We start from the raw sequence: 140,028 nt of genomic DNA, 5'->3' as shown, positions 1-140,028 counted from the left end.
TGGGCATGGTTGAAAACAGTGGGGAAGAACCACTGGAGAGCGAACAGATGGCAGTTAGGGAGGGGAGAAGGCAGGGGACAAGTAGTTTGATAAGGTGCAAAGGAATAGGGTCAGATTTGGAGGTGGAGGGGGTAGGTTTGGAGAGATGGCAGGGGATCTCCTGTAGGGACAGTGATGGGGAAAATGGGAGAATTGAAGAAAGGGCAGGAAGGGAGAGGAACCAGGGAGGTGCAGGAGAGATTTTAGGGAAACCATGCCTGGTAGTGTCCATTTTCTCAACAGAGTAGGTGACCGGGTCATTAGGGGCAAGGGATGGGGTTGGTGGAGGGATACGGGGTTTGAGGAAAGGAGTTAAGCATCTGGAACAACTCTCTGTCCCCCAAGCTCTCCACCCCTCAGCTCTCTGCTCTCTGTCCCCAGCAGTCTGTTCCCCAGCACTCTGCCCTCCCCATCCCTGTCCCTCAAGCTCTCTGAACCTCAGCTCTCTGCCCCTCAGCTTTCTGCTCTCTGCCCCCCAGCTTTCTGTTCTCCACCTTTCAGCTCTCAACTCTCTAGTCCCCAGCACAAAGACCCCCCTGGGCAACACATCCCCAGATCTCCATCCCCCCACCTCTCTGTCCCCCAGCTCTTTGTCCCCCAGTTTCCTGTCCCCCAGCTCCCTGTCCCTTCAGCTCCCTGCTCCTCACTTCTGTGCTCTTTGCCTCTCAGCTCTCGGCTCTCTGCCCGTCAGCTTCCTGCCCCTTAGCTTACTTCCCTGTGCCCCTCAGCTCTTGGCCCTCTGATTCTAAGCTCGCTGCCCCCCCAGCTTTCTGTCCCCCAGCCCCTCTGCCCCTTTGTTCTCTGTGCCTCAGGTTGCTCTCTGCTCCTCAGTTTTCTATCCTGTGCCCCTCTGCTTTCTGCCCTGTGTCCCTCAGCTCTCTGCCCTCTTCCCTTCAGCTCTCTGCCTTCTTTCCTTCCACTCTCTGCCTTCTACCTCTCAGCTTTCTGCCCTGTCTCCCTCAGCTCTCTGCCTCTTTCCCTCAGCTCTCTGCCCTCTGTCCCTCAGCTCTTGGCTCAATGCCCTTCTGCTCTATGACTCTGTTCTCTAGTCTCTTTTACTTGGCCCATGGCTCCTGCCTCTCGGCTACCTACCCCCCGGGTCTCCACCCCCTGGCCCCGGCCCCCCTTGTCCCTGCCCCCCAGCTCTGTACCCCCTAGCTCTGGCCCTCTGTCTCTGCCCCTCGCTCTCTGCCCACCAGCTTTCTGCTCTCTGCTCCTCAGCTCTTTGCCCTCTCTTCCTCAAATCCCCGGCCCTCAGCTCTCTCCTTTCTGCCCTTCAGCAATCAGCTCCCTGCTCCTCAGCTCCCTGCCCTTCAGCCCCTCGACTCTCTGCCCCTAAGCTCTCAGATCTCTGCTCCTCTGCTCTGTCCTTCTGTTCTGTGTCATTCTTCTCTCTTTCTGTTGTCTGCTCCCTCCATATAGGCTCCCTGCCCCTTGGCTCACTGCTCCCATGTTCATACCCCCCTGGTACCTGTGCTCTCTGCCTCTCATATCTCTGACCCTAATTTCTTTGACCCTCCGCCCCTCAGCTCTCTGTCCCCTAGTTGATGCTCCTTAGCTCTCTGGCCCTCAGCTATATGATCTCTGCACCACAGCTCTCTGCTCTCTCCTCTTTGGCTTTCTGCTCTCTGTCTCTCAGCTCTCTGGCCTCTAGCTCTCTGCCCCTCAGCTGTTCTCTGCCACTCAGATCTAGCTCTCTGACTCTCAGCTGTCTGGCTTCTGCCCCTCAGCTGTCTGGCTTCTGCTCCTCAGCTGTCTGGCCTCTGCCCCTCAGCTGTCTTGCTTCTGTCCCTCAGCTCTCTGCTCTCCAACGTTCAGCTCACTGCTCTCCTCCCCTCAACTCTCTGCTCTCTCACCCTCATTTCTCTGCTTTCTCACCATCAGTTCTCTGTGTTCTCACCCTCAGGTCTCTGCTCTCCATCCCCTAGCACTCTGTCTCCCAGCACTCTGTCCCCGAGAACTCTGACCCCACAGCTTTCCGTCTCTCCAGCTCTCTACCTGTCAGCTTCGCCCCCCTGATCCCTGCCCTGTAATGCTCTGCCTCCCCAGTTCTTTGCTGTATGACCCCTCCAGCTCTCTCCTCTCTAACCCCCCCACACCTCTCCTCTCTCTGATCACCCCCAGCTCTCTGCTTTCTGATCCCCCCTGGTTCTTTGCTTTCTGCTCCCCAGCTGTTTTGTGACCTGCTCTCTGCGCCCCAGCTCTCTTTTCTTTGCCCCCCAGCTCTCTTTTCTCTGCCTCCCAGTTCTCTGCCCCCGGCTCCCTGCATCCCGGCTCTCTGTCACTCTATTCTCTGCCATCCTGCTCTCTGCCCCCAGCTCTCTGCTCGAGGTCCTTGCCCCTAAGGACCTTGTCCCCAAGGTCCCTTCCCCACAAGTCACTGTTCCTTGATCTCTGGCCCCCTGCTCTCTGCCCATTGCCCTATGCTCTGCTCCCTGTACCTAAGTTTTCTGCTCCCTGCCCCTAAGCTCTCTTCACTCTACCACCCCCTGCTCCAGACTCTGCCCCTCGGCCTCTGCTTCTCTGCTCACTGAACCCCAGCTCTCTGCTCTCTAGCTCTTTGCTCTCCCCCCAGCATGACATTCTGTTCTCTGCCCCTCATCATTCTGTCCCTGAGGTCTCTGTCCCTTTTTCCCTCAATTCCTCTCCCCCTCAGCTTTCTGTTCTTTCCCACTCAGCTCTCTGCTGGCCTCTCCTCCCCCACCACCAGTCTCTGACCCCTGACTTCTAGCTTTCCATTCATTGGCCCCCAGCTCTCTAGTCTCTGTTTCCAGTGTCTCTGCTCTCTGCCACCAGCTTTCTGTCTCAACTCCTCCGCTCCCTGACCCTCAGCTCCTTACCACATGCTCTCTAACTCCCTTCTCTCTAACCCTCTGCTCTCTAACCTGATTCTTTAACCCCCTGCTCTTTAACCCCCTGCTCTCTACACTCTGCTCTCTACACACCGCTCTCTGCTCTCTACCCCTCAGCTCTCTGTTGTTTGCCCCCTAGCTCTCTACCCCCTAGCCCTCTGCTATCAACCCTCTGATTTTCTCCTCTCTGTCCTCTTGGTTTCTCCTCTCTGTCCTGTGCATATCTCTTCTCTGCCCTCTAGGTCACTCCTATATGCCTCTCTTCTCGGCCCTCTAGTTCTCATCTCTATGCCCTTTAGGTCTTCTCTCTGCCCTCTAGGTCTCCCCTCTCTACCCTCTAAGTCTCTGCTCTCTGCCCTATCTCTCTGCTTTGTAGCCCCCAGTGTTCTGCTCTCTGCCTCCCAGGTCTTTACCCTCTGCCCCCCAGCTGTCTAGTCTCTGCCACTTGACTATCAAGTCTCTGCCCACCAGCTCTCTAGTATCTGCCCTGCTTCTCTCTGCCCCTCAGCTCGCTTCACTCTACCCCTCAGCTCTATGCTTGCTTCCCCTCAGTTTTCTACTTGCCCCTCAGAAATCCATGCCCCCCTGCTTGCTGCCCCTCAAAGATCCATGACCCTCAGTTCTCCGTTCCCTCCCCTCAAGTTTCTGCTCCCTGCCCCTCAACACTCTCTTCCTTGTCCTTCAGCTCTCTGCCTCCCGTGCTCTACCCCCTCGCCTCTGATACCAAGATCTATGCTTTCTGCTCCTTCTGTCCCCCAGCTCTATGGACCCCATTCTCTACACCTCATCTCCCTGCCCTTTGCCTCCCTGCCCTTCACCTCCCCCCCACCAGCCCCATCCCCATTCCCCCTCAGCTTCCTGCCCCCCAGCTCCCTGCTCCCCCAGCTTCCTGCTCCCCAAATCTCCCCAGCTTCCTGTCCCCCCAGCTTCCTGTCCCACCCATCAGCTCTCCGCTCTTCAGCTCTCGGCCCATCAGCTCTTGCCTGTTGGCTCTTTTCCCTTTAGGTCTCTGCCCTCTCATTCTCTGCTCTCTATCCCCTCCCCCGCAGCTCTATGCCCCCTCAGTTCTCTGTCCCTCCAGCTCTTTGCTCTATTCCCTGCCAGTTCTCTGCTCTCTGCCCCTAAGCTTTCTGCCCCTTCCCAGTTTTCGCCCCCCCCAACTCTCTGCCCTCCCCCCGCACCTCTCTGCCCCCCCCCCACCTCTCTGTTACTCAGCTCTCTGGATCCCCACCTCTCTTCCCCTCACCTCTCTTTCCCCTCCGGTCCTTTCCTCTCAGGTCCTTTTCCCTCGGGTCCTGTCCCCTCGGCTCCCTGCCCACCCCAGCTCTCTTTTCTCCAGCTCTCTGCCTCGCTACTCTTGGCCTGCCAGATTTCTGCTCTCGGGCCTCCAGCTTTCCCCTCTCCCCCCAGGTCTCTGCATTTTGTCCCCCTAGCTCCTCTTCTTTGTATCAAGCTCCTCTCCTTGCCCCCCTGCTCCCTTCTCCTCTCTGTGCTCTTTGCCCCTCTCCTCTTCCTCTCAACTCTTTAGATTAGATTAGACTGTAAGCCCGTCGATTAGACTGTAAGCCCGTCGATTAGACTGTAAGCCCGTCAAACGGCAGGGACTGTCTCTATCTGTTGCCGACTTGTTCATCCCAAGCGCTTAGTACAGTGCTCTGCACATAGTAAGCGCTCAATAAATACTATTGAATGAATGAATGAATAGATCCTCAGCTCTCTTCTCCTTAGCTCTCTGCCCCTGACTGTCTCTCTGCGGCTCTCTGCCCCCACCCCACCCCGGCCCTGTCTCTCTGCCCCACTGGCTCTCTGCCCCTAAGCTCTCTGCTCTCTTCCCCCCACAGTTTTCAGATCTCTGCCCTAGCACTCAGCTCTCTGTCCTCTGCCCCTCGGCTCTTTTCCCTCTGCCCCTCAGTTCTCTGCCCCATGGCTGTCTGCCGCCTGGACCTCTACTCTCTGCCCTCAGCTCTCTGCCCCCAGAACAATCCCCTCAGCCCTCTACTCTGTCTCCCAGCCCTCTACGCTGTCCCACATCTCTCTGCCCCACCCCCTTCTCTCTGCTCTCTGCCCATACCAGCTCCCTGCTCTCTGTTCCCCAGCAATCTGTCCCCCAAGCTCTTTCTCCCTCAGCTCTCTGCCTGTCAGCCTCCTCCCCACCGTTCTCTGCCGTTTAGCTCTCTGTCTCTGCCCCCCCAGCACTCCAATCTCTGTCCCCCAACCTCTCTGCTGCTCAGTTCTCTGCCCCACTGTCTCTCTGCTCCCAGCTTTCTGCCCTTTCCCCCCAGCGCTCTGCCTGTGCCCTCAGATCCCTGCCCATGTCCCAGATCTTTGCCTCCCAGCTTTCTTCTCTCTGCCCCCAGCTTTCTGCCCTCTGCCCTGGATCTTTGTCCTCTGTCTCCCAGCTCCCTGCCCATGCCCACAGCTTTTTGTCCTTGTCCACAGCTCTCTGCCCATGCTCCCAGCTCTCTTCCAGTGCCCCCCAGCTCTCTGCCGTTTGTTCCCAGCTCTCTGCCTCCCAGCTCTCTGCCCTCTGCTCCCCAGGTCTTGGCCCTCTCCCCCAGGCTTTCTGATCTCTGCTCCCCACCTCTCTGATCTCTGTCCTCCAGCTCTCTACTCTCTGTCCCCCAGCTTTCTGTCACTTAGCTCTGTATCCTAGCTCTCTGCCCCTCAGCTCTCGTCCCCTCCACTCTCTGCCCACCAGCTCTCTGACCCCGAGTTCTCTTCCTTCTGTCCCCCAGCTCTCTACCCAGCTCTCTGCCATCTCTCTCCAGCTCTCTGCCCTCTGTTCCCCAGCTCTCTGCCCTCTTTCCCACAGCTCTTTCCTCTCTACCCCCAGCTCTCTGCGCTGTGCCCCTAAGCTCTCCGCCCATCCCAGGCTCTCCGCTCTCTGCCTATCCCAGGCTCTCTGCTCTCTCCTAGCTCTCCGCTCTCTGCCCGCCCCAGAGATGCTCTACATTCTTTGTCCCCAGTTCTCCATATTTTCCACCATGCCCTTCAGCTCCCTACTCCTCAGCTTTCTGGATACCCGGTTCTCTACCCCTTCCTCTCATTCTGTGAGTTCTTGTTCTGTGAGATTTCTGTCCCTCAGCTCTGTATCCCTCAGTTCTATGCACCCCGCCCCACACCCACTATCTAGCACCTCGCTCTCTATTCTTTGCACAGTGTCCCCCAGTTATCTGCTCATTACCTCCCCGTTATCTGCTTATTGCCCCTCCAGTTATCTGCTCATTGCCCCCCATTTATCTGCTCATTGCCCCCCCATTTATCTGCTCATTACCCCCAATTATATCCTTATTGCCCTCCAGCTCTCTTTTGTCTGCCCACCAGCTCACTTCTTTGTTCCCCAGCTCCGGTGGCTCAGTGGGAAGAGCCCGGGCTTGGGAGTCAGAGGTAATGGGTTTGAATCCTTGTTCTGCCACTTGTCACCTGTGCGACTGTGGGCAAGTCACTTCACTTCTCTGTGTCTCACTTATCTCATCTGGAAAATGGGGATTAACTGTGAGCCACACGTGGGACAACCTGATTACCCTGTATCTACCACAAAGCTTAAAACAGTGTTCTGCACATAGTAAGCGCTGAACAAATACCAACATTATCATTATTATTATTACCCAAGCTCTCTGTTCTGTCCTCCAGCTCTGTTCTGTCCTCCAGCTCTCTTCTTTCTGGCCCACCATTCCTCTGCCCCCATCCCTCTGTCCCTCCCAGCTCTCTGCCCCCCAGCTGTACATCTTCTGCCCCTCAGCTCTCTGCCCCTCAGCTCTCAGCCAGCTTTGCCCATCAGCTCTCTGCCCTCTCCCCCTCAGCTCTCAGTTTTCTGCCCCTCACCTCTCTACCCCCTCTTGGTCTTTCTGCCCTCTGCCTTTCTGCTCTATGCTCTTGGATCTGTGCCCCCCCATCTTTGTGCCCCTCAGCTCTGTGCCCCACAACTCTCTGTCCACCAACTCTCTGCTCCTGAGATCTCTGGCCCCTGCCCCTCAGTTCTCTGGCCCCTTCCCCTCAGCTCTCAGGCCTCTGTCCTTCAACTCTCTGGCCTCTGCCCCTCAAGTCCCTGGTCTCTTCCCCTCAGCTGTCTGCCCCTCCACTTCCTGCTCCTCAACTTTCTGACCTCTGAGGTCATCAGGTCTCTGTCCCTCAGCTCTCTGCCCCTTCCCCTCAGCTTTTGGCCCTTTTCCCTCAGCTCTAGGTTCCTTTCCCTCAGTTCTCTGGGATCTTCCCCTCAGCCCTCTAGCCTCTCCCCCTCACCTCTCCGGCCCTTGCCCTTCAGCTATCAGGCCTCTGTCCTTCAAATCTCTGTCTTCTCCCTCTCAGCTGTCTGCTCCTCATCTCCTTGTTCCTCAACTTTCTGGCTTCTGCTCCTCAGGTCTCTGCCCCTCATCTCTTGATCCCTCAGCTCTCGGCCCCATCCCTTCAGTTCTCTCGCCTCTTCTCTCAGCTCTCTGACCTCTGCCCGTCAGTTCTCTGGCCTCTGCCTTTCAACTCACAGGTCTCTGCCTTTTAATTCTCAGGCCTCTGCCCTTCAACTCTCAGGCTTCTGCCCTTCAACTCTCTGACCTCTTCACCTCAGCTCTCTAGTCTCTGCCCCTCAACTATCTGCCCCTCGGCTCTCTGCATCTCAGTTCTCTGCCCTTTCCCTTCAGCTCTCTACCCCTCAGTTCTCTGGCCTCTGTCCCTCAGTTTTCTGGCCTCTGCCTCACTGGTCCTCAGCTCTCTGCCCTTCAGTTCTCAGGCCACTGCCTTTCAGCTCTCTGGGCTCTGCCACTCTTTTCTCTTAGCTCTGTCCCTCAGTTCTTTGGCCTCTGCCCCTCAGCACTCAACTCTCTGCCCCTCAGCTCTCTGCCCCTCAGCTCTCTGCCCCTTATCTCTCAGCCCCTTCCTCTCAGTTCTCTGACCTCTTCCCCTCTGCTTTTTGGCCTCTTCCCCTCTACTTTCTGGCCTCTTCTGCTCTCTGACCTCTTCACCTCAGCTCTCTGGTCTCTGCCCCTCAGCTCTCTGTCCTCTTTCCCTCAGCTTACTGATCTTTGCCCTTCAACTCACAGGTCTCTGCCCTTCAACTCTCAGGTCTCTGCCCTTCAACTCTCAGGCCTCTGCCCCTCAGCTCTCTGCCCCTTATCTCTCAGCCCCTTCCTCTCAGGTCTCTGACCTCTTCCCCTCTGCTTTTTGGCCTCTTCCCCTCTGCTGTCTGGCCTCTTCTGCTCTCTGGCCCCTTTCCCTCAGCTCTCTGGTCTCTGCCCCTCAGCTCTCAGGTCTCTGCCCTTCAACTCTCAGACCTCTGTCCCTCAACACTCTAGCTTCTGCCTCTCAGCTTTCTGCCCCTCAGCTGTCTACCCCTCAGCTCTTGGCCACTTCCCCTCAGCTCTCGGCCTTTTCTCTTCAGCTCTCTGCATCTCAACTCCCTGGCTTCTGCCCCTCAGCTCTCTAGCCTCTGCCCCACTGACCTTCAGCTCTCTGCCCTGCAGTTCTCTGGCCTCTGCCCTTCAGCTCTCTGGGCTCTGACACCCTTTTCTCTTGGCTCTGCCCCTTTGCTCTTTGGCCTTTTCCTCTCTGCTCTCTGCCTCTTCCCTTCTGCTCTCTGACCTCTTCCCTTCTGCTCTCTGGCCCCTTCCCCTCAGCTCTCTGACCTCTGCCTCTTAGCTCTCTGGCCTCTGCCTCTCAGCTCTCTGATCTCTGCCCTTCAGTTCTTTGTCCCTAAGCTCTCTACCCCTTGAATCTCTGCTCTCTGCCCCTCAGATCTCTGCTCTCTGCCCCTTAGAGATCCATGCCCCCCTGCTTGCTACCCTTCAGCTATCCAGTCCCTTCAGTTCTCTGGTTTCTCCCTTCAGATTTCTGCTCCCTGTCCTCCAACTCTTTGTTCCCTGTCCCTCAGTTCCCTGCTCTCTGACCTCAGACCCTTGATTGTATGCACTCTGACCCTCCTGATCCCCAGCTCTAAGAAGCCCCAGTTCTCTACACCTCAGCACTCTACACCTCATCTCTCTGCCCTTCAGCTCCCTGCCACTCAAGTTCCTTGTCTCTCAGCTCCCTGCTTCTCATCTCCCTACTCATCAGTTCCCTCCCCGTCAGCTTCCTCCCCCTCAGATCCCTCCTCCTCTGTTCTTTGCCTCTCAACTCTCTGCCCACCAAGGTCCTTAACCCCCTGTTCTCTGTCTCCCCTGCTCTCTCTCCCCCTGCTCCCTTTCCCCCTGCTATCTGTCCCATGCTCTCCAATCCCTGCCCTTCAGCTCTCTGCTCTCTACACCTCATCTCTCTAGTCTCTGACCTCCAGCTCTATAGTCTCTGCCTTCCACTTCAGGCTTGGGAGTCAGAGTATGTGGGTTCTAATCCCGGCTCCACCACTTGCCTGCTGTGTGGCCTCGGGCAAGTCACTTAATTTCTCTGGGCCTCAGTTACCTCATCTGTAAAATGGGGATTGAGACTGTGAGCCCCACATGGGACAACCTGTTTACCTTGTATCTACCCACTACTTAGAACAGTGCTTGGCACATAGTAAGTGCTTAACAAGTACCTTAATGATAATTATTATTATTATTATTATTATCATTATTAGATCTCTAGTGTACCCTCCAGCTCTCTATGCTCTGCCCCACAACTCTCTGCCCCTCTCTGATGTCTCTCCTTCAGCTTTCTGCCCCTCTGCTCTCTGACCCCCGGTCTCTGTTGTTCTGCTCCTTGCTTCCCTGGTCTCTGCTCCCTTGATCACTGACCATTGCTCCCCTACTCAACTGTATTTACTGAGTGCTTACTATGTTCAGAGCACTGTACTAAGCACTCTGATTCATGCCCCTCAATTCTCTTTTCCCTCCCCTCAGCCCTTTGTTCCCTGCCCCTCAGCTCTCTGCTCTCTAACCCTCCTCAACTCTCTGCTTTCTGCCCCACCTCCCCAAACCCCCCTCCCCCCAACCGTGGTCTCTGCCTTCTGCCTCCAAGCTCTCTGACCCTCTGCTCCCTGCTTATTACATGTCAGCTCTCCGGTCTCTAGCCCTCGGCTTTCTGCCCCTCGGCTCTCTGCCCTCTGCCCCTCAGCTCTCTAGCCCTCAGCTTTCTGCCCCTCAGCTCTCTGCCCTCTGCCCCTCAGCTCTCTAGCCCTCAGCTTTCTGCCCCTCAGCTCTCTGCCCTCTAACCCTCAGCTCTCTGCCACTCGGCTCTCTGCCACTCAGCTCTCTGTCCCTCTTCTCCTCAGCTCTCTGTCCCTCAGTTCTCTGTCCCTCATACCTCTCCTTTTCCTGCACCTCAGCTCTCTGCTCCTTGCCCCTCAGCTCTTTCCCCCCCCGCTCTCTGCCCCCCGCTCTCGGCCCCCCTGCTCCCCCAGCTCTTTGATCCATGCCCCTCAGTTCTCTGTACTCTCCCTTCGACACTGCTCCCTGCAGTTCAGCTCTCTGCTGACTGCCTCTCTGCGCTGCATGACAAATTTATACGAGTAAAAAAGTGAGTCATAATATGTAATTTAAATATATGTACATAAGAGCTCTTGGGTTGGGGATGGGGCAATTATCAAATGTTCAAAGGTCACAGATTTAAGTACATAGACGAGGCAGAAGGGAGAGTGAGCCGGGGAAAAGGGCTTAGTCAGGGAAGGCCTCTTGGAGGAGATGTGACTTTAACAATGCTTTGAAGGTGGAGAGAGTGGTGGCTTGATGTGTGTGAACTGGGAGAGTGTCCCAGGCTAGGGGGAGGATGTGGGAAAGGGGGCGTCCCCAAGATAAACAAGATTGGGGCACAGTGAGTAAAGTGGGGCTAGAAGAGTGTGTGGGCTGGGCTGTTGTAGGAGATCAGTGAGGTGAAGTAGGATGGGGCAAACTGATTGAGTACTTTAAAGCCAATGGTAAGGAGTTTCTGTTTGATCTAGTGGTGGATGGGCAGCCACTGCAGGTTCTTGAGGAGTAGGAAGACGTGAACTGAACAGAAGATTTTGTTGAAAAATAATCCATGCAGCAGAGTGAAGTATGGATTGGAGTGGGGTGAGACAGGAGGGCAGTGAGAAGGCAGATGCAGTAGTCAAGGTGGGATAGGATAGGTGGTTAGATCAGCATGGTAGCAGTTGGAACGGAGAGGAAAGGCAATATTGTGAAGGTAGAACTGACAGGATTTGATGACGCTGAATTTGGTGGAATGAGAGAGATGGGTTGAGGATAATACAAACGTTATGGGCTTGTGAGATAGGGAAGATAATGATATTGCCAGCACTGATGGGAAAGAAAGGGTATTAAGGACAGGATTTGGGTGGGAACATATGAAGTTCAGTTTTGGACATGTTTACTTTGAGGTGTCAGCAGAACTCCGCATTCTTCGCTCTTGTGCTCGAATGTGAAAATCTAAATATCAGGGCGACTTTGTCCAATTCAAGTTTGTCCTTTCATGTTTTAACTGTGACCTCTCCTCTGCCCCACAAAACTATTCCTCCACCATTGACACCCAAGCCCATTGCCCTCGCAGTAGTTTCAGACATTTAACTCCTTCCTCAGGCCCCCTGCCCCCCTGCCTCTCCCCTCCCTTGCGCCCAATGACCTGGCCAATTTTTATTAAGAAAATTGACACTATCAGTCATGAGCTTCATAAAATCTCCCCTGCTCTTCCTCAGTCCCTCCCCACTCCAGCCCCCTCTTCAACTCTCCCATCCTTCCCAGCAGTATCTCTAGAGAAGATCTCCTGCCTCCTCTCAAAAGCCACCCCCTCCACCTGCACATCTTAACCCCTTTCCTTCTCACCTGCCCCCTCCTTTCTTCCCTCCCTAACAGCTATCATCAACTGTTCATTCTCCAATGGCTTCTTCCTCACAGCTTTCAAATGCACCCGTCTACCCCATCCTAAAACAAAAACCCTCCCTTGACCCCACGGCTCCTTCCAGTTATCGCCCCATTTCCCTCCTATCGTTCCTCTCCAAATTCCTTGAGTGAGTTGTCTATACCCATTGTCTCAAATTCCTCTCCTCCGGTTCTCTCCTTGACACCCTTCAATCTGGCTTCCATCTCCTTCACTCCACAGAAACCGCCCTCTCAAAGGTCACCAATGATCTCCTTCTTTCCAAATCCAATGGTCTCCACTCCATCCTAATGCTCTGTGACCTCTCAACTGCCTTCGACTCTGTGGACCACCCCCTTCTCCTGGAAACCTTGGCCTCTCTCACACAGTCCTCTCCTGGTTCCCCTTTTATCTCTCTGGCCATTCATTCTCAGTCTTCTTAGCAGGCTCCTCCTTTGCCTCCCACCCCCTAACTCTGGGGGACCCTCAAGGTTCAGATCTGGGTCCCCTTCTATTCTCCATCTACACCCATTCCCTTGGAGAATCATTCACTCCCATGGCTACAACTACCATGTCTATGTGGATGGTACCCAAATCTAAATCTCCAGCCTGTTCTCTCTCCCTCTCTGCAGTCTCGCATTTATTATTGCCTTCAAGACATCTCTACTTGGATGTCCTCCCATCACCTCAAGCCTAAGATGTCCAAGACAGAATTCCTTATCTTTGCACCCAAATCCTCTCCTCCCCGTCACTTTTCCATCACGATAGATGGCACCACCATACTTCCTGTCTCACAAGCCTGTTTTCTTGGTGTTATCCTTGTCTCCTCTCTCCCATTCAACCCACATATTCAATCCATCACTAAATCCTGTAGCTCCCACCTTCAGGACGTCACTAAAATCCATCCTTTCTTCTCCATCCAAACTTCTACCATGTTAATACAATCACTCATTCTATCCTGCCTGGATCACTGGATTGAAGCAGTGTGGCTCAGTGGAAAGAGCATGGGGTGGGGAGTCAGAGGTCATGGGTTCAAATCCTGGCCCCGCCACTTGTCAGCTGTGTGACTTCGGGCAAGTCAATTAACTTCTCTGTGCCTCAGTTGCCTCATCTGTATAATGGGGAGAAGACCGTGAGTCCCACGTGGGACAACCTGATCAGCTTGTATCCTCCCCAGTGCTTAGAACAGTGCTTTGCACAGAGTAAGCGCTTAACAAACACCATCATTATTATTATTACTGTATCAGCCTCCTTGCTGACCTCCCAGCCTTCTGTCTCTCCCCACTCCAGGTCATACTTCACTCTGCTAACCAAATCAGTTTTCTACAAAAACGTTCAGGACAAGTCACCCCACTCCTCAAAACACTCCAGGGGTTTCCCACCCACCTCCACATCAAGCAAAAACTCCTTACCATTGGATTTAAAGGACTCCACCACATTGCCCCCTCTTACATCACTTTGCAACTCTCCTTCTATAGCCCAGGCTGTACACTTTGCTCCTCTAGTGCTAACCTTCTCACTATGCCATGGTCCCGCTTGTCTCACCCCCCGACCCTTGACCTGCATCATGCCTCTGGCAGGGTGTCTCTTTTTGCACTGAGGCTGTGGAGGTAGCCTGGGTGCCTCTTTTGTATTGATCCGGGCGGTGTGGGCAGAGTGCGGGCGCCTCTTCTAGCATTTACATAGGGACGGTGGGCAGAGCCTGGGTACCTCTTCAGGTTTTGACAGAGAAGCTGAGGAGAGAGTTTGGTCCTCCCACCTTAAATCCAACGGACAATTATTCTCCCCCTCTTCAAAGTCTTATTCAAATCACATCTCCTTCAAGAGGCCTTCCAAGACTAATAATAATAATGATGGCATTTGTTAAGTGCCTACTATGTGCAAAGCACTGTTCTAAGCGCTGGGGGGATACAAGGTGATCAGGTTGTCCCACGTGGGGCTCACAGTCTTCATCCCCATTTTACAGATAAGGAAACGGAGGCTCAGAGAAGTTAAGTGACTTGCCCAAAGTCACACAGCTGACAAGTGGTGGAGCAGGGATGAGAACCCATGACCTCTGACTCCCAAGCCCATGCTCTTTCCACTGAGCCACGCTGCTTCTCTAAGCCAGCCCCCCGCCCCGTTTTCTCGTCTCTAACTCCCTTCTGCATCACCCTGACTTGCTCCCTTTGTTCTTCCCCCATCCCTGCCCCACTGCATTTATGTGCATACCTGTAATTTATTAATTTGTATTAATGTTTGTCTCCCCCGCCCAGACCTTAAGCCCGTTGTGGGCAGGAATGTGTCTGTTTGTGGTACTGTAGTTTCCTAAGCACTTAGTACAGTGTGCTGGACATAGTAAGCACTCAATAAATACGACTGACTGAATGAAAGGATGAATGAATGTCCAGGTAGACTGTTGGCAGTTCCTGGGTGCCTCTTCCGACACTGACGATCGGGATTCTGGGCAGAGTCTGGGTGCCTAATTTGGCATTGAAACAGGGACTGTGGGCAGAGTCCAGGCCCTCTTCTGGCATTGATGCGGGGACCGTGGGGAAAGTCTTGATGGCTCCTTTGTCATTGACATAGATACGGTGTGCAGAGCCTGAGTGCCTCTTCTAGCACTAACACGAAGATTGTAGGCAGAGGCTGGGGGCATTGATTCTGGGCCTGTGGGCAGAGCCAAGGGCTTCTTCTGGCCTAGAAAGAAGGGCTCTGAGCAGATTCTGGGTGCCTCTTCTGGAATTGACACAGGGGCTATTAAAAGAGCTGGAGTGGCTTTCCTAGCATTGACACAGGGACTGTGGGCAGAGCGTGGGTGTCTTTTCTGGCACTGACATAGTGGCTGTTGGCAGATCCTGGTCGCCTCTTCTGGCTCTGTTACTGGGGCTGTTCGCAAAGCCTGGGTGTCTCTTCTTGCACTGAGGCTGTGGGGGTAGCCTGGGTGCCTCTTTTGGTATTGATAAGGGCGGTGTGGGCAGAGCCCGGGCGCCTCTTCTAGCATTTACATAGGGATGGTGGGCAGAGCCTGGTTACCTCTTCGGGTTTTGACAGGAGCTGAGGAGAGAGTTCAGGCGACGCTTTCTGCATCGTCTCAGGAGTTGCGAGCAGTGCCCGGGTGCTCCTTCTGCCACTGACACAGGGACTGTGGACAGAGCCTAGGTGACTTTTCTAGCAATCGAAAAAGGCCTGTGAGAAGCAGCGTGGCTCAGTGGAAAGAGCACGGGAGTCAGAATTAATTAATTAATTAATGTTGGTATTTGTTAAGCGCTTACTATGTGCCGAGCACTGTTCTAAGCGCTGGGGTAGACATAGGGGAATCAGGTTGTCCCACGTGGGGCTCACAGTCTTAATCCCCATTTTACAGATGAGGGAACTGAGGCACAGAGAAGTTAAGTGACTTGCCCACAGTCACACAGCCGACAAGTGGCAGAGCTGGGATTCGAACTCATGAGCCCTGACTCCAAAGCCCGTGCTCTTTCCACTGCGCCAGCTGCTTCTCGTGGGTTCTAATCCCGGCTCCGTCCCTTGTCAGCTGTGTGACTTTGGGCAAGTCAAGTAACTTCTCTGTGCCTGTTACCTCATCTGTCAAATGGGATTAAGACTGTGAGCCCCACGTGGGGCAAGCTGATTACCTTGATTCTCCCCCAGCGCTTAGAAGAGTGCTTGGCACATAGTAAGCACTTAACCAATACCATCATCATCATTCGGGCATTGATGCAGGGGCTGCAGGCAGATGCTAGTTCCCTCTTCTGGCATTAACCCAGGGGCTGGGCACAGAACCTGGATGCCTCTTCTGGAATTGACCCAGGGGATGTGGGCAGAGACTGAGTGCCCCTGTGGGCATTGACACAGAGACAGTTTGCAGAGTCTGGGTGCCTCATCTGACATTGATGCAGATATGGTTTGCAGAGCCTGGGTCCCTCTTCTGGCATTGAAGCAGGGAATGTTTTCCATAGGTGTTTCTTCTGGTATTAACACAGAGATGGTGGGCAGGGCCTCTGTGCCTCTACTGGCATTGAAAGGGATTATGTTCAGAACCTAGGTGCTTCAGGTCCTGTGCACAGAACCTGGATGCATCTTCTAGCATGAATTGAGCTTAGGCACCTGTTCTGGCATAGTGTCAGGGAATGTGAGCAGTGGCTGGATGCTTCTTCTGGCATTGACACGAGGTCTGGGGGAAGGACCTCGGTTCCTCCTCTGGCACTGACACAGGTCCTGGAGGACAACCTGGGTGTCTCTTCAGGCATTGATTCATGGACTGTGGGCTGAGCCTGGGTGTCAATGTTGGCATTGACACGGGGACTATAGGCAGAACCTGGGCGCATCTCGTGCCACTGACATTGGGACTGTGGGCAGAGTAAGTGTGCCCTTTCTGGCATTGACACAAGAACTCTAGGCAGATCCTGGATGTCTCACCTGGCATTGACAAAAGGACTGTGACAAAGCAGGGGCACCTCTTCTGGCATAGTCTCAGAGGCTGTTTGCAGCACCTGAGTAGTTCTTCTGGCATTAACAAGGGGGTTGTGGGCAGATCCTAGGTGCCCCTTCTGACCTTGACTCACAGACTGTGGGAAGAGCCCAAATGCCCCTTCTGGCATTGAAACGAGATGAGGACAGAACCTGGACACCTCTTTTGGAATAGTTTTAGAGACTGTGGGCCGTGCTTGGATGTTTCTCTGGCATTGACATGGGGACTGTGGGCAGAGGCTGGGTGCCTTCTCTAGCACTGATATAGTCTGAGAAGAGGCACACAGGCTCTGCCCAGAGCCCCAGAGTCTCTGCCCAAATAGGTGTCTGGGCTCTGCCCACAGTTCCTGTCTCAGTGCATGAAAAAGACACTCAGTTTCTGCCTACAGCCTCGGTGTCAATGCCAAAAGAAGCATATAAACTCTCCCCACACTCCTTGTTTCAAAGCTAGAAGAAGCCACATGCCTTGGTAGAGAAATTCAATCATATTTTTTGAATGCTTACTGTGTGCCAAGCACTGTACTAAGCACTTGGGAAAGTACAAAATAACATCAGACACATTCCTTGCCCACAGCGAGCTCACAGTCTAGAAGGGGAGACAGACATTAATTCAAATGAATGGGTAAATAAATCAATAAATTACAGATGTGTGCATATATATATACATGTGTGCTATGGTGAAGGGAGGGAGGATGAATGAAAAAGCAAGTATGAGTGGCACAGAGGAGAGTGGGAGAAGAGGAGAGGAGGGCTAGTCAGGGAAGGCTTCCTGGAGGAGATGTCCCTTCAATAAGACTTTGAAGTGGGGGAGAGCAATTATCTGTCTGATATGAAGAGGGAGGGCATTCCAGGCCAGAGGTGGGATGTGGGCGAGAGGTCGGAGGCGAGATAGACGAGATCGAGGTACAGTGAGAAGGCTAGCACCAGAGGAACCAAGTGTGTGAGCTGGGTTGTAGTAGGAGAACAACGAAGTGAGGAAGGAGCGGGCAAGGTGATTAAGTGTTTTTAAAGCCAATGGTGAGGAGTTTTTGCTTGATGTGGAGGTGGATGGGCAACCGCTGGAGTTTCTTGAGAAGAGGGGAAGTATGGTCTCAACGTTTTTGAAGAAAAAGGATTCAGGCCGCAGTGTAGACTGGAGGGGAAAGAGACAGGAGGCAGGGAGGTCAGCAAGGTGGCTGATACAATAATCAAGGCAGGGTAGGATAAATACCTTTATCAATGCCATGTTGTTCCCCCAGATCCTGCGTTAATGCTAGAAGAAGCATCTAGGCACTGCCTACTTCCCCTGAAACTATTACAAACAAGACAGCCAGGTTCTGACCACAGCCCATTTGTCAATGTCAGGAGATTTGCCCAGGCCCTGCCAACGGTCCCTGCATCAATACCAGAAGAAGCCCCCAGGCTCAGTCCAGAGTTTCTGTGTCACTGCTAGAAGAGGGACCCAAACTTGACCTCAGCCACCGTGTCGATGCCAGAAGAAGCACCTTGGCACTGCCCAGAAACCCTGAGACGTTGCCAGAAGCAGTTCCCTGTGTCACTGCCTGAAGAGGCACTTTCATCCATCATGTGGGGATGGGGGTACAAGGAGCGGCGTGGCGAGAGTGAGACCAGAGTCAGAAAGGTTGAGCCGTGAAAGATTTATTCCGTGTGGTGATCTGAACTTCTCTTTTGGGAGCAGTATACTTATTTTTAATAATTCATGGTTTATTGAGATTACAAAACAAAGAATAACTGAGCATCCCTTTTGGGGGAGGAATACAGTTATGAGTTACAAGCAATGCTAATCTTATGTTACTGAGCAGTGAGTACACGGGTCAACATGGTCCCCAACTTCTAACAGCCGACAGAAAGAGGAAGGAGACACCGTCATCTCCAGCGGTTACCTTTCAAATTACCCAACAATCAAGTCTCCAGGGGCAACCTTTCAAATCTCACCCGGCATGGGCTACCTTTCAAATCACCTGGATATTGACCTAACTCCTTGAAGGGCTACCAATTGAGCTCTCTCCTCGAGGGGATACTCACTCCTCCTTGTTCCAGCAAGGAGGTCCGCTCGGTCACTTGGAACCACGCAAGGTCCGACAGAGGGAGTATCTTGGACTCAGTAGAGGATTAGTGTGACATTACTGTGATATTAATGTGACAGAATTCCAATCTGCTACAAAGAGTTTGTGGAGGCTCCCCTCAAGATGTACTCTGTTAATTCTCAATCACAGAATTCTTGAATCATAGTTCTTCAGCTTAATTCTTGTTCGCAATTTGGGAGGATCATGTGTCAAGACCCATTCTCTACTCGGAGACCTTGTGGGTTTTCACTGCTAGCCCTACGGCATCGGTGACCTTGTGGTTTTTCAGAATCAAGGGGCTCACAGTTCCTTATCATTCACTGCTAGTCCTCCGGTGTCAGCGACCTTGTGAGTTTTCAGGATCGAGGGCCCCACAGTCTCGGGTTAGCACCGGCAGATACATGGTGTATTTGTTCAGAGCAAATGGAGGCTCGTTACAAAATGGAGTCGGTCTGGCCAAGGTCCAGCTGGTCACGGGCAGTCAGGATCTGCACCCAGCCCTCATGTCAATGCTAGAAAAATCACCCAGGCTTTGTCCACAGACCCTGAGACTCTGTCCAAAGAGTTGTGTGGGCTATGATCAAGCCCCCATGTCAATGACAATAGAGGCATCATGCTGTGCCCACAGACTCTGAGACATGGTCAGTAGAATTGCCCGGGCTCTGTCCACATTCCCTATATCAATTCCAGGAGAGGCACCCAAGCTCTGCACACAGACCCTGTGTCAATACCAGAAGAGAAGCAGCATGGTGTAGGAATAGAGCACAGGCCTGGGAGCCAAAAGGTCATGGGTTCTAATCCCGGGTCCATCACTTATCTGCCCTGTGACCTCAGGCAAGCCATTTCATTTCTCTGTGTCTCAGTTACCTCATCTGTAAAATGGGGACTGAGACTACGAGCCCCAAATTCATTCATTCAATAGTATTTATTGAGCGCTTACTATGTGCAGAGCACTGTACTAAGCGCTTGGAATGTACAAGTCGGCAACAGATAGAGACAGTCCCTGCCCTTTGACGGGTTTACGGTCTAAGCGGGGGAGACGGGCAGACAAGAACAATGGCAATAAATAGAGTCAAGGGGAAGAACATCTCATAAAACAATGGCAACTAAATAGAATCAGGGTGATGTTCATCTCATTAAACAAAATAAACAAAATAAATAGGGTGATAAAGATATATACAGTTGAGCAGACGAGTACAGTGCTGAGGGGGTGGGACAGGAGAGGGAAAGGGGGGAGGAGAGGGTTTAGCTGCGGAGAGGTGAAGGGGGGGTAGAGGGAGCAGAGGGAAAAAGGGGGAGTTCAGTCTGGGAAGGCCTTTTGGAGGAGGTGACCTTTAAGGATTTGAAGAGGGGAAGAGAATTAGATTGTCGGAGGTGGGGGGGGGCATTCCAGGACCACGGGAGGATGTGGCCCAGGGGTCGACAGCAGGATAGGCGAGACCGAGGGACGGTGAGGAGGTGGGCGGCGGAGGAGCGGAGCGTGCGGGGTGGGCGGTAGAAAGAGAGAAGGGAGGAGAGGTAGGAAGGGGCAAGGTGATGGAGAGCCTCGAAGCCTAGAGTGAGAAGTTTTTGTTTGGAGCGGAGGTTGATAGGCAACCACTGGAGGTGTTTAAAAAGGGGAGTGACATGCCCAGATCGTTTCCCAAATGGGAAAGGGACTGTGTCCAAGCTGATTTGCTTGTATCCACCCCAGTGCTTAGTACTGTGCCTGGCACATAGTAAGTGCTTAACAATAAACTATTATTACTATAAACCTAGGTTCTGCCGACAGTCCCTGTGTCAAAACTAGAAGAAACAGCCAGGGTCTGAGCCCAGCTCCTGTGTCAATGCCACAAGAGGCACCCAGGGTTTGCGCACAGTCCGTGTATCAATGCCAGAAAGGGTGACTGGGCTCTTCCCACAGTCCCTGTGGCAGTGTCAGGCTCGATCTAAAGTCTTAGAGAAGCGGTATGGCACAATGGTTAGAACAGGGGCCTGGGAGTCAGAAGGTCGTGGGTTCTAATTCCGCCTCTGCCTCTTGTCCGCTGTGTGACCTTGGGGAAGTCACTTAACTTCTCTGTGCCTCAGTTCCCTCATCCGTAAAATGGGGATCAACTGTGAGTCTCACGTGGGACAACCTGATTACTCTGTATCTACCCCAGCGCTTAGAACAGTGCTCTGCACATAGTAAGTGCTTAACCAATACCAACTTACTTTTTTTTAAGTCATATTCCATGCCAAAACAGGCTAGCTGGACAGGGACTGGGACTGTTCATTAATTTATACTCCAGTTTCCATTTTTTTACTCCTTTTTAGAGAAAATGTTCCAAGCCTCTGCCAGCGGGGCAGGCAACCAATCCGCAATTCTTGGGAATAAATTGGGAAGTGCAGAGGGTTTCCAGAGTGGGTGTGGTGGGAGGGGTGGTCTCCTGCCAGCCCAGAATCGGACTATTGCATGTGCTCCCAGAACCACGGGGCCAGCTGTGGGGGTAGGGAGTGGGAGTGGGCATCCTCTTTCCCAGTACTCTTTTATTTTTGCCTGCTGCTGGTCTCCTGCCCGGAAGCTCAGAGGCTCCAGCTCAGCCCAAAGTGACAACGATGACAACAGATCTTTTGTCCCCTGCCAGAAGCCAAGAGGGTTAGACCTCACCCTGAGGCTGGGAAGAGGAAATTTTCTTTCTCACCTGAGCTCAAGCCGAGCACACGTTTTCCGGAACGGATACTCCAGACCAGATCGAGGCCCTATTCCCAGACTGATCCGCAGCCCCACTCGCAGACTGGTCCTCGTAGTTATTCACTGACTGGGCCTCGGCCTCACTCACAAACCAGGCCACGTCCCCACTCACAGACCAAGCCATAGCCCCATCCACACCGGGCCACGGCCCCACTCACGGACCAGATTGTGGTCCCACCCCAGACCAGGACACAGCCCCGTTCACAGACGGAATCCCATGGTTCCGGGATGCTGTCATAAATGCTAGGGCCCTTCCTACTTACATTTCTCGGTTGCTAATCTAAGGACTCTTCCCGCATGTTCCAGGGAAGTGACCTGAGGCCCAGTGTCCTCATTTCTGGTGCTATGGTGCTGAATCATCACCTTGCCCCCTCCTAGCTCACCTCCTTTCTCTCTTTCTACTGCCCACCCTATACACTCTGCTCCTCTGCCTCTCACCTTCTCACAGTCCCCCATTAGCACCTGTCCCACCGTCGACCCCTGGTCCATCTCCTACCACTGTCCTGGAATGCCCTCCCTCCTCACATCCCCCAAACTAACTCTTTTCCCCTCTTCAAAGCCCTACTGAAAGTTCAGCTCCTCCAGGAGGCCTTCCCAGAGTGAGCCCTCCCTTTCTCTCTGCCCCTCCTTCCCTCCCCATCCCCCTTACTCTCTTCTTCTGCTCTACACTCTTCCCCTCCCCACAGAACTCGTGTATATTTGTATATGCTATTTATTACTCTATTTTATTAATGATGTGTATATATCTACGATTCTATTTCTCTATTTCGATGGTACTGATGCCTGACTACGTGTTTTGTTTTGCTGTCTGTCTCCCCCTTTTAGACCTTGAGCCCATTGTTGGGCAGGGATTGTCTCTATCTGTTGACGAATTGCACATTCCAAGCGCTTAGTCCAGTGCTCTGCACACAGTAAGCGCTCAATAAATATGAATGAATGAATGAATAAATGAATGAATGAAATGCTGAGGGGCTAAATGAGATTTTATGACTTACAAAATTGAATCTAGGGTGCTGATTCAAAACCCGGGTCTTCCCAGGGAACTGATCCATGTCCCAGATTCCTTTCCACAGGTAGTAATGTACTGAACGAAGTGTTGGGAGCCTCCCTACAGGTGCTGGGGTCATGACCAGGTACCAGAGCCCTTCCTATGGTTGTCATGTTCTGATCCAGATCCCAGGGCTTTCCCATAGTTGCTGAACTTTTGACCCATAACACAACCCAAGGCTATCAAAATTGTCACCCAGGTGTCACCACTGATGCTGAGTTCCCGAAACCAAGGACTCCTCCTCATCATCAGGATCAGGTGCTGGGGGCTGGCCCAGGTTCCAGAGATTTCTTCCCAAGTGCTATTGTGATGAACCATGTTGAAGTAGCCTCCTGACAAGGTGCTATAGGGGTGAGTCTAGTCCTAGATCTCTCTCGACAAATACCTCAGTACCAGCCCAGATGGCGGGACTATCCCTACACATCTGGAGAGATTTCCCAAGTCCTGGGCCCAAGTCCTTCAGGTGTTGGGGTGCTGATCCTGGTACCGGGGACCTCCTCCCACTTGTCACTACATCGCAACACGTCCCAGGATCCTTTTCTAAGGTGCTGGAGTACCTACCCAGCTCCGAGATTTCTGACTACAGGTGTTGGAGTGCAGAACTAGCATAAATGATCAGGTCCCTGAATCCTCCTCATTGGAGCCACTGAGCTAAGCCAAGCTCCAGCATCCACTGGCTCCTGGGCGTGCTCAGGTATTGCCTGGGGGCTGACTTTGGTCCTGGAGCCCCTCCCTTCAAGGGCTAGGGAGCTGACCCAGGTTCCCGAGCTCAATCCAAAATTGCCAGTGTGAACCCTCCATTCTGGACATGGGGTGATGATCTTTGAGCCCTCCCTATATGTTCTGGCATGCTGGCCCAGGTCCCAGGTGTCCCCATCATAGATGCTTTGAGGCTGACTCAGTTGCAAGGGCTCTCCGCACAGTGGTGGTTTGTCAACCCTCATCATAGTTGCCATTTTGCCGATCCAGTGATCTCCTCATAGAGGTCAAGGTGCTGACCCAAGTTCCTCAGCCCTCCCTAGTTACTGAGATGCTGGCCTATATCCCAGGGCTCCTCTCCTAGATGCCAGGGGGCTGAGCCAGGTCTCAGAAACCTCCCTCAAGCGATGCATGACCTAGGACCCTCCCTACATGCGCTGGGGTGATAATCCAGTTTTCCTGAACTCTCCATATGAATGTCTGCCCAGGGAAGCGATCCAGTTTATTCTTCTTCCGGATTCAGGGGTACTGAATCAGGTCCTGGGACTCTTCTCAGATGCCAAATGTGAGCTCAGGTTCCAGGACTCTCCCCATAAATGCTGGGGTGCTGCTGAATCAGGTCCCTTGGCGGGACCCCATATGAGCTCTGGTGCTGACTTAGGTCTCCTGGTCCTTATGCCAGGTGTCAGAATTCTGAACCAAATCCTAGGGCTTTCCCCATAAGTGCTGGACTTCGGATCAGATACCTTCAGCCCTTTCCACAGCTTTTGATGTTCTCACCCAGGTCCCAGGACTCTCTTCCTTGACGCCAGTGAGCTGGACCAGTCCCCAGGACTTGGGTTGTTTACACCTGTTTCCTCTTCTTCTTCTTCTCCAACTCTCACCTCAGGCTGCGGTAATCTGATTTTCTCACCAACCGCTCCACTCAAACTGCTCCCTCCAAGGTCACCAATGACCTCCCCTTTGCCGAATCCAATGGACTTGACTCCATCTTAAGCCTCCTTAGGCCTCTCAGTAACCTTTCCTTCTGTGGACCTCCCCCTTCTTCTGGAAACTCTGTGTATCCTTGGTTTCTCTGACCATGCCTGCTCCTGGACCTCTCTGGCCATTCCTTCTCAGGCTCTTCCATTACCATTCCCTGTCAAAGTGTAGGGTAGAGATAGAAAACACTCCAACCACACCTTGATTTCCAGTCCTCGATCCTGAGGAATAATGCCCATAGATCTGGGCTTTTATCTCTTGGCATATTTACATACTCCTTCCGCCACTTGTCTGCTGTGTGACCTTGGGCAAGTCATTTTACTTCTCTGTGCCTCAGTTACCTCATCCATAAAATGGGGATGAAGACTGAGAGGGCTTGGCGGGACAGGGACTGTACCCAACTTGATTTGCTCGTATTCACCCCAGCGCTTAGCACAGTGCCTGGCACATAGTAAGTGCTTAACAAATACCATAACCCTTCTAGAGCGTGAACTCGCTGTGGGCAGGGATCGTCTCTCTTTATTACTGTATTGTACTTTCCAAAGTGCTTAGTACAGTGGTCTGCACACAGGAAACACTCAATAAATGCAATTGAATGAATGAACCATGTTACCCTAGCAGAACATCTCTGCCCAGTGACATCCTACCTCATGGTGAGGACCTGGGTTCTAGTTCCAGCTCACCTCTTGCCTAATGTGTAACCTTGGGCAACTCAACTTGACTGCTTCACGTCTTATTCTTAGGTGGGTGGACGATCACTGGAGGTTCTTGAGGAGTGGGGAAGCATGAACTGAATGTTGTTGTTTTTTTTAGAAAAAGGATCTGGGCAGCAGAGTGGAGTAAGGATTGGCGTGAGAAAGGTAGAAGGCAGGGAGCTCAGCAAGAAGGCTGATGCAGTAGTCAGGCAGGATAGGATAAGTGCTTGGATCAACATAGCAGCAGTTTGGGTGGAGAGGAAAGAGCAGACGGTAGCGATGTTCTGAGATAGAACTGCCAGGATTTGGTGGCAGAATGAATAGGTGGGTTGAATGAAAAAGAAAAGTTGAGGACAATGCCAAGGTTATTGGTTTGTGAGACAGGGAGGGTATGGTGTTTTCTACAGTGTTGGGAAAATCTTGTGGGAGGACAGAGTTTGGGTGGGGAGATGAGGAGATCTGTTTCAGACATACTGTTTGAGTTGTCAGCCGGATATCCAAGTAGAGATGCCCTGAAGGAGGTAGAAAATGAGACACTGCAGAGAAGGAGAGATAGATTTGGGAATCATCCATGTAGAGATGGTAGCTAAGGCCATGGGAGCAAATGAGTTCTCCAAGGGAACGGGTGTAGATGGAGAATAGAAGGGGACTCCCAAATGATCCTTGAGAGACTCCCACAGTCGTGGGGCAGGGGGCGGGGGCGAGGGACAGAAGAAGAGCCTGTGAAAGAGACTGAGAAGGCAGTTGAGGAGGTTGTGGTCAGATAGAGGAATTTCAGAGTTGATGAGGGAAGAGATTGTTCAGTGACTACAGACGTGTCCAATCGTGTGTCCAATTTGACGAATGGATGAGGTAGGGTGGAGCAGGAGGTCCGCAGAATAGACGAGTGAAAGGGGACAATGGAAGGGTTGTCGGGAACATCCGCATGGATATTCAAGTCCCCCTATGGATAGAGAGAGAAAGAATGTGAGAAAGGGATCAAAATCATTCTGAAAGTTGAAAGAAAGCTGGTAGATGATTGTCACTGGTAATTAGAATGAGTGCTAGATCCTTCAAACGAAAGAAATGAGAGGGACAGGTGAGGTGGGATGATGCCAAAGCATCATTTCCCCCCCCCCACCATCCTCTGCTCTTAATAATAATAATTAATAATTATGGTATTTGTTAAGCGCTTACTATGTGCAGAGCACTGTTCTAAGTGCTGGGGTAGATACAGGCTAATCAAATTGTCCCACGTGGGGCTCACATTTTTTTTTTAACTCTCCATTTTTTTTAACAGATAAGGTAACTGAGGCACAGAGAAGCTCAGTGACATGCCCAAGGTCACACAGCAGACAAATGGTGGAGCCGGGATTAGAACCCACAACCTCTGACTCCCAAGCCCGGGCTCTTTCCACTAAGCCACGCTGCTCTAAGAGCACACTGCTCTTCCCCCCACACCCTCTGCTCTTCCCCATTCCCCTCCCCTCAGCACTGCGCTCATTTGTATGTATTATTTATTACCCTATTTATTTGGTTAATGAGGTGTATATCTCCTTGATTCTATTAATCTTGATGATGTTCTCTTGTTTTTGTTTTGTTCTGTTTGGCTTTGCTGTCTCCCCTGTTTAGACTGCGAGCCCATCGTTGGGCAGGGATTGTCTCCATCTGTTGCCGAATAGTACAATCCACGCACTTAGTATAGTGCTCTGCACATAGTAAGCGCTCAATAAATACTGTCGAATGAATGAATGAGGGTTGAGGTGGGAGGGGCTGGCGTGAGCGGATAGGGATCAGTCGGATGGGAGTGAGCAGTTGTGGGCTGGTGCAGGGGCTCAGGATTTGACCAGTACTTCACTAATCCTTTTCCGTGGGAATAATGTATGTTGACTTTTCATCAATCAATCATATTTATTGAGCACTTACTGCGGGGAGAGAACACTGTATTAAGCACTTGGGAGAGTACAATATAACAGAGTTGATAGGGCCATTTTCTGCCCACAATGAGCTTACCATCTAGAGGAACCTAATTTTGAGATGACGGAGCCTGCCATTGAGAACGATATGTCCTGAGGCTCAAGGAACAAAATCCTGTCTGAAGTAACTGAGCTTCATATTGGTGGTTCCAGAGCACAATTCATACTCTCTCATTCCTGGCCCTTCATTTCCTACTAAGGCTCAAAGTCAACTGAGCAAGTAGATGGGCAGAAATCCAGTATACTGTGAAGTGCACACAGAGAATCTTTTATATCGGTCGTATTTGTTAGGTGCTTACTGTGTGACAGGCACTGAAGTAGACGCAAGATAATCGGGTGGGACACAGTCCCTGTTCCGCATGGGGGTCACGGTCTTAATCCCCGTTTTACAGATGAGGTAACTGAGGCAGAGAGAAATGAAGTGATTTGCTCAAGGTCACAAAGCAGACGTGAGGCGGAGCCAGGATTAGAACCCACATCCTCTGACTTCCAGGCCCCGATCTCTTCCCTAGAATATCTACTCCCATGCAATTGTTTAAATACTGAGTTTTATTATGTAGCATTACATGTCTCTTTTAATGTCTGCCTCTTTTGTAAGCTTCTTGTGGGCAGGGCATCAACCAACTATGAAAATGCTTACTTGGGTGCTCTGCACAAAGTAAAAACTCAATCAATACCATTGATGGCTTGATCGATCGCCCATCTCCATCGAACCTGCTGCCACTCTCATCCAAACACTTATCACTTACCACCCTTTTTAAAAATAAAGTATTTATTATTAATAATAATAATATTTGTTAAGCTCTTACTATGCGCTAGGCACTGTACTAAGTGCTAGGGTGGACGCAAGCAAATCAGATTGGACACGGTTCCTGCCCCCTATAGTCTTTATTTATTATTCGTGGTCACAGTCTCTATCCCCATTTTACAATAGAGGTAACTGAGGGCCAAAGGAGTTAAATGACTTGCCCGAGGTCACACAGCACACAAATGGCAGAGCTGGGGTTCTAATTCAGGTCCTTCGGACTCTCAGGCCGTGCCCTATCCACTAGACCGTGTTATTTCTCTGCCTTGACTACAGAATCGGCCAACTCGCTGATCTCTCTGCCTCCTATCTCTCTTCTCTCCAGTCCATTCTTCATTTTGCTTCCCGAATCATTTTTCTGAAAAAGTGGTCAGTCCACATCCCCTCACTCCTCAAAAACCTCCAGTGATTGCCTGTCTGCTTCTGCATCAAATAAAAATTCCCTAAAATAGGCTCGAAGGCACTCAATCAGCTCACTCCCTTGTATTTGACCGCTCTGATCTCCTACTACAATCCTCCACTCAGCTCCTCCATTGCCAGCCTACTCTATGAACCTCGATCTCATCTATCCTGTTGCCAACCCCTTTGCCCACATCCTCCCTTGGGCCTGGAACTCAGCACGGTGTAGTGGATAGAGCACAGGCCTGGGAGTCAGAAGGTTATGGGTTCTGATCCTGCCTCCGCCACTAGTCTGCTGTGTGACCTTGGGCAAGACACTTCTCTGTGCTTCACTTACCTCACCTGCAAAATGGGGATTGAGACTGTGAGCCGCTCATGGAACAGGGACTGTGTCCAACCCGATTTGCTTGAATCCACCCCAGCGCTAGGTACAGTAGCTGGTACTTAGTAAGCACTTTAATAAATACCATAATTATCATTATCATTATTCATATACCACTGTCCACCACTCTCCCCACCTTCAAAATCCTCCAAAAATCACCTCTTCCAAGAGGCCTTCCTTGACTAAGCCTTTATGTTGCCTGTCTTCCCTCTTCTCACCATCAACTATGCATTTTTCTGTGTATCCTTTAATACTGTGTATCCTTTAATGAGTATCCTCTTTGATACTCATCCCAGCCCCAAGGAATTCACGTAAGTATCTCGATGCTCGACTACTTCCCCCATCTGTATTTTATTTGATTATCTGTCTCCTGTAGACTGTAACCTCCTTACGGGCAGGGATCGTGTCTACCAACTGTATTATAATTGTCCCTTCCCAAGAATTTAGTACAATGTTCTGTACACAGATTGTTTGATTGATTAATTAATCACCTTCCCAGTTCTTGCTTCCCAATCTATTTCACCCTGAAGACAGTCCTCTCTTCCTGGGGATTTTTCTCCCAATTCAAATAGCATTTTCCAGCTACAGAGATAGTCAGCAGGCTGCTCTTGGTTTTCAGGGTACTGCAGGGGGCTGATAGGCAATAGGGGGCCGACGCGACGGGAAACGAACGAGTTTCCACTCCGTGCCTTGGCCCATTTGCCGGCCGCCTTGGCCTTTTTGTCTGCTCCCTTTGCGGCCCCGAAGAGGGAGCCCTACTATCAGGAGAACCAGGTCTTCATTTAATTTCAATTTCTCTACCGACTGTCTCAAACCAAGTATCCACGCTGACTGCTGGGGTTTCCACATGCGGTCTGGGGATTCAGGGCAGTTGAAGGTGCACCAGGGAGGCAGTAATCACAGGGAGGCCTGTCCCTCATCACGCCGAACCAGTGATTCCTCACACAATAAAGATGCACAGCATCCTGGCCTCCTGCAGCCTGGGCACAAACGGGTTGGGCAGGTTGAGTCGGGCCAATCCAATTCAATCCTAGTGGGACTCTTTGCCCCCTGGGTGGGGATCTCCTAGCCAGCATCCATTATTATTATTATGGCATTTGGTAAGCGCTTACTGTGTGCCAAGCGCCGGTCTCAGCACTGGGATAGGTACAAGGTAATCAGGCTGTCCCATGTGGGGCTCTCGGTCTTAAACCCCATTTTACAGGTGAGAGAACTGAGGCACTGAGAAGTTAAGCGGCTTGCCCAAGGTCACACACAGACAAGTGGCAGAGCCAGGATCAGAACCCACGACCTCTCACTCAAGCCCAGGCTCTTTCCATTGAGCCACGCCGCTTCTCTATGTGTGTGATTTGAGCAGTGTCAGGCAAAAACGAATTCTGGAGGCTCACCTGGGGGTTGCGCTTGACCTGCGTGGCTTAGTGGAAAGAGCGGGGGCTTGGGAGTCAGAGGTAGTGAGTTCTAATCCAGGCTCTGCCACATGTCAGCTGTGTGACTTAGGGCAATCACTTTACTTTTCTGTGCCTCAGTTACTTCATCTGTAAAATGGGGATTAAGACTGTGAGCCCATGTGGGACAACCTGATAACTTTGTAGAAGAAGAAGAATTGTGGTATTTGTTAATCGCTTATTCTGTGCTAGGCACTGTACTAAGCGCTGGGGTGAATACAAGCAAATCAGGTTGAACACAGGCCCTGTCCCACATTGGGTTCACAGTCTCAATCCCCATTTTACAGATGAGGGAATTGAGGAACAGAGAGGTGAAGTGACTTGCCAGGGTCACACAGCAGACAGGTGGCAGAGGCAGGATTAGAACCCATGACGTTCTGTCTCCCAGGCCTATGCTCTATCCACTAAACCATGCTACTCCAGAGCTTAGAACGGTGTTTGGCACAAAGTAAGCATTTAACAAATACCATCATTATTATTATTATTATTCACCCAGCGCTTCGAACAGTGCTTGGCACAGAGTAAGTGCTTAACAAATACCATAATTACCATTATTAATAAAATGGGGGTTAAGATCGTGAGCCCCATGTGGGACAACCTGACTACCTTGTATCTACCCCAGTGCTTAGAACAGTGCTTGGCTCATAGTAAGCGCTTAACAAATACCATCAATATTATTATTATTATTATTACCCCAGCGCTTCCAACAGTGTTTGGCACATAGGAAGCGCTTAACAAATACCGTAATTACTATTATTATTAAAATGGGGATTAAGACTGTGAGCCCCACGTGGGACAAGCTGACTACCTTGTATCTACCCCGGCGTTTAGAACAGTGCCTGGCTCATAGTAAGCGCTTAACAAATACCATCAGTATTATTATTATTACCCCAGCACTTCGAACAGTGTTTGGCCCATAGGAAGTGCTTAACAAATACCGTAATTTCTATTATTATTAAAATGGGGATTAAGACTGTGAGCCCCACGTGGGACAAGCTGACTACCTTGTATCTACCCCAGCGCTTAGAACAGTGCTTGGCTCATAGTAAGGGCTTAACAAATGCCATCAGTATTATTATTGTGATTATTATTACCCCAGCGCTTCCAACAGTGTTTGGCACATAGGAAGCGCTTAACAAATACCGTAATTACTATTATTATTAAAATAGGGATTAAGACTGTGAGCCCCACGTGGGACAAGCTGACCACCTTGTCTACCCCAGCGCTTAGAACAGTGCCTGGCTCATAGTAAGCGCTTAACAAATACCATCAGTATTATTATTATTACCCCAGCGCTTCGAATAGTGCTTGCTCATAGTAAGAGCTTAACAAATACCATCACTATTATTATTATTACTATTACCCCAGCACTTCAAACAGCGTTTGGCACATAGGAAGCGCTTAACAAATACCGCAATTACTATTATTATTAAAATGGGGATTAAGACTGTGAAGCCCACGTGGGACAAGCTGACCACCTTGTATCTACCACAGCGCTTAAAACAGTGCTTGGCTCATAATAGGTACTTAATACCATCATCATCGTCGTCACCTGTTTTGCACATCACAAGAACATCGGCCACGTTGGCTTCTAGTGATTCTAGGACACAGCCTATCCTGAAAAGTCCCTCTGGCCAGTGACAGGTAGAGAGGACCACTGAGGGCCGAGACCCCTCTACCAGCCTGATGATCCTCCTGTAGCCGAAGGCGCCCAAAGCAAGCCACAATTAGGTCCGGACTTCACACGTTGTCCATTTTCAAGACTTTGTCTTCATCTTGTACCCACCAGTTGGTCCAAGGCGAGTAACCTGAGAGCTGAGCAAGAGCCATCAAATTTCTCCCGTCCATTCCCCCTGCCTCCATTACCTTGCCGATCGGAGTCGGTGGCTTCCCCTTCTAACGACCAATACTTTGTATATCAGTTATGGGACCCTCGATCAACAAACAGGGTAAAGGCCAGATTGGGTTTTGAACGTAAAATTCTCCCAGACACTTTAGAGGATGCTCCACCCTTTTTGTCCTCACTCCTGGCTTGCTACAACCACTGCCCAGCAGTGGGCCTTTGATGGGCCTTCACCAGTATCCGGCAAGTAGGCGTGGCTCAGTGGAAAGAGCCCCGGCTTTGGAGTCAGAGGTCATGAGTTCGAATCCCAGCTCTGCCACTTGGCAGCTGGGTGACTGTGGGCAAGTCACTTCACCTCTCTGTGCCTCAGTTCCCTCATCTGTAAAATGGGGATGAAGACTGTGAGCCCCACGTGGGACAACTGATTCCCCTGTGTCTACCCCAGCGCTTAGGACAGTGCTCTGCACATAGTAAGCGCTTAACAAATACCAACATTATTATTATTATTATTATTACTACTAGGCATAGAGTGAGCTGAGACGGTTACAGCTGTCCTTTGCCCAAGTACATAGAGCTCACGCCAACTAAAAGATTTATCGGGGGGACGGGTCCGGATTAAGACCCCCGTGCTCCCGGGGGTATTCGATTTGGGGGCTCCCACGGGGCCTGTGACATCATTATACAACGCTACACTTACCAAGCTTTTCCTCTCCCTCTACCATGAATCCACAGTCAGAGTTCTCCCCTCCCTCCCTTCTGCCCTTGTTCTCTTTCATCTCCGTCGGACTCCTGACACTCCCAGGAAATGGGTGGTGATTGTCCAGGCCTTAGGTCTAGAGTGGGGATGTCCAGGCCTCAGAGCCATGAACAGCTTGGGCATCAGAAGGCAGCCACATCTAATTAATTGGCTTCCCCTCTCTCCTCAATCACCTGAGAGTCCCTTTCCTACCCCTAAATGGAGAGACCTTCTTCCACCTCCCTGCCCCGCTGGCCCATGGAGTGAAATGAAGCTGGCTCCCTCCATCCACCTGATTAGGCCTCCAATATAACTGGGAAACTGAGGCCAAGCAGCGTTTTGTCACTGCTGTCTGGCTGGGAGATCTGCAAGGAGGTGGGAGGGGAAAGGGGAAGGCTTGAGCACCAGCTGTCCCTGGTGAACTTGACTTTGACCCAAACTCAGCTCTATTTGACTCTCACTAAATGGCTGTGATAGGACATCTCCTTTCCATCAGCTTTAAACCACTCAATCACCTTGTCCCCTCCTACCTCACCTTGCTACTCTCCTACTACAATTCAGCCCGCAAGCTTCGCTCCCGCAATGCCGACTTTCTCACTTTACCTTTATCTCGTCTCTCTCCCCGCCAGCCTCTGGCCCACATCCTGCCTCTGGCCTGGAACGCCCTCCCTGTTCGTATCTGACGGACAATGACTCTCCCCACTTTCAAAGCCTTATCGAAGGCCCTTCCCCTCCGACAGGCCTTCCCTGATTAAGCCCTCCTTACCTCTTCCCACTCCCTTCTGTGCTGCCTTGACTTGCTGCCTTTATTCATCCCCCATCCAAGCCCCACTGCGTTTATGTACATATCTGTAATTTTATTTATTCATATTAAAGTCTATTTCCCCCTCTAGACTATAAGCTCGTTGTGGGCAGGGAATGTGTCTGCTGTATTGTTGTGTTGTACTTTATCAAGCACATAGTAGAGCACTCTGTTCACACTAAGCACTCAATAAATACCATCGACTGACTGACTGACTGACTGACTGACTCTAAGCTGGCCATGGAGCAGAGACAGAAGAGAAAGAGTTCATGGGGAGGAAGAGAGAGAGAGAAAGAGCGAATGAGCCTGTGAATATAAGAAAGAATGAAATAAGAAAAATCTGGAGGTAATCTGCAGGAGCACAAGTCAGGGCCTGCTCCTGCTTACCACCCATCCAATCTGAAGACCACCAGGTGCTCCCTGGAACTCTCCATGATGCCCCTCCAGCAGATTTCACCTGGACCAGGTTGGGAGGGGAGGCAGAGGGGTTCACAACAACCATATCTGACCTGTTGGCTCTGGAAAGCTCCTCTCACAGCATGCCCATCCTAACATGTGGGTTGGCAGCGGCAGGAGAGCCAGAATCATGCCGGAACAACACCGGATTGCCACGTAGTACCTAGGGCCCAGGTAAGTCCTCTCCCTATGCCCCCTCATCAGCCAACCTAGTCTTCCCAGGGCAGAGAATTGCAGAAGAAACTAAAGATGGGGAAATTCAAGATGGCTGCAGCACGTACAGTGTCCGAAGGAATGTAGGGGTCCAGGGCGGGGAGGTGACGTCGGGCAGTGGGGACTCCGGGTTAGCTCCATCTCCACCTCATCCCCTCTAATGATGTGTACGTGTCACAGTCACCTTGAGAAGGTCCTGTTTGGATGCCAACTTAGTAATGTCCTAAGCAGTAGCCATGTTGGTAAGATCAAGAGGAGTGTGATTACTACCTGAAGTGGGAATGACTCAAGTTGCATATCTCTGGGTGGTGATTTTAAGCCGTCTCCCTCTTCCACGCCACTTCCTTAATTCCAGGGCCGCGGCTCCCTAAGTACCTACGTTCATCTGCCCAGCTGGGGACCCTTGACCTGGACCCCGTTGGCGGAAGATTTGGGGAAGGGAGGCAGAATTCCTTTAATTTTCAGTACCTGGCTCGCTCTACCTCGATTCCTGCCACGTCTCAGAAACGGTGCCGCTGTTCAGGGGGACCAGGAAGAAAAATGTGACAGTTCTGAAGAAAAATAGACTGATCAGAATCTCCCTAGGAAAACACCCTAGGTCCCAGGAGATTCCTGCAAAATATTCCGTACAGTGTCATTACATTACACTGTGGGAACAGCCTAACACATGTAAGGCATCGCATCTGATCGTCCACTTCTAATCCCAGTCTGCATGACGACACCAATTTTTCTGTGCAACTTTGGATGAGAGATGTAATCCCCATCACAAACTGGATCCAGGCAGCAGGACATCAGCAGGGTAGGCAGATTTCTTGGTGCTCTTCCGTTGTTGTGACCAGAAAAGGGGAAGGGAGATTCTCATTATGACTCCCCACAGATGGATCCACTTTCACTATCAGAAGCATCATCTCTGACCCAAAGGACAACTCCATGGGGAAGAGACCTTTCTGCCAGGGTATGAGGCTGGTCCAGGCCCTGGGAGTGGGACCAGGAGGGTGGTCCCTCGGTCACCTTGATTACTGTATTAGCCTCCTTGCTGACCTGCCCGCCACCAGTCTCTCCCCACTTCAGTCCATAATACTTCACTCTGTTGCCCGGATGACTTTCCTACAATTAGTTCAGTCCATGTTTCCCCGCGCCTCAAGAACCTTCAGTGATTGCCCACCCATCTCCGCACTGAAGAGAAACTCCTTACCGTTGGTTTTAAAGCAGTCCATCACCTTGCCCCCTCCTACCTCACCTTGCTACTCTCCTACTACAATTCAGCCTGTACATTCTGCTCCTCTAATGCCAACCTCAATTTCCTCTATCTTGCCACAGACCTCCCGCCCACGTCCTGCCTCTGGCCTCCAATGCCCTCTTCTTTACATCTGTCAGACAACTACTCTCTCCCCCTTCCAAGCCATATTGAAGATACATCTCCTCCAAGAGGCCTTCTTTGACCTTCACGTTCTCTTCCCCTACCCTATTCTGCACCACAACATCGGTACAAAGTGGCCACGTTCATCTTCTTTCCGCACTTGGTGCAAATCTGGGAACATTTATGCTGAAAGCCGGCTGTCCCCTTGTCACAGTAGATGCATGATCAATAGATGTGTCTCTTCCCTCTCTCGGCAGCAATACCTACATCTGCTCAGGATTGCCCTCATAAGCAGGTCATAGCCTCCCCTGACTCCCACCTCACCAGCCAGAGGCAGCCTCTCCATGATTATTTGCAATTCAGTCATGCAAAGCAGCTCAATTCTGTTGGTTGGGCCATAACAGCAGGCAAGTTCCAGTTCAAAGAATAGTTTTCAAAGCCAAATTAAGGCTTCATGGTTGCTGTATGAGGAACTCTTTAATAATAATAATAATAATGATGGCATCTGTTAAGCGCCTACTATGTGCCAACTAGCCTTCAGCTGGTGTAGAGTACACAGTTGGCTAGTTATGGCGGTAAATCAGCAGCACACCGCTCAAAAGTATTCTTTAGTCTGGAAGGAACTCTCGTCTGCAAGCCCAGGGGAAAAGAACATTCTTTTCCAGGTGCAGGGAGGGTCGGGGCGGATGTGCTAGAATGCAATTCTGGGAAAAAAACAGGACAAGGAGGACTTGCCAGAGGCCTGGCCAAGATTTGAAGAAAAAAAAAAATGACCACAGGATATTTTTCCAAAGAGTTTATTGAAGCAGTAACAGTTTGGTCAGACACGGGCTGGAAAGAGGCAGTTTCATGATTCTGAAAAACACTTTATAAAAGTACTGCAGCACAAGATACCCCTGTAAACTAGGCTTTGCTGTAAACTTCTCTAGAGTTATGTGTTCATAAGACTTAAAACCTATTCTTTCTACCTATCCAGGATGGTCTTGCGCTCTTGAAAAACTGCAGAAGGCACTTGAAAGCTGTTATTTTAGGACTTGGTCAAATTCTTTTGCTTGCTGGTAAGGTGTTGCCGCACTGAGCTTCGGGGCAAGTTTTCACTCTAGGTCATCGTGGTGTTGGGATGTTTCGTTTATGACCTGTGAACAGCAAGTTGAGGAGACCGGACCAGGTAATGAGCATACAACTGTCTGATGGCAGAAGTGTGAGATTTAAAAACCTAATCACATAACGCACGCATGTTACCCTGGTGCTACCTGCAGAAGCTCATTTTCCTTTAGAGAAGTTTGGTTTCTCCATTCTGACAGCTTTGCTTCCCAGAAGGAAGGAAGGGTGCAGGGTTGAGGGACAGTCAGAGTTTCACATGCGGGCAGGAGCTGTTGCCCCCAGGATATCGAAAAGGCCAGGGGTTCCAAGAAGCCCTTCAGGCAGTAGGGTCTGACAAACGCTTATTCACATTTCAGAAGCATATTTAGAGAGGCCAAAAGGCATCTGGAATCCAGCCCGAAGCTAAAGGCTTACCCAGGGGAGCCAACTCGAGAACCCCTGACAATGCTGTGGTCTTTCTACCACCTAGGGAAGGTATTTGGATGCCTCCCAATTACCTTTAGTTGTCTGGGCATGCATTAATGGGAATTTCATGCTTCAGGGACACTGAGGTGCAAAAGCCGCCCCCGAGGAGAGGGGCTCAGTAGGGTATATCCTGGGGGGCCTAGCGGGCGAGGTGAAGGGAATGGTCTTCAGGGTCAGGCCGGGGTCAACTGGCTGGATCTACGGAGAGTCAAAACGTTGATATGTGTGTGGGTACTGGGGGCAGGGAGAAGAGGAGATGGGCCAGAGTAAGGAAGATGTCTCTCTGAGCTTGCCTGCCCCGTGAGAGAGTCCTCTCCCATCACCCCTGGCTGGGTGTGGGGCATATTGACAGTGGCTCCTGGGCCTTTCACTTCTTTCTCCAGACCCTCCTCTTCCCTCCAGCCCCACCCCCTTGATTTAAGAGATTCACGTACCTGTCCATCCCTAGTTTCCACAGTCTTGATAAGGAGTGTTCTCTTGGAATGGGTGTCCACCAGAGGGTGGGAGTCAATGTTGGTTTCTGAAATGAGAGTTGAACGGTCCCTATCTGTCAACCAAGACTTCTCTACAAGGATTAAATGTCTTATCTTTACTATTGTTCAGAATCATTCTCTTTCGCCAGGCACCGTCTCAGTGCCTTGGGAGGTTTTAAGAGTTGCCACTATTGGCCTCACGATCAGCAATCCTTGTATTCGGGCTGGGTGAACTATTGATTACAAAAGTGAATACCTTGTCATAGAATAGGGATTTTTTGGCAGTAATAAGAAAAAATATAATCAACTTTGTTGCCCACAAAAATGAACAGTTATAAGCCTAGGGGTAGTCAATCAAGTCAATGAGAATATGGATATGAAGCAGAGTAAACTATTGAGGAATCGTGAGGTAGATTTAGTCAGGGAACAGCTTAAGTCTGACTAGTTCTTTTTGTCCTAATTGAGCATGTGACCAGCTAATTAGGTAAAAAAAAAAATTTTCTAAAAATATCAGGGGGGCCACATTCTATCATTGCTATAATGATATTTGGTAGGTGCTTACTTTGTGTCAGCCACTGCTAAGCACCGGGAGGACGGAAGCAGATCGAGTAGTCCCCTGCGGGGCCCACAGTCTCAATCCCCATTTTACAGATGAGGTAATGATGGCACAGAGAAGTGACTCGCCCAAGGTCACACAACAGATAAGGGGCAGAGCTGGGATCAGAACCCATGACCCTCCGACTCCCAGACCCCTGCTCTATCCGCTACACCACGTGGGCCACAATCACCCTATGCAGGGCGTGATGGCCACCCCTGTTTCAGAGAAATCTCATCGCTCACAGTGTTGGTATTAGTATGACCCAGTCGGGGTGTATAATCGCCTTGCCCGCCGGATTTGAGGGAGGGTTGGTTGCTGCAGTTTGGACGAAAGAGGCCAACTCGCCCCCACTGGAGCCCGCCTTGACCCCCTTCCCTGCTGGGGGGAGGACGACGGTTCACGCTAGAGGAAGTTTTCTGCCAGATGGGGCAGAGGGAGGCTGCCGGGGCTTCCCTTAAATCCACTGCAGCTTCATCTAGAGCCACCCCCCATTATTCCAAGGGAGTTCCAGCTTCCCCAAACACAGGTCTCGGCCCGTAGGCGCGTCGAGGGCTTTTTCTGAACAGAAGCAGCCGTCTGGGCTTCCCCTAAGGAAGCTACCAAGCCCCGGAAATGAAATCGCGATGCTCACCTCTCAGGTTCAAGGAAGAGAAGCTCGGAACCGGCAGGGTAATTCTGCAAAAAGACAGCAGATCGCATCAAGTCGTTTCCTCGCAACCCTAAGGACAGACGGCCGCCTCCCAGGCGCCCACTCCTCTCCCCTACTTACCTGCTCTCCTCCCCCTCCAGCAGTTTGCGGTAAGTGGCGATCTCAATATCCAGTGCCATCTTGACATTCAGCAAGTCCTGGTATTCACGCAGGTGGCGAGCCATCTCCTCCTTCATGTTCTGGATTTCATCCTGAAGGCGGCCAATAGTGTCTTGGTAGTTAGCAGCTTCGACCGAAAAGTTCTCCTCCATCTCACGCATCTGGCGCTCCAGAGATTCGTTCTGCAAGAGAAGAGGAAGAGCTTGGCTACGTCCTCATCAAAAACCTGGTGGCCCAACCGATGCTGCCCAACCCAGTTTGGCCCCATTCGGTCGTCCGGGGAGAGGCGGAGGCTTCTCAGCACTAACACGGAGGCTGATCCGACAGAGCGCGGCCAAAACTTAAAAAGGTCAAATGCTTGCATAGGCATTCTCAAGCCACCTGCCAATCGACTATTCCAAGTACTGGTGGTCAGAAGGATGGAACAGCGTATTCCAAGTTGACAGCCCGTCAAGCGGAGTTAATCAGAGACACGGGGCTCGGAGGTACGGTTCAGGAATTACGTGGTCTTTCATGCTAGCTGAGGAACACTTGGTTAAAAACCCAAACTACTTTTGTTCCAAACTTGGCTTTAAATCGCTCGTCTTGATCGCCGATTCCTTCTACGCTGGTTAGAAACCCATCTGGGATTCAGGGGAGTATCTGTGTCCGTGGGTCAAATGAATGGTTTAAATAGTCCTGTTTAAAAAGGAGTCTGTTGGGTGTCCTCGTGTAAGGGGCTGGAAGCCAAATTAGGAGGGTGGGATATTAGAGAAAAGCCCAGTGGCGGTGTTAAGTTAGCCAGCACCAAGCGAAGGGCAGAATTCACCTTGGAGAATTTCCTACCCTGCCAACTTCAGCCAAGACACTGGACCTGTGGTACCTCATCCCCCACCCCAACGCCCTCCAGCGTGTACTCACGGTCCCTTTAAGCGCATCCACTTCACAAGTGAGAGACTGGACCTGCCGGCGGTACTCATTCGATTCCTGCTTGGCCTGGCGCAGGGCATCATTGTTCCTATTAGCAGCTTCAGAGAGGTCAGCAAACTGTTGAGAAAAGATTCACAGTGGACGTCATAGCCCCTTGGTCGCCCAGGAGGACCAGTCAGCTGGGAACCGGGAAGCTCGATCCCCAGTGAATTCCCCATTCCACTCTCCTCCAGTCGTCACTGCCATCTCTCACAGCGTACAGTGTGGTCCTGTGAAACCCGTCTAGGGAAGTAGGTGAGTCCCGTGCGTGCCCCAGATACTCCCAGAGGGGATCCCCCCCCCGCACCCCCCGACCGCCGGCTTGATGAAGTGACCGGGGGCATTCACGCACCGTCCCCTCCCCCATCCCTGCCCCTCCACCCGGGCGATCTGTGCCCACTGATCGGTTTAATCCCCAGAGAGCTGGTTTAGGGACGAGGTTCAGGGTCCCGCCCTCGAGGATCACCTTCCCCTCGAGTCGCACCTTGGATTTGTACCATTCCTCGGCCTCATGGAGGTTCTTGGCAGCCACATTTTCGTACTGCTGGCGGACATCACGCAGGGCAGCAGTGAGATCGGGCTTGGCCACATCCACATCGATCTGGATGTGCTGTTCCTGAATCTGAGCCTGCAGCTCCTGGATTTCCTGGTGAAGAATCAGTAGAGAAGGTTCGGTTCCCGCTGCCTTCCCTGACGAGATGGGTTTAATTTCGGTTCCCCGATTAAGTGGAAGCCCGTTACCTCATCGTGAAGCTTCTTCAGGAAGACTATCTCTTCTTGTAAGGATTCGACCTTCCGCTCAAGATCAAGGCGTGCCAGGGAAGCGTTGTCAACATCCTGATAAAAATGACAGCCAAATGACTAATTCTAACCAAATCGACCATTCACGATTCACGTTTGCTTTTTAGAAGACACCTGTTGAAAATCAGCAGGGTCTATCACGCCAAGGCATCCGGAAAGAGTCGAGCGGAGGTTCGGAATTTGACCCGGATCGGTCTGGTTCTCACTTGGGAAAACCCCAGGTGAGAGGCAGTCGTTCTTTGGTAATGACACCTAAGGATAGGCCCGGTATCGTGATAGTACAAAGGGGGACTTGTTTATCGAGACAGATCCCGGCTGGATCTCGCAGTCCCTGGTGACTAACGGGCAGGCAGATTAGGGAGCATAGTACTGGCTCTAACTGATTCTGGCCTCGGAAAGAGAAAAACAGATGTGTCAATCTATCGGTTCAACTGGCTGCTCCCCTTCGCCCGGAGGATGTCACCGCTTGGGGATGAGGGATGTGGCCTGTTGGAACAAGCACAGGACGGGGAGTCGGGAAACTTGGGTCCAGATCCTGGTTCTGCCACTCGTCTGCTGGGTGACCTTCACCAAGTCCCTTAACTTCTCTGGGGCCGTTTCCTGTAAAAGGGGAATTCAATCCTCACCCTGCCTCCCTCATCGATGATGAGTTCTGTGTGAAAAAGGTACTTTTCCCATTCTGATTATTTTGTCTCTGCCCCGGCGGCTAGCACGTAGTGAGAACAACCACGCTAAGTGCATAGAGTAGAGAAGCAGCGCGGCTCAGTGGCAAGAGCCCGGGCTTGGGAGTCAGAGGTCACAGGTTCGAATCCCGGCTCTGCCGCCTGTCAGCTGGGTGACTGTGGGCAAGTCGCTCAACCTCTCTGCGCCTCAGTTCCCTCACCTGTACACTGGGGATGAAGACTGTGAGCCTCACGCGGGACAACCCGATGACCCCGTATCTACCCCAGCGCTTAGAACGGTGCTCCGCACAGTGTAAGCGCTTAACAAATACCAATATCATTCCTATTCTGGTACTCTGAATACAGGAGGCATTCAGTGTACACTACTGGACGACTGAATTAATTGCACTATAGTGCCTTCTTCCCCTGGATGTACTTTTTCTGACGGCTGCCCAAGCCTTCCCGCTGACTTCCCTGCCTTCAGCCTTCTACCCAGATCATTTTCCTAACAAAATTATTCCGGGCACATCTCCCCGCTCTTTAAAAACCTCCATCTCTGCAAAGAGAAACTCTAAAAGCACTGAAGCTCTTCCCCACCTACCTAACCTCGCTACTCGCCCACTATAAATCGGCCCACACACTTCGCTGCTCCAACGCCAACCTACTAACCGCACCTCGATCCCGTCTCTGTCGACTCCTTGCGTCTGCCCTCCCTCCATCTTGCGACTCCCTCCCACTTCGTATCGCAAGGAACATCGCTTTCCTTCCCTTCAGACCCCTAACGAAAGCATATATCTTGCAAGCTTTCCTTGACTAACCCACTTAGCTCCCCATCCTATTTTCTCCTTTCTGCATTAACTCACCTCACCCCCACCGCACCTATTCATTCATTCAATCGTATTCAGTGAGCGCCGACTGCCTGCAGAGCACATTCCCTGCCCACAAGCGGCTCACGGTCTTCCGCACGTATCCTTGGGCTTGTGTCGCGCCGATCCTACCAAACTGGGGACCTCTCTGGCTTCCTCTGGGGTGAAGGGACAGGTGATCTTGCCCAGAAAAATCTCATATTACGCTACTCCAGGGCACAGTAGGAACTTGCCTGGAATGAGGATTCCATGGTGCGGGGAGCTCCCCTACGCTGGCTTCTTCCCCGCCCCCGTGGAGAAGTCAGCCCACGGCGAAGGAGTAATCAAGACTATGCTGTCCTTTGCCCGCCAGTCTTCGGAAAGCTCTTCAGGACTGTGACATTCCAAGGCGGATGGGCCCACGGCAAATGCCGCCAGCCCCTCCCGCCCGAATCCTCCACCAGGTTCTCAGGGTTCTGGTCATCTGGACCCCAGTTCCCTTCCTCGCCCGGCCCCGGCATCACCCCTATCGCTTCTCAGGGTGCGTACATCCTCCCCCCTGGAATCTAATTTCAGATTGAGCGTTTAAGTGGATGACTTGCTGAACCCCGGCAGTTCGGATTCTAGTAGCTCCTGAACCGGTCCCTCCCCCACAAGCCAGGGAGAATATCTTTCCCCAAGGGAAACGCCAGAGGGATTGTGTATACGTAATCTGGCACCAGCTTGAGTCTTGAATACGATTCAGAGCTCTCCTCTCTCAAGTACAAGCCACCTGGCGCTTCCTGCCCTTTGTTTCTCTGCAGAATTGGCTGAAAGGAAAGAGCTCTAAAGTGCTGAGGAGGGAACAGAGATGAGCGTTTTCAATCTCAAAGTACTATCCGGGGGCCCCTGAAGCGCGTCTCTGTTTTCTCCTCGATCCTCAAATGCCTGAGAAAACGTCCTCTGGGCCGTCCTGGGGGGAAAGTTTGCCTCAACGACCCCAACCGGGAAGTTAAAAGCCTCCGGCATCGATGGCCAGTGGTCATCCCAGGCCGTGGCTCGGAACGGATGGGCAGGGGCTGGTGCCGACAGCAAACCTACAGCAGTCAGAGGCAGAAAAATCGGGGCCACGGCCCGTTTTCTGCATCCTGCCGTGGAGACCCGTGAGCCCCACGCGGGCCCGGGCCCGCATCCGACTCGATCTGCCTGGCGCTCAGTACAGTGCCTGGCCCACAGTAAGCGCGGAACCACAGTCATCATCATCCCCATCCTTCAAGCCTCAGTCTCCCTTCTCGTTGGACTGGCAGAATCGTCGGGGGAATCCCGGCCTGGGGGGCACCGCCCCAAACGAGCTCCGGTCGAGTCAGTTTTCCCTCGGAGCCGGGTGGGGAAACTGAGGGGATCGGGAGGGGGAGCCGGACGCTGGGCGTGACGACTTGTCCGTCTGGCAGGAGGGAGGTGGGGCGGGGCACCATCCGCATCTCCCTTGGGGGCCACGCCCTGCTCTCTGACCGAGCCCGGCCTCCCACACCGGGGGGGGGGGGAAGGGAAAAAAATTCCAATTTCCGCTAGTTTTCCCCGCAATCCCGGGCCACTTTCCTGGGGGCCCATCCCCCTCAGCGGAAAGAGCCCGGGCTTGGGAGTCCGAGGTCACGGGTTCGAATCCCGGCTCTGCCCCTTGGCAGCTGCGTGACCGTGGCCAAGTCACTTCACTTCTCTGGGCCTCAGTTACCCCATCTGTAAAATGGGGAGGTGAGCCTCCCCTAACGACCTAACCCAGCGCTCAGAACAGTGCTCCGCACAGAGTAAGCGCTCGACAAATACCAACATTATTATTATTATTATTCCCCCCATCCCGTGGCACTGGGCCTTGCGGGATTCCCCCCGGGGACCCCAGGGCAGGGCTAGGGGAGGGGGGGTCCGGGGCGGGTGGGGGGCACGTACCTGTCGGAAAGACTGCAGGGTGCTCTCCGCCTCCTCGCGCTGCATCATCTCATCCTGCAACCTGAAAAAGGGCGAGGGTGTTAGGCGCTCAGTACGGGCCCGGCACCGTTGTGCGCGCTGGGCACATCGTTCGTTCATTCAGTACTATCTAGTGAGCGCCTACTACGTGCGGAGCACCGTACGCAGCGCTCGGAACGGACAACTGGGCAACGGACAGAGACCATCCCTGCCCAGTGACGGGCTCCCAGTCTGATCGGGGGGGGGGAGGGGGGTGGTGGGGAGAGACGGACGGACAAAAACGGGACAACATAACGACGACGCACGGGATCAAGGGGATGGACACCTCGTTAGCCAAATAAACGGGGCGATAAAATAGAGATAGATGAGCGCAGTGCCGAGGGGGGACGGGGAGCAGAGGGAAAAGGGGAAGCTCAGTCTGGGAAGGCCTCTCGGAGGAGGTGAGCTCTCGGTAGAGCTTTGGAGAAGAGAGTCTTTTTCAAAGGCGGGGGCCGGGGGCGGGGACGGGGGGGGGGGGGGGGCTCTCCCGCGGCCGGTCCTGGAGGGAGGGGGCAAGAGAGGGAAGGGGAAGAGGGGCAAAATCTCGGGCCCGCCCTCCGGATGGTCTCGCAATGCCGGGAAGCGGCGGGGGCGGCTCCCTCAAACAAAGCCGCCGAGTTGGGGAAGCGGGTCGGACAGCTGCGGTCGGCGGGGCGAGGGCGGGGAGGTGGGGGACATGGGCGTGGGAGGCCGCACGCATTCATCCGGCGGGACTTACTGAGCGCTCACGGGGGGGGGGGGGGCGGGGGCGGAGCACCGTACTAAGCGCTCGGAGCGGCCAAGCGGGCAACAGACCCTCCCCGCCCGGTGACGGGCGCGCAGATTTCGTTCAAGCGAGGTACATCGCCTCGATTCTATTTAGTCGCCGTCGTTTTTACGAGCCGTTCTTCCCCTCGCCTACTATCTATCGCCACCGTTCTCGTCCGTCCGCCGACTCGTTCGTCCCAGGCGCTCGGAACAGTGCTCCGCACACGGTGAGCGCTCAATACATACTATCGAACGGTCCGGGGGGGAGGGGGGGGGGAGACGGGCGGACCGGAGCGACGGCGCCAAACGGGATGGAGGGGCCGGTTAAACGGGGCGAGGAAGACGCTCCTACTTCTCCCGCAGGCGCTGGACGTCGTCGGCCAGGTTGTCCCGCTCCACCTCCACCCGGGCCTTGTCGTTGGTCAGCTGGTCGACCTGGCGCCGCAGCTCCCGCAGCTCCTCCTCGTAGAGGTCGCCCAGGCGGGAGGTGCCCTTGCCCCGCAGCTGCTCCAGCTCGGCCAGCAGGATCTTGTTCTGCTGCTCCAGGAAGCGCACCTTGTCGATGTAGTTGGCGAAGCGGTCGTTGAGCTCCTGCAGCTCCACCTTCTCGTTGGTGCGGGTGGTCTTGAACTCCGAGTTGACGGCGTCGGCCAGGGAGAAGTCCACGGCGTCGTGGGCCAGCCGCAGGGCGGGCAGCCCGCTCCGCAGCCGGCCGGCCGACGAGCGGCCGACGAAGGTCCCGCCCGGGGACGAGGCGTAGAAGCCGCGGCCCGCGCTGAGCCGCGGCGCGCCGCCCAGGCTGTAGCGGCTGGAGGAGACCGCGTAGCTCCGGCCGGAGACGGGCCGCGCCCCGCCGCCGCCGCCGCCGCCGAACATCCTGCGGTAGGAGGAGGACGAGGTCTTGGTGGACATGGTGCTGAAGAGGCGCCGAACGGGACGGGGCCGGGCGCGGCGCCTCTTATTTATGGGCCCCTTCGGAGGGGGGGGCGGGCGGCGCCCCCGTCCACCAATCGGCGGCCGCGCCCCGCCCCTGCCGGCCCATCGGCGGGCGCCGGGGGAGAGCGGGGGGGGCTCCTCTGGCCCCCCTCGCGCGGCCCGTTATTCGCCCCCGCCCGCTCGTTTGCACGGAGCGCTGACTAGGCGCGGGGCGGCTCCACCGTGGAGAAGAGCGGCGGGGCTCGGTGCCGCTTCATAACGATCACGTCGGTATCGGCTGAGGCGCTCCCCGGGTGATGACGCTGGCATTCGTCAAGCGCCCGCTCTGTGCAGAGCGCCCTTCTAAGCGCTGGGGGAACCGGGGGGTCCGTCCCACGCGGGGCTCACAGTGAATCCCCATTTTACCGACGAGGGAAGCGAAGCGACTCGCCCGCGATCACCGGCCGACGGGGGACGGAGCGGGGATTCGAACCCGTGACCTCCGACTCCCCAGCCCGGGCTCTTTCCACGGAGCCGTGACGGTGGGGCGGGGCGCTGGCCCGGAGAGAGAAGCTGCGTGGGTCGCTGCCGCTTAATGATATTAATGACGACGGCGGCGGCGGCGTTCGCTGAGCGCTCGCTGGGTGCGGAGCGCCGTACGGCAGAGAGAAGCGGCGGGGCTCGGGCCCGCTTGGTCGTAATCATACGGTTGGTCTGTGCTAAGCGCTCAATCGGTGGCACTTAATAATTATGTTGGTATTTGTTAAGCGCCCATTAGGCGCGGAGCCCCGTAGCGTAGAGAGCGGCGGCGTGGGTCAGTGCCGCTTAATAGTCAGGTCGGCGTTTGGTAAGCGCTCGCTGGGCGCGGAGCCCTGTATCGTAGAGAGAAGCAGCGGGGGCTCGGTGCCAGTTATTAATAATAATAACGTTGGTATCTGTTAAGCGCTCGCTAGGTGCGGAGCGCTGTATCGTAGAGAGAAGCAGCGGGGCTCGGTGCCACCCGATAATAATAATAATAACGTCGCTATCTGTTAAGCGCTCATTAGGTGCGGAGCGCTGTAAAGCAGCGTGGCTCAGTGGAAAGAGCCCGGGCTTCGGAGTCAGAGGTCATGGGTTCGCATGCCGGCTCTGCCACCCGTCAGCTGTGTGACTGTGGGCGAGTCACTTCACTTCTCTGTGCCTCGGTCACCTCATCTGTAAAACGGGGATGAAGCCCGTGAGCCCCACGTGGGGCAACTCGATTCCCCTGTGTCTGCCCCAGCGCTTAGACCGGTGCTCTGCACTTAGGAAGCGCTTTAACAAATACCAACGTTACCAGAGAGAAGCGGCGGGGCTCAGTGCCACCTAAGAATAATAATGATAAGGTCGGTATCTGTTAAGCGCTTAATCGGTGGCACTTCATAATGACGTTGGTATCTGTTAAGCGCTCGCTAGGTGCGGAGCGCTCTACGGTAGAGGGAAGCAGCGGGGCTCGGTGGCGCTTTTAAATAATAATAATGAGGTTGGTATCTGTTGAGCGCTTACTAGGTGCAGAGCACTGCTCTAAGCACTGGGGGAGGTGCAGGGTCATCAGGTGGTCCCACGTGAGGCTCACGGTCTTCGTCCCCATCTTCCAGATGAGGGAACCGAGGCCCAGAGCAGTGAAGTGACTCACCCGCGGTCACACGGCTGCCGGGTGGCCGAGCCGGGATTCGAACCCACGACCTCTGCCTCCCAAGCCCGGGCTCTTGCCACTGAGCCACGCTGCGTCTACTTTCACTTGGCAGCTGGGGGACCGTGGGCAAGGCACTTCACTTCTCTGGGCCTCGGTGACCTCATCTGGACAATGGGGATTAACCGGGAGCCCCGCGTGGACCAACCTGATGACCCCGTATCTACCCCAGCGCTTGCAACAGTGCTCCGCACGTAGTAAGCGCTTAACAGATACCAATTCGGCCCCAGAGAGAGACCAGCCCTGCCCCATGACAGGCTAATCGGGGGAGACAGATGGACAAAAACCAGACAACGCGATCACGATAGGTAGAATCGAAATGGTAATGTGGGTATTTGCCAAGTGCTCGCTGTGTGCGGAACACTCTTCTAAGCGCTGGGGTAGATAGGGGGCGATCCGGTTGTCCCGCGGGAGGTTCACGGTCTTCATCCCCATTTTAAAGATGAGCGAACTGAGGCCCAGAGAAGTGAAGTGACTCGCCCAAGGTCACACAGCAGACGAGTGGCGGAGCCGGCATTAGAGCCCATGACCTTCTGACTCCCAGGCCCCCATCCTCTACGTCAAGCGCTAACTCCGTGCGGAGCGCTGTTCTAGGCGCTTGGGGCCGAGGGTCACTGCAATGCTGGGAGAGGACCCGCCCCGCCCCACAGCACCTGGTGTATATTTGCACGTATTTATCATTCTGCCTATTTTTATTAACGACGCGCACAGATCTATAATTCTATTTATCCATTCTGATGCTCTCGATGGCTGCCTACTTGTTTTGTTTTGCCCCCTTCTAGACCGTGAGCCCGTTGCGGGGGGCAGGGATCGTCTCCGTCTGTTGCCGAACTGTACTTTCCAAGCGTTTATTACAGTGCTTGGCACGCAGTAGGCGCTCAGTAAATATGAATGAATGAATGAATGAATGGGCAGGACCTCGAGCCCTCCCGAGTCCGGAATTCCACCCCCCTCCCCTGGAGAGCCACCACCCTCTGCTAACCGAGAGGGGCCGGTCCCCCCCCCCCCCCACCGTCGGACGGGCGACACAGGATGCGTGAAACTTCTTTTTTGCAGCCGGGGGAGAGCGGGCGGAAGGAGTCTCCCTCCTTTCCCTCCGCCTCTCCCCACGGCCCTTGTTCCTACTCGTAAATACTATTTATTACTCGATTTCTTTTATTAATGATGCGCGTATATCTCTGATTCCGTTGCTCTCGATGGTATCGGTGCCAGACTGCTTGTTGTGTCTCGTCGCCTGTCTCCCCCCGGGCTGTGAGCCCGTTGCCGGGCGGGGATTGTCCCTAGCTGTTGCCGAATCGGGCGCTTAGTAGAGCGCTCTGCACACGGTAAGCGCTCCGTAAATACGATGGAATGAAGGAATGAATGATCCGCCTCGGGTGGGGACCGCGCTGGGCCTCGACGAGGACTGAAGCACTTTTAGTCTCTGAGAGTTTTTTGTTTTCTAGTGTTTTTGGAGCGCTTGCTGTGCAGCAGATCCTGGGGTAGAGACGGATCGATTAGGTTGGACACGGTCCCTGCCCCGCATGGGGCTCACAGTCTCGCTAGGAGGGAGACGGGAGAACTGAGATACAGAAAAGTTTAAAAGCGTGCCCAAGGTCGCCCAGCAAGCAACTGGCTGAGTGGGGATTAGAAACCGCGTCCTCTGACGCCCAGGCCCGAGCTCTTTCCACTAGGCTAAAGGGCTTCTCTTCGGGGGGGTTTTTTCCGCCCCGCCCTGGTTTCCTTCAAGCCAGCGGAGCAGGCAATAAAAAATAATAATGATGATGATGATGACGATGGTATTTAAGCACTGACTAGGTGCCAAGCCCCGTTCTGAGCACTGGGGTAGATACAAGGTAATCAGGTTGCCCCACGTGAGGCTCACGGTCTTAATCCCCGTTTTAATAATAAGAATGTCGGTATTGTTAAGCGCTCGCTATGTGCAGAGCACTGTTCTAAGCGCTGGGGGAGATGCTGGGTAATCCGGTTGTCCCTCGTGAGGCTCCCAGTCTTCATTCCCATTTTCCAGATGAGGGAACTGAGGCCCAGAGAAGTGAAGCGACTTGCCCACGATCCCACAGCTGCCAAGTGGCAGAGCGGGGATTCGAACCCGTGACCTCTGACTCCCAAGCCCGGGAGCTGAATTAGGGAGGGAAGGGAGACCGGCCAGCCCGCCCTCCCCAAGTCCTCTGAGTAGAAGATCCTCAGCCTCACCGCTGACTCCTTCGAGAAAATCCTCATTCCGTCGCCGTCTCTTCGTCTGGGATGGAGGGGCTCTTGCTGGCCAATTCGTTCATTCATTCAGTAGTATCTATTGAGCGCCTACTATGTGCAGAGCACCGTGCTAAGCGCTTGGGATGGACAAGTCGGCACCGGACAGAGCCCGTCCCCGCCCGCTGACGGGCTCACGGTCTGATCAGATGGACGGAAACCAGACAACTTGATCACGATAAATTCATTCATTCATTCGATAGTACTTATCGAGCGCCTACCGTGTGCAGAGCACTGTACTAAGCGCTTGGAATGTACCCGTCGGTGACAGATAGAGACAGTCCCTTTGACGGGCTTACAGTCTAATCGGGGGAGACGGACAGACGAGAACAATAGCGATAAATAGAATCAAGATAAATAGAACCAAGGGGATGTGACTGGGACATTCGGGCCTCGAGCCTCCCGGACGGCTTTCGGCAGGGAGCCTGGAGAATCCGGGAAGCGGCAGCGACGAGCGGGAGCACCCGGAGGAAAACAGGGCCGGAGGAGACATTCCCACGGGATCGATCCCACGGAGAACCCGGTTGAATGGAGCGCGGCTCCGTAGTGGACGACTCGTGGACACCGGGCAAGAAAATCAGTTCCCCTAGGCCAACGACTAATGATAATAATGATGTCGGTATTTGTTAAGCGCTTACTGTGTGCAGAGCGCTGCTCGAAATACTTCTGAAGGGTCCGTTTAAGGGCCTTCATCTTGGGAACGGAAAGTCGTATTTCTGGGGGACACACTTCGTACGAGGACTAAAGGAGGTATGCTAGAGCTAGAAGGCCTGATTCTGCTCTCAAAGAATTTCCAATCTAATAATAATAATAACGTTGGTACTTGTTAAGCGCTTACTATGTGCAGAGCACTGTTCTAAGCGCTGGGGGAGATCCGGGGTAAACAGGTTGTCCCACCCGGGGCTCGCAGTTAATCCCCATTTTACGGATGAGGTCACCGAGGCACAGGGAAGTGAAGTGACTTGCCCACAGGGGCAGAGCTGGGATTCGAACCCGTGACCTCTGACTCCCAAGCCCGGGCTCTTGCCACTGAGCCATGCTGCTTCTCCAATCTAGCGGGGGAGGCGCGAAGAAATCATTTCCGGACGGGAGGAGGTACCGCTTAAGTAGGAGCGTGAAAATCAGCGTCCCCGAAAATGCAGAGAAGGAGCGTGGCCCGTCGGAAAGGACGCGCGATTGCGAGTCAGGGGACCTGGGTTCTAATCCTGGCTCTGCCGTTTGCCTGCCGAGTAACTCTGAGGAAGTCGCTTGACTTCTCTCGGCCTCGGTTTCTTCGTCCGTTCTCCGAAGGAGCAGCCCGTGAGCCCCACCTGGGCCGCGGACTTGACTGTATTGTACCTACCCCAATCTTAGTAATAATGGAATGATTAATAATGAAACAAGAAAGATAGAATCTTACCATAATAATAACGGTGGTATTTGTTAAGCTCTTACTATGTGCCAAGCACTGCTCTGAGCGCTGGGGTGGATACAGGGTCATCAGGCTGGCCCACGTGGGGCTCACACTTTTAATCCCCATTTTCCAGATGAGGTCACCGAGGCACGGAGCGGTTAAGTGACTTCTCTCGGCCTCGGTTTCTTCATCCGTTCTCAGAAGGAGCGGCCCGTGAGCCCCACTTGGGTCACGGACTTGACTGTATTGTACCTACCTCAATCTTAGTAATAATAATATATGATTATGTAATGATCGTGTATTCTGTAATAATCATATAATGATTAATCATCCATTCATTCAATAGCATTTATTGAGCGCTTACTATGTGCAGAGCACTGTACTAAGCACTTGGAATGTGCAAATCGGTAACAGATAGAGACGGTCCCTGCCCTTTGACGGGCTTACGGTCTAATCGATAATAATAATGGACTAATAATCTTACAGTGATAATAACGGTGGTATTTGTTAAGCTCTTACTACGTGCCAAGCACCGCTCTAAGCGCTGGGGTGGATTCAGGGTCATCAGGCTGGCCCACCTGGGGCTCACACTTTTAATCCCCATTTTCCAGATGAGGTCACCGAGGCACGGAGCAGGTAAGTGACTTAAGTGGCGGAGCCGGGATTAGAACCCACGTCCTCTGGCTCCCGAGCCCGTGCTCTTTCCACCGAGCCCCGCCGGCTTCTCCAACAGTTCTTGTAACAAGTGCAGTCCTGGGCATAGAGAAAGTAATTCACAAATAATATGTAATTATTACGGCGCTGGGCGAGAGTACCGCACAGCAGTGGTGCGAAGTGGTGTGAAAGTATCGAGATGATACGCGGGAAGACACGACCTGGGGAGAAGAAAAATTCATCAGGAAAAGCCTCTTGAAGAAAGAAAGGAAGGGAGGCGAGCAGAGGGACCGATTCGAAGGGGGACGGCGTTCCAGGCCGAAATAATAATAATAACGTTGGTATTTGTTAAGCGCTTACTATGTGCAGAGCACTGTTCTAAGCGCTGGGGTAATAATAATAATTATAGCATTTGTTAAGCGCTTACTATGTGCCAAGAACAGTTCTAAGTGCTGGGGTAGATTCAAGGTCCCCCGTGGGGCTCACACTTTTCATCCCCATTTTGCAGATGAGGTAACCGAGGCACCGAGAAGTTGAGTGACTTGCCCAAGGTCACACAGTGGACAAGTGGCGGAGCCGGGATTAGAACCCACGTCCTCTGCCTCCCAAAGCCGGGCTCTTTCCAACTAAGCCGCGCTGCTTCCCCGGGAGGGCGTGATGCAGGGCAGTCAGGTCGTCCCACGTGAGGCTCACGGTCTTCATCCCCATTTTCCAGAGGAGGTCACTGAGGCCCAGAGAAGTGAAGTGACTGGGCCACAGTCCCACAGTCGCCAAGTGGCAGAACTGGGATTCGAACCCATGACCTCTGACTCCCCAGCCCGGGCTCTTTCCACTGAGCCACGCTGCTTCTCAAGAAGGGTGGGAGCTGGGGGGTGGAGGTGGGAGAGACAAGGATGAGACGTTCATTCGTTCATTCAATAGTATCTATTGAGCGCTTCTTACGTAGACGTTCATTCATCCATTCATTCAATAATATTTATTGAGCGCTTCTTATGTGCAGAGCGCTGGACTAAGCGCTTGGAACGGACAATTCGGCCACAGACAGAGACCATCCCTGCCCAACGACGGGCTCCCGGTCTAATCGGGGGACCTCGGGGGGGGGGGGGGGGATGGAGAGTGTGAGCTGGGGTACGATAGAAGAAGAGGATGGGTTGGGAAGAGGGGAGAGCCGAAGAAGTGCCCTAAAGCCCGTGGTCAGCGTGAGGTGGGTTTTGCGGGGGATACGGAGCCGCTGCGTACCTCGTGGTCTGCTTTAATAATAATAATGTTGGTATTTGTTAAGCGCTTACTATGTGCCGAGCACTGTTCTAAGCGCTGGGGTAGACACAGGGGAATCAGGTTGTCCCACGTGGGGCTCACAGCCTTAATCCCCATTTTACAGATGAGGTGACTGAGGCCCAGAGAAGTGAAGTGACTCGCCCACAGTCGCACAGCTGACAAGTGGCCGAGCCGGGATTCGAACCCATGGTCTCCGACTCCAAAGCCCGTGCTCTTTCCACTCAGCCACGCTGCTTTAGGAAGAAGAGAAGCAGCATGGCCTAATGGCTGGAGCACAGGCCCGGGCGGGGGGGGGGGGTCAGAAGGACCCGGGTTCGAATCTCGGCTCCGCCCCTTGTCTGCTGTGTGACCTTGGACGAGTCACTTCTGGGTCTCATTTTCCTCATCTGTAAAATGGGAATTAAGACTGGGAGGCCCAGGTGGGACATGGACTGCGTCCAACCTAATTATATCTACTCCCGTGCTGAGCACGGTGCCTGGCACGTAGTAGGCGCTTAACAGATACCATTAAAAAAAGCGTTCCCGGGGGCGACCGTGGAGAAACTATCGCAGATGATTCTAGAGAAGCAGCGTGGCTCCGTGGGAAGAGCCCGGGCTTGGGAGTCAGAGGTCATGGGTTCGAATCCCGGCTCTGCCACTCGGCAGCCGTGTGACTGTGGGCGAGTCACTTCACTTCTCTGCGCCCCAGTTACCTCATCTGTAAAATGGGGATCGACTGTGAGCCTCACGTGGGACGACCTGATTACCCTGTATCTGCCCCAGCGCTTAGAACAGCGCTCGGCACAGAGTGAGCGCTTAACGAATACCAACGTTATTATTAATCCCGACTCAGCCACTTGTCAGCCGGGTGACTTTGGGCAAGTCACTTCGCCTCTCTGTGCCTCAGTGACCTCATCTGGAAAATGGGGAATAAGACTGTGAGCCCCACGGGGGCAACCTGATTACCCTGTATCTACCCCAGTGCTTAGAACAGCGTTCGGCACATAGTAAGCGCTCGGCAAATACCATCATCGTCATTATTATTTAGGAAAATGAATAAACTCAAATTTCAAGATGAAAACAAAGGGACAGAAGAAAAGAATGTACCACTTAGAGTGTAGCTTGCTGTCCTGGAATATCTAGATTGTGAGCCTTTTGTGAACTGCGTCCGACCAGATTGTCTTCCCCAGTGCTTAGAACAGTGTTTGAGACGCTTAACAAATAGGACGATTATGACGATGATTAATTAGAGAAGCAGCGCGGCTCAGTGGAAAGAGCCCGGGCTTGGGAGTCGGAGGTCGTGGGTTCGAATCCCGGCTCTGCCACTTGGCGGCTGGGGGACTGTGGGCGGGTCACTTCGCTTCTCTGGGCCTCGGTGACCTCGTCTGTAAAATGGGGATGAGGACTGGGAGCCTCACGGGGGACAACCCGATGACCCTGAATCTACCCCAGCGCTCTGCACATAGTGAGCACTTAACAGATACCAACATTATTATTATTATTATCAGTAGCGATAGTAGAGTTTTCTATAGGAGAGACTCCTATAGAAAATATCTGGAATATTTTCAGATGCAAGTGGGGATTGTCTTGCGCAGAGATAATTTATGATGGATTACCCCTAAAACAAATCGTTGAGAGTATCGAGCAATGGACTATTTGGATGAATTCCAAATAGCAAAATTGTGGAGGAATGGTTAGAGGTGAGGAATGGAGCAGAACCTTCATTCACTGAGCGAGATCCAGGAAAGAAGACGGCATGCGGAAATCATTAGAGGTTCCTCTTCGAAGAGGTTTATCTTCCCTGGGAGAAGCAGCGTGCCCTAATGGAAAGAGAACCTGGCTGAGAGTCCGAGGACCTGGGATCTAATGCCGGCTCTGCCTCTTCTCTGCTGGGTGGCCTTGGGCAAGTCACCTCACTTCTCTGTGCCTCGGTTACCTCATTTGTAAAATGGGGATTAAATCCCCTCCCTCCGATTTAGATTCCGTGTCCCGCCTGATTACCTTGTGTCCACCTCAGTGCCTGACACATAGTAGGCACTTAGTGAGTGCCATAATTATTATTACGGACCCGCTAAGGACAGTAGAACCTATCTGCACGTCCCAGCATGGTTTGGGGAGCTTTTTCACGGAATAATCGCCCCTGCTGATCCAGCCTGGAATCCTGCTGCGGGCATGTTCATCCGATTAGACTGTAAGCCCGTCATCGGGCAGCGATTGTCTCTATCTGTTGCCGAATTGTCCATTCCAGGCGCTTAGTTCATGTTCTGCACATAGTAAGCGCTCAATGAATACTATTGAATGAACGAATGAATGAATCTGATTGACCAGAAGCAGATCAGGACCCACTCACCTGTAGGCTGAAGCCCTTAGGCCTGGCCAGCGTGGCCCGACCTTTACCTTTCCTGGTCCGATCCTGTCGATCCCCGTGGGGACTAAGAAGGAGGACTCGGATCCAAGTGGGAGGGATCGGGCCAGGCTCGCGTGACGCCTCCTACCAGACCGTGGTGGGGGAGAAGCTTTGGGTGCCGGCTGCCGGGGAGGAGGTGGTGACGGAGAAGAATCCCTTGGTTGGGAAGGTGGGATGTCCAGCTTCTGCTCCGAGCAACCCCCATACCATTTTTTTTTTGGCCCCGTCATGATGTCATCCCCTTATGCCGTGTGGCCAGTATAATGTGGGTGACATCAATACTCCAGAGGCAATTTTTATTTTTTGACCCTGGGCCTGCATTTCACAGGAAGGAGAGGGCTTCCATGAGCACGCAGTTGTCCCCGTTTGCAAAGTCCTAGCAGTCCACAAGAAAACTACACATTTGAAAACGTATCTCTCTTCCCCCAACCCAGCCTAGATCCGGACAGGTTAACTTTGCCCAGGGCAGACCCTTCCCGTTCAAACAGAGAAATGTCTCCGAGAAACTAGAAGTGGCAAAGAAAGATTGAGAAATGGCTAATACTCTTGCTAAGGAAAATAACAACGGTGAAGGAAAAACCAGAAAAATGGATAAGACAAAGTCACATGTACAGACACCCAATGCAGTTTTATGTTAAACTTGGCAGCAACGGCAAGAAATAGTAGAAACGGTATTTATTGAGCCCCTCCTGAGTGCACTGTACTGTACTAAACGTAAGAGAGTACAACAGACGCACGGGACACATTCCCTATCAACAGGGAGGAGTTAACAATGTAATAGGGAAGAAGACAGGCGTAAAAATATTTAAATGTTTACAGATGAATAAATAAGTGAATGCATAATCAATTACGCGTATACACGCGAGTGCCGAGGAGGGATTTAAATAAATACAGAACTACTGTAAGCGGCTTTTATGCTGATACACCTCGGGACTTTGGGAATCAACTGGAGAAGGCTGGTTGGAGATTGGATTTCAGGAGGCTTTAAAGGTGGGGAGAGCGGAGGCCCGGAATCTGGTAGGGAGGGATTTCCGGGCCCGGGGAATTCAGCGTGCAAGGGGACGGAGGCGAAACAAGAGGGGAGTACAGCTAGAAGGTGAGCTTAGGAGGAGTGAAGAATACAAGCCGGGGAGTACGGAGAGGCCAGTAATAAGTTTTGTTTTCGTGCAGAAGGAGATGAATTTGCAATGAAGGGTTTTGGAAGTGGAAAGGCTTGTGTAGAGAGATATATCAGGCAGATGATCGCGGCTACGGTGTAGAGCAGCAGCATGGGAGAGAGTTGAGGGCGGAGACTCCAGTTTACCGAGTGAAAGGAGGCAATTGTAAACCACTTCTGTATTTTTACCAAGAAAACTCTACGGATACACTACCAGAACGATCGCAGATGGAGGTGGGGCGTTCTGGGAGAGACGTGTCCACGGAGTCGCAGTGGGTCAGAAACGACTCGACGGCATAAGACGAGAAGGAAGGAGAGACTGGAGGCAGGGATGATTATAACGATGAGGCTGATACGGTAGGCTAACACCCTTATGGTGAGTGCCTGAACCCAAGGGGAAATTGTTTGGGTGGAGAAGAAGGAGCAGATCAGGGAAATGTTTTGGAGGAAGAATCAGCGGGATGTAGCAGTTGGTTGGATGGGACTGTTGAGTGGCTGGGAAAAGTGGAGAACGACATCAAGGTGGTGGGCTTCAGGGACAGGAAGGATGGTGGTGACATCGATGGAGTGGGGAGGAGGGGAGTCGGTAGGAGGGAAGATGACAAGTTACTTTTTGGACAGTGTTGAGTTTCAGGTACCAGTGGGCCATCCAAGCGGAGATATTCTGGAGAACCAAAGGAGACGTGAGATGGACGAGAGAAGGAGATTTGGGAGTTGTTTGCTTAGAGATGGTGAGTGGAAGCCATGTGACAGAAAGATACCCGAGCTCCTCTCTGCCGTAAGCTCACTGTGGGCAGGGACCTTGCCTACCAACTCTATTATACTGTACTCTCCCAGGCACTTTCGGTAGTGATCCGCACGCAGCAAGCACTCAATAAATAAGATTGATTGATTTCTACAAAGTCCTCGTTTGTTTTCTGCCTTTAATACAGGGAGGTGCTGCCCTAACGGAGGCCGCGATTCTTCTTCCTCAATAGTTGGGCCCGGTGACCTCCACTCGAATCCAGAAACGGCAGGGTGGATTCTTAGGAGAGCCACGGAGCAGATTAGAAAGTGGAGAGTTTATGTTCCATTTCTTCTGCTAGTGCCTGTGACAGGTACAGAGACAGAAATGGGCGGAGAGGAGGAGACCGGGGGCGTTAGCCAAGACACAGTGGGCAAAGCTAAGTGGGCAGCTGGGGAACAGCTCTCGGGAGTGTGATAGTCCCCTGAAGAAGTCACGTCCGTTTCACCCCCCCTGCTCCCTCTGCGCTGCTAAATGGTGAACTGTAGAGATTGCTTTCTTGATAGCTGAGGCTGAAACTGCATAGCCACTCATTTCAGGACCTCCTGAGCAAAGACGCGGCTGTCTTCTCTGTTTCACGCAGGGTTTAGAACCAGCCCTGCCCAGTCGGTGGTAGATAATGGTTGCTGGGGACAGCGCAGGGTAATGAGTAGGACTGGGACGCGGCTAAAGCCCCCAAAAGGGAAAGAATTCTAGAAGTCTGACTAGCCGTGAACGGTATGTCTCACTGCAGAACACATTTGCAATCACTGAGCCTCCTTCCCCACTCTTCTCTGATTTAGTTCTGACTCTGACTCACAGACAACAGGGCCCTTTAGCTGAATCACCAAACCCAAGCCTCTGCCCACATTGAGGGGTTTCACCAAGGCAGCTCTGTGACACCCTGGCAACGTGGTAACCACTGGTTCAATCAGGCAGCGACATCTGGCCTGATCTGTGGGTGAGGAGGGAACAGAGAGATTGCCTTCTATGTCAAAGCTATTCAATCTCTGGTATTTACTGAGGGTCTTCTGCGTGCTGAGCACCGTCCTGAGCTCTTGAGACAGTATATATTAGACCTAAAGTAATTTATAAATAGGAGGAAAGGGTATTTCCCCCCTTTATCTGCCCCACCCTCCGCTCCGCGACACTTGTGTACACATCGGTAATTTATGGATATTAATGTCTGTCTCCCCCTCTAGACTGTAAACTCGTGTGTCGCCCAGCTCTGTTATAGTATACGTTCCTAAGCCCTTTGTACAGAGCTCTGCACACAGTAAGTGCTCAATAAGTAGGACTGATTGATTTGGGTGTACGAAAGCGGAAAAGGAAGTGGTGAAAACAGAAGTGTTAAAGAGGAATAATGGAATAATATATTGAGTAGTCACTGAATTCCTACTAGGATTAGTAAGTACCCAGGCTCTCTCCCCTCATGTTGCATCTCTACTGAACTGTTCCCTCTCAAGCTCCTGGAACAATGTTTGACACACAGGAAGTGCTCCATAAATACGACTGATCGCAAGAGAGACATTATAATAAATGGCAGCTTGGAAGAAGAAGCAGCAGTGGAGTTGAAAATTAAGTGATAGTATAAGTAAGATATGTAAAAAAGTGCTAATAATAATGTAATAATGTTGGTATTTGTTAAGCGCTTACTATGTGCCGAGCACTGTTCTAAGCGCTGGGGTAGACATAGGGGAATCAGGTTGTCCCACGTGGGGCTCACAGTCTTAATCCCCATTTTACAGATGAGGGAACTGAGGCACAGAGAAGTTAAGTGACTTGCCCACAGTCACACAGCCGACAAGTGGCAGAGCTGGGATTCGAACTCATGAGCCCTGACTCCAAAGCCCATGCTCTTTCCACTGAGCCACGCTGCTAAGGGAGGTTGAGAGTGCTTAAATGGCCCTGAAGTGCAGAAGTGTGAGTTTGGGGAATATAAACTAAACTGATTAGAAATTGATCAGGGAAGGCCTCCTGGAGGAGATGTCATTTCAGAAGGGCTTTGAAGGTGGGGAGAGCTGGGGTCACTCGGGAAAGGGAAAGGGAGCAACAGGGAGGAAAGAGGACATGGGCAAGAAGTCAGCAGTGGGGAAGAGACAGAGTAAATAGATTCGTTTGAGAAGAACATGGAGGGCGAGCTGGGATGTAGAAGCAAAAATGAGAAGATGAGTAGGAGGGAGAGACTCACTGAGTGCCTTAAAGTCAATGGAGTGCCTGCTTGATGCGGAAAGGAACGGATAATCATTGGAGATTTCTGAGGAGTGGGTAGACGTGTGCAGAATGACTTATTAGAGAAATGAACCAGACAAGAGAGTGAAGTACGGACTGGAGATGAGAGGCAAAGAGGATGATGCCGTAATCAAGCCGGAATCTGAGAATACCTGGATCAGCGTGGTGGGTATGCGGGGTAAAGGGCCAAGCAGAATCAAGAAAAATTGCCAAGGTTGTAGGCTTCAGCAGTGGGGAAGTTGGTAGTATCCACTGGGATGGGAAATGGTGGCAGGAGATAGATGCAAGATAGCAGAGGGGAGAGATGAAGTCTAGAGGTGACGGTTGAAGCCATGAGAGCAGATGAACTCCCCAAAAGAGTGAGTGCCTAGTGAGAAGAGAAGGGGACAGAGAACAGCGCCCTAAGGGACACCCACAATGAGGGAGTGGGAGGCAATTAATCATTCAGCAGTATTTACTGAATGGTTACTTATTGAGGCAGTGGAGGAGACAGCAAAAGAAGCTGAAAAAAATGGCCAAAGAGACCAAAGGAGAACCAGAGAGAACTTTGTCAATAACATCTAGGTTGAGTTGGTGTTTCCAGGAAAAGGGAGTGGTTCACAGTGATGACGGCAGGTGGAGGAAGACTAGATCGGGGTAGAATCTATTGGATTCGCCCATTATTGGCCTTGGAGTGAGCAGTCTCAGTGTGAAGTGTAAGAGGTGGAAAATAGCTTGTAGAGCGTCAAGAAGGGTGTTGGAGGAGAGGAAGTGGAGGCTAGGCGTATATATAATCCGTTTAAGGAATCTGGGCAGGAATGAGAGAAAGGAGATGGAGAGATAGCCGAGTGGGGCAGTGGGATCCAGATACTATTTTTCTTGGGAGAGGAGAGACGTCAACATGGTTGAAGGGGAGGGATGAGAGTGAGTGATTGAAGATAGGAGTAAGAGAGAGGAGGAGATGGGGTTCAAGGGTTTATAGTAGGTGAGAAAGATGAGGTCAGAAGCATAGGTATATTTTGACAGCAGTCTGGAGATGTCCTCTTGAGAGGCAACCGGGAAGGAAGAGAGAGAATGTGGTGATAAGATGGGGAAATGAGAAAGAGACTTTAGGAAGCACATGCCTGATAATTTTGATTTTACCAACAAAGTAGTTGGCATGGTCACCAGAACAAAGAGGGAGGTGAAGGTTAGGAAAAATTGTCAGTGGGCACGCGAGTTGATAAGGGGGAAGTAACGTTGTTGGGCACAGCAGTCATCCATCCATGACTGTAAGCCCGTCAATGGGCAGGGATGGTCTCTGTTGCTGAATTGTACATTCCAAGCGCTTAGTACGGTGCTCTGCACATAGTTAGCGCTCAATAAATACTATTGAATGAACGAATGATTTTCTTTTCCAAAAGAATACTAGTCTGTGAGAAAAAACTCTTTTATAGGTATCTAGATTCCCCGCTCAGGATCACACCTGGAGAGTTTCCAGTCGTCTACCAGTCTCGGCTAAGGGAGGGAGAGTCAAGCCGAAGCATACCCATTCCATTCCTAGCTCGGGCAGTGGCTAGCAAATGGATGGCAATCTGCCACAAGTCAAAACTCACCTGTCCTGGGCAGCAGCGGGAGGGGAGAGAGTCGAAGGCGGCGACTCTAGTTTTCTGCGCGGAAGAAGGCTATGGGAAACCCCTTCCGCATTTTCACCAAGAAAACGCTAAGGATACAATACCGAAACGAACGCAGATGGAAGTGGGGCGTTCTGGGAGAGATGCGACACTGGAGTAGGTCGGAAATGACTCGACGGCAAAAAAGACAAGATATCTAGATATTGTATAACTATAACGCGACTGAGAGAATGCTAGCTAAATGTCCCACGTAACTACCTGTCAACTAAGCAATCGTATGCAGCGAGTGCTTACTGTGTGCAGAGCACTGTATTAAGTACTTGAGAGAGTACAGAGTCGGTAGACACATTCCCTGCCCTAAACAATCTTATGGTCTAGAGGGGGAGACAGACATTAGCATCAATAAATTATAATAATGTTGGTATTTGTTAAGTGCTTACTAGGTGCCGAGCACTGTTCTAAGCGCTGGGGTAGACACAGGGGAATCAGATTGTCCCACGTGGGGCTCACAGTCTTAATCCCCATTTTACAGATGAGGTAACTGAGGCACCGAGAAGTTAAGTGACTTGCCCAAAGTCACACAGCTGACAAGTGGCCGAGCGGGGATTCGAACCCATGACCTCTGACTCCAAAGCCCGTGCTCTTTCCACTGAGCCACGCTGCTTCCCGACGGTCTGCTAGCAGAGGAAGGTTACGGTTATGGTTACGTACGTATGTGCCGTGGGGCTGAGGGAGGAACGTGCACCTCGAAGGGTGTAAATTCAGGTGCAAGGATGATGCAGAGCAGAGTGGGAGAGGAGGAAATGAGGGCCTAGACGGGGAAGGCCTCTGGGAGGAGATGGGCTTGGAAGGTGGGCAGCGTGAACATCTGTCGGACACGAAGAGGGAGGGCATTCCAGGCCAAAGGCAGGATGCGAGCGAGAGGTCAGCAGTGAGGTAGACGAGATCGAAATAAGGTGAGCAGATTGGCATTAGAGGAGATTAGTGTGGGGGCTGGGTTGTAGTAGGAAATCAGGGAGGTAAGATTGGAGGTGCCTGAGTGCTTTAAAGCTGATGGTAAGGCGTTTCTCTTTGAAGTGGAGAAGGATGGACAACCGCTGGGGGTTCTTTAACCATGAGGAAACATGGATCGAAAGGTTTTGTAGAAAAATGATCCAGGAAGCCGAGCGTGGTATGGACTGGGGGGAGGAGAGAAAGGAGGCCAGGAAGTCAGCAAGGAAGCTGATACGGTAATCAAGGTGTGATAGGATAAGTGCTCAGATGAACACGATAGCAGTCTGGACGGAGAGGAGTGGGCGGATTTTAGTAGTGACGTCGTGAAGGTGGAACCGACAGGATTTAGTGCCAGGTGGACTAGATGGGTTGAATGAGAGAGATGAGGATAATGCCAAGGAGATGGGCTGGTGAGACAGGGAGGATGGCGGTGCTAACTACGGTGATCGGAAAGTCATGGGAAGGACAGGGTTCGGGTGGGAAGACGAGGAATTCCGATTCGGACACGTTAAGTTTGAGGTGTGGGCGGGACACCCAACTGGCGATGTCCTGAAGACGGGAAGTAATGTGACACTGCAGAGATCGGGGCTGGAGATGGCGAGACGGCAGTGAGTTCTCCGAGGGAGTGGATGTACAGAGAGAATAGACGGGGACCCAGAATTGAGCCTCGAGAGACTCTCGCCGCTAGGTAGTGGGAGGCAGAGAAAGAGCCCATGAAAGAGACTGAGAATGAGTGGCCAGAGAGATAGGAGGAGAACCGGGAGAGGATAGTCTCGGTGAAGCCGAGGTTAGATAATGTTTCCAGGAGGAGGGGTGGGTCTACAGTGTTGAGAGCTGCTTTGGGGTTGAGGAGGAGTAAGACGGAGTAGAGACCATTCGATTTGGCAAGAAGGAGATGGTTGGTGACGTCTGAGAGGGCAGTTTCTGTGGAGCAGAGCGGGTGGAAACTAGATTGGAAGGCGTCAAGGAGAGAACCGGAGGAGAGGACCTGGAGACAGCGGGTGTAGACGCTGGCTCACAAAGTCTGTAGGGGAATGGTAGGAGGGTGACAGGGCGATAGCTGGAGGAAGCCATGGGGTCGAGGGAGGGGTCTTTTAGAAGCAGCGTGGCTCAGTGGAAAGAGCCCGGGCTTGGGAGTCAGAGGTCGTGGTTCGAATCCCGGCTCTGCCAGCTGTGTGACTGTGGGCCAGTCACTTCACTTCTCTGGGCCTCAGCGACCTCATCTGGAAAATGGGGATTAACTGTGAGCCTCACGTGGGACAACCTGATTACGCTTCCTCTACCCGAGCGCTTAGAACAGTGCCCTGCACATAGTGAGCGCTTAACAAATACCAACATTATTATTATTATTATTTTAGGATAGAGACGTGAGCGTGTTTGAAAGCAGTGAGGAAAATGTCACTGGAGAGTGAGCCGTTGAAGATTAGAGTCAGGGAGGGAAGAAGGGAGGGGACAAGTACTTTGATAAGGTGCAGAGCGATGGGGTCAGAGGCACGAGAGGAGGAGGGGGATTTTTAGAGAAAGCAGAGATCGCTCAACTAGAGCTATTCTGAAAGATTCTGGGTCTTCCATAACTAGAATTCTTCTGGTAGTGTATCTAAATAACCCTTCTGCAAATTCTTATCGCTAACAACCTATCAGTGATCATCTTTTTTCCCTATGGAGGTAATTCCGGTACCTCGGGTGGTTTTATTTCCATAGCAGAGACATTCCTCTAGAGTCCCGCACGACTGTGCTGACCCGATTATCTTGTATTTATCCCCATGTCTAGCACAATGTTTGGCTCTTAGTACTGAACGATGATCACCATTATTAAACAGTTTCGGTGATTTCTTTTAAGATGATCAAAAGGTATTTAGCTCTTTGGGGAGTGGGCTTTCCCGACAGCATCCTGTGGCTTCCACTGCTCCTCCTCCATGAATATCTGATGCCACTTACCAGGACTACCGCTTTTCTGCCTCTTCAGTCTCCGTCTGTGTTGTCGGGGAAGTAAAGAAATTACCATCGTCCTAACCCTTCTTTAACCCTATTCCTCAAGACTGGAATCCCAGAATGAGTCTTTTCTCGATGGAGACTCCAAAGCCACTCAGGAAGGACCCGCTTTTGGGTACCCTCTCCAGCTGAGTACCACTTTTCACCCCATTGAGTAAGTGATACAGGTGCATGTTACTTAAGTTACATTTGATGGGGTTAGGTGTCCTGGAGCGACCTTATCTGATTGTCCTCCACCCAGTCGAAGGGGCTGAATTACAGCATGCCCATGAGCTGTGTCCTGCAGGCGGGTTCCTACACCTGAAAGTGATGTAGGTGGAAGAGACAGACCGGACGATGACAGTGCCGATAGTCATGTGCCAATCTTCTGATGCAGACGGGGTGCAGAGGAGTTTCACGGCCAGGAGCGTTGGCTTCGACTACCCGGTGGGGATTGGAGACCGTGGCCTGGGATCCGGAGAAATCCGTGCGCTGGCGACCGTTTTGCCGGAATGGAGCGGCGTGTTCCACCGTGGTGTGTCTTTTCGGTGCGCAGGCGTCAGGGAGCTTCCTGAGGGCTCGCCCGCCAGTGGGAGAGACAGACTCGGGGGCACCCAGATCGCCGGAACGTGGGAACACCGACTCCATTGCGGGCGACAAACTGAGGGAGGGGGAGGGCAAATGGGCCGGACTAACTCCCAGAGCCAAGTCCGCCGTTCTACATCCCTGCGGCCGCCGCCATCCCACCGTAGAGACAGTCAGGATTTGCCCCGCTGGAGTTGCTCTGCCAAATGGAAACGTTCAGCATCCTTTTCATAAACTTTTGAACACGCTGAATTACTTCAGCGAGCTAATACTTTCTGACGATATTCTCGGAGCAGTGGAAAACTGAAATTTAGCACTCCAGTGCGACATTAACGGGGTAAAGACGAGAAAACGTTTTCATAAAGTACCATGTGTTCCGGTTGCCAAGTTACTACGGGAGGCACATGCAGTCAGGAAGAGGAGTTAGTAACGAAGAAAAGGAAATGACTAGCGGCTTTAGGAAACCACCCCTCTGCCCATGTAGTGCTTGCAGTGGAAAGTATCTATACAACTTGGGCAATTTCTTTTTTATCACTAAGGAAGTAGTTTGGTGACTCATCACCCAGCAACATGACAATCATTTCCAAATCTGGGTCTCTGCAGGCCTGCAACTTCATCTCAGCTCTTTTTTTTACTTTAGCGGCTACTGACTGGCCAGGCTAAGAGACCCCGCTCAGCAGAGGCTACCCCCAAGAGGGATGAGCGGGGTTCTTGCCCCCGCACAGTGCTGAGGTCGGGCTGAAATAGGGCCCGTGAAAGGCAGAGTATCTTAGCCAAAAACAACTGGACTCTAAGATTTTTTTAAGGTATTTGTTAAGCACTTAATTGTATTTACTGAGCACTTACTGTGTGCAGAGCGTTGTATGAAGCCCTTGAAAGAGTACAACATAACAGAGTTGGTAGACACGTTCCCCGTCCGCCACAAAGAGAGGGAGACGGGCGTTGATATAAATAGATAAGTTATAGATACGTACGTAAGTGCTAAGTCCATAAGTGCAAAGACTTACTATGTGCCTAACGCTCTTCTAAACGCGGGGGAGGTTTATCAAGTTGAACACAGTCGCTGTCCCACGTGGGTCTCATAGTCTAAGTAGGAGGAAGGAGGAGTTAATCCCTAGTTTACGGATGAGGAGACTGAGGCACAGAGAAGTTTAGCCACTTGCCCAGGGTCACCACAGTAAGCAGTTGCCGGAGCTGGGATCAGAACCCAGAATCTCTGAGCTCTTTCCACTAGTGGAGAGCTGCTCCAGGCCCAGGCCCCTTGAGCTGCCCAAGACTGGGAACACTGGAAGACTTTCTGAGCTTTGGTTTCACCCAGTCGACATACTCCGCCTCCCCTTTCCACTGGCTTCCACCTCCGGTTTGCTTCGGGTGGCTTGCGGCTCTACGGGAGAGGGACCGGTTCTCTGAGCCCCCAGTCCTGTGCTCCCTCCAGATGAGCATTCTCGGGAAATAGGAAGTGCAACAGGAAATCGAAATGGAATGCCTTTTTCCATGAGATGGACGAGGAGAATGGAGAATACCTCTTTGACTGTCTTCACTGCTTTAGGCGTCCTCCTTTCCCAGGAAGAGCAGAAGGAAAAGGAAAAATGGTTTCCAGTTCAATCAGCCCCATACAAGTGACGGTGACCAAACTGTAAATTCTTCGAGGGCAGGGATGAGGTCACCTACTCCTTGTACTCTCCCAAGTGCTCAGTACAACTCTCCACCCAGAGTGAGTGCTCAATAGATACCACCGATCGAGGGCTACAGTAGTTAGGCTCACGGTACGTGCTAGAGAATGAGTTTTGGAAAAGAAAATCAAACCCTCTCCTCCTCCGTGAAGATCTGGGTTTGGGATGGCAGATTTAGTTCTAATCACAAACAGAGCAAATCCAGGGAGCGCTTGCGTGCCATCCTCATCTCAGGCACGCGGCTCTTCCAGCCGGCTGCCCAAGCCTCTTTGCTAGCTACCCCGCACCCCTTTCTCGCCGCTCTCTGGCTAGGGCCTCTTCTGCTTTCAATCTGGGTTTGGCAAAGCTTGAAAAAAGCAGTGAGTCATGCCGTCCTTCCACAGGCAGGAAATCAGGCCTTCCAGTGTCAAATACCCTGCTTGTGATCCAGACAGCCGAGGGAATTCACTTCTGTGGGGCCCCAGTAAGAAGCAGGGGGCCAGAAAAGCTGCGGACGGCAGAGCCGGGACACGGGCGAAGGGGGTCGGTCACCTCTCTGGCCTGGGTCGTGGGACGCTTCGGAGTCACTGGTTCTCCCTGGGAGGTCTCCAAGCGAACCTGGTGAAAGGAGTCATCCCGCCCAGGAGGAAGACAACTTCTGGTCCTGGCGGGGGACGCAGCCTCTGGTGCAGTACAGGATTGGCCCAGAAGCTCTAGGCGCCTCTCTTGTGGTGACCAGAGGTGGGGTGGACGTGGAGCAGAGATTCATATTCACTGGGGCCTGCATCCCGGCCCCTTTGGTTACCTCGAGGGACAGTGGAAAGGAACGTCGGGGTGGATTAAAACTCTTGGAAATGCCAGGAACACGAAAGCCACAGACCAAGAACAATACGTGTCTGAGTGGCCCAGGCCCTGAAGTCTCGACCGAGGGTCCCGCCGCCTATAAATGAAAACCACTCCCCCGGAAGACTCCCCCAAATCCACTTTGGGCATTTTTCTAAACCGTAAGCTCGCTGCAGGCAGGGAACGCATATATCAACTCTGTCGTACTCTCCTAAGTGCTTAGTACAGTGCTCTGCACGAAGTAAGCAGTCAAGCAGTACCACTGATCGACTGGCCGACTCCCCCAGGCTCGGGGAGGATGGAGCCGTAGAACTCCTGGTCTCCGAAGGCAGTCGCAGTTCCCGGGAAAATTTTCAGACCGTTAGTGAGCGGAAGATTTTGAAGAAAAGTAATGCTGCCAAAAGCTCGAGTCACTTTGAAAAATAATAAAATGGAAAAGTGGTCCAGCCCCATCCTCGGAGGTCAGTGACCATTCCATACCCACCCATCCTCCGCTCTCCCCTCCCGTCCCATCCCCCACCAGGCGGGGGTTGGAGCCAAGTCCTGATCCCTGGAATCCCAGTGGGGAAGAAGACCTCCCCTCCCACCCCCGATTCTCCGCTGGGAGCCGATGACGCCCGCTTCGAGCCTAGCATCACCGGCCAGGCAGCAGCTGCAGCTACGTGCCCCTCCCCGGGCCGCCCTCTCAGCTGTGTCTCTATATTTATTTGGAGGCAGCTGGAGGAGAGCGATGTTGTGCTGAGGACAGAAACTCTGACAGCTCGTCATCCCGTTAATGTGTTCGGTCCCGGGTGCCTTTCTTCTAAACCATCCCGAATAGCATAGTCCACTTCCATTCAGATGGGTCTTAGGCAGCAAGTTCCCTTTCACCCAACGCCGTTTGCTCGGGACCATGCGGACAGAGCTTGCTTTCCAGGTTAAAGGTGTGTCCGGACCCATCCCTCACCCCACTGCTGGGCTGTCTCCTTTCATTCATTCATTCAGTAGTATTTATTGAGCGCTTACTATGTGCAGAGCACTGTACTAAGCACTTGGAATGTACAATTCGGCAACAGATAGAGACGGTCCCTGCCCATTGACGGGCTTACAGTCTAATCGGGGGAGACGGACAGACAAAAACAATAGCAATAAATAGAATCAAGGAGCTGTACATCTCATTAACAAAATAAATGGCGTAATAAAAGTATATAAAAATGAGCAGACGAGCACGGTGCTGAGGGGAGGGGAAGGGAGAGGGAGAGGAGCAGAGGGAAAGGGAGGGAAAAGGGGGTTTAGCCGAGAGGAGGTGGGGGAGGCAGAGAGGCAGCAGAGGGAGCAGAGGGATAAGGAGAAGCTCAGTCTGGGAAGGCCTCTTGGAGGAGGTGAGCTCTCAGTAGGGGTTTGAAGAGGGGAAGAGAATCAGTTTGGCGGAGGTGAGGAGGGAGGGCGTTCCAGGACAGTGGGAGGACGTGGGCCAGGGGTCGACGGCGGGATAGGCGAGAACAGGGGACGGTGAGGAGGTGGGCGGCAGAGGAGAGGAGCGTGCGGGGTGGGCGGTAGAAAGAGAGAAGGGAGGAGAGGTAGGAAGGGGCAAGGTGATGGAGAGCCTTGAAGCCTGGAGGGAGGAGTTTTTGTTTCATTTTTTGTTTCGCTCTCCTGGGACGGGAGGAGATCCTGGGGACGATGGGAGCTCCACAGGTCTCGGAGATGGAGCAGGTCGGTGTCTTGCTGGATGGAGATAGTGGTCAAGCCACAATCTCGATTCCACCTCTGACCCCTTTCCAGCTCCAAAGAGCGGGGCAGGCTGCCTACTGCGGCCCGTCTCGCTCCCAAAGCTGGGGACCCGAGCATTAGTCCATTCATTCATTCATTCAATAATATCTACTGAGCACTTATTATGTGCAGAGCGCTGTACTAAGCGCTTGGAATGGACAATTCGGCAACAGATAGAGACCATCCCCGCCCAACGACGGGCTCACGGTCTAATCGGGGGAGACGGACGGACAAAAACGAGACGACATCGTCACGATATATCGAATCGGGGGGATGGACACCTGATTAGCAAAATAAATAGGGTCATAAAAATATATACAAATAGGCCACCCCCATGGTGCCAAGGCACTGGGGGCGAAGCCCCTCTTTTGTGCCCAAGAGTTGAGGTTCCATGGGGCTTCTGAGGTGAGGCTTTGGACTCTGAAGGTATCGCCCGCTGGGGCTCTGCTTCTACGTTCTGGTGCTTTTTGAACAAAGGAGGGGCATGGCCTAGTGGAGAAAGCATAAGCCTGGGAGCTAAAAGGATCTGTTTTCCAATTCTGGCCCTATGACTTGGCCTGCTTCTGAGTTTGGGCAAGTGACTTCACTTCTCTGTACTTCCGTTCCCTCATCTGTAAAATGGGGATGGAGCCGGTGAGCCCCGCGTGGGACACGGACTCTGTCCAACCTAATTAGTTTGGATCTACACCAACGCTTAGTACAATGCCTGGCACAGAATGAACGCGTAACAAATACCATAAAAAACGCCTATTGATGCAGAAAGAATTCTGGGCAGCCACAGACGTTCATTTCTCTCAAATCATCCAAGAGGAAGATTAAAAGCCCACATTTCTGCTCTGACAACCTTATCCTGCTCCAAATTTCGAGCAGTCAGAGGGAGAATCGGCTCCGCCAGCAACCCCCGCCTCCCGTCTTCTCCTGGGGGGGCACCCCTACCCTGTACCCACTAAGTCCCCTCGAGCCCACAGAAGTTCCCGGACACTAGCCAATCAGTTCAGTTCACCCTTTCGGGGCCCTTGAAAGGATTCTTTGTCTTTGAAAGAGCACATCCAGCAGCAACGTGTTCTCAGTTAAAGGGCCGCATTAAACATTCAACATCGACATGTTCCAAAGTCTTGCAGCTTCCCAAATGTACCCCATACGTCTCTGCCTTGTCCGCTCGGTCCCAAGTGGGCCCCTTCGAGCCTGAGCAGGAAGAAGCCTCGCCTCCCTTCCTAACCGCACATCATTTACTTAAAATAGACTTATTTGCCCAAATGGTCAGACGCAAGCTGGGTCTCTTCTCTTGGTTGTTTAAAGGTCCCAGTGCTAGAAAGCGTTCTGAGCGAGTCGGTGGTTCAAGCACATCTTTATCTCCTAGCTGCTAAGAGCTTTTGTGGCCCTGTCCCTATCTTCCAGCCACACTCCATCCTCCCTCTGAAAAGGCAAAGCCAGGCCCTTTTATGGGGCCAGATTTCTTTGCTACGGAGATAGAGGCAACATGGGTAACCGGCTTTCTGTCGTTCGACCCAGGAGTCAAGAGAAGCCCTGCCTAGCTCAGTGGGGCAAGAGGTCGGGGAGTAGATGGGTCTGAATATCACAGGAGGAGCAGATGATGAAATTACAGTTTTTAGGACTAAACCACAACATCGGGGTAGAGGAAGAAGGTCCCTGAGAGGATCTGGCCCGGGCTGGAGAGCCAGGTGCTTGAAGCCTCCTTTTCCATCTGACAAGTGGAGGGGTGGGAGTTTATCTCCCAGCCAGGCAGACAACGTTCAGCTGACCCTGATTGATTCGGGTGCTTGCATGTTCCCAGGGTGCTGGTGAACCTGTCCTCTCCACCCTCTCTCTGCCTGCCAATACTCTGCCTGGACCTCCAGAGTTGAGGATGGCCAACTTCGAATGCCCCCACCGAGGAAATAGTCGGGGCAGGGTCTGGGACCCTGCAGGGCTCAAAGGGATTGGTCTTATCATTATCGTTAGTAGTAGAGGAGCGGCTGGCCTAGTGAGAAGAGCGCGGGCCCGGGGCTCAGAGGATCTGGGTTCTGCCAGGATCTGGGCTCTGCCACTTGCCTGTCTTGAGTAGAGATGCCTTGAAGGCGGAAGGAAATGCGAGACCGCAGAGAGGGCTGGAGATGTAGATTTGATCTGCGCGGAGGTGGTGGTTGAAGCCATGGGAGCGAATGAGTTCTCCAAGGGAGTGGGTGTAGATGGAGCTGATCTCTGAGGGACACCCACAGCAGGCAGAGGAAGAGCCGGTGAGGGAGACGGAGAACGAATGTCCAGAGAGAGGAGAACCAGGAGAGGACAGAGTCAGCGAAGCGAGCGCTGGTTCCCAGGGCCGAGGGCAGCGAGAGGTCGGGGAGGATTAGGAAGGAGGAGTGGCCGTTGGATTTGGAAAGAAGGAGATCATCGGTGACCTTTGAGAGGGCGATTTCGGTGGAGTGAAGAGAAGCCAGATTGGAGGGGGTCAAGGAGAGAATCGGAGGAGAAGAATTTGAGAGCGTGGGTGTAGACAACTCATTCAAGGAGTTTGGAGAGGGATGGTGGGACGGAGACGGAGCGCTAGCTGGAGGGAGCCACGGGGTCAAGGGAGGGATTTTTTTTGTAAGATAGGGAAGACACTGGCCTGTTTGAAAGCAGTGAGGAAGAAGCCACTGGAGAGCAAAGATGGCTGTTAGGGAGGGAAGAAAGGAGGGGGTGGGAGTTTTGATAAGGCGTGAAGGAATGGGTTCAGATGCGCAGGTGGAGGGGGTGGCTTTGGGAGGAGGTAGGAGATCTCCTCTAGAGATACTCCTGGAGAACATGGGAGAGTTGAAGAGGGGGCCGGAAGGGGGAAGGACTAAGGAGGAGCGGGGGCGTTTATATCAGTGCTTAGTACAGTGCCCGTCACATAAGAAGAGCTTAACAAATGCTATTTTAAAAACCCTAACTACAGTCTAAGGGGCTTATTCTGGTCTGCTCCGTGACCTTGGGCAAATCGCTTAACTCAGTCTCAGTTTTTTTATCTTTGTCTTTAAGGAGTAATAATATTATTTCTGACAGGGCTCTTGGGAAAAATGAATCAATTGATATCATTGCCTCTAAAAACGTAAATCGAATTGAAATCGGGGAAAGACCATCAGTTCCATTTACGTACTGTTACCATCTTTTTAGGGCCTGTATGTTTTCGCTCTGGATTTCAGGATCTGACATAGTGATTCATGTTTTCTTCGTATTTCTATCAGAAAATTCCAATGCTTCTATACCGAGTGGCCTCCAAGGACTTCCATTTTAAACCTCTGTGACTTAACTGTGATGGAAAGTGAGGACATTAAGGTCTTAATCTTCAGGATTGAGGTCTGTCTTCTAGGATTTGAGCTGAGCACCCCAAGTGCCAGGTATCGATTAATCAGTGAATCACTGGTATTTACTGAGAGCTCACTAAGTGCAGGCCACTCTACTAAGCGCTTGGGGGACTGCAATACAACAGAATTAGCAGAAAGTTTCCCTGCCCTTCACTAATTTACGATGTAGAGTTACGAAGGAAATTTCGGGGAGCCGTGGACTGAGACTGCCCAAGTCTCAACTAGTGCCAATCTGGCTCTTAATTCGAATAACAGTAATAATAATGATCGTGGAATCCGGTAAGGGCTTACCGTGTGGTAAGCGCTGGGGCGGATACAAGCAAACTGAGTTGAATCACTCAGTGGAAAGAGCCCGGGCTTGGGAGTCAGAGGTCATGGGTTCGAATCCCGGCTCTGCCCCCTCTCAGCCGTGTGACCGTGGGCGAGTCGCTTCACTTCTCTGTGCCTCAGTGACCTCATCTGTAAAATGGGGATTAACTGTGAGCCTCACGGGGGACAACCTGATGACCCTGGATCTCCCCCAGCGCTTAGAACAGTGCTCTGTACATAGTAAGCGCTTAACAAATACCGACATTATTATTATTATTGGGAGTCAGAGGTCATGGGTTTGAATCCCGGCTCTGCCCCCTCTCAGCCGTGTGACTGTGGGCAAGTCACTAAACTTCTCTGTGCCTCAGTGACCTCATCTGTAAAATGGGGATTAACTGTGAGCCTCACGTGGGACAACCTGATGACCCTGTATCTCCCCCAGCGCTTAGCACAATGCTCGGTACATAGTAAGCACTTAACAAATACCAGTATTATTATTATAGTTCATTTCACCAGTCAACTGGAAGAGGGGTCTTGCTGTTTCTACTCTGTCCTGTAATCGTTACATTAGATTGTATTGTATTATAACCCCTCAGTTTAGAAAAGCTGATGCACGCATGTCGAGAGGGGACCAAAAAGCTTTTCCTGTCTGATTCCTTCCTCCTGGTCCTCTCGACCGGCACGTGGGCCATCCCACTGCTAGCTAGCCATGGCTGCTGCAGGAGGGGTAGGGAGAAAGGGAAGGCTGGAAAACCAAAGACCTCTTTGAGCACTGGGCAACTCGAACAGTGGGCAACTCGCTGAATCACCTTACCTGCCACCAATCAATCATATTTAGTGAGCGTTTACTGATACCGAAGTTGGTGTCTACGTTCCCTGCCCGTAGGAATCTACAGTCTCGAGGGAGGAGTATTCCCTGCCCACAGAGAGCTTGAGAGTCTGGAACAGGAGGCAGAGATTAAAATAGATTATCGATATGTACGTAAGTGCTGTGGGGCTGAGGGTGGGTGAACATCAAGTGCTTAAAGGGTACAAATCCAAATGCGAGGGTACTGGAAAAGAGAGAAGGGAGTAGGGGAAATGAGGGCTTGGTCGGGGAAGGCCTCTTGGCGGAGATGTGTTTTCGATAAGGCTCTGAAGCGCGGAGAGGTCGCGTATGAAGGGGGAAGGAGTTCCAGACCAGAGACAGGACCCGGACGAGAGGTCGGCGGCCAGAAAGATGATATCAAGGTACAGTGAGTAGGTAATAATAAGTTAGGAGATCCAAAGGGACTAGCTGGGTTGCAGTAGGAAACCAGCAAGGTATGATAGGAGGGGGGAAGGTGATTGAGTGTTTCAAAGCCAACGATAGAGAGTCTCTGTTTGTCGCCGGAGGTTCTTGAGGACCGGGGAAAGACGGACTGAACGGTTCTGTAGAAAAAGGATTTGGGCGGCAGAGTGAACTGTGAACTGGAGTAGAGAGGAGACCCTGCTATGGTGGCTGCTCTATAGAATGCAAGGTTCCCTCCATGAAGATTTGAACCCAAACGGTAATTTTGCCCTAGGAAACCCCTTTTCCGAAGGAGGTACGGTCCCGTAAGGACACAGCCCCCGAAAGCGTGGCTCTGGGGGGTTTGTGGTCTGCGAGGTTCGTGGGTGTGTTCCGGGAGGCCGATGGAGCCACTCACCACTCCTTGATTACATGGAGAAAGACGTAATTATGAGCCCTGATGGTGTGACCCACTCCCCAGTTGACCTCTAGTTCGGGCAAGCGGTATATCTTCGCCCAGAGAAAATCTGGATTTTTGCCCTCCTTTCCTCTCAGTTTCATTGACAGCCAGTTCCCCGTTTTAAGCCGGTCAAAAAATAATTGTAGAAAGGGGAAATGCTGAGTTTTGTGACTTCCTTTTTCCGGCTTGTCTGTTTGAAGTTCTGTATGCTTCAGTTACCTAGGGAAACGCCCTATGCGGTCAAGCTTGTTTCTGAGAAGAAAAAAGTCGAGTTTAATGTTGCAGAAGTTCTGCCTTTCATTATCTCAAGTCCCCCTTTTCAGAGATTTCCCCAAACCCTTCTCCTTCTTCCTCTGCCTACAAAATTCATTCAACTCCTGGAGTTCTTGCGTTCTGGAAAACGAGTGAAAATCCTCTCCTTATTACACACAAGGGAGAATTGCAGTAACAGAGAAAATCGATAAGACCTAGTGGAAAGAGTATAGACCTGCGAGCCATAGGACCTGGGCTTTAATCCCAGCTCCGCCACTTGTCCGATGTGTGACCTTGGAAAAGTCACTAACTTCTCCGTGCCTCGCTTTACCTTGTCTGTCAAATGGGGTTTAAATGCCCGTTTCCCTGCTCCTTAGACTGTGAGCCCCATGGGGAACAGGGATTTCGTCCAATCTGATTACCTCGTATCTATCCTAGCACTTAGTAAAGTATTTGACACGTAGGAAGTGCTCAACAAATATCACTATTAATTATTATTACTGATAAAACCTGGAATTTCAAAGCCATTTTTATTTTGCCAAAGTATTTTTGCCTTTTCTCATTTAGACTTCATGACAGCCCCCGTGAGGTAGGGATCACTGAGGCGGTTAGGTGACTTCTACCGGGTTGCACGGCAAGCCGGAGGCAAATCAGCAGATAGAATCCAGGTCTCCGAACACCCCGCTGGACCACGGGATGGCCTTAGAGTGAGCCGTGAAGGTATCGATGACTCTAGTTTTCGTTCCACTGGGAGATGTAGGATCGCAAATTAGATGAGAAGTTGGGAGCAGGGGTCATATCTGAAGGTACGTCAGCAGACGAGACCTTTGGGGGAGTGGAGAGAGAGAAACGTCGGGGGCCCAGCATGAATCCTTGCCCGGGAGCCCCAATGGGACAATCTGATCACCTCGTATCCCGCCCCCCCAGCGCTTAGAGCGACGCTTCGCACATAGTAAGCGCTCAAGAAACACCATCATCACTATTATGTGCCAAGGCTGAGGTAGATGCAGGGTAACCAGGTTGTCCCACGTGGGGCTCACAGACTTCAAAGCCATTTTACAGATAATAATAATGTTGGTATTTGTTAAGCGCTTACTATGTGCGGAGCACTGTTCTAAGCGCTGGGGGAGAGACAGGGCGATCAGGTTGTCCCACCTGAGGCTCCCAGTCTTCATCCCCATTTTACAGATGAGAGGCCCAGAGAAGTTAAGTGACTTACCCAAAGTCACCCAGCTGACAAGTGGCGAAGCCAAGGTTAGAACCTACGATCTCCGGCTCATCCGTTCAATAGTATTTACTGAGCGCTTACTATGCGCAGAGCACCGTACTAAGCGCTTGGAACGGGCGGTTCGGCAACAGGTAGAGACGATCCCTGCGCAGTGACGGGCTCACAGGCTAATCGGGGGAGACGGAGGGCAGAGTAAAACAGAACGAAAGGGAAACGAGACGACATTATCACGATGAAGAGAATCGAGGGACTCCCCAGCTTGTGCCGTTTCCACTAAACCGCGCTGCTCCTGAGGTCACACAAGAAGACCGGTGACAGAGCTGGGATCAGAAGCAGCGCGGCTCAGCGGAAAGAGCCCGGGCTGGGGAGTCGCGGGTCATGGGTTCGAATCCCGGCTCTGCCACTTGGCAGCTGGGTGACCGTGGGCAAGTCACTTGACTTCTCCGGGCCTCAGTTCCCTCATCTGGAAAATGGGGATGAAGACGGCGAGCCTCCCGAGGGACAACCTGATGACCCTGTACCTCCCCCAGCGCTTAGAACAGCGCTCTGCACGTAGTAAGCGCTTAACAAATACTAACGTTATTATTAGAGAAGCAGCGGGGCTCAGTGGAAAGAGCCCGCGTTTGGGAGTCAGGGGTCATGAGTTCGAATCCTCGCTCCGCCCCTCGCCAGCTGTGTGACCGTGGGCAAGTCGCTTCACTTCTCTGGGCCTCAGTTCCCTCCTCTGGAAAATGGGGATGAAGACTGTGAACCTCACGGGGGACCACCTGATGACCCCGTATCTCCCCCAGCGCTTAGAACAGTGCTCTGCACGTAGTGAGCGCTTAACAAATACCGACATTACTATTATTCTCTGGGCCTCAGTTCCCTCCTCTGGAAAATGGGGATGAAGACTGTGAGCCTCACGGGGGACCACCTGATGACTCTGTATCTCCTCCAGCGCTTAGAACAGTGGTCTGCACGTGGTAAGTGCTTAACAAACACCAACATTAGTATTATTTTTATTATTAGAACCCAGGTTCTCTGATTCCCAGACCGGAGGTCTTCCCCAGTTTCCGTGTATCTGGGTCTCAGTTTCCATCTCCGTGCTTGTCTGCGGGGGTGTGTGTGTGAAGTCTGTGAGTCTGTGTGGCATTCATGGGGGTGTCAGAATGGTCCTTTTGTATGTTTTGGCGTCTCTACCCCGTTCTCCTTCCCCCAGCTCCACGCTACCCTTCAGCCCTCGGCCCGGGCCGGTCCCACCGAGCGGGTCGGGGCGCCCCTCTCCTCTGACCCCTTCAGGTCTCCCCGCCGCCGCCGTCATCCCTGCCCTCAGGGTGAGAAGCCCTCTAAGAGGCCACCAGCGATCTCCATCTTGCCAGATCCAAGGGCTTCTAATAATAGTAATGATGAGGAGGGTATTTGGTAAGCACTTACTATGTGCAGAGCACTGTTCTAAGCGCCGGGGGAGACACAGGGTCATCAGGTGGCCCCGCGTGAGGTTCACAGTCTTCACCCCCATTTTGCAGATGAGGTCACTGAGGCCCAGAGAAGTGAAGTGACTCGCCCACGGTCACCCAGCTGCCAAGTGGCAGAGCCGGGATTCGAACCCATGACCTCTGACTCCCCAGCCCGGGCTCTTTCCACTGAGCCAAGCTGCTTCCTGTATGAATATAGACGCTCCTGTGCATACATTCATTCCCATTCATACCTCATTCATTCATTCATTCATTCATTCATTCATCATTCATTCATTCATTCATTCATTCATTCATTCATTCATTCATTCCCATTCTTGAATGCTTCTCATTCGTACATACGAGTGTATATGTATGTATGAATGAATGAATAAATGAATGAATATATAAATGCATGAACGAATGAATGGATGAATGAATGAATACATGTATGAGTGAATGAATGCATGTATGAATGTATGTATGTATGAATGAATGTATGAATGAATGAATGTATGAACGAATGAATGTATGCATGAATGAATGTATGTATGAATGAATGAATGCATGAACGTATGAAGGAATGTATGCCTGTATGAATGAATGTCTACATGAATGAATGAATGTATGCATGAATGAATGAATGTATGTATGAACGAATGAACGCATGAACGTACGTATGAATGAATGAATGTATGAATGAACGAACGAACGAAAGTATGGAAGAATGACTGTAAGAACGAACGAACGAACGAATGTATGAACGAAGGACTGAATGTATGAATGAATGAATGTATGAAGGAATAAATGAATGAATGCATGACGGAACGAACGAATGAATGTATGAACGAATGAATGTATGTATAAACGAATGAATGAATGAACGTATGAGTGAATGAATGTATGAACGAATGAATGACTGTATGAGGGAAGGAACGAACGAATGAATGACCGTATGAGGGAAGGAACGAACGAATGAATGAGTGTATGAGGGAAGGAACGAACGAATGAATGAGTGTATGAGGGAAGGAACGAACGAAGGAATGAATGTATGAGGGAAGAAGGAACGAACGAATGAATGAGTGAGTGTATGAGGGAAGGAACGAACGAAGGAATGAATGAGGGAAGGAACGAACGAAGGAATGAATGTATGAGGGAAGAAGGAACGAACGAATGAATGAGGCAGGCAGACAGGCAGGGAGGGAGGGAGGGAGCGTGTGGCGAGAGGCGGGCGGAAGGGCGGGCGGCGTCGGGGCGGAGCGGAGCGGAGCGGCGGGGCCACGGCGGCGGAGCGGGAAGGCGGGGCCGGGCGGCGGAGCGGCGGGGGCGGCCATGGCGGCGCTGCGGGTCCTGGAGCTGTACAGCGGGCTGGGCGGCATGCACCAGGCCCTCCGAGGTAGCCGCCGCCCCCCGCGGACCCCCGGGCCCCCCGTTCCCCCCCGTCCCCCCCATCCCCCCCATCCCCGACCCCACTTCCGGTCGCCGGGGCCTGCCTTTTCGGCCCCTCCCGGGCCTTCGTAATCGTAAAAAGAATCATAACGTTGACATCCGTTAAGCCCTTATTAGGAGCGGAGCACCGTTCTGAGCGCCGGGGGAGATCCGGGCTCATCGGGTGGGCCCACGGGAGGCCCCCGGGCTTCATCCCCCGTTTTCCGGAGGAGGTCACCGAGGCCCAGAGAGGTGAAGTGATAATAAGAAGAATAACGTTGGTATCTGTTAAGCGCCGACTATGTGCAGAGCACTGGGCTAAGCGCTGGGGGAGGTCCGGGGTGATCCGATGGGTCCACGTGAGGCCCGCAGCCTTCATCCCCCATTTTCCGGATGAGGTCACCGAGGCCCAGAGAAGAAGAAGAGTAACGTCGGCGTCTGTTAAGCGCGGGGGGGAGATCCGGGGTCATCGGGGGGTCCCACGTGAGGCTCGCAGTCCTCATCCCCATTTTCCAGATGAGGTCACCGAGGCCCAGAGAAGTGAAGCGACCCGCCCACGGTCGCTCGGCCGACAAGTGGCAGGGGCGGGATTCGAACCCAGGACCTCTGACTACCAAGCCCGGGCTCTTCCCACCGAGAAGAAGAACGTCGGTATTAAGCGCCTACTCTGTGCCGAGCACTGTTCTGAGCGCTGGGGGAGATCCAGGGTCATCAGGTGGTCCCGCGTGAGGGCTCCCCCCCCCCCCCCCCGGTCTTCATCCCCGTTTTCCAGATGAGGGAACTGAGGCCCGGAGAAGTGAGCCGACTTGCCCACGGTCACCCAGCTGCCAAGTGGAGTCGGAATTCGAACCCACGACCGCCGACTCCCAAGCCCGGGCTCTTTCCGCCGAGCCACGCTGCCTCTCCGTCATCGTCATCGTGGTATTTCTTGAGCGGCCTGGCTCAGGAGGCAGAGGTCGGGAAGCAGCGTGGCTCAGTGGCGAGGGCCCGGGCTCGGGAGGCAGAGGTCGTGGGTTCGAATCCCGGCCCCGCCGCCTGTCAGCTGGGGGACTTGGGGCCATTCGCTTCACTTCTCTGGGCCTCGGTGACCTCATCTGGAAAACGGGGATGAAGACTGTGAGTCCCAAATCGGACAGTCTCACTACCTGGAATCGACCCCAGCGCTCACAACCGTGCTTGCGCGTATTAAGCGCTTAACGGATATCGTCATCGTTATTATTATTATTATTCACTCTGCTTCAGTTCCCTAATCTGTAAAATTCATTCATTCACTCATTCGGTGCGATTTACTGACCATTTACTCCGTGCCGAGCACTGTACTAAGCACTTGGGAGAGTACAACATAACAACAACCGGACACATTGCTGCCCACAGTGAGCTCACGGGGATCGAGACTTTGAGCGCCGCGCGAGACAGGGATCGGGTCCTACCCAGTTTGCTTTCATCTCCGCCGGCGCTTAGTACGGGGCCTGGCACGTAGTAAGCGCTTAACGAATACCAGAATGATGACATGGGGTTCAGAGGCTCGACAGGAGACTCATCCACGGCTCCTCCCCTGTTCTCTCCCCCTCCCGCCTGCCTTCGGGACGTCTCCACCTGGATTCATTCGTTCAGTAGCATTTAGTGAGCGCTCACTACGTGCGGAGCACTGTACTGAGCGCTTGGAATGTACCAGTCGGCGACAGAGACGGTCCCCGCCCTCCGACGGGCTCACGGTCTAATCGGGGGAGACGGGCGGACGAGAACGGTGGCGATAGATAGAGTCGAGGGGAAGAGCGTCTCGTAGAAACGGTGGCGACTAAACAGAATCAGGGTGACGTACGTCTCATTAAACAAAATAAATAGGGTGATGAAGATGTATTTATTTACTACTATTTATTTTGTTTATTTTGTTTAATGAGATGTGCGTCACCCTGATTCTATTTAGTTGCCATTGTTTTTACGAGATCACAAGGGCCCGCAACCTTGGTGTCGTCCTCGTCTCCGCTCTGTCATTCACCCCGCGCATCCGATCCGTCACCAGATCCCGCCGGTCGCACCTTCACAACATCGCCGAGATGCGGCCTTTCCTCTCCATGCAAACGGCTACCTTGCCGGTGCGAGCTCTCATCATATCCCGACTGGATTATTGCCTCCTCTCGGATCTCCCTTCCTCCCGTCTCTCCCCGCTCCGGTCTGTTCTTCGTTCGGCTGCCCGGATCATCTTCCTACAGAAACGCCATTCTCCTCCTCCCCATTCCCCCTACTCCCTCCCTCTGCTCCACCCCCTTCCCCTCCCCACAGCACTGTGCACATTTGTACATATTATTTATTACTCTATTTTGTTAACGGTGTGTCTATCTCGACCATTCTGTTCATCTTGACGACGCTGAGGCCGGACGGCCTCTGTTTTGTCGTCTGTCTCCCCCCGTTTGGACCGCGAGCCCGTCGTTGGGCGGGGATGGCCTCCGTCCGTTGCCGGATCGTCCGTACCGAGGGCTCGGTCCAGTGCCCCGCCCGTCGTGAGCGCTCATTCGATACGACTGAACGAACGGGAGGGAGGGCGGATAGCCGATCCCCATTTTGCAGTGGCGGAGACCGAGGCCCCGATGGGCGACTCGTCCCAGGTCGCGGAGCGGGCGAGCGACAGTGGCGGGATTGGGATGCGGCCCCTCCGGCTCCCGGCCCCGAGCTCTCATCCGGCCGCCACGTCCCGCTGGTCCCCCCGGACGCCCGTCCCCCTGGAGCGGGATGGACCGTCCCGCCCGCCAACCTCCCCTCTCCATTCCCCACTTTCCCTTCTCCCCCGATTAGACCGCGAGCCCGTCGCTGGGCGGGGACCGTCTCTCTCTGTCGCCGGATTGTCCGTTCCAAGCGCTTAGGACAGTGCTCTGCACGGAGTAAGTGCTCAATAAATACTATTGAATGAGTGAATGACCCGGCCCGCCCGGCCCTGGGCCGGCCAATCTCTCCCGCCACGTCGGGGTTCCTCGAAGCCTTCGCGGCCTCGTCGATCGCAGCCACAACCTGGAGATGGTTCAAAGCCCTACTGAGAGCTCACCTCCTCCAGGAGGCCTTCCCAGACCGAGCTTCCCCTTTTCCCTCTGCTCCTCCCCCTCTCCCTTCCCCTCATCCCCGTGCTCATTTCTATCTATTTTTATTCCCCTGTTTATTTTGTTAACGAGGTGTCCGTCCCCTCGATTCGATTTCTCGTGATGATGTCGTCTCGCTTTCGTCCGTCTCCCCCGATCAGACTGCGGGCCCGTCGTGAGGCAGGAATCGTCCCCGTCTGTTGCCGAATCGTCCGTTCCGAGCGCTTAGTACAGCGCTCCGGACATAGTAAGCGCTCAATAAATGAACGGATGAGGCTCACGGCGGCTCCGTGACTCGAGCCGTTATTCCTCCGACCCCCCAGTTGTACCGGTCGTATGTCTCGGCTCCTTCTCCAGAATCCCGATCCCAAAGTGTCGGGGCCAGAGCGGCACACGGGGTTCCGGGTGCTGGGGCGACGCGGTTTACGCGAGGACGAAATCGTGCCTTTTAGCTGATTTTCTCTATCGTCCGCGGTGGCGCGAGATCCTCGACTCCTCCCGCGTCGGACCGGTGTCGAACGACCGGACGCCGGAGGATCTCTCGTCCGCGTTTTGCCGAGTACCTGCGTCGGAATGTGGAGGGAGATTTCTCCACGCTGCATTACTCTCGTCCTCGCCGTTCTCCTATAACGCGTGTTTTCGCCGTGGGTTTTGGATAAAATGCTTCTGGGGAATTTGGGAACGCTGTGCCGACGATGGGCGTCCCCCTGCGCGGAATGCCTGGTGCGGTCTTGGGGGAGAGAGTTGCGTACGTGGGCGTGGTGACCGTCATGGCGGGTGACGTGCGTGAATCATTTGTATATATTTTTATTACCCTGTTTATTTTGTTAATGAGATGTCCAGCCCCTCGATTCTATTTATTGCTATTATTTTCGTCCGTCCGCCTCCCCCGATTAGACTGGAAGCCCGTCGGTGGGCGGGGACGGTCTCTACCTGTTGCCGAATTGTCCATTCCGAGCGCCGAGTACAGTGCTCTGCACATAGTGAGCGCTCAGTAAATACGATCGAAGGAACGAATCGACTGTAGCGTGCGTTTTCCTTCGTGCTGCTTTCGACTGGAATGAAATCCACGCATTAGGATCCCTGGCTCCCCACAAGGCTCAATGGCCATTTTTTGGCCCGTTCGGGCCTTGAGGACTTTTTAAGACTTCTTCCCATCTCATTTTGAATTCCTTTTTGGCGTGGTAAGGTGGACTAGAAATTCTCATGTATTTCTTTTTTATTTTTTTGGTATTAAGTGCTCACTGTGCTCCAGGCACTGTATTAAGTGCCGGGGTAGATGCAAGATGATCGGGTCGGACGCTGTCCCTGTCCCACGTGCGGCTCACGGTTTTGTCCCCTATCCTACAGAGAAGTGAAGTGACTCGGTCGCGCAGCGGACGAGCGGTGGAGTCGGAATTAGAACCCAGGTCCTCTGACTCGCCCGGCCAGGGCTCTGGCCACTGGGCCGCCCTGATTCTCTATTTTGAAAGTATTCTGAAAGCATTCCTTCAACTCTGCGTGGCAAATGCGTGGTCAGTATTAAAAAACCAGCACCGTCAGTTAATCGTAATCCTTCGAGCCCCACGCGGGAGAGGGACTGCGATAAAGAAGGAGCGCGGCGAAGCGGATAGGGCACGGGCCTGGGAGTCGGAAAGTCCCGTGTTCGAATCCCGGCTCTGCCACTTGGCCGCCGTGTGGCCTCGGGCGGGCCGCTTCCCCCAGTGCCTCGGTGGCCTCATCCCGAAAATGGAGGTCGAGACGACGACGGGCCCCCCGTGGGACGGGGATCGCGTCCAACTCGATCGGCTCGTATCCTCCTCCGCGCTAACCCCTGGCATTCGTTCAGTCGTACTTATTAAGCGCCTACCGCGTGCAGGGCATTCATCCAGTAGGACTCACTGAGCGCTTACTACGTGCGGAGCGCCGCACTAAGCGCTGGGAACGGCCGATCCGGCGACAGTTAGAGACCCTCCCCGCCCGACGCCGGGCTCGCGGTCCAGTCGGGACACCGTACTGAGCGCCCGGGAGAGTACGATACGACAGTAAACGGACTCGTTCGCATTCCCTGCCCTCGGCGTGCTTGCGGTCCAGAGGGGAGGGTGAAGACTAATGTAAATAAGCGGGTCAGAGACGCGGACGCAAGCGCCGCGGGGCTGGGAGGTCGGGGATGAACGACGACGGGAGCGAGTCGGGGCGACGCAGAAGGAGCGGGAGAAGAGGAAAGCGGAGGCCTCTTGGAGGAGATGGGCTTCGAAAGCGGGGAGGATCGCGGGCGGATCCGAGGTGGGAGGGCGTCCCGGGACGTGGGCGAGGGAGTCGGCGGCGAGATAGACGAGACGGAGGGACGGCGGGGGGTTAGCGTTCAACGAGCGACGGGTTTAGGCCGGGTTAGAAGAGGAGAGTAGCCAGCGGGGAAGAGTTGGGGGCGGGACGAGGTCCCCGGGTGTTTTAAAGCCAACGGGCGAGGCGTCTTTGGGGGAGTGGGGAAAGGATCCCGAAGGTGTCTGGAGGAAAACGATCGGGACAGCAGAGAGAGGCACGGGACAGCAAGGGAGAGATAGGAAGGCGGGATGGGAAGGGCGACGCTACCGACGTAGCGGTTGGAATGGAGAGGAAAGGACCGACGGGACGGATCGACCGTGGCGGGTGAAGGAGAGGAAGGGGTCGAGGTCGACGCCGAGGTCACGGGCTCGTGAAACCGGAAGGATGGCGCTGCCGGCTTATAATGATGGGGAGAGTCCCCGCGGGGAGGACGGGGCTTGGGCGGGAAGCGCTTGACGACGGGAAGCCGCGGATGGAACGCGGGCCCGGGCGGCAGAACGGTGTGGGCTCCGATCCCGGCTCCACCGCTCGCCTGCCGTGTGGCCTTGGGTGGCTCGTTCCACTTCCCCGTCCTTCCGTTACCTCATCTGTAAAATGGGGGTTGAGACCGTGAGCCCCCCTCCCCCCCCCGTGGGACAGGGACTGCGTCCGACCTCATTTGCTCGTGTCCACCCTGCGTTTAATACGGGGCCCGACCCGTAGTAAGCACTTACCAGATACCGCATTTCTTACTGTTACCGTTTGATTAACCTGCGTCTACCCCAGCGCTTAGAACAATGCTTGAGAAATAATAATAATAATAATGTTGGTATCTGTTAAGCTCTTACTATGTGCAGAGCACTGTTCTGAGCGCTGGGACCCGCGTGAGGCTCCCAGTTCGTCCCCATTTTGCAGATGAGGCCCAGAGAAGTGAAGCGACTCACCCGCGGTGAGTGGCAGAGCCGGGACTCGAACCCACGACCCCTGACTCCCAGGCCCGGGCTCTTTCCACTGAGCCCCGCTGCTTCTCCGTCAATCGCTCGTCTTTAGCGAGCGCTCAGAGCGAGCGGAGCACTGTCCTAAACGCTTGGAGGAGTTCAGCACGCCATAAGAGACGTATTTCCTGCCTAGAGTGAGCTCGCGGTCCGGAGGGGGAGACGGACATTAATATAAATGAAGAGATTGCGGCTAGGTCGTGGGTTCGAATCGCGGCTCCGCCACTTGCCAGCCGTGTGACTGTGGGCGAGTCACTTCTCTGTGCCTCAGTTCCCTCATCTGTAAAAAAAAAAAAAAAAAACGGGGATGAAGACTGTGAGCCCCACGTGGGACAACGTGATGACCCCGTGACTACCCCGGCGCGTAGAACGGTGCTCTGCACACAGTAAGCGCTTCACAGATGCCAACATTAAGTGCCGCGGGGCAGAGGGGGGAGTGAATAAATTGGGCGCGTCAGGCCGGTGCAGAAGGGAGGGGGAGAAAAGGAAAGGGGGGGCGTAGTCAGGGAAGGCTTCTAGGAGGAGATGGGCCTTCAGTAAGGCTCTGACGAGGGAGACTCTGTCGGATATTCATTCATCCAATAGTATTTATTGAGCGCTTACTACGTGCAGAGCGCTGCACTAAACGCTTGGAATGGACGGTTCGGCAACAGATAGAGACCGTCCCCGCCCACTGACGGGCTCGCGGTCTAATCGGGGGAGACGGACGGACAGAAACAGTAGCGATAAATAGAATCAAGGGGCTGGACGTCTCATTGACAGACTAAATAGGGCAATACAAATCTATACGGACGAGCGGACGAGCACGGTGCAGGGCGATCCAGGCGAGAGGGCGGCGGCGGGGTAGGCGAGATTGAGGCACGGTGAATAAGTTGGCATTCGAGGAGCGAAGCGATGCGGGTGATTGAGCAGGAGGGTGATTGAGCGGTCTAAAGCAGATGGCGAGGAATTTAATAATGATAACGTTGGTATGTGTTAAGCGCTTACCGTGTGCCGAGCACCGTTCTAAGCGCTGGGGTGGATGCAGGGTAATCGGGCCGTCCCACGCGAGGCTCACGATCTTAATCCCCCTTTTCCAGATGAGGTAACGGAGGCACAGGGAAGCGAAGCGACTCGCCCACGGTCACCCAGCTGACGGGCGGCGGAGCCGGGAGTCGAACTCGCGACCTCTGACTCCGAAGCCCGGGCTCTTTCCGCTGAGCCGCGCTGCCTCCCCGCAGTTTCCATTTGCGGAGGCCCAGGGGCCACCGTGGAGGGTCTCGAAGAGTGGGGGACCGCGGCCTGAAAGTTTCGGTGGGAAGACGGTCCGGGCAGCAGGGTGAAGTGCGGCCCGGAGGCGGGAGAGACGGGAGGCGGAGAGGTCGGCGAGGGAGGAGGCCGAGGCGGTAATTAAGATGGGAGGGGATGTCCGTCCATTCGGTTGCGTTTACCGAGCACTGTACGAAGCGCTCGGGAGAGGACGGCGCAACAATAGACGCATCCCCTGCCCACAGGGAGCTTAGGGTCTAGAGGAGGGGACGGAGGCGGCAGTAAATACGAATAAATTACAGGATTTTACAAAAACGTAGGGCTGGGTCGGGGGTAGAACAAAGGGAGCGATTCAGGGTGACGCAGAAGGGGAGTGGGAGAAGAGGAAATGGGGGGGGGCTTAGTCTGGGAAGGTCTAAATGAGTTTTGAGGCGCTGGAGAGTAATTGTCGGGTGTTCTTCCCCCCTCCCAGCCCCACCGCACTTACGTACCGTAGTTTTATTTATCTGTAGTGGTTTCTTTCTCGTCCCTTAGACCGCCAGCTCTCTGTAGGCAGGGAGCGGGTCCATTTATGGTCGCGTCGTAGTCTCTCGAGCTCTTAGCGCTGAATGAGTGACCGGATAAGCGCTTGGATCAATTCGGCGGCGGTTCGCTAGATCGACCCCGTGGAGTCACGGATAAGGCCAGCGCTCCGGGCGTGTGGGTCGGGAAGGATGGCGGTGCCGTCTACGGTGAGGTCGGGGGGAGGACACGGCGAAGGTGTAAAGATTTCCGACGTGTCGCGTTTGAGCTGACGGCGGGCTATCCGGGCAGGACTGTCTTGAAGGGCGGAGGAGATGTGCCGCCGCAGGGCTGGAGCTGGAGGTTTCGGCGGCATCTGCCCGGAGGTGGGAGTCGCAGCCGTGGGAGAGGATGAGTTCTCCGAGGGATGGGGAACGGAAGGGGACGCGGGACCGAACCTCCAGGGACCCCCCCCCGAGATAGAGGGGATGGGAGGCAGGGGAGGAGCCCGAGGACGAGCGGCGAGAGAGAGGAGAAGCGGGAGAGGACCGTGGCGGCGGAGCCGGGGTGGGATTATATCTCCGGGAGCAGAGGGGTAGAGAGGGTCGACGGCGTGGCGGGGAAGGATGAAGACGGAGCGGCGGCCCCTGCATTGCAGGGGCTCATTGGAGAACCCGGAGAACGTTTCTCTGGAGCGAAGGGGACGGAAGCCAGATTGGAAAGGGTCAGGGAGAAGAGGAACTCGAGACGGCGGGTGTAGACGACTCGCCCGAGGAGTGCGGAGAGCGGCGGCGGGAGGGAGGGCCCGTCACACGGTAAGCGCCGGACGAAGAACACGGTTATTAAGCACTGTATTGTTTTAACGAGATGTTCGGCCATCCCCTCGATTCTATTTATTGCTGTCGTTTTTGACCGTCGGAGGGCAGGGACCGTCTCCATCGGTGACCGATTTGTCCATTCCAAGCGCTCAGTACAGTGCTCTGCACACGGTAAGCGCTCAGTAAATGCTGTCGAGTGAGTGAGTGAACTGTAATAATGATAACGTCGGTACTTGTCACGCGCCTACTATGTGCCGAGCGCTGGGGGAGATGCGGGGTCATCGGGAGCCACGTGAGGCTCCCGGCCTTCATCTCCGTTTTCCAGATGAGGAAGCTGAGGCCCAGAGAAGCGAAATGACTTGCCCACGGCTGCCAGGTGGCCGAGCCGGGATTCGAACCCACGACCGCCGCCTCCCCGGCCCGGGCTCCTTCCGCTGAGCCGCGCCGCCTCTCTGATCCAGCGGAGTTGGTAGGCGCGTGCACCACGTAAATACAACTGATCTGTTACTCGGAGCTGGAAAAGCCCTGGCCTCTTGAATCTCATTCCTCCGGCGGTGCCCCGAAAACCGAAACGTTCGATAACGATGATAACGTCGGTGTTCGTTAGGCGCTTACTACGTGCGGAGCGCCGTTCTAAGCGCTGGGGGAGATACGGGGTCATCGGGTGGTCCCACGTGGGACCCACGGTCCTCCTCCCCGTTTTCCAGATGAGGTCACCGAGGCCCAGACAAGTGAAGCGACTGGCCCACGGTCACCCGGCTGCCGCGTGGCAGAGCCGGGATCGGAACCCGCGCCCTCTGACTCCACCGAGCCACGCGCTGAAGTAGAAAGGTAACAGAGTGATGATGATAATGTTGGTATTGGTTAGGCGCGTACGGCGCACCGCTCCGAGCGCCGGGGGCGATGCAGGGTCATCGGGCCGTCCCACGTGAGGCTCGCAGTCTTCGCCCCCATTTTCCAGACGAGGTCACCGAGGCCCAGAGGAGGGAAGCGACTCGCCCACGGTCACCCGGCTGCCGAGCGGCAGAGCCGGGGATTCGAACCCACGGCCTCCGGCTCCCCAGCCCGGGCTCTTTCCCCTGAGCCGCGCGGCGTAACTCAGATTCAGGTTTCCGTCGCCGTGTACGGCGGTCTGCGTTTTAGGACCATCGGACGATCATTCTGGTCATTTGAAATAGGCCCATCGGGTGGGTCTCAAAATGCCGACCGGTCCGGCACGCGGCCGTCGCCGACTTATCGGACGGGCGCCGCCACGATCGCGTTTCCTGAGTGCCTTCCGTCAGGCGAGCAAGGGCCCGGGCTTCGGAGTCGGAGGTCACGGGTTCGACTCCCGGCTCCGCCACTCGGCAGCCGGGTGGCCGTGGGCGAGTCGCTTCGCTTCTCTGGGCCTCGGTGACCCCGTCTGGAAGACGGGGATCGACCGTGAGCCTCACGCGGGACCACCCGACGACCCCGTATCTCCCCGGGCGCTTGGAACGGTGCTCTGCACGTAGTAAGCGCTCAACAGATGCCAACGTTATCGTTATTATTATAATAGGAAAAAGCGGAGATGGCAGACGCCATCCCTGCCCCCCCCCCCCCGAGGAACTGACAAGGAGGGACGGACGTTAAAATAAACTAGAGGTGGCGGAAGAAGTGGCCGGGAGGGAGGAGAGGTCCGTAGGAAACGGGCGGGTTATCGGACTCCTCAGAGGGCGCAGATGCGGAGGCGACGTAGGAGGGAGGAGGAATAGGGAAGCATTAACGTCATTATCGTTTATCGTGACGATGCGGTTTTGGTCCGTCCGTCTCCCCCGATTAGACCGCGGGCCCGTCGTGGGATTGTGATTGGCCGGATTTCGAAGGCGGGGAGAGCTGATGGACCGGCAGAGGTCGGCGGGGACGGAGCCCCGGCCCAGGGGGCGGAGGGTCGGCGGCGACCCGGGCGGAACTGAGGTTAAATGGAGTGGGTTTGGCCTTAGAGGACTCAAATGCGGGGGTTGGTGTGGCGCAGGACGTCGGCAGGCGGACGTAGGAGCGGGAGGACCCGTCGAGGACCTTAAATCTAATGGCGAAGAGTCGGCGTTTGATGTTAGAGGAGCGGCGCGGCTCAGCGGAAAGAGCCCGGGCTCGGGAGTCGGAGGTCACGGGTTCGAATGCCGGCTCCGCCGCGTGTCAGCCGGGTGACCGTGGGCGGGTCGCTTCGCTTCCCCGGGGCTCGGTGACCTCGTCTGGAAGACGGGGATCGACCGGGAGCCTCGCGCGGGACGACCCGACGACCCCGTATCTCCCCCGGCGCTTAGAACGGTGCTCTGCCCGGCGTAAGCGCTCAACGGATGCCCACCTTATTATGGAGGTGCCGCGGAGGCGGAATCGACGGGATCCGTCCACTGACCGGCCGTGATCTTCCGCCCTCCGCCGTCGCTTCTCCCCGCCCCCGCCTTCCTCCGCTCCCGTTCGCGCCACTCCCGGACCGACTAGATGCGAATTTTCCGACGTCACGTGAGACCCTCAGCGAACCGTTGGGACCCCGGCTCCGATCTCTCGAGCGGGATACGGGGCCCGGCGGCGCGGGATCCTCCCGCCGCCGGACGTCAGAAACGGGGATCGCGTCGGGGCCTCGCCGAGGGCCCCGGTTTTCTCAGAAGAGGGAAATAGAGCAAGAGAAATAACTCTCGTTCATTTGCCTTCCGCCACAGATTTCCCGTGTCTCTACGCGGGTTTTTTCACCGGTTGAAACGCGCACCAAAATTAGCGAGAGGGATTGCGGGATGGGCTGGCGGGTGCTTTTAAAGAGTAGGTTAGGCTTCCTTCCGGGGAAATGAAGACACTTCAGCTGGCTGAGTGCTTTTCAAAGCCACGGACTCTCCCTCCTAAGAGCCGCCAGCGCGACGATCGGGCCGCGGTGGCGGTCGTTGGGTTCCCGGAGCGATCTTAGAGGACGAAGAGTGTAACGGACGCAGACGGCGACCCTGAAGGACGGTGTGAAAAGGCTGACTTCTACGGTTTCCTTTTCACGCCACGGAACCTTCTCTCGACAGAATTCCGAGGCGGCGCGAACGATTCAGTAAGAACGCGGTCGCTTAAATACGCGCAGCGGTTCGGCGACCCGAAGGGGTCTGCCGTCCTTTGCGTATCCCCGCTGTTGTCTGATTTGGAGGGAGTCTCGGATCATTTCTCACCGACCTGCGTAGGATCCAAATCCCCACTTTCCATCGCCGATCAGTCGGGTCTGCCGAAGAACTGGTGGCTCTGGGGGGTATTTTTTTTTAACCCACGCCGAGAAGCAGCGTGGCTCAGCGGAGAGAGCCTGGGCTTCGGAGTCAGAGGTCACGGGTTCGACTCCCGCCTCTGCCGCCCGTCAGCCGTGTGACCGTGGGCGAGTCGCTTCACTTCTCTGGGCCTCGGTTGCCTCATCTGGAAAACGGGGATTAACCGTGAGCCTCACGTGGGACGACCTGCTGACCCCGTGTCCCCCCCGGCGCTTGGAACGGTGCTCTGCGCATAGTAAGTGCTTAACAAATACCAATTATTATCGTACTTCTTTACGACCAGTTGAACTGGGCCATTTTAATCACAGAAGTCAAAGTCGAAGAGAGGAGCTCCTCGCGTGGCGTCGGCGCGGTCGAACGGGGCTTAGCTCTTTAGGGCGATGACCTGAAGCGGTATCCGCCAGAGTGCCTTGGCCGGGCGGCGAGGGGCTCTGGTAGTCCGCGTGGCTGGAATTCCTCCATTCCCGTCACGACGGACGAATTCCTGGAATCTCTGGGATCATCGCGGAGGTTCTTAGTGGCCGAGCGAGTCGCCGCATTGCCGAGCGGCTCTGGACGCGTTCCCCCGCCCTTTCCTTTCGGAGATTCTGAATCGCAGTCGACTCCAAATCCAGTCTCCAAATCCCGGTCTGGTCAGTCGGTCAAGGGCTGGTATTTTTTGAGCCCTCTCTGGGTGCAGATTACTGGACCCGGTGCTGGGGAGAATTCAATAAAATGGAGTTGGGGGACGTGATCCCTGCCCTCAAGAAGCCTACTGATAATAATGTTGGTATTCGTTAAGCGCCTACTCTGTGCAGAGCACTGTTCTAAGCGCTGGGGTGGATACGGGGTCATCAGGTGGTCCCGCGGGAGGCTCACGGTTAATCCCCGTTTTTACAGACGAGGTCACCGAGGCAAGGGAGAAGCGAAGCGACCCGCCCACGGTCACACAGCCGCCAAGTGGCAGAGCCTATGCAAAGTGAGCGGCTTCCGGGGACCCCCGAAAAAACCGGGCGACTGGTTTTCGGATCGTCCCTCGGCTTCAGAACGTTTGCTGGAAGCGGCCCCTTGCCGAGGCGACCTGGGCGCTATCGTCCCCCCCCGCGCGGGCCGTGGGGCGGAATCGCTCGAATGATGATGGCGGTATCTGTTAAGCGCCCACCCTGCGCGGAGCGCCGTTCCAAGCGCCGGGGGAGACACGGGCTCATGGGGTTGGCCCACGGGAGGCTCCCGGTCTTCATCCCCATTTTACAGATGAGGTCACCGAGGCGCAGAGAAGTCAAGCGACTGGCCCGAGGCCGCACAGCCGACGAGTGGGTTCGAGCCCATGACCCCTGACTCCGAAGCCCGGGCTCCTGCCACCGAGCCCCGCTGTTCTTGCAGATGAGGTGACCCGAGGCGCAGAGAAGCGAAGCGACTCGCCCACGGTCACCCAGCTGCCGAGCGGCAGAGCCGGGGGTCGAACCCGTGACCTCCGACTCCCAAGCCCCGGGCTCTTTCCGCTGAGCCACGCTGCTCCGCCCGTACTTCCCCAGAGGTTCCAGGGAAGACCCGTGCCGGGCAAAGTTCCCGGACGTTCTCTTACCGTGGCGTGAGAGAGAAGGCGGAGCGGAGAGAGGACATTCCTTGGCTGGCCGCCCCAAGAAAGTCACAGGACAGACCAAAGGAAGCCGCGTGGCCCAGTGGGTAGAGCACAGGCCCGGGAGGCCGAGGACGTGGGTTCTAATCCCGGCCCCGCCACCTGTCCGCTGCGTGACCCTGGCTAAGTCCCTCCAGTGCCCGAGGCCTCGGTTACTTCGCCTGCATATCGGGGATTAAGAAAGTACCAGCTAAACTGCGACATTTGTTAAGCGCTTACTGTGTGCAGAGCACTGTTCTGAGCGCTGGGGGATACAAGGGGATCCGGTTGTCCCCTGTGGGGCTCGCAGTCCCGATCGCCATTTGGCAGATGAGGTCACCGAGGCACGGAGAAGTGACCCGCCCAAGGTCACACAGCTGACGTGTTCATTCCAAGCGCTCAGTGCAGCGCTCTGCACATAGTAAGCGCTCAGTAGATGCTATTGAATGAATGAACGACTAGCGGCGGAGCCGGGATTAGAACCCATGACCTCCGACTCCCGAGCCGGGGCTCTTTCCACCGAGCCACGCTGCCTAAGACCCCGAGCGTGGGTCGGGGACCGTGTCCAACCCGATTATCTCCTATCTTCCCCGGCGCGTCTTACAGCGCCTGGCACGGAGTAAGCGCCTAACGAACACCGGGGGGGGGGGGGGGGGGGAAAAGAGAAAAGAATAGTAATGTCGGTATCCGTTAAGCGCTCGCTACGTGCCGAGCACCGTTCTAAGCGCCGGGGTAGACACAGGGGAATCAGGTCGTCCCACGTGGGGCTCACGGTCTTCGTCCCCGTTTTACAGACGAGGCGACTGAGGCCCAGAGAAGTGAAGCGACTCGCCCAAAGTCACACAGCTGGCGAGTGGCCGAGCCGGGATTCGAACCCATGAGCTCCGCCTCCCGAGCCCGGGCTCGTTCCACCGAGCCACGCCGAGAAAAGGCGGTGGAAGAAGACATTCAAACGGTGCCTCGAACTGAGAGTCGAAGGGAGATGGCGGGGTTCGTCTCCCCTGTGATATCTCTCAGGGTCCAGGTTCCGATTTTCCTAATCGCAGGGCTAATGATGATAATGACTCTGCTAATCGTGAAGTGCTTACTGTGTGCCGGGCACCGGACTAAGCGGCGGGGTGGGTAATAACAGTAATGACGATGTTGGTATTTGTCGAGCGCTCACCATGTGCCGAGCACCGTTGTAAGCGCCGCGGTGGATACGAGGTAATTCCGTTGTCCCATGCGAGGCTCCCAGTCTTAATCCCCATTTTACCGACGAGGGAACTGAGGCACCGAGAAGTGAAGTGAGTCGCCCAAAGTCCCGCAGCTGACAAGTGGCGGCGCCGGGATTAGAACCCGCGACCTCCGGCTCCTAAGCCCGGGCTCTTTCCACCGAGCCACGCCGGGGTTGGACGGAGTCCCCGTCCCGCCCCCGGCTCTCCGTCTCGATCGCCGTTTTACAGACGAGCCGACCGAGGCGCAGAGGGGTGAAGCGACCGGTCCGGGGGCTCACGCGGCGGGCGAGCGGCCGAGCCGGGATCGGAACCCGGGTCCGCTGAATCCCGGATCGGCGCCCCGTCCGCTCCGCCCCGCCGGGCCGCGGTGCGTTTGCCAGATTCGATCGGAGAGGGCGTTTCGATTCCAGCGTTGGCCCTCCGGTCCCTATTTCGGGCCGGGTCTCGTTTTAGGGGTCGTCGGTTCCGCCGACTCGCGAGGTGCGCGCAACATTTCATTTCCCGGATGAGGATTTTACAGAAAGCCACGCGTTTCGAGCCCTCGTCGCACCCAGGGCGATTTACGTAAGTGGCCGTGAAAGAATTCTCATTACGGCAGGGTGAATCAAGCGAAGTCCTTCGGAAGCGGAAGTTAGTCCGGTGACGAAGTCGGCGCGGTTTTAAGCGGCGTTTTGCCGAGGCGGTATCGGAGGGTCACGGTTCAGACGGGACCGGCCGGGAATTTTTTTTCGCATCCGTTCAATAGTATCTACTGAGCGCTCACTCCGTGCGGAGCACTGTCCGAAGCGCTTGGAATGAACAAGTCGGCACCAGATAGAGACGGTCCCTGCCGTTTGACGGGCTTACGGTCTAATCACAGTCAGCTTTTATGTAGTTTTTATATATAAAACCTTTTCTGTATATAAATACTTACGCAGGGTCCCGCAGCCGGTGAGCCGGGTACGTGTTTATACGTACGCCGAGCTGGGAGCTGTGCGGTCCTGTAACTGTAAATCTATAAAAGCTACATATATAGAAAAAGAGTTTTTCTATATATCGTTAGTTTTTTTCTACGGCGAGGAAGTCGAGAGACGGTGGCGGCGTTTTATGTCCCGGGCGACGAGTCCCCACCCGTTCTCTCGCCGTGGTTAAATCCGGTCGACGGCTCCGGATCCGCGACTCGAGACGGGCCGGCGGTTAAATCGAGTTACGTTCGGCCTTCCGAGAGGCCCTTCCATCCCTCCCCTCTTTGCCCGTCGGAGGGTAGTAAGCGGTCTCGGGGTCTCTGGGCAGAACGTCCGTCGGAATTCCCCCTTCGGGAATCCCGATGAGCCGGCCCCGATTCGGCCGCGGAAGCCCGAGGATCTCGCCGATCGATGGCGCCGGCTTTCCAGGCCGAGGGGTCGGTCCGTCCGTCCCGACGTAGCTGTCGAGCGCTTCCTCTGCGCGGAGCGCCGTGCCGCGCGCTTGGAACGGACAATCCGGCACCAGAGAGAGAGAGAGAGGGACCGTCGCTGCCCGTCGACGGGCTCCCGGGCTGATCGGGGGAGACGGACAAAGACGAGCCGGTTTAATCGCGGTGAACGGAATCGAGGGGAGGGACGCCTCACTGACGGAATAGAGAGGGAAATAAAAATACGGGGCGCTTCACGGATCGAGAGGGCAGCCCCCTGCACGTCCCCGGGGGGCCGGGAATCACCCGAGCCCCTCTTGACCCCGTCCGAAGCAGCGTCCGCGGCTTAGAGGCCGCACGCGGGCTCGGGAGCCAAGGGGAAGTGGGTTCGGATCCCGGCTCCGCCGCCTGTCTGCTGGGTGACCGTGGCCCGGTCGCTTGACTTCTCTGCGTTCCCTCGTGTGGAAAGTGGAGATTGAGACCTCGAGCCCCACGTGGGACAACCCGCTTAGCTCGTATTCGTTCAGTAGTAGTTACTGAGCGCTTACTAGGTGCAGAGCGCCGTACTGAGCGCTTGGAATGGACAGATCATCTACCCTGGCGCTGAGAGCGTAGGAAGCGCTCTCCGTCCCTTACTTTCCCTTCTCCCCCGATTAGACCGCGAGCCCGTCAGCGGGCGGGGACCGTCCCTCTCTGTTGCCGGACTGTCCATTCCGAGCGCTTAGTCCGGCGCTCTGCCCGTAGTAAGCGCTCAGTAAATGCCATCGGATGAACGGACGGATGGATGCCATTATTATTATCACTATTGCCTCCAGATCCAAATGCAAGGGCGAGGGAGGAGGAGTAGGGGAAAGGAGTAGCCCCCTCGGAGGAGATGCGATTTTTTTTTTTTTTGAATACCAGACAAACTGCGCCCTGATTAGATTCAAGCCGGTCGGAGCGGACGCGGTCCGTGTCCCTCGCGGGATTCCCAGTCGTTCTCCCGTTTTACGGATGAGGTAACTGGGGCGCAGAGAAGTTAAATGACTCGCCCGAGGTCACGCGGCAGCCAAGCGGCCGCGCGGAAGACGGAGCCGGAGGGAGTTGGAGGGCCCGGTTCGGCGGGGGGACGGACGCGATCGAGCGGCGGCGACCGGGTCGGCGTCGGAGAAGCGAAGTCGGCGGGCGGCGGCGTCCTGGGAAGTCAGCGAGTTCCGCCAGGAAGGGGAGAGCGGCCCGTGTCCTTCAGAGGGGTTAAGGAGATTCTTGATGGGACGATGGATGGGCAGGCGCTGGAGGTTTTAGAGGAGTGAGGAGAAATTGAACTTGGTTTTTTCTTAAAAAAGACGACGCGGGCAGCAGAACGTCATCGTCGTAGTGGTGGTGATGTTGTTCGGCGCTTACTCTGTGCAGAGCGCTGCTGTAAGCGCTGGGGTAGATACAGGGTCATCAGGTGGTCCCACGTGAGGCTCCCGGTGAATCCCCATTTTCCAGACGAGGTCACCGAGGCCCAGAGAAGTGAAGCGACTCGCCCACGGTCACGCAGCTGACGAGCGGCGGAGCCGGGATTCGAACCTATGACCCCCGACCCCCCCCCCAAGCCCGGGCCCTTTCCGCTGAGCCACGCCGCTTCGGGAGAAAGGGAGGAGGCCCGTACGGTGTTCGATCTGGGCTTGGATCGGCCGTCTGGATGGAGAGGAGAGCTTAGATGTTCAGCGCTTCGGGAGGGGCGCGCGGCGCGTAGTGACGGCTCAACCGATGCCATGAGGAACGGCCGTGCTGTGAATGGAGGAACATCGGGATTTGGTCGCGGATCAAGTGTGAGGAAAAACTTCTCACTCTAGGCCTCGAGGCTCTCCGTCCCCTCGCCCCCTCCCACCTCTCCTCCCCTCTCTCTTTCCGCCGCCCGCCCCGCACGCTCCGCTCCTCCGCCGCCCGCCAACTCGCCGTCCCCCGGTCCCGCCCGTCCCGCCGTCGATCCCCCGGGCCGCGTCCTCCCGCGGTCCCGGGCCGCCCTCCCGCCTCGCCTCCGCCAGACTGATTCCCTTCCCCTCTTCGAAACCCTACTTTAAACTCGCCTCCTCCGCGAGGCCTTCCCACGCTGAGCTCCCCTTCTCCTTCTGCTCCCTCTACCCACCCCTTCACCTCTCCTCAGCTAAGCCCTCTTTCCCCCCCCCCTTCCCTCTGCTCCTCCCCCTCCCCTCAGCGCCGTGCTCGTCCGCTCCACCGTGTATATTTTCGTTACCCTATTTATTTTGCTGATGAGATGTTCATCCCCTCGATTCTATCTATCTGCTCTTGTTTTAATGAGACGTTCATCCCCCCGATTCTGTTTATCGCCTTGGTTCTCGTCCGTCCGTCTCCCCCGGTTAGACCGTGAGCCCGTCGGAGGGCGGGGACTGTATCTGTTACCGACTGGCCCATTCCAAGCGCTTAGTACAGTGCTCTGCACGTCGTAAGCGCTCGATAAATGCTACTGAACGAATGAATGAGCCAGTGAGGATTTATTTTGTTAACGAGGGGTCCGTCCCCTCGATTCTGTTCCTCGCGGTTGTCTCGTTTCCGTCCGTCCGTCTCCCCCGATTAGACCGGGAGCCCGTCGCTGGGCGGGCCGCTCTCTGTTGCCGAACCGTCCACTCCCAGCGCTCAGTACGGTGCCCTGCGCCGAGTAAGCGCTCGAAACGTCCCGCCGAACGAATGAGAGAGGTGATTCGAGGAGCAGGCCGAGGTTAAAGGCGTGAGGGGCAGAGGATGGTGGGGCTCTCTGCGTGACGGGGAGGACGGGGTTTGAACGGAAAGACGAGGAGTTGTGTTTCGGGCGCGTTTAGTCCGCGGCGGCGGCGGGATGTCCAGGGGCGTCCTCCCGGCCGGTCTTTCCCACTCTCCGCGACTCGTCCTTGGAAGGGGGAGGAGGAGGACGAGGGTCGGAGAGGAGGCGCCGGGAAGGGTTGGGTGCGAGGCTCCGCGTCGCGTTCATCCGTAGTCGATTTTAAAGTCTCTCTCCCCCTCCGGCGCGTGAGCTCAGCCCCCTCTCCCTCTGCTCCTCCCCGTCTCCCTTCCCCTCCGCCCCGTGCTCCTTTGTAGATCGTTTTCCGACCCTATTTATTTTGTTAACGAGGCGTCCGTCCCCTCGATCCCATTTGCCGCGATTAAGCCGTCTCGGTTTTGCCCGTCCGCCTCCCCCGCTTGGACCGGGAGCCCGTCGATGGGCAGGGACGGTCTCCGTCTGTTGCCGGGTTGTCCGTTCCAAGCGCTCGGTAATAATAATGTCGGTATTTGTTAAGCGCTTACTCTGTGCAGAGCGCCGTTCTGAGCGCTGGGGGAGATACAGGGTCATCGGGTCGTCCCACGCGAGGCTCACCGTCAGTCCCCATCTTGCAGATGAGGTCACCGAGGCCCCGAGAAGTTAAGCGACTCGCCCGCCGTCACCCGGCTGACGAGCGGCAGAGCCGGGATGCGAACCCCCCGACCTCCGACTCCCAAGCCCGGGCTCTTTCCACCGAGCCACGCTGCCTCTCGCGGAGTGAGCGCTCAATAAGTAGCGTCGGATGAATGAGTAAGCTCCTTGTGGGCGGGGATCGTCTCTACCTGCTCCTTCGATTGGCTCTCTCCCAAATGCTCAGCACAGCGCCGCGCACACCGTGAGCACTCCCTGAAACCTGCCGATCGATTGATAGCGACGGCCCGAAGGCGGGGGGAGAGGCGGGACTGGAAATGGACCACGGGGAGGTGGCGGTCGGACCCGTAAACCCGTCGGTGGGCAGGGTGGCCGAATTGCCCGTTCCGAGCGCTTAGTCCAGTGCTCTGCACGTAGTCGGCGCCCGAGCAATACTGCGGAATGAACGAACGGACCTCTGGGAGCGAATGAGTCCTCCAAGGGAGGAGGCGGAGATGCCAAATAGACGGGGATCCAGAACTGAGCCCGGAGGGAGTCCCGCGGGCCGGAGGAAGAGATCCGGAAGCCGGAGCCATCGAGGAGCCAGGAGAGGACGGCGGCGGCGGGAACGGTCCGCGGTGGCCGAAGGAGCTCCGGGAGGTCGGAGAGGATCAGGACGGAATAGACGTCGTCGGTTCCGGCAGGACGGCGGTCGCCGGCGAGAGAGAGCGGCCGTTTCTGCAGAACCAAGGGGGCGGGAGCCGGATGGGAGGGGGTCAGGGAGGTAATGAAGTGGAGGCAGAAGACGGAAGCAACTCAATCCCGTTTATCGAGCGCTTACGACGCGCGGAGCACCGAATGAAGCCCCCGGGAGGGTGCGATACGACAGACTCGGCGGACACGTTCCCCGCCCCTAACGGACTTGCGATCCGGAAGGGGAGAGAGACGTCAGTGTGGCGAACTGATGCGTAATATATCACCTGCGGAAGCGCCGTGGGGTTTGGGGCGGATCGATTATCGGATGTCCCAGTTGGCGCGCAGATGCACTGCGGGAAAGAGAGCGAGCCCGGCGACGGGAGGCCTCCTCGGCTCTAGTGATTCCCTGAAGGTGGAGGATCGTGGTCTGGCACGCGTGGAAGGGAGGGAAGGGTGTCGCAGGCGAGGGAAAGGAGTCGGCGGTGAGATAGACGAGGTCGGTAAGAGCAGGCCGGCGGTAGGGGACCGGAGCGTGCGAGCTGGGAGGTCGGAGATGTCGGGGATGGGCGAGGTGAGATGGGCCGAGCCGACGGCCCGCTTTAAACTTGATCGGATCCCATCCGTTGAGCGCTCACCGCGTGAAGGGCCCCGTCCTGAGCTCTCGGGAGAATACGATGCAGCGGAGTCGGTAGCCGTGTCCCCGGCCGCTCGCTCAAGGCACCGGGAGAGGAGCGGGAGGAGGGAAATGGGGAGACGATCGGAGGGAGCCGCCGGCTCGGGGGGGGGCGTTCTTCCGGACTGGGGATGCGTGAGCGCGTTGGAGAGCAGTGGAAGGAAAAAGGGAGGAGCCCCCAGTTCTCTCCGTTTTCGAGGCCCTCCTGAAAATCCCGTCTCCCGGACGCCTTCCCCGATTGATTGCTCATCGCCCGACCTCATTTCCCCTCCGGCTGCCATCCGTGCCTCTCCGCACCGTCCGGGCACTTAAACTCCGGCCCCCGTCCACCCCCGGCACCCACATCCGTACCTTTCCACTCTATCACTCCCTCCCGTTGTACTTGATTTTACCCTCTGTCTCCCCCACTAGCTAGTAAGGGAGGAATCGGGTGAAGCCGTTCCACTTAGGCGCCCGCAGTCTGCCCCCAGACACGGCCGACCGACGGACGCCCCTGCGCCTTATCCGCCGCGATAAGGGAGCCGCTAAGCTCGGCCGGAAGAACGTGCACGTCCTCGCGTTTCGCGTGAAAAGCGTTCTCGCGGCCCGTTTTTCCACTCTCCGCGATTTCCGGAAGGCCGGCCCCTCCCGCGACCGTCACCTGAAACCGTCGCTCCCCTCGCGGCCTCGGTTCCTCCGATTCCCGAGAGGTCCATCCGAGTTTCCGTCGGACGGGCGGAGAATTCTCCAGAATTCCACCCCTCGGTCCGTTTTGCCAAAAAACTGCCCTCCTCTGTGGCCGAGAAACCAGACGGGGCGTAACGTGCAGGTCCGTCCTTCCCAGAAATCGATATCCGGTTTCTCGGTTTCTCGTCGCCGTCAACCCGGCCAACAGACCCTTCCGGGAGCCGTTAGGACCTGGCCCTCCGTCGGATGCCGCACGGTCCCGGCTCTGTGGCGGCCGCATTCGCGCCGGCGGGGCGCAGATGTAGAAACGAACGAGCCGACCTCTGTCTAAAGCTCCGTTGCCGACGCCCAGGTAAAAGACGAACAATCAGCGTTCGGCGGTGGTGAGAGTCCGAAATGAGCGGTGCGCAAAAATGGCTCCCCGAGCTCTCTTGGATGGACTTCCTTCGGCGTAGCGTGACCTCTTCCTCGCCGTACGGCGAAATCGTCCTATAATGAGAGTATTTATTCTATCGATTCGGAGCAGGATGCCCTCAGAAGGGTAGAGAGCCCGAGCGGTCCGGCGTGTTCCCCCGTGGCGGGCGGTCTGGGGCCCGGCGGCCCCCCGGCCCGGAAGGGCCGACCGCGCCGGGCGGCGGAACGGCTCGTCGGGCTGCTTTCCCGCGGCGGTGGCTCGGCAACCGGTCGGTCTCCGTCCGGGGAGTTCACGCCCACGTCCGTAGCCCCTCGGCCCCCACGCTGAAACCCTCGCTCTGAACAGTAGCGCTGGATAATTAGGGTTATTCGTTAAGCGTGAGGACGGTGGCGGATGCAGGGTAGGCGTGAATCCCCATTTTCCAGCTGAGGCCCAGAGAAGTGAGGTGACTCGGCCGAGGTCACCGAGCAGGGGAGCGGCGGAGGCGGGACCGGGACCCGCGGCCGGGCCCTTTCCACCGAGCCACGCCGCTTCTCTCTGTTGGGCGCTTACCGTGTGCGCGGCGCGAGAGGAGCGGGAGACGCACGGTAAAATCAGTTATAGGTATTTACTCAGGTGCCCGAAGGGGGAATATCAAGTGCTTCGACCGCGTAGGCGACGCACGGGGGCGGGTAGGGGAAGATGAGGCCTTCCCTGACTGAACCCTCCTTTCCCCTCCTCCCTCCTGCGTCGCCCTCCTTTACTCCCTGTACTCATCCCCCGTCCCCGCCCCGCGGCGCTTGCGTGCCCGTCCGTAATTTCAGTTTGTGTATACGGACCGATCCGTGTAATACGGTGATAATGCGTAAAATGCAATCCGACCCACCCTAGTGGAATCATCTTGGAATCTGCTGCGATAACATGGTGCGGTAGAGAAGCGGCGAGGCTCGGTGGAAAGCGCCCGGGCTTTGGAGCCGGAGGCCATGAGTTCGAATGCCAGCTCTGCCGCTTGGCAGCTGCGTGACGGTGGGCGGGTCCCTTCGCTTCTCTGGGCCTCGGTTCCCTCGGCTGGAAAACGGGGAGCCCCCCGTGGGACAACCTGATTCCCCTGTGCTCCGCACGTAGTAAGCGCTAAACGAATACCCACGTCGTTATCGTTATTACTAATAATAAGTGATGCAGCGTCTCACCGACCTTGTAATAAGGACGGGTGACCGGAGGGAATAGGGGCTAGGTCGGAGGAGACGTGATCTGACTAAGGCTTCGGCGGCGGAGGGGGTCCCGGGCCGGAGACGGTAAATCAGTCGCGTCGCTCGAGCGCGACTGTGTGCGGAGAGTTGTGCTGAGCTCTCGGGGTGGACGGCACATCAGCGCCACTTGTCAGCCGTGTGACTTTGGGCAAGTCACTTCGCTTCCCGGCGCCTCGGTTCCCTCATCTGTAAAATGGGGATGAAGACCGTGAGCCCCACGTGGGACGACCTGCTTCCCCCGCGTCCACCCCAGCGCTCAGAACGGCGCTCGGCACATAGCGAGCGCTTAACGAACACCGACTTTCCCCGCCCGCAGCCGCCTTCTAGGGGGAAGGAGGATGCGGAGAAGGGGTTGTTGCACATCGGACGCGATGGACTCGGGCTTCTCATCCCGTCTGTGCCCCCGGACCTCGGGCGCGGCGCTCAACCTCTCTGCGCCTCAGTTTCCTCGCCTGTAAAGCGGGGATCCCGACGGGGAGCTTCACGTGGGACGGGACGCGCGGAGCGGGCACTTAATAAATACCGTAAGGAAAGGAAAGGACATGACCCGCGTGGCAAATACCGTAAAAAAAAAAAAGGGGAAGGACGTAACACGCGGAGTAAGCGCTTAATAAACACCGTAAGAAAAAAAGGGGGGGGGGGGAGGCAGGAGGCCGGGAGAAGGATGGTTCAGTAGACAAGGGATAGGATAAGCGTTTGGATCAGCGGAGCAGCAATTCGGACGGGCCACTTGGATCTGCGGCCTTTATCCACCCCTCCCTCAGCCCCACAGCACTTAACGGACATATCGGTAATTCGTTTATATCAGTGTCTGCCCTCCCTGCTAGACTTGTAAGCTCGCTGTGGGCCGGTCTGCCGGTTATTATATTTTATAATATCAAATGATGACATCAGAAGGTAACGGAAAACTGTTATTATACTGCAGCCTCCCGAGCCGCTGTTACAGGGCTCCGCACGGGTCGACCCTCGGGAGACACCCTCGACGGAGGGTTAGCGGAGAGGGTGGGTTTCTAGCGACGTCGCGAATGTAGGACCGACGGGATGCGGGTCGAGGGAGAGTGATGAGCCGCGGGCGATCCCGAGATGGGGAGAACCGGGTTGGGTGGAAAGGGAAGGAAGCGGTGATTCGGACGGGTTTAGTTCGAGCGGCGATGACGAAAGGGAGTGGGAAACGGCAGAGGAGGAGAGGAGTCGGGGCCGGAGAGGGAGATTTGGGAGTCCTTCGTGTCGATGTGTTGGTCGAGGCCTGGGGGACCGAGGAGATTCTCCCGAGGGGGAAGAGAACGGGAGCGAGAACCGGTCACCACGGTGAGAGGTGCGGAGGAGGAGCCCGTGACCCGGGGCGGCCGGGGAGATTGGAGGGACACCAGAAGAGGACGGTCTCGGCGGAGCCGGAGTCCGCTAGCGTTCGGAGGAGGAGGTCGGTCCGCGGCGCCCGAGGCAGCCGAGCCGTCGAGGAGGATTGGGACGGCGTCGCGGCCGTTGGGTTTGGCGAGGAGGAGGTCGCCGGTGACTTGCGAGAGGGCGGTTTTCCCCGGAATGACGGGGATCGGAGAGGATCGGAGGAGAGGAAGCCGGGGGGCTGCGGGTGGGGAGGGTTCGCCCGGGGATTTGGAGGGCGATCGGGTGATTAAATCAGAGGGAGGTGGTCGGGGTTTGGTTTCGGGGACCGGAGATGGATGAACGTCGTAATAACGATAACGTCGGCACGTGCAGAGCCCCGTTCTAAGCGCCGGGGGAGACGCGGGGTCATCGGGTGGTCCCGGGTGAGGCTCCCGGGCTTCATCCCCATTTTCCAGACGAGGTCACCGAGGCCCAGAGAAGCGGAGCCGCCTGCCCACGGTCACCCAGCCGACACACGCCGGGATTCGAACCCGTGCCCTCGGGCTCCCCAGCCCGGGCTCTCGCCACCGAGCCGCGCCGCTCCCCGCGGCGAAAGCAGCCGTGGGAAGTGACCGGTCGAAGGGGGAGCTCGGGGAGGGAGGGGGAGGGAGGGGAGGGAGGGGGCGGATTTTGACGGGAGGCGGGTGATCTCTTGAGATTTTCCCGGGAGGGACGGAAGGGTCAGAGAAGAAGGCAGGAGAAGGGAGGGCCTGGGGAGGAGCGGGGCAGATCTCGGGGAGAATCACGTCTCGTGGTTTCAATTTTGTCGATAGAATACGTGGCGGGGTCGTTAGGGGTGAGAGACGGCGGAACAGCGCAGGCGTGTAATCCACCTCAGATATTTTCACCGCCGAGGACGAGAGTCACATCGCCTAGCATCTCTGGGGTTTTCCTCCGCGAAGACAGAGGCCATCTGGTTATCAGCGATTCAATTACCGGTATTCACGGCCCAGGTCGCTTCCCCAAAACCTCGCCCCGCGCGCATCTCCTTGCCCCTCGGAAACCCCCGACTGTGGTCCAGCCCGTCTCCGCGTCCCGTAGAGACGTCCGACCGTCGTCGCCCAGGCCCCCCGGGGGGCGTGGCCCGGCGGGGAGAGGACGGGTCCGGGAGTCGCGGGGACCCGGGTTCCGATTCCGGCCCCCCCCCCCCGGCTCGTCTCCCGTTTGACTTCGGACAGGTCGCTTGACCTCTCCGCGCCTCCGACGCGTCATCACGGGGAGCCCCGCGCGGGACGGTTGCCGCGTCCGACCCGATCAGCCTCTGTCTGCCCCACGCTCGGTCGAGTGTCCGGAACGTGGTCGGCGCCTAATGGGTGTCGTCAACGGGGGAAAAACAATCAGCTTTCTCCCTCCTACCTAACCTGGCCCATGGCCCGCTCCGCCCCAACCCGCACACTTTGCTCCTCCGACGCCGACGGCGTCGCCCGCTCTCGTCCCGTCGACCCTTCCGCCTGGAATCCTTTCCCTTTTCTTCGCCGGCGGGTCCCGACCCTCTCCTTCGAAATCCAGTCTCTTCCGCGAAGCCTCCCCCGATGGATCGCGTCCGCATCCCCGTAGCTGTCGGGTTATCGCCGGGCCTTGGCCGGCCCCCCGCCCCCCGGGCTCACGTGCTTAACCTTCCTCCCGTTGGAGCGCCTTCCCTCCTCAGACCCCACAGACGGTGACTCTCCCCGACCTCGGAGCCTTATCGAAGACACGTCTCCTCCAGGAGGCCTTCCCTGACTCAACCCCCCCTTCTCTCCTCCCACTCCCTTTCGCCTCCCCCGGATCGCCCCCTCCGTTCTCTCCCCGGCCCGGCCCCGCGGCACTCGGCTGGGCTGCGATTTCTTTTTAGTCTCTCCCCCCCGACTAGACTGCGAGCTCCCTGTGGGCCGGGAACGTCTTTATCGTTGTATCGTACTCTCCCAAGCGCTCAGTACGGGGCCCTGCGCACGGTAAGCGCTCAATAAATACATCTGAGGGAGCGAACGAGGCGCCGCTTACGTTTCGGACCGGGTCCCGGGCCCCGGGGCGGACGCAGGGTCGGGCCGGGCACGGGCACCGTCCCGCCCGGGGCGCGCGGTATAAATAAGGACGGAGCGGAGGCGCCGAATCGCCGCCGAGGAAGCCGCGGCGCAGGCGAGTTGAGTGACTCGCCCCGGGTCTCGCGGCGGCAGAGCCCGAGTCGAAACCCCGGATCCCCCCCGGGCCCGCGTTCCTTCCGCCGATCGTGTTGGTATCTGTTAAGCGCTTACTATGCGCGGAGCAGTGCGCTAAGCGCCGGGTTGATACAGGGTAATCGGGTTGGCCCACGTGGGGCTCACGGTCCTCATCCCCACTTTCCGGACGAGGGAACCGAGGCCCCGACAAGTGAAGCGACTCGCCCGCGGTCACACGGCTGACAAGCGGCAGAGCGGGGATCGCAACTCGCGACCTCCCACTCCCAAGCCCGGCCTCTTTCCGCGGCGCCGCGCCGCTTCCCCCGCAGCCCGTTCCCGAGCCGGGGGCGCCCAGGCAGCGCTCAGAAGACACGACTCCTCTATCCCTGGCGGGAAGAGCCGCCCGCCGCGTCCTGAGCCGGGCCCTCGAGGAGGGGACGGAAGAGGAGACGCGATTCCCGCCCCGGAGCGAGGAAGCTCTCTGTCGAGGAGGTCGTCTCCTCGGACGGTGGAAAGCAGGGCCGTCCGTGTGACCCACCCCCCCCCCCCCCCCCCCCCCCCGGCCAACCGTCTTCCCGGTTAAGCGTGGGCAGCCGGCACGGATTTAACTTGGAAAGGGCAGAAGCCGGAAAAATCAACGGGAAAGGCAGACACGCAGCCCCGTTCCCGCCGCTCGTGCTGCCGCAGGGAGAGGTGTCTCTCAGCACCCTCAGCCGCCTCGCCGTTCGGGGCCTCGGCTGCCTCATCCGGAAAACGGGGATCGGGGGCGTCCCTCGTGGGACGGGGGCACGGTCCCACCTGAACGGAGGAAGCGCTTCACAGATGCCGTCATCGTCATCGTCGTCAATAATGATGTTGGTATTTGTTAAGCGCTTACTACGTGCAGAGCACCGTTCCGGTCGTCCCACGCGAGGCTCCCGGCTAATCCCCATTTTCCAGGTGAAGTGACCGAGGCCCAGAGAAGTGACGGGACCCGCCCCCGGTCACACGGCTGCCAGGTGGCAGGGCCGGGATCCGAACCCGTGCCCTCTGACTCCCGAGCCCGGGCTCTTTCCGCGGAGCCACGGGACCGGTCACCGGGTCTCCCCCCGTTTTACGCGGCGCTTCGTCCCGTGCCCCGGGGAGGCCCGGTCACGTCCGACCCCCTTCTCCTCAGCGAAACTAACGCCCGGGTAACTCGTCTTTCGCTTCACCTGCGCGGCCCTCCTTTCTCCCCCCCCCCCCCCCCCCACGCGCCGTTTTGTTCCGAATTCCCCGTCGATCCTCTTCTCGCGCCCTCCGTCCCGCGCACAAAGAGAGACTGTCCCTCCGCTGATTCTAGCTCGCTCCATCGTTGGGAATTTCCAAAGCTCCCTCCTTGGGACCCCAATCCGGGGAAGTGATATTATCGTGCCTTCCGCCTATCCTCTTTTTTTTTTTTCCGGCGCCCCCCCCCCCCCGCCGATCCCGTCTGGCCTCCCCGCTTGGCGGGATCCCGTTCTTGCGCCTTTCCCTTTTACGCCCAGTCTCTTCTCCCCCCCCCCCGGTCCAAGCGCTCAGTCCGGTGCTCTGCACGCGGTAGGCGCTCAATAAGTGCTAGCGAGTGAATCGCCGCCGAGAGACGACCGCGGCGGTTCGGAAAGGACGGAGGAAGCCGGACGCGCGCAGTCGGGGACTTGCGAGCCCCCGGGGGGGTTCGGCCGTTTCGGCCGAGCGAGTCAAACGCGCAGTAGGTTTCGCCTCGGCCCGCGGGACGGCCCGGCCCGTGAATTTTAGGAGCCCGAAAGCCCGTCGGGGGGCAGGGACCGTCTCTGTCTGTCACCCGCCCGTCCGTTCCAAGCGCTTAGTACAGTGCCCCGCACACAGTAAGCGCTCAGTACACACCGTCGGACGAATGAGTCCCCGCGCGCCCGTTACCCTCGATTTAAAGCTCGCTCTTCCGCGTAAAGCTACCCGGATTTGGGTCTCCTCTGTAAGGGAAGCGGGAGATATCCTCTGCCGATAGTCTCCGTAGCCCGTCGGCTGTGATGTTCCAACTCCGAACTCTGGAAGGCTGCGACGCGTCTGAGGCCGACCTCTTCCCCCAGATCCCCGGCCCGTGTCGGCCGGGGTGACGACGACGACGTCGCCGTTGGTTAAGCGCTTGCTAAGCCCGTCAGACGGCAGGGACCGTCTCTGTCTGTTGCCGGCTTGGCCGTTCCAGGCGCTCGGTACGGTGCCCCGCCACAGAGTAGGCGCTCAGTAAATGCTCCCCAACGAATACGCGCAGAGCACTGTCCCAAGCGCCGGCGGAGGTACGGGGTCATCGGGTCGCCCCGCGTGGGGCTCGCGCTTCGAAATCCCCGTTTTCCGGGTGAGGTGACCGAGGCCCAGAGAAGCGGAGCGGCTCGCCCCCGGTCACCCGGCCGAGATTCGAACCCGGGACCCCGGACCCCCCCCCCCCCCCCAGGCCCGGGCTCTCCCCACCGAGCCCCGCCGCTCGGCCGATTCGGCTGAGAAGTGTTCCTCTCGCCACGGAGGCGCAACCGCGGCTCCTTGGGGTAGACGTTCTGGTCACAGAGAACCGCTCTTTGGACATCCCTTTCGACCCCGTGAGGCCGACGGGGAGGCTCGGCGGAAAGAGCCCGGGGCCGGGGAGTCGGAGGCCGCGGGTCCCGATCCCCGCCCCGCCGCTCGGCGGCTGGGCGACCGCGGCCGAGGCGCTTCCCTCGTCTGGGCCTCGGTTCCCTCGTCTGGAAAATGGGGCCGAAGACCGGGAGCCTCGCCTGGGACGATCGGATCGGCCCGGGTCTGCCCCGGCGCTCAGCGCACGGTGAGCGCCGAACGGACGCCAACGTTACGACATCATCATTCAGACGGCGGGTGCTCGGTAAATCCAAAGGAATGGGTTCCGGGAACCGCACCGGAGGCGGAGTCCAGAGGGAAGCAGCGAGGAGATCTGCTGGGAAACGGCCCGGCTCATCGGGCGGCCCCCCGGGAGGCTCCCGGTCTTCGGCCCCGTTCTCCGGACGAGGGAACCGAGGCCCAGAGGAGCGAAGCCGCTCGCCCGCGGTCACACGGCCGCCGAGTGGCGGGGCCGGGAGTCGAACCCGTGACCTCTGACTCCGCGGCCCGGGCCCTTTCCACTGAGCCGCGCCGAAAACCGGGAGCCCCACGCGGGCCAGCCCGATGACCCCGTATCTCCCCCCAGCGCTTAGAACGGCGCTAAATGAGCGCTTAATAAATGCCAACGTGATTATTATTATGATTATCACCCTGCGGTCGCTCGGCAGCTTGGGTCCCTGTGCGTTTTAGGGGAAAAAAAGAACGTTCCTCGGCGTCATCGCTCCGCAACCTCTCCCCGACTTCCGGTGCGGCGCCGGGCGGGACGACACCGCCCGTGCTCCCTCCCGACGGTTCGGGGGAACCCAGAGGCCGCGGCGAGGCCGAAGTCATTCGTTATTTAACGGGGTTAAATGTTGTCATTCGTAATATAATCATAATGATATCTAAATACATTTTATTGATTTATGGATAATATTTATCACTTATAATAATATTATTTAAGGACAATGTATATCATCGTATTATATATAACATAATGGTATGTAATTTATTTAAAATATTTGACATTTAGAATACTATTATAGAATGTTGGTATTTGTTAAGCGCTTACTACGCGCAGAGCGCCGTTCTCAGCGCTGGGGCGGATACGGGGTCATCGGTCTGTCCCACGTGAGGCTCCCGGATAATCCCCATTTTGCGGATGAGGTCGCCGAGGCCCGGGGAAGTGAAGTGACCCGCCCACGGTCACACGGCGGACGGGCGGCGGAGCCGGGAGTCGAACCCGCGACCTCTGATTCCGAAGCCCGGGCTCTCTTCGCTGAGCCACGTGTGACAATAATATAATGGACGATTATATTATATATGATAGTATAATAATCGCATACCATGCAGTGCAGTAACAATAACACGAGGAGCGGCGTGGCCACGAGAAGCAGCGCGGCTCAGTGGCGGGAGCCCGGGCCTGGGCGGCAGAGGTCACGGGTTCGAATCCCCGCTCCGCCGCCTTGCCAGCCGGGTGACTTCGGACGAGCCGCTTCGCTTCTCGGTGCCTCAGTTGCGTCGTCTGTAAAACGGGGATTCGAACCGGGAGCCCCCCGTGGGCCGGCCCCGATCACCTCGCAGCCCCCCAGCGCTTAGAACGGTGCTTCGCGCGTCGTCAGCGCTTCGCAGATGCCACCGTTTATTTTTTTATTCCTTGATCTTCCACCGCCGGGGAACGGGGAGCGTCGAGGCGGCGGAATCCCGCGAATGCAGCCGGATCGCGGGAATTCCTCGCCGGGCGCCGGGCCGGGGAGGTTCTCTCCTTCCGCCTCTGCTCGGTGGGAAGGGCCCGAATCCCGGCTCCGCCGCCCGGCGGCTGTGTGACCGAGGGCGAGTCGCTTCCCTTCTCTGGGCCTCAGTTCCCCTCGTCTGGAAGACGGGCGTTTTCCACCGTTTATATCACGCCGCCGCCGTGACGGGCCTCCTGCGTCCCCAGGACGAGGGCGCGGTCGGGGGGAGACCGAGGCGGGAGGCGGGGAACGGCCGACGCCGGCCCGCCCCTCCCCGTTTCTTTCCGATTCCCGGGAGGAAGGCCGGGGGGAGGGGATCACGCTGCCGTTTTGCCCCACCCGCCGGGCCCGGCCGGCGTTTCGGTGCCGGGCGCGGAGCGCGGCGTGGCGAACCGCGCTGGGCTGCGTGACCGTGGGCAAAGTCGCTTCGCCTCTCCGGGCCTCGGTTCCCTCGGCCGGAAAATGGGGGTTGAGACTGTGAGCCTCACGGGGGACAACCTCATTCCCCCGCATCTCCCCCGGCGCTCAGAACGGTGCTCTGCACGTAGTAAGCGCTTAACAGATACCAACGTTATTATCGTTGTGGGTGGGAACGCCCGAGCTCGCCTCCTCCGAGGGGCCTTCCCGGACTGAGCTTCCCCCTCTTTCCCCCTTCACCTCCCCTCAGCTGAGCCCCCTTTCCCTCTGCTCCCCCTTCCCCTCAGCCCCGTGCTCGTTCGCGTGTATCATTCATTCTTCCCCTCGGCTCCGTCTGCCGCCGCCGTTCTCGTCCGCCCGTCTCCCCCGATCGGTCGGAGGGCGGGGGCCGTCTCTGTCCGTCGCCGGATCGGCCATTCCAAGCGCTTCGTACGGCGCCCTGCACGTAGCGAGCGCTCGGTGAATCCTGCTGGATGAACGAATCGACGGCGAGCCCGTCCCCGGGCCGGGCTGCTCTCTCTCTGCCGTAATAACTGTAATAACGGCGGCGTTTGTTGAGCGCTCGCTGTGTGCCGAGCGCCGTTCTGAGCGCCGGGGGAGACGCAGGGTCATCGGGTGGCCCGAGGTGGGGCTCGCCGGTCTTCATCCCCATCTGAGGTAACCGAGGCACCGAGGAGGGACCTGCCCAGGGTCACAGAGCTGACGCGCGGCGGCGCCGGGACTAGAACCCGCGACCTCCGACTCCTAAGCCCGGGCGCCTCCCGCCGAGCCGCGCTGCCGCCGAGCACTGGGGAGGGTACGGGGCCGCGGAGTTGGTCGACCTACCTTAGCGATGATGATGATGATGATGATGATGATGTCGGTATCCGTTAAGCGCCTACTGCGTGCAGAGCACCGTTCTGAGCGCCGGGTCATCGGGGGGGCCCCACGTGGGACTCCCGGTCTTCATTCCCCTTTTCCAGATGAGGTCACTGAGGCCCAGAGAGGCGAAGTGACTCGGCCGCGGTCACGCGGCTGCCGAGCGGCGGGGCCGGGATTCGATCAGACCGCGAGCCCGTCGCTCTCCGTTGCCCGGTCGTCCGTTCCCGGCGCTCCGTAGAGTGCTCCGCACGGAGTAGGCGCTCAGTACACGCCAGCGGGGCTCGGCGGAAGGAGCCCGGGCTTGGGAGTCCGGGGTCATGGGTTCGAATGCCGGCTCCGCCGCCCGTCCGCCGCGCGACTGTGGGCGGGTCACTTGGCCCCTCCGGGCCTCGGTCCCCGCATCCGGAAAAGGGGGATTAACCGTGAGCCCCCCCCGTGGGACCTCTGTCTCCCCCGGCGCTTCGAACGGCGCTCGGCGCGTCGTAAGCGCTTCACGGATACCGGCCTCGTTATTATCGTTATCATCATCGTTCCCGTTAAACGAACACTGACGAATGAAGGAACGAACGGCGATCCGCGTGGCCGGGGGCCCACGGGCCGTACCGGCGTGTGGGTGTTCGCGGGTCCCCGGCCCGCGACTTAGATGGACGCCGGATGCCCGGAGAGCCCCCGGGAAGGCAGAGTAGACCGGTTCTACTGATCTGAGAAGATCCGAGGAGCAGCGGGGGCTCAGCGGCAGGAGCCCGGCCTGGGGGAGTCCGAGGTCGCGGGTCCGAATGCCGGCCCCGCCGCCCGTCCGCCGTGTGACCGTGAGCAGGTCACCCGGTTCCCCCGGGCCTCGGTTCCCTCAGCCGGGAGATGGGGATGAAGACCGTGAGCCCCACGCGGGCCCACCGGATGACCCCGTATCTCCCCCGGCGCTTAGAACGGCGCCCTGCGCGTAGTAAGCGCTCAACGGATAGCGACGTTATCATTATTCGCCGCCATCTTGCGTCCCCCCCCCGTCCGTCCGTCCGTCCGTCCCCCCCCCCCCCCCCGGATTTCGCGCACAGACTCGCCGCCGGGAGGGAACCTTCCACCGGGAGCGTCCGGCCGTAACCGCCCCCCGGGGGGAGCGTACCGAACGCCTCTTCTGTCGCAGAGAGCCGCGTCCCGGCCGAGGTCGTGGCCGCCGTCGACGTGAACACCGTGGCCAACGAGGTGTACCGGCACAACTTCCCCGCCACCCCGCTGTGGGCCAAGACGATCGAGGTGAGGCGCCTTTCGGACCCCGGGGGGGCGGTGGGGTTCGCGAAGCGCCGACTGCGTGCGGGGCGCCGTCCCGAGCGCCGGGGGAGATGCAGGGTCATCGGGCGGTCCCGTGTGAGGCTCCCCGTTTTCCAGATGGGGCCCAGAGAAGTGAGGCGACCTGCCCACGGTCACACGGCTGCCAGGCGGCGGAGCCGGGATTCGAACCCGCGCCCCCCGACCCCCCAAGCCCGGGCCCTTTCCACCGAGCCGCGCCGCCTCCCGTGCTGTTTGTCAGGCGCTCGCTGTGGGCAGGGCACCGCTCTAAGCGCTCGGGGAGACGGAGGGTCTTAATCCCCATTTTCCAGACGAGGTCCCTGAGGCCCAGAGAAGCGAGGCGACTGGCGGACGGGTGGCGGAGCGGGATTCGAACCCCCGCCTCCCGAGCCCGGGCTCCTTCGGCCGAGCCACGCGGCCCCTCACCTGTCCCGTGCTCGCCGCGTGCCGCTCCCGATTTAGGATCGCCCGCCCGAGAAGGAGATGGGGGATTATCGGAATAGCTTCCCCTCCGCGGCGTCGAAACCCTCCTAATAATAATAATAATAATGTGGGTGTTCGTTAAGCGCTTACTGTGTGCCGAGCGCCGTTCTAAGCGCTGGGGGAGACAGAGGGGAATCAGGTGGTCCCACGTGGGGCTCACGGTCCTAATCCCCGTTTTACAGATGAGGTGACCGAGGCACCGAGAAGTGAAGTGACTCGCCCAGAGGCACCCAGCTGACAGGTGGCCGAGCCGGGATTCGAACCCGTGACCTCCGACGCCGAAGCCCGGGCTCTTTCCACCGAGCCGCGCCGAGGCCGCCGCAGATACGGGCGGAATACTAAAAAAAAAAAAAAAATCCATCTGAAATTTCGGCCTTTCCGTATTTGCCGAGCTCGGCACGCGCTTCGGTCGCCGGACAGGGTCTCGAAGCCCGTCACCGGGCGCTCCGAGCGCTCAGGGCGGCGCGCCGCGCGTAGTAAGCGCTCACTGGATACTACTGAATGAATCAGATGCCCGACCCCTCCTCCGAACGCCGTTTTGGGCCTCGACTCGGTGTTTCAGAGGGTGCCTTTCCTCATCCCGGCACGTCTCCGACTCCCACCGCGGTTTCTGTGAATCGAACACGGGACCGAACGGCTCTTTTCCCCGCCGTTCCCGGCCGGGAGGCGCCGTGCGTCCGACCCCCTCCTCCGCCGTCCCGCCGTAACTTAACGTTTCCTTCCTTCTCCGGCGTCGCGGCCGCTCAGGGGATTTCACTGCAGGAGTTCGACAGGTTGTCCTTCGACGTGATGTTGATGAGCCCCCCGTGCCAGCCGTTCACCAGGTAGGATTTTCAACTCTCCACCCCCGAGGCAGGCGACGGGCCTCGGAATCACGTCGAGAAGAGCGGTTCCTGTCAAGTGCAGCCTCCGGCCCGTCCGGTCGTATTTACGGAGCGCTCGCCGCGTGCGGGGCTCCTTGCCGAGAACCAGATGCTAGAAGCAGATGGGTCCCCGTCCTACCGAGCGCCCACCTCCTCCAAGAGGCCTTCCCGGACCGAGCTTCCCCTTTTCCCTCTGCTCCCCGTCTCCCTTCCCCTCCGCCCCGTTTGTGGATACTTTTCCGACCCTCTCCGTCTCCGTTGACGAGCTGTCCGTCCCCTCGATGCCGTCTCTCGCGATTCAGCCGTCTCCTTTTCCGCCCGTCCGTCTCCCCCGACGGGACCGCGAGCCCGTCGACGGGCGGGGACGGTCTCTGTCGCCCGTTCCGGGCGCTTAGTACAGCGCTCGGCGCCTAGCGAGCGCCCAATAGATAGCATTGCCTGAAGGACCCGACCTGGGCCGGCCAGTCTCTCCCGCCACGTCGGGAAGCCCGGACTCCCGCGGGGAAGGGCGTCCATCCGCCCCCTCCCCGCGGAGCGAAGAGAGGCGAAAGGATCCCGTGGAATCTCGATTCCGGGGTTGAATTCGGGAATCGTTCGGATGGATTTGCGGTCTCTCACCGTGACGCTGGATCGCCGAGATCCGCCCTCTCCTCTCCCCCCGAACGGCTACCTTACCGCTACGGGCTCTCCTTATATCCCGGCCGGACTGCCGTGTCGGCCTCCTCTCCGACCTCCCTCCCTCCTCTCTCGCCCCGCTCCGGTCTATCCTTCGCTCCGCCGCCCGGCCCGTCTTCCCGCAGAAACGGTCCGGGCACGTCGCTCCCCTTCTTCAACCCCTCCAGCGGTTGCCCGTCGACCTCCGCTCCCAACAGAAACTCCTCACTCTAGGCCTCGAGGCTCTCCGTCGCCCCGCCCCCTCCCACCTCTCCTCCCCTCTCTCTTTCCGCCGCCCGCCCCGCCCGCTCCGCTCCTCCGCCGCCCGCCTCCTCGCCGTGCCCCGGTCCCGCCCGTCCCGCCGTCGACCCCCGGGGCCCCGTCGTCCCGCGGTCCCGGGACGCCCTCCCTCCTCGCCTCCGCCAATCTGATTCTCTTCCCCTCTTCGAATCCCTACTTAAAACTCGCCTCCTCCGCGAGGCCTTCCCGGACCGAGCTCCCCTTCTCCCTCTGCTCCCTCTGCCGCGCCCCCTTCGCCTCTCCGCAGCTCAACCCTCTTTTCCCCCCGTCTCCCTCCGCTCCTCCCCCTCTCCCTTCCCGTCCCCTCGGCGCCGTACTCGTCCGCTCGACCGTATATATTTTCATTACCCTATTTATCCTGTTAATGAGACGTGCGTCGCCTCGATTCTGTTTAGTCGCCACCGTTTCTACGAGACGCTCTTCCCCTCGACTCTATCTGTCGCCACGGTTCTCGTCCGCCCGTCTCCCCCGATTAGACCGTGAGCCCGTCGGAGGGCGGGGACCGTCTCTGTCTGTCGCCGACCCGTACATCCCAAGCGCTCAGTACGGTGCCCCGCACGTAGTGAGCGCTCAATAAATACTATTGAACGGATGAATGAACTGGCTCGACGCTCCGAACTTTGCGGAGTAACGCTCGGGGGGCCCGGGGCAGAATCGTCCCCGTCGTTTGCAGTTAAATCTTGGTCATTTGGAAGCGCTTGCTGGAAAATTCTTCTGGCTCTTTGGCAAGAAGCCGCTCTTCTCTACTGCCTCAATAAGGCTGCCGGGGGGGCGGGGGGGGGGGGCGGCGAAAAGCAGTTTTTCAATGATCTTTCAAATCGGGAGTTAAATTCATCGCGAGTTAACGGGGGGCGGGGGGCTGGGGGGGGAGATTCAGTTACCGGGATAAAGCGGCCGCGGTCGACTTATGTCAGGTCGGCGCCCGGGAATTTTCAGCGCGCCAGTTGACGGGAACGCGGGGCTTTATCGAAAACGGCGCCGATTAAATGGAGGAATTTACTAGTAATAACGTTAATAACGTGGGTATCCTACGTCCAAGCGCCGGGGGAGATACGGGGTCACCGGGTCGTCCCGCGCGAGGCCCCCCGGTCGATCCCCGTTTTCCAGACGAGGTCGCCGAGGCCCGGAGGAGCGAAGCGACCCGCCCACGGTCACAGAGCCGGGAGCCGACCCCGTGACCTCTAGACTCGGAAGCCCGGCCTCTTCCCACCGAGCAAGGGCAACGAGATCTCCCGCGCGGCAGCCCCGTGGACCCATCCAGGGTGCAGATCCCCCGCTCTTTTTAGAAGGCGGAAGCCTTTGAACGGCTCGCTCCGTCCGCTCCCCCGCTTTCTTTTCAGAACCGGCCTTCGGGGCGACGCGGCCGACGGGAGAACGAAGAGCTTTCTGTATCTCCTGCGGATCCTACCCAGGTACCCCCCTTTGGCGACCGCTTCGGCGACCGTTAGATCGAGGCGGGTCGGTCCCCGGAGTCCCGAAGCAGCGCGGCTCAGTGGAAGGAGCCCGGGCTCGGGAGTCGGCGGGCGTGGGTCCGAATGCCGGCTCCGCCGCTCGTGGGCGGGTCGCTTCCCTTCTCTGGGCCTCGGTGACCTCGTCTGGAAAATGGGGATTCAAACTGGGAGCCCCACGTGGGACGACCCGATAGCCTCGTATCCCCCCCCCCCCCCCCCAGCGCTTAGAACAGTGCTCGGCACATAGTGGGCGCTTAACAGATACCACCGTTATTTAAGGCCACACCGCCGAGGCGCCCGACGTGCGGGGCCGTCCCGAGGGGGTCGTTTCCACCGGGCCGCCAGCGTGGGCACGTTTCAGATCGAGTCCCCTCGCCGTCCGCCCGCCGGCTTCCAGTGGCGTGCGACGGGAGGATCCCGAAAGACGCAAACCCAGCGGAGCCGTTGGGGAGGATGAGGTTGGCGCCCGCCTGCCACGTGGTCACCTTTTCGATTCCGTGGGTTCGGAACGTCCGTTCCGGGGGCCCCCCCCCCCGAAACAGCCCCTTTCCCTAAAGGACGACGAGTCCCATCCCGGCGGGTCCCCGGGGCCGGAGCGGGAGCCGGGCGGAGGAGGCGGCAGGCGAATGGCGATGACGACGACGACGACGGTCGGTATTTGTTAAGCGCTGACCGTGTGCGGAGCGCTGTTCTGAGCGCTGGGGTGGACGCAGGGGAATCAGATCGTCCCACGTGGGGCTCCCAGTCTTAATCCCCACTTCCCAGACGAGGGAACTGAGGCGCAGAGAAGCGAAGTGACTCGCCCACGGTCACACAGCCGCCAAGGGGCCGAGCTGGGATTCGAACTCACGACCTCTGACTCCAAAGCCCGGGCCCTTTCCGCTGAGCCACGTGTGATGGACTCGATCCCACCTAAGACGGCGCGCGCCTCCCCGAGGCGACCGTACTCGCCGGGGCGGGGGACGGAATCGATCGCAGCCGCCGGGCCTTCGTTCCCGTCTGTGATCCCGTTTCCTTTCTGCTTTTCCCGCAGGCTCCGGAAACCGCCCCGGTATATTCTTTTGGAAAACGTCAAAGGATTTGAAGGCTCCGCCACCAGGTAAGGAGGACGTGGGGTCCACTCGGGCGGATCGGGGCCGGTAATCGGAGAAGCGAGAAGAGGAGGTGTCGGGGGGAGCGGGGACCCCGGCCCCCACACCCTGCGGAGGTGCTGCGGAGGGTCGGGGGCGGCGCGGCGAATGACGTCGCTATCTGTTAAGCGCTTACTACGCGCGGAGCACTCGTCCAGGCGCCGGGGTCGATCCGGGGTCATCGGGCGGTCCCGCCCGAGGCCCCCAGTCCCCGTTTTCCGCGTGAGGTCACTGAGGCCCGGAGAAGAGAAGCGACTCGCCCGCGGGGCGCGGCCGGGATTCGAACGCGTGACGTCGGACTCCCCGGCCCGGGCCCTTCCCGCTTCTCGGCTCCATCCCGGCCTCGGCGCGTCAGCCCCCGCTCCGTGGCTCTCGTCTGCCGGACGGCGTCCGGGGGGGGGAGCGTCAGCGGGACGGAGCCTCCCGACCCCTGGGGGCCCGGGGGAAAGAGCCCGGGCTCTGGGAGAGCGGGGTCCCGGGTTCCGATCCCGGCCCCGCCGCTCGTCAGCGGGGCGGCTTTGGGCGAGTCACTCCTGCGGGCCGCGGCGACCTGGTCCGGCAAAGGGGGAGGAAGTCTGGCGGCCGCACGTGGGCCAACCTGATTGGCCTGGGCTCAGAACAGCGCTTGGCACATAGTGAGCGCTTCGCAGATGCCGTCGTCATCATCATCATCATCCTCCCTCTGGCCTGGAACGCCCTCCAGACGCTCCCGACTTCGGCGCCCCGCTGAAATCCTCTTTCCCCCCCCGGACGACACACTCGTTTCCCCCACGCGTCTTCCCTTCTGTCACCTGTTACGCTCTCCAACCCGTCGAGCACCGCGACGGTCAGCGTGGCTCGGTGGAAAAGGGCCCGGGCTTCGGAGTCGGGGATCACGAGTTCGACTCGCGGCTCTGCCCCTCGTCAGCCGGGTGACCGCGGGCGAGTCGCTTCGCTTCTCTGGGCCTCAGTTCCCGCATCTGGGAAACGGGGATTAACCGTGAGCCTCACGCGGGGCCGCCTGATTACCCCGTATCTCCCCCGGCGCTTAGAACGGTGCTCGTCACCTAGCGAGCGCTCAACGGATACCGACGTTATTATCGTCGCCCTTTCCCCCCAGCGCACGGGGCCGCGTCGTTCCAGCCGGCGATTCCCCCTCTGCGCCGTAAATCCGTCTCCTCCCCAGGCTACGTGTCTCCTTTCTTTCCTCCTGGAATTGGTGAAGCGTCTAGTATGTGCGGGGCGCTGTCGTGATCACGACGGCGTTGGTATCTGTTAAGCGCTTACTACGTGCAGAGCGCCGTTCTAAGCCCTGGGGGGGGGATCCAGGGTCATCAGCTGTCCCGAGTGAGGCTCCCGGTGAACCCCCGTTTTACGGACGAGGACGCCGAGGCGCAGAGAAGCGGAGTGACTCGCCCCCCCGGTCACACAGCTGCCGAGTGGCGGGGCTGGGATTCGAACCCGTGACCGCCGACCCCCAAGCCCGGGCCCTTGCCGCTGAGCCACGCTGCTCCTCTAGACACGGGGCGGATGCGGGGAAGTCAGATGGGACACGGTCCCCGTCCCCCGCCGTCAGGGCCCGCGGTCTCGCTCCCCGTTTTACGGGTGAGGTCACCGAGGCACGGAGAGGTCAGGCGACCGGGCCCGGGCGGCGTGGGTTCGAATCGCGGCCCCTTGGCGGCCGGGAGACTGCGGGCGAGTCACTCCCCTGGGCCTCGGAAAACGGGGATGGAGACCGGGAGCTCGACCCCGGGTCTCCCCCGGCGCTCAGAACGGCGCTCTGCACGTAGCGCGCGCTTAACGGACACCGCCGTCATTATCCCGATCGAGTGGCGGAGCCGGGATTGGAACCCGGCTCCTCCGGCCCTCGGACCTGCGTAACGCTGCTTTCCACCCAATCGCGCCGTCCCGCGCGTTTAGAATAGCGCTCAGCGGACACCCCCCCCCCCCGATCGATCGACCATTTCGTTGCTCGAAGCAGGGATGGGGGGGGGGGGGGGCGCCCGGGAGGGAGACGGGGGCGACCGGGCTTCGGGAGCATCGCCGGTCCACGTCGGTCTCTCGACCCGTGGGAAAGATGATCGAGAGAGCGGCTCCGGTGGGGCGGAACCAGCCGGAATTCAGCCCGACGACGGAAAACCGCGTTCGGTTCGGCTCTTCTTCCGTGTCGGGTCGAGTCGCGGGGAATCGCTCCGCCGGGATCGGGTCTTCGGTGAACCGGGCGGCGGCGGCGGCCGTCGGAGGGCCTCGGCGGTCGCGCCGGGGCCCGGCTCTCTCCCCGTGCCCTCGAATCCCTCGGCGAGTCGATCCCGAGCGCGGAGCGGCCGGGAAAGGCCACTGGAGGCCCTTCCCCGGAATCGGGGGGACACGGGGACCGTTCCACGATGAACGAGTCTCTGACCGTTTGGGGCCGGGGAGGAGGCACGGAAGACCCGGGGGCGGGGATCGTCTCCGTCGGCTGCCGCGTTGTCCAGCGCAGGCGCTTAGTACAGTGCTCAGCACGTGGTAAGCGCTCAGTAGATACCCTTGAATCAGTGAATGAGACCTAAGGCGAGGGGGAAGAGGGTGTGTCCGGCCCGAATCTCCGTATGGGGAAAATAAAACCGTCGGTAATAATGCGGGCACCGTCTCCATCTGCTGCCGACTTGTCCGTTCCAAGCGCTTAGTGCGGTGCTCTGCACCTGGTAAGCGCTCAATAAATACTATGGAATGAATGAATGAGTCACAGTAACGTTGGTATTTGCTAAGCGCCTACTATGTGCAGAGCACCGTTCTGAGCGCCGGGGGAGATACAGGCGGTCCCACATGAGGCTCCCGGTCTTCATCCCCGTCTTCCAGAGGAGGTCACTGAGGCCCAGAGAGGCGAAGCGACTCGCCCACGGTCGCCCGGCCGGGCCGGCATTCGCACCCGTGACCTCCGACTCCCGAGCCCGGCCTCTTTCCGGGCCCCTCTGGTATTTCCTGAGCGCCTCCTATGTGCGGAGCCCTGGGATGAATGTTGGGGAGGGCCCAGTGAAGTGAGTAAACTGGCTCCTACCTTCGGGGATCGTCCAGCGGGGGAGACGGATCCCAAGATAAAGGTCGAGGAGGCGGAGGGGAGGCGAAGTTTCGGGCGCTTCCGGAGTCCATCCATTTATTGAGCGCTTACTACGCGCAGAGCACCGTCCCGAGCGCTCGGAACGGACGGATGGGTAGCCGGTAGAGACGGTCCCCGCCCTTCGACGGGCTCACGGTCTCATCGGGGGAGACGGACGGACGAGAACGACGGCGGTGGGTGGAATCGAGGGGAAGGACGTCTCGTCAGAAACAAGAAGCCGATAAATGGAATCAAGGCGACGAGAGACCCGACTGCCAAGGTTCCCCCGTTTTCCCGGCGCCAGAATTTCTCTCGCCCTGCCCGACGCTCGGGCCACGGAGACCCGAGCGGAAGAGTTCCCGCCGGGGTTCGTGGCGCGAGGCCAGGCCCCCCCTCTTGCCTGCCCCCCCTGCTTCTGTCATTCTTCCCGGCGCCCGGGCTGGCAAGACCCAAATGGGAAGCGGCGTGGCTCAGTGGAAAGGGGCCGGGCTTCGGAGTCCGAGGTCACCGGTTCGAATCCCGGCTCTGCCACCCGTCCGCCGGGGGACCGTGGGCGAGTCGCTTCGCTTCTCCGGGCCCCGGTGACCTCATCTGGAAAATGGGGATTAGCCGGGAGCCTCACGTGGGACGGCCCGACGACCCCGTATCTCCCCCAGCGCTTAGAACGGTGCTCGGCACGTAGTGAGCGCTTAACAGGTGCCGACATCGTTGAGACTCAGAGCTGGAGTTCGGGGAATGAAGCCGGGCGCCGTTTCGCCCGCGCTTCCAATTGCATTGTTTCTGCCGGTGCCTGGGCCGCGAAGACCCGAATGGGCCGACTCAAGTCTGGGGTTCGTGGCCTGAAGTTGGGGGCCAAGTGTAATAATAATAACGTTGGTGTCCGTTAAGCGCTTACTATGTGCAGAGCACTGTTCTAAGCGCTGGGGGAGATACCGGGGCATCGGGCGGTCCCAACGTGAGGCTCCCGGTCTTCGTCCCCGTTTTCCAGACGAGGGAACTGAGGCCCAGAGAGGTTAAGTGACTCGCCCACGCTCACCCAGCTGACGGGTGGAGGAGCCGGGATTCGAACCCGTGGCCTCCGACTCCCAGACCCGTGCTTCTTCCACCGGGCCCCGCGGTGAGCGAGGATGAGGCTGTGGGGTGAGTAGGGTGGGGATGCGAGGTGAGTCGGGGAATCGGGGGGTTTCAGCTGAACATTTACCGAGGGCACGGCGCGGTAGTAAGGGGTCGGGGGGAGTACGATACGAAGCGGGCAGAGGCGATCGCTGCCCGCCGACGGCACGACGGTCTGCGGTAGGAGACAGACCATAAATAAAAGCGCGTAAGGATGCGTGCTGAAGTGGCTTGGGATGGGGGGCGCGTCCCACAGCGCCGAAGGGAATCGCAAACAAGTATTTAGGCGGCCCGGAAGGGAGGGCGGGCAGGGGAAATGGGGGTTCCGGGAAGGCCCCTCGGAGATGTGGTTTCCGGAGGACTGTGCAGGCGGGCGGAGGGGCAGGAGCGCCAGGACCGGGGGAGGACGCGGGCGAGGCCGAGGGTACGGAGCGTAAGTCGGCGTCGGAGGCGTGACGCGCGCGGATGGGGTGGCCGTGGGACGTCGGCGAGGGACGGTGGGAGGGGGAGAGCTGGTTATCAGGCGGTCGGTCTCGCCCACGGAGCGCTCGCTCCGGCCCAGGTGCGTGGGAGAGTAAAGTCCGTCGGCGTAACGGACATCCTCCTTGCCTCAGAGCGGGCGGGAAAGGACTTTCTGTCGGCGGGACGGCTGTTGGAGGTTTTCGAGGACGCGGCGGAGATGCGGGCTGCGTGGCGTTTCGGGAGAAACGATCCGGGCGGGAGAGGTTTCCCGGAGGAGTTGTGATTTTAGATGAGCTTTGGCAATCGGGCGAGTGGCGGGTCGTGCCGGGGATTAAGCGGAAGGGAGGGCCGGGCGGTCGGGAGGCGAGAGGGCGACGGCGAGAGAGACGAAGGGGGGAGACCCGGTGAGTAGGTCGTGATTGGGAGTGACGCGCTTGAGCCGGTTGTAGGAGGAGAAGAGGAGTAAGGATAAGTGGGAGAGGAGTGAACCCGTCGAGTGCCTTCACGTCACCGGTCGGAGGTTTCCTCTTGATGCAGAGGAAGAGGGACGACCGTCGGAGGTCTCGGACGACCGCTGGAGGTCTCGGAAGACCGGGGAGATGGGCGCGGAACGGCGTTTTAGCGAAACGATAAAGGGAACGGACCGTAGCGTGGAGTGGGGAGGGCGGGGACGGAGGCCGGGGGAGCCTGCGAGGACGCCGATCTAGAAGCGCAGGGAGGATATCGAAAGCGCTCGAGGCCGAAACCGCGCTTGGGCGGGGAGGAGGGGGCGGGCTGCGGAAATATCGCCGAGGAAGGACTGACGGGACCCGGTGACTGACCGGAGGCAACCTGTGTTTTTATCGCCAGAGACCTCTTGGTGCAGACAATAGAGAAGTGTGGATTTCAATATCAAGAATTTTTATTGTCGCCGACCTCTGTAAGTATCCAGATTGGAAAGGCCGGGGGACGACTGGGTGGTTTTTTTTGTCTAGGAAGTGCGACGTCGTGGTCGGTTTCCAGCCGAGGGCCTCGATTCTCACACTCCCCGTCTACCAGATGCTTACCAAATTCCCGGATGTGTAAAGTAGCCCATCCTTCGGGGTGTGGACGCGAGGTTGGGCGGCATTCCTGAATATTTGGCGGGGATCTGTTATTGGCCGGGTGGTGGTCCAGCGTTCCCATAGAGGAACCTCAGGCCCAGTTGCGTATTAGCAGAATGCGCGGTGGACTGGCCGGGCTGGTGGGGTCCCCCATCCGACACCCCGGATTAATTTCCTGGAGAAGTGGCGTAGATTCTTTCCCTGTCCTCTTTGTCACCTGTAAGTCACCGGATGTACCGCTCACGGAGCTACTCCAGGATTTTAGCCCCATACGATCAGCCGACCTGGGATCGACGCTCGGCCACCGAGATCCATAAATCCGCGGAGGTCTAGTCTCAGATTGGTCGTCTTGATCTTCTCCTGGTTTCTCCTCGGCTCCCCGCCACCCTGCGCGAAGGAGCCGTTACTCCGGCTCAAGGGCCGAGGGCGGCGGAAGGAGGAGCTGGGAGAAGCCCCGCGGTGGATCGCGGAGTCGGTTCGCGTTCGATTCGGTTTTCCGGAGCCGGGGTTCGGGGGAGCCTTGGCTCTGAGAGTAGGGTACGGCGCTCGGCTCCGGCGGAACCCAGAATCCACGTGCCTCTCCGGCCGGACCAGCGGCAGGCTCCAGAGTGAGCACGGTGATGACGGGGGAAGGCGGATGGGGTGATGGAAGAGATTTCCGTCCGGATCGGTTCTCCTCCCTAAACCGGGAGGGTAATTTCCCTCAGAAGCAGTGAGTTCCGAAGGCCCTGCGCTTATCGTGCCGGGTGGGGTAATTCCCCGTGAACGCGCTGACTTACCGGGGGTGTTCTTTGCTTGCAGCTCGGCATACCGAATTCAAGACTGCGATATTTCCTGATTGCAAAGCTTCAGTCCAGCCCGTTCCCTTTCCAGGTCCGGGGACAGGTACCATCTTTCATTCATTCATCCATTCAGTAGTATTCATTGAGCGCTTACCGTGTGCGGAGCACTGTACCGAGCGCTTGGAACGGACAGTTGGGCAACGTCTCCCCCTCGGGGGCGGGGGGGGCGGGGGGTCTTCCCCCGGGGTCAGAGTAAACGCTCAGGAAGCGTCGAGGAAATGATTTCCCGGCCCGCTCTGGGCCTCAGCTTCATCCACACGCGCCCCCTCCCCGACGTCCCTTCCTCCCCTGCCTGCCGTTTCCCCCGAGAGACCCCATCTCGATCGCCGCTCCTCTCCAGTACCGAGCCAAATCTGCAGGGCCGGAGCCTGGAAGCGCCTTTCGGCTCAGACCCGGGGCAGGGCATCCCGCCCGTCGTGGCTCTCAGCGAACAGTCGGATTCTTAGAGGAGGACGCTTGGCCACGCGCAGATGATCAGACAGGGCGAAAGCCTCACCGTGGAGAGCTACACGATTCTCAGAGAAAGCCGGGGCCCGCCTCTGTGGCGCTCTATAAGGAGGATTTTATCAAACGTTCCAGCTTTTGCAGAAACAGTCGAACCGGCTGGAAGTCCAAAGGGAGCTGGGCGCGGGATGTTCTCCGACTGTGGCCGGGCCCGGTTCCCCTTTCCGCGGCCGCTCTCTCAACCGGGCTCGGATCCACGGCCTCCTTTTACGCCAAGGGGCCGGGTGGGCTTTCGGCCGAAACCGATTCCAATCAACTCTGCCGCCTCCTCTTAATAACAACGGTCGCATCTAACCATTTCCTAAGCACCGGAGGAGGTATCGGATCGTCGGGTTGAACGGTCCGATGTCCCACGCCCTTCCCCCCCGGCAGCCGGGAGGAGATCGTCCCCGTTCGGGATCGGAAGGAGTTCCGGCCCCTTCCCGGGCCATCCGGAAACATCCGAGAAAGAGAGCCTCGGTGCCGAACCTCCTTTAAAAGCTGGAAAGTGGCCGAACGGAACAACCGGCTTCTGGGTTGGGAGAGGCCGAGTAGATCGCCTCGGGCATCGCTCCTCTGGAATGTCCCGTTTCTCAAGAAGAGGTCTCTTGTTTTCGCTTTACACCAGATACTAACGGAATTCCCCGAGCCCGGATCGGGAAATTCGCCACGGCGTGAAGTCGCAGTCGCCGGGGGAAGCGAGAGGGCCGCGGAGCCCGGGAAAGAGGAGAACACGGAGCCGAGATGTCGTTCGGCCGACGGCACGCCGCGCCCGGGAAGAGAGGCCGTTCTTTTTAAACTTGAAACGGCGGAAGAAATGCAGAGAAAGCGGCAGCGGGACGGCGATCTCTCCGTCGAGATGCTGAGAGGTTTCCTGGAGGAGGACAGTGGTCCGAGCCGGTACTTCCTGCCGCCAAAACCGTTACTGCGCTACGGCCTCCTGTTGGACGTCGTCAAGCCCACCTGCCGGCGGTCTACGTGCTTCACTAAAGGGTGAGGCTCTCGGCCGGCCGCTTCCGGCCGCGGCCCGCTCCGGAAGCCGCGGCCGCCGGGGAAGCAAGCGCCGCGGCGCTCGCGGGAGACCGAGTCCCCTCCGCTGGCTCCCGGCCGAGCCGGGAGGGCGCGGGAGGGAGAATCCCATCCGGTAGGAACGTGACGGGCCCGGCGCCCGGCCCGCGAACGCCCGCCGGAAAGACGGCGCCGATCGTTCGGCGACCTCCGCGGAGGCTTTGACGGCCCGGGGCGGAAGCGCCATTTCTGCGGCCTGATCGGTTGTGAATTCTCTGGCGCTCTTCTATCGGTCGCCTGTCCAGGCGGGGAAGCTTTCTGCCGGCCTCGTTCCCGCTCCCCTAAAACCGCTATCAAATCGCCTCTACTGGGTGGGCGGTTCTGTACAGAAGATGGCCTCCCTTCCGCCATCTGAGTCCCCTCTGGAAGGGGTAAAGGGTTCGAACCCCCTCCTCCCTAGTCTTTGCATCCAGCGGAGGTTCCTAGGAGAGGGATCCGTCGGTCCCGCCGCGTGCCTTTCCCTCCGACGTCCCCGCGCTCTCCGGCGGAGCGTGGAGGGCAGGGCCAGCGGCCCTCCCGCCGTCCGTTGTCCCGGTCGCCCCGGGAGACGCCGCCCGGCCTTTGCTTTTGCAGGAGGGGTGTCCCAACGATAGCCTCGACTGGGCTTTTCCTCCGCCGCTTCCAGATGGCCGTCGGAAGGAGCCGTCCCGTCGGGAGGCGAAGGGCCGTTATAACCGGGTGATGGCCGTGAAGATGGGAAAGAGGGACAGAAGCGGCGCGGCTCGGTGGCCAGAGCCCGGGCTTGGGAGTCGGAGGTCACGGGTTCGACTCCCGGCTCCGCCGCTCGGCAGCTGTGTGACCGTGGGCGAGTCGCTTCGCTGGGCCTCGGCGACCTCGTCTGGAAAACGGGGATCGACCGGGAGCCTCACGTGGGACGACCCGATGACCCTGGATCTCCCCCGGCGCTTAGAACGGTGCCCTGCACGTCGTAAGCGCTTAACAAATACCAACATCGTTATTCCTAGGTGCCGGGGCAGATTAGAAGCGGCGTGGCTCAGTGGAAAGAGCCCGGGCTTGGGAGTCGGAGGTCGCGGGTTCGAGGCCCGGCCCTGCCGCTCGGCAGCTGTGGGACTGTGGGAAATGGGGATGAAGACTGCGAGCCTCACGTGGGACAACCTGATTACCCCGTATCTCCCCCGGCGCTTAGAACAGTGCTCTGCACATAGTAAGCGCTTAAATACCAGCGGCATCGTTGTTATTACGAGACACGAGGTGATTAGGTTGGACACGGTCCCTGTCCCACACGGGACTCGCAGTCTTTCATCCCCGTTTTTCAGATTAGGCAACCGAGGCCCAGAGAAGGGGCTTGCCCGCGCCCCCCCCGGCGTAGAAGTGGTGGAGTGAGGATTAGAACCCGGGTCGCCCGGTCTCGCCAGTCCACCAGGCCAACGCTGCTTCTCAGCTGGCGGAGAATTGGAGGAAAGGCGCATGGAAACAACTCCCTCGAGAAGTTCGGAGAGAAATGGTGATGATGTCGGTATTTGTTAAGCGCTTACTACGTGCCGAGCACCGTCCTGAGCGCCGGGGTAGATACAGGATAATCAGGTCGTCCCACGTGAGGTTCGCGGTATTAATCCCCATTTTACAGATGAGGGAACTTAGGCACTGAGAAGTGAAGTGACTCGCCCACAGTCACACAGCTGCCAAGGGGCAGATCCGGGCTTCGAACCCGTGACCTCCGACTCCCCCGCTCGGGCTCTCTCCACGGAGCCAGGCTGCCGGGGCGATAACGGGAGGGAGCCGTGGCGGGTCAAGGGAGGAGTCGCTTAACTTCTCTGCGCCTCAGTCACCTCATCTGTAAAATGGGGATTGAGACTGTGAGCCCCACGTGGGACATCCGGGTTCCCCTGCGCCTCCCCCAGCGCTTAGAACGGCGCTCGGCACATAGTGAGCGCTTAACCGATGCCAACATCATCATCATTATTATTTGTAGGGCAGGCGAGACGTAAAAACGCTCGAAAGCAGCGGGGAAGAAGAGAGGGAGAGAGAGAGAGAGAGGAGTCGAGGACAGTTCCAAGGTTAACGGGGTTGGGAGATAGGGAGGTTAGTGGTATTGTCTACAGCGATGTCCCCCTTCCCCTCCGCACCGTGCTCGTTTCTCTATATTTTAATTCCCCGATTCATTTTGTTAATGAGGTGCCCATCCCCTCGATTCGATGTACCGCGGTGGCGTCGTCTTATCTTTATCCGTCCGTCTCCCCCCGATCGGAGGGCGAGCCCGTCGTCGGGCGGGGGCGGTCTCTGTCCGTGGCCGAATGGTCCGCTCCAAGCGCTCGGTCCGGTGCTCCTCACGTAGGAAGCGCTCAGTAAATACTATCGAGCGAACGATGGCAGAGATGGGAAGGCCGGGATTTCGGCAGGAGGATGGGGCGGCCTATTTTGGACTCCCCGGGCTGCAAACCCTGAAACCCCTCTGTCAACGTGCGCGCCGTAAAAAGGAGAAGAGCCCCGGACGACTCCGGAGGATCGCGATCGAAGGGTGGGTAGGGACCTCGTCAGACGCGACAGGGAAAGGAGTAAGAGGAGAGGTTTCGTGAGGGCAGGCGGGGCGTTGGCATTAAATCCGCGACGGGGGAAACGTCCGGGGCAGGAAGGCGATGCGCTCTTCGGAGCAGGGGAGCGATCGGGATTGGAGTCGGAGATCTGGAAGCCGTCCGCCCGCGGAGTCCGGGCCCGGGGAGCTGGGTGGGCCGAAAAACCCCCCGCGGAGACGAGAGGAGAGCGGGTAGAACGGAAGACCGACTCCGAGTAGGAAGGGGAGGACAGGAAGTCACCGACGGGGCTTTCGAAATGGTATCCGTCAGGCGCTTACTGTGCGGGAAGCACCGTTCTAAGCGCTGGGGGACGCAAGGTGATCGGGTTGCCCCACGTGGGGCTCCCGGTTTTAATCCCCATTTTCCAGATGAGGGACCCGAGGCCCAGAGGAGTGAGGTGACCCGCCCGGAGTCACACAGCTGGCGAGCGGCGGAGCCGGGATTAATGTTGGTATTTGTTAAGCGCTCACTGTGTGCCGAGCACTAAGCGCCGGGGGAGACACGGGGGAATCAGGTTGTCCCACGTGAGGCTCACAGTCTTAATCCCCATTTTACAGATGAGGTGACTGAGGCCCAGAGAAGTGAAGTGACTCGCCCACAGTCCCACAGCTGCCGAGGGGCAGAGCTGGGATTCGAACTCCCGACCTCGGACTCCCGAGCCCGGGCTCTTGCCACTGAGCCGCGCTGCTTCTCCGAGAAGCGGGAGAACCGGGATAGCCCGGCGTGTTTGGAAACCCAGACCGGGGAGAGTCGGGAGGGAGGGACAGCAGTCCACGGGGTCGAACGCGGCCGTCGGGGCGAGAAGGCCCCGACGTAGTCAGTGATGAACGCGACGGTCGATCGGTGGCATTTATTTAGCGCTTAATTCGTGCCCAGGTACCGGCACGTAGAACTTGGTAGACCCGATCCCCGCCCTCAGAGAGTTTTCGATCCATCCGGGGAAACAGACGTCGAAATACGTTAGAGGTTGGAGAAGCACCGGGATAATAATACTCTCGGTATTCGTTAAGCGCTTACTACGTGCAGAGCACCGTCCTAAGCGCTGGGGGAGATCCGGGGGCATCAGGTCGTCCCACGTGAGGCTCACGGTTCGTCCCCATTTGACAGATGAGGTAACCGAGGCACAGAGAAGTGACTCGCCCACAGTCCCACGGCTGACAGGTGGCAGCGCCGGGATTCGAACTCCGGGCCTCCGACTCCCAAGCCCGGGCTCTTGCCACTGAGCCACGCCGCTTCCCGACGGCATCGGGATGTAGGGACGTGTGCGTCGTGGCGCTATTGTGAAAATCCGTACGTGCTGCAGTAGATAGCGTTTGTCAAATCAGATGGCAAATCGCGAACAGGTAATCCTCGGACGGCCCTGAAACGGCGATCTGCTGAATCCAGCCAAATAAATAATAATAATCACCATGTCGACGATGGCGTTTGTTAAGCGCTTACTGGGTGCCGAGCACCGTTGTAAGCTCTGGGGCAGATACAATAATAATAATAATAATAATAATAATGATAAAGTCGGTATTCGTTTCTTCTTGATCCCTTTCTCTTCCCAGGCCGTATTTAGAGGGGGATCCTAATAATGACGGCGGAATCTGTTAAGCGCTTACTATGCGCCGAGCACTCCTCTAAGCGCCGGGGGGGATACGGGGTCACCGGGCGGTCCCGCGTGGGGCTCGGGCTTCATCGCCGTTTTCCGGAGGAGGGAACTGAGGCCCGGAGAAGCGAAGCGACGTGCCCGAAGCCGCCCAGCTGCCCAGGGGCAGAGGAGGGAGGAAGATGCGTGGCTCAGCGGAAAGAGCCTGGGCTTCGGAGTCAGGGGTCATGGGTTCGAATGCCGGCTCTGCCACTCGGCAGCCGGGTGACCGGGGGGCGAGTCACTTCACCCCTCTGGGCCTCGGTGACCTCATGTGGAAAACGGGGATCAACTGGGAGCCTCACGGGGGACGACCCGAATACCTTGTATCTCAGTGCTCTGCCCCTAGTAAGCGCTTAACAAATACCAACGTTATTATTATTATTATTATTATTATTATTAAAGAGGCTCTGGTGTCCCTCTTCCTTTTTTGGAGTGACCCCGAAAAATGCCATGGGGCGATCCCCCTCCAATCCGGACCCCTTGGACCCCCTGAATACAAACCGGGGCTTACGCCTCTCCTTTCTAGGAGTCGAAACGGTTTGGGAAGACTGACGCCCTCTCGGTTTCGGCCCTGGTGTCGAAGACAAGGTCCGGGTCCCCCCGACCCGGGCCCCGCGGCCACAGGAACGGTGTCGGCGGAGCATCTTCCCAACTCGTGGGAGGGAAGCGTCGCCCCGAGAGCGTGAATCTAGGGATTGCGCGCGCACCTGGGCGGGAGCCAAGCCAACTGCTAATTATCCTTGTCCGTTTATTAGGTACGGAAGCTACGTAGAAGGGACGGGATCCGTGCTGCAGACCGCCGAGGAGGTGCAGGTATTTTGGGGGATGCGTTTTTGAGCGATAAGCGTTCAGAGAGCCATCTCGGTTTGGGTACTGATGTGAAAGTAACGATCGTGGGCCCTGTTAAGCGCTTACCGTGTGCCAGGCACTGTCCTAAGCGCTGCGGTAAACGGGAGAAGCGGCGTGGCTCAGTGGAAAGAGCCCGGGGCTGGGGGTCCGAGGTCAGGGGTCCGAGTCCCGGCTCCGCCACTTGGCAGCTGTGGGACCGGGGGCGAGCCGCGTCACCTCTCTGGGCCTCAGTGACCTCATCTGGAAAATGGGGGTGAAGACTGCGGGCCTCGCGTGGGACCACCTCATCTCCCCCGGCGCTTAGAACAGTGCTCGGCACATAGTAAGCGCTTAGCAGATACCGACGTTATTATTATCGTCAGCGGATCGGATTGGACGCAGTCCCTGTCCCACGTGGGGCTCCCAGTCTTAACCCCCGTTTTACAGATGAGGGAACCGGGGCACAGAGAAATGACTTGCCCAGGGTCACACGGCAATCATGGTTTAGAACTCAGGTCCTTAATGCTGGTATTTGTTAAGCGCTTACTATGTGCAGAGCACTGTTCTAAGCGCCGGGGGAGGTGCGGGGTGATCAGGTGGTCCCCCGTGGGGCTCCCAGTCTTAATCCCCGCTTTCCAGATGAGGTCACTGAGGCCCAGAGAAGCGAAGTGACTCGCCCACGGTCCCCCCAGCGGCCGAGTGGCGGAGCCGGGATTCGAACCCCTGACCTCCGACTCCCAAGCCCGGGCTCCCACGCTGTTTCTGATCCCCACGCTCCATCCACTAGGCCACGCTCCTCCTCTAGCGCCGACGCGTCGATCGGAGAGCACCGTGATCAAACTCAGCCCCGTAGGCGAGCTCCCCTCCCGCAGAACGCTGCAAGTCGCCCCTGAATTCTCGGGAAACGGTGAACAGAAGTGGAAATGCTTAGCGGGGAGGGAAGGAAGTGAAATGGTTGACCTAGAACGGCCGCTTCCTTTCCGATGCAGATGGGCCTGCTTCGCGAGGGGAGGAAGGCGTCCGGAGTTAGATGGAAGAGAAAGGAGGGAACGGGAGGACGGGAAAAGAGACTCAGATCGCGAGGGATAAAGACGCGTGTCTCAACCCGCACGTAGACACACACACAGTCTCTCCCCGCTTCAGTCCCCTCTGCCGCCCGGACGATGGTTCGACGGAAACGCCCCGGGCGCGTCACCGCCCTCCTCGACAACAATAATAATAATAATAATAATGTTGGTATTTGTTAAGCGCCTACTACGTGCCGAGCACCGTTCTAAGCGCTGGGGTAGACGCAGGGTCATCAGGTCGTCCCACGTGAGGCTCACGGTCAGTCCCCATTTTACAGATGAGGTAACTGAGGCACAGAGAAGTGAAGTGACTCGCCCACGGTCACACAGCTGACGAGTGGCAGAGTCGGGATTCGAACCCATGACCTCTGACTCCCGAGCCCGGGCTCTCTCCGCTGAGCCACGCTGCTTCTCCGAGTGCCGCACGGTACCGTACTAAACGCTGGGGTAGATACACGTTAATCAGGTTGGACGCAGCCTGCGTCCCACTTGGGGCGCGCCGTCTTAATCCCCATTTTACAGAGGAGGCAACTGAGGCCCAGAGAAATTAAGTGACTTGCCCAAGGCCACATAGCAGACAGGGAGGGGAGCTGGGATTAGAACTCGGGGCCTTCCGATTTCCGGGCCCGTGCTCCAACCGCTGCGTCACGCCGCTTCTGAATTGCAATAAATGATTAAATTTATTGCGCGTATAGTAAGAAATGATATAGTCGCTTCACTTCTCTGGGCCTCAGTTCCCTCATCTGTAAAATGGGGATTAAGACCGCGAGCCTCACGGGGGACAACCCGACGACCCTGTAGCTCCCCCAGCGCTTAGCACAGGGCTCTGCACGTAGTAAGCGCTTAACAAATACCGACATTATTACATGGTTCTTGGATGTGTCTGTGAGTGCTTCGGGGCTGAGGACGGGATGAATTTCCAGTGCTCAAAGGGTACGGATCGAAATTTCGGCGGTGACGCCGAAGGGAGAGGGAGCCAGGGAGGTCAGGGCTTAGTTGGGGAAGGCCTTCTGGAGGAGGCGCGATTGGATTTAAAGCTCTGAAAGGGAGGAGAGTCGCGGTCTGTCGTAGATGAGGAGGGGATGAGTAGATGGACGAGGGGCCAACAGCCAGATGGACAAGACGGAGGAACGGCGGAGTTGACGTTGGAGTTGGAAGAGAGAAGCGCGCGGCTTGGGTTGTAGTAGGAAGAAAGGAAAGCAGCGTGGCCCGGCGGAAGGAGCCCGGGCTTGGGGCTCCCGAGTCCCGGCTCCGCGACTGCGGGCCAAGTCCCTTCCCTTCTCTGCGCCTCAGTTGCCTCCTCTGGAAAACGGGGTTGGAGACTGGGAGCCTCACGCGGGACAACCCGATGACCCCGTATCTCCCCCAGCGCTCTGCCTACAGTAAGCACTTGACAGACCCCGGCGTTATCATTATTAAATAAACGAGGTAAGGAAGGAGAGGGTAAACGCTGACCGAACGCTGCAGAGCCGGTGGTTAAGGGCCTCCTGTTGGACGCCGCGGGGAATGGGCAACTACTGGCAAAATGAGCCGGGCGGCGGCGGGAAGGAAGGACTGGAGTGTGGGGAGGCGGGGAGGTCAGTGAGGAGGCCGTTGCAGCAGTCGAGGCGGGAAACGGTAAGCGATTGGATCGGTGTGATGGCCGTTGGGATGGAAAACCGAAGAGCCGAACGGAACCGAACAACTCGTCTTCCCTCCCAAATCCTCTCCTTCGTCATAGTCGACGACCCCGTCCTCCCCCGTCTCTCAACCCGATAACCTGGTCGATTTATCCCCCACATTCAGGTTGTCGTCGAATCCTGCCGGTTCTCCCCCCCCCCCCCCCCCCCCCCCGGCATTTCCAGAGTGGGCCCTTTCCTCTCCATCCCGATGGTCACCGGTCCGATCCAGGTGCTCGCCCTTATCCCAGCTTGATTTGTGCCTCAGCCTCCTCGTTCGCTCTTTCCCCCAATCTAGTAGTAATAGTCACGATATTAATTAAGTGCTTACTCTTCGCGGTGCTGGCAAAGAGCACCCGGATAATAATAATAATAATGTTGGTATTTGTTAAGCGCTTACTACGTGCGGAGCACCGTTCTAAGCGCCGGGGGAGATGCAGGGTCAGCAGGTCGTCCCACGTGAGGCTCACAGTTCATCGCCATTTTACAGATGAGGGAACTGAGGCCCAGAGAAGTGAAGTGACTCGCCCACCGTCACCCAGCTGACAAGCGGCAGAGCTGGGATTCGAACTCGTGACCTCTGACTCCCGAGCCCGGGCTCTTTCCACTAAGCCACGCTGCTTCCCTAACTCAGATGGGAATTAGACGTGGATCCCGTCCCTCGAGGGACTCGCAGTTGGGTGGGTGGGGCAGGGAGGACTGGAAGCAGAAACGACGACGACACCAAAACATTCAAACGAGCCTGGGGGAAGAGACAGATACACAATGCACGGAATGAAAACGAAAGTCAGTGGGGAGCTACGGCTGGAGAGCGACAGTTTCTCTTTGGAGTGCAGAGTCCGCGGCAGTGGATTCCACGGTCACCAGCTTTCCCGAGGTGGAGTGGTCTCCTTCTCAGGGAGGTGGGAAGCGGCGTGCGATGTGGATTCCTTGATGAGGCGGAGCGGAGCTGGTGTCTCCCTCTCCCAAATGCTCAGTCCCATGGGCGCGCCATAAATAGTATCGTTCGGTCGATCGACTGCGGCATCCTCCTACTGGTCCAGCAGAACTCTTAGCTCGGCCTGTGGGTTCCCTCTTTGGTTGTCGTAGGCCTCTCTTAGGTTGTGAGCTGTTTGGCAGGTAGTTTCTTAGCGAGTCATTTTCCTCAAACCACTCATTTTCACACCCGCCGTCTCTCGACGGCTGCCCGGCACTGGATTAAATACTGGAAGTGGTAAAAATACGAAAAAGTACAGAGTTTTCTTCATATATTGCAGTCTGACCGGGAAGTGTAGCATAATACTTCTTGCAGACACCGAGTATATTAGCACAACCGCTGCTTCCTTCTCAAAATCTCCACGTGTTTCCTGTCTTGACTCTTGCGTCAACCTCCTCGCCGACCTCCCCGCCTCCTGCCTCTCCTCTCTCCGGTTCAAACCTTAATAATAATAATAATAATGTTGGTATTTGTTAAGCGCTTACTATGTGCCGAGCACTGTTCTAAGCGCTGGGGTAGACACAGGGGAATCAGGTTGTCCCACGTGGGGCTCACAGTCTTAATCCCCATTTTACAGATGAGGTAACTGAGGCACCGAGAAGTTAAGTGACTTGCCCAAAGTCACACAGCTGACAAGTGGTAGAGCCGGGGTTCGAACCCATGACCTCTGACTCCAAAGCCCGTGCTCTTTCCAGTGAGCCACGCTGCTTCTCTGTAGCCACGCTGCTTCTCTGTAACCTTCTGCTCCCTCCGCTCCCTCTCTGCTCCCCCTTCCCCCCCTTTCCCTCTGCTCCTCCCCCTCTCCCTTCCCCTCCCCTCAGCTCTGTGCTCATTTGTATCTCTTTTTATTACCCTGTTTATTTTTGTTCATGAGGCGTCCATCCCCTTGATTCTCTGTATCGTGATTAAGTTGTCTTGTTTTTGTCCGCCCGTCTCCCCCGATTAGACCGTGAGCCCGTCAGTGGGCAGGGATTGTCTCTACCTGTTGCCGAATCGTACGTTCCAAGCACTCAGTACAGTGCTCCGCGCATAGTAAGCGCTCAATAAATACGATCGAATGAATGCCTTGTCTGTACATTCATTCGATCGTATTTATTGAGCGCTTACCGTGTGTAGAGCACAGTCCTGAGTGCTTGGAAAAGTACAATACAACAATAAATAGTTCCCCGCCCGCAACTAGCTTACATTTTGGGTGGGGGGAGACAGACACCAATACAAATAAATAAAATTACAGGTATGTACGGAAGTGCTTTGGGGGTCAGGAGGGAAGAACTAAGGGAGCAACTCAGGGCAACGCAAAAGGGAGTGGGAGATGAGGAAAAGTGGGGATTAGTCCGGGAAGGCCTCTTGGAGGAGACGGGCCTTCGACAAGGCTTTGAAGCGGGGGAGAGTAACCGTCGGATTTGAGGAAAGAGAGCGTTCGAGGCCGGGGTAGGACGTGGGCCGGCGGTCGGCGGCGAGACAGGAGAGACCGAGGCGCAGAAGGAAGGTTAGTACTAGAGGAGCCAAGTGTGCGGGTTGGGTTGTGGGAGAGAAGCCAGACGAGGTAGGAGGGGGCAAGGTGATGGACTGCTTTAAAGTCCACGCTGAGGAGTTTTCGTTGGATACGGAGGTGGATGGGCAACCCCGAGAGCGTTTTGAGGGGCGGGGTTGACATGTTTTTGTAGAGCAACGATCCGGGCATTGCAGTGAAATACGGACTGGGGTGGGGAGAGACAGGAGGCTGGGAGGTCAGCAGGGAGGCTGATGCAGAAATCCAGGTGGGATAGGATGAGTGATGGTATTAATGCGGTAAGCGGTTTGGATGGAGAGGAAAGGGCGATGCTGCCAAGGTGGGACTGACGGGATTTGGCGACGGATTGAATATGCGAGTTGGATGACAGAGAGGAGTCGAGGATAACACCGAGGTGACGGGGCTGTGAGATAGGAAGGGTGGTGGTGCCGTCGACGGCGATGAGAAAGGCAGGAGGAGAACGGGGTTTGCGGGGAGGGGAAGGAGTTCAGTTTCGGACGCGTTAGGCTTGAGGTGACGGCAGGACGTCGAAGTAGAGGTGTCTCGAAGGCAGGAGGAGATGGGAGACCGAAGAGAGATGAGGACGGGAGATGGAGATTTGGTAGTTGAGAGGGGGAATAGAAGGGGACCCAGAACTGAACGCTGAGAGACCCCCCCTCCCCCCCCCCCCCAGTTAGGGGGTGGGAGGCAGTGAAGGAGACTGGGAATGAACGGTCAGAGAGATAAGAGGGGACCCAAGAGAGGACCCCTGCCGCCCGTATTTCTTTTCTAAAACCTCATCCCGCTCGCGTCTCCCCGCTCCTCCGAGACCTCCAGTGGTTGCCCATTCATTTCTCCATCAGGCAGAAGCTCCTCACCCGAATTAGTTCTTTCCCCCCTGTTTATCCTCGCTCCTCTCCCACTCCAACCTAACCTGCACTCACCGTATCTCGCCCGTGACTCTCCGGCCCCCAACCCCTCGCTTTGCTCTCCCTCCTCCCTGGGACTCCCTCTCCCTTCAGAGACTTCCTAAAAATCACATCTCCTCCAAGAAATCTTCGTTAATTAATCCCCCCTCCCCGTTCGCCTCCCTAAAAGTGTCATCCTGCCCTTGAGTGCTTTCCCGCTAAGCGCTTAGGTGCTCACCCCACTCCCATCCCCACGACTAGTATGTGCCGCTTCCCTTCTCTTTGTTTTAACGTCTGTCTTCCGCACTAGATCGTCATGTCGTCGAGGGCAGGGATTATGTCTGCCCCCTCTATTATATCGTATTCTCCCAAGCACGGAGACCGTGAGCCCGAAGTGCGACGGGGTCTGTATCCAACCGCATCTGCCTCGGTACTTAGTACGGTGCTTGGCACATAGTAAGCGCTTAACGAATGCCTAAAAAAAAGCACTTCATTCAGCGCTCTCCACAAAGTAAGCGTTCAGTAAAGAGGATCGATTGTGGATCGTGTTATATCTCAATCACGTGATGAGAACGTACGCTGGAGCAGAACTGTGCCGTCGGCCATCCTGCTAGAGGTAGAAGATGATGAGAGGAAACCCGTCGGGAAAAATGTAGATTAGACCCGAGGAAAAGTTTGCCGAATGGGTCACTGAGGGAAGTGGACGCTACTTCTCTGGAAGTCTCTAATACAGGATAGCCTCGCCGCTGGTCGACTGGAGAGGCCACTGCCCTGGGAATCTCGTCCCAGTTTGCTCTCCCGTCATTCCCGACGGGGATTCCACTGTCGTGTGTTGCCTCCAACGTATCTCACTTGGGTCTCAAGGCCGTTACTCGTGTGTGGGGTCCCTAATTCCAATAGGGCCTCCCCGTTACCGTCATCGAGCCCCTCGCGGATTTCCTTCTTTCCCCGGAGCCTGCTCCTTAGTCCGTCGGATGGTTTGCGTGCCATCCCCCTTTCAGTGAATCGGTCGAGTGTGAGACAGAGCACTGCCAGCGGACCTGAATTCGGTCGAAACGCGGCGTGGATCGGACCAGGCCAGCTTATGGTGGCAGGGAGTGGAGTTGAAACGACGGTGGGTCGGGACTGCGAGCCTGTTGAGGGCAGGGATTGTCTCTCGTTATTGCTGCATCGTACTTTCTAAATGCTTGGTACAGTGCCCCGCACCCTGGAAGTGCTCCGCACCCAATAATGCGGTTGAATGAATGAAGACAGGAGAAGGGAGACCAGCGCCCTCAGCGTTTTCCTGTATTTCTTTCCCGCTCCGGCACCACGGCCATCTTTGTCTTGTCCGGAACACTGCAGCCAGAGCTGCACCCTCCCCCTCAGAGGTGTCATGCGGCTACTAGTTTGACCTGGGGCACAAAAACACCTCCCCCACCCCACCGTGTTGCTTGTTTTGGGTATTTTCCTCCAGATCGAAGATGTCTACGAGGCCCTGGAAACGCTGCCGGAAGAGGAGAAGCTGAGAAAGCTGGCAACTCTAAAACTACGATATTTCACCCCCAGGGAAATAGCCAATCTTCACGGATTCCCCCCCGAGTTCGGTAGGTGGGGTGCGGATCGGCCCTTCTCCTGCCATTCTGCCCTTGACCCAGGCTCTCGCGGGAGTTGGGAACATTCACGTGCATCCCCCTGACCCTCCAACTCCGCATACCTGTCTTCCCGGCCTGACTCCTAGTCGCTGGTCCCTCCTTCCAGCGCGGAGGGGAAGGGAGACTCTGAAGCAGAGCCACAAGGCGGGTGGTGATTTACTCTGCACCTGAGGTTTATAGGTAGTGTCTTTTCCTCACCGTGGGTCCTGCCTGCTTTAGCAGATCCCTTGTGCGTTGGGGGAAAAAAAAGCATCCTTTCATCTGCAGAGAACTGCCAGGCTAATAATATGACAAAACTGTCCTTCCCAGTCAGTTTCTGCTCTAGTGGGGCTGGGCGTCGGTGTTCCTTAGAGGTTTCTTCGGTGGTTTTGGCATCGGCCAAACCTCCTGCTGGACCCGCTTAATGTGGCCGGTTGTCCCGGGTGGGTGAAAGAGTTGTGCTCCGTTTACTGCAGCGGCTGACCTCCCTGAGCTCAGTGACCTGCAGAGCGAGGTGTTTGTTTTCTTGATCTGTGCTATCTTTTAACTAGCAGATTTATGATCAGATTCGCTTTCCCAGAGCTGGAGGGTAATTACTGGGTGGGACGGCCAACTGTATTGCATTAATAGACCCTGAAGTGTCGACGCGGCAACTTCACGGTGACCGGCCCGGACTCTCCGGAGTATTCTGCTCTCCTGAATTTCCACTTAGTTTTTTATTAACGGTGTCCGTTGAGCTCTTACCGCCCGTCAAGCACCCTTCCGAGAGCTGGGACAGATGCAAGTTAATCAGGTCGGGCACGGTCCTTATCCGACGTGGGACTGGCAGGCTGAGGGAGAGGGAATTCCCGTTGCACAGTGGAGGAGACTGAGGCACGGAGAAGGGTCACCCAGCGGGCACGTGGCAGGGCTGGAATTGGAACCCAGGCCCGTGCCCTTTCCACTAGGCCACGTTGCCTCCCTAGTTATAAGTTCCGATGTGTGTGTTTGCGTGTATTTATATAAATACTGACATTTCCTCTTCCCTATAGTCAGCAGCCCCACTCCTGTCAGCTGTCGCGGCCTGTCACCCTTCCGCCAAAGGGATGGGCTCACTGAACAGCATAAAACCTGAATTTCCTAATCTTATTGAGCATTCCTTCATTCCTCTGTTCTGGGACCCTGTGGGGGTGTTAAAGGAAAGCCAGGGTTTCTCCCCTCCACTCCCTCCCGCTGGTGGGACACCGGGGGTTAGACGGAGAGCCCGCTTCAAGGGAGGAGAAGGGGGTCCCGTAGCTTCAGTTTGGCCAGCAGATCCTATGGGAATCTGGAATTTGGGACTTCATTTGTCAGTACGTCCCAAATGTCCCGGAGAGCGAGGCTCCCCTCCCTCCTTTGGCTTGCGAGACTGGGCTCTATTGAGGGAGACTACGTTCCGGCTGAGTGGAGGAGATGGAGCCCTTTGTCCGCGTCGGAGGCTAATCTCCCAAGGGCTTGCCCTCTGCACTCTTTTGTTATAGGATTTCCTGAGCAGATATCGACGAAACAGCGATACCGCCTGCTCGGGAACAGCCTGAACGTACTGGTGGTGGCCAAACTGATCGCAATCCTTCTGGGGTCATCTGGAAATGACTCAGGGTGATGGACGGGATGACTGCCTTCTGAGTTCGGCGGAAGATTTTCGGGGGATACGGCTTTCACGGGACGGAGACGTTCCCGTTGCGACGATTTGGAATCTGTAGAGTCACCGTACATCCGACTGTGTCAGTCTCCCTCCTCTTGTCCCTCAGTGACGTTTCACCTTATCGATCGCAGACTCCGGGGCTGTCGATATTTACCGGTCAATGCGCCAGATCTCACGGAGAGCTTTTTGCCTTGATGAAATAGGTCGAAAGTGCGGAGGCTGTCACGCAGTTAGAACTGTTAATCCTTCAAAATCCCAATAGAGGCTGCCCGCCTGAATTTTCCGGCAAGGTCTCGGGAAAGAGGCTGCTTTTCTTCCACTTGTAACTTAGATGACTTTCAAAGGGCAAACGTTTTTATAAATAAAGACAGGTTATTTTTAAATACTCCTCCGTCCGTTTCTTCTCTGTCATCCGTTTTCTCTGCTAAGGAAACGTCCAGGTGTTTTGTTGTCCCAATTTATCGTTTCGTTTGTTTTTGACAGTTCACATTGCCTGGGATTTTTCAGAGAGCCCAGCGGCTTCTTTGGCCTCCTCAGACACCTCGAGAAACGGTTAGAAAGAAAGCAAGAACGGCAACCCCGATCCCCGGTGGGAAGATCACGTGATTCGATTCTCTACTGTCTGATCATTCGATCTTGGCAAACTTTCTAAAAGGCAGAGGCGGGGCCTACAGAGTCCCCTTGATGGGCTCTACCTATTTTTCATTAACTTTCGAATAGAAACTCCTTACCATCCGCTCTCAAGCGCTCAGTCACATCGCCCCCGCCTACCTCACCTCACTGATCTACTTCAGCTCAGCCCGCGCACTGCACTCCTCTCGCGGCAGTTTGCTCACGGTGCCTCTCCCTCGTCTGTCTACGTCCTCCCTCTGTCCTGGAACTCTTCCCCCCTCCATATTCCTTAGACCACCGGTCTCCCCCCCTTCAAAGCCTTATTAAAGTCACATCTCCTCCCAGTTTTCCCAGTTAAGCCATTCCTCCTATTC

The 140,028-nt window shown here is 56.4% G+C and overlaps 2 protein-coding genes across 7 annotated transcripts; one reads left to right on the top strand and one right to left on the bottom strand.

Moving 5' to 3' along the window:
• Positions 1-35,455: 35,455 nt before the first annotated feature.
• On the bottom strand, positions 35,456-45,054 carry VIM (vimentin). Its single transcript, XM_029077689.2, has 9 exons — positions 44,458-45,054; positions 43,302-43,362; positions 39,812-39,907; positions 39,555-39,716; positions 39,023-39,148; positions 38,084-38,304; positions 37,946-37,989; positions 36,678-36,763; positions 35,456-35,810 (listed from the first exon to the last, which is right to left on the bottom strand). Exons 1-9 carry the CDS (start codon positions 45,015-45,017, stop codon positions 35,769-35,771), a joined length of 1,398 nt encoding a protein of 465 aa, XP_028933522.1. The 5' UTR covers positions 45,018-45,054; the 3' UTR covers positions 35,456-35,768.
• A 32,755-nt stretch (positions 45,055-77,809) lies between these two features.
• TRDMT1 (tRNA aspartic acid methyltransferase 1) lies at positions 77,810-139,427 on the top strand. Of its 6 annotated transcripts, XM_029077543.2 has the most exons (11): positions 77,810-77,887; positions 111,542-111,651; positions 112,915-112,991; positions 115,325-115,396; positions 116,469-116,534; positions 122,045-122,114; positions 123,079-123,162; positions 124,231-124,595; positions 129,593-129,650; positions 137,223-137,352; positions 138,879-139,427. In XM_029077543.2, exons 1-11 carry the CDS (start codon positions 77,824-77,826, stop codon positions 138,998-139,000), a joined length of 1,218 nt encoding a protein of 405 aa, XP_028933376.1. In that variant the 5' UTR covers positions 77,810-77,823; the 3' UTR covers positions 139,001-139,427. The 6 variants fall into 6 exon arrangements, 5 of the variants coding, with proteins under 5 accessions (XP_028933376.1, XP_039769775.1, XP_039769776.1 ...); XM_039913840.1 differs by lacking the exons at positions 77,810-77,887; positions 111,542-111,651 and having other exon boundaries at positions 112,409-112,991; positions 123,079-123,150; XM_029077542.2 differs by lacking the exons at positions 77,810-77,887; positions 111,542-111,651 and having other exon boundaries at positions 112,410-112,991.
• The last annotated feature ends 601 nt before the right edge of the window (positions 139,428-140,028 follow it).

The sequence above is a fragment of the Ornithorhynchus anatinus genome, chromosome 13 (genome assembly GCF_004115215.2).
Source record: "Ornithorhynchus anatinus isolate Pmale09 chromosome 13, mOrnAna1.pri.v4, whole genome shotgun sequence".
Lineage (NCBI taxonomy): Eukaryota > Metazoa > Chordata > Mammalia > Monotremata > Ornithorhynchidae > Ornithorhynchus > Ornithorhynchus anatinus.
This window is presented reverse-complemented; position numbering and strand designations above follow the sequence as displayed.

Bases quoted from the DNA above. Each gene is read 5' to 3' on its own strand.
- VIM (XM_029077689.2), bottom strand. From the start codon at position 45,017: ATGTCCACCAAGACCTCGTCCTCCTCCTACCGCAGGATGTTCGGCGGC. The intron at 43,363-44,457 runs GTAGGAGCGTCT...GCCCTTTTTCAG, and splicing joins GTCCAGCGCCTGCGGGAGAA to GTTGCAGGATGAGATGATGC. The intron at 39,908-43,301 runs GTACGTGCCCCC...CATTTTTATCAG, and splicing joins CCCTGCAGTCTTTCCGACAG to GATGTTGACAACGCTTCCCT.
- TRDMT1 (XM_029077542.2), top strand. From the start codon at position 112,669: ATGAATCAGATGCCCGACCCCTCCTCCGAACGCCGTTTTGGGCCTCGA. The intron at 122,115-123,078 runs GTAAGTATCCAG...CTTTGCTTGCAG, and splicing joins TTTTATTGTCGCCGACCTCT to CTCGGCATACCGAATTCAAG. The intron at 129,651-137,222 runs GTATTTTGGGGG...ATTTTCCTCCAG, and splicing joins AGACCGCCGAGGAGGTGCAG to ATCGAAGATGTCTACGAGGC.